This window comes from Perna viridis, chromosome 2 (genome assembly GCF_037379345.1).
Source record: "Perna viridis isolate PV_CMFRI_1.1 ecotype Kerala chromosome 2, ASM3737934v1, whole genome shotgun sequence".
Lineage (NCBI taxonomy): Eukaryota > Metazoa > Mollusca > Bivalvia > Mytilida > Mytilidae > Perna > Perna viridis.
This window is the reverse complement of record NC_142446.1, coordinates 20577969-20722147: the sequence shown is the minus strand read 5'-3', so window position 1 is coordinate 20722147 and position 144179 is coordinate 20577969. Positions and strand designations below refer to the sequence as shown.

General features: G+C 32.1%; 4 protein-coding genes, 2 long non-coding RNA genes and 1 pseudogene across 13 annotated transcripts in view; 3 read left to right on the top strand and 4 right to left on the bottom strand.

The window, feature by feature from the left end:
* Nucleotides 1-39182, top strand: part of LOC148624007 (uncharacterized) — a 41031-nt gene extending 1849 nt beyond the window's left edge. Inside the window, exons 2-12 of one of the 8 annotated variants that reach the window (XM_088566410.1) lie at nt 4433-4572; nt 8585-8635; nt 9054-9110; nt 10921-11958; nt 29627-29729; nt 30902-31042; nt 31959-32086; nt 34015-34164; nt 35262-35363; nt 35992-36063; nt 36399-39182. In XM_088566410.1, coding sequence (XP_088422536.1) covers nt 10948-11958; nt 29627-29729; nt 30902-31042; nt 31959-32086; nt 34015-34164; nt 35262-35363; nt 35992-36063; nt 36399-36626 — 1935 coding nt within the window. In that variant the 5' untranslated portion in view covers nt 4433-4572; nt 8585-8635; nt 9054-9110; nt 10921-10947 and the 3' untranslated portion in view covers nt 36627-39182. Of the gene's footprint in view, nt 1-4432; nt 4573-8584; nt 8636-8855; nt 8885-9053; nt 9115-10052; nt 10067-10920; nt 11959-29626; nt 29730-30901; nt 31043-31958; nt 32087-34014; nt 34165-35261; nt 35364-35991; nt 36064-36398 lie in introns of those variants that run through there. The other 7 variants (XM_088566411.1, XM_088566412.1, XM_088566407.1 and 4 more) reach the window with 7 other exon arrangements.
* LOC148624009 (uncharacterized) lies at nt 11803-17074 on the bottom strand. The gene is made up of 3 exons (XR_015919597.1): nt 16829-17074; nt 13612-13769; nt 11803-11940 (listed from the first exon to the last, which is right to left on the bottom strand). It is a non-coding gene; the product is annotated as an uncharacterized LOC148624009 (long non-coding RNA).
* Nucleotides 18600-20328, bottom strand: LOC148624008 (uncharacterized; annotated as a pseudogene).
* Nucleotides 39183-46390: 7208 nt separating the features above from the next.
* LOC148624006 (A disintegrin and metalloproteinase with thrombospondin motifs 1-like) lies at nt 46391-74844 on the top strand. The gene is made up of 16 exons (XM_088566404.1): nt 46391-46437; nt 48923-49011; nt 50140-50277; nt 50802-50936; nt 51080-51221; nt 52582-52689; nt 53381-53520; nt 54788-54848; nt 55047-55110; nt 55570-55691; nt 56444-56576; nt 66525-66599; nt 67002-67093; nt 68119-68215; nt 68442-68531; nt 71261-74844. Exons 4-15 carry the CDS (start codon nt 50854-50856, stop codon nt 68528-68530), a joined length of 1206 nt encoding a protein of 401 aa, XP_088422530.1. The 5' UTR covers nt 46391-46437; nt 48923-49011; nt 50140-50277; nt 50802-50853; the 3' UTR covers nt 68531; nt 71261-74844.
* On the bottom strand, nt 73588-116907 carry LOC148624004 (Golgi-pH regulating cation channel-like). Its single transcript, XM_088566395.1, has 22 exons — nt 116763-116907; nt 111730-111787; nt 109545-109636; nt 109093-109212; nt 107798-107845; nt 105303-105329; nt 104346-104402; nt 101141-101161; nt 100554-100638; nt 97089-97150; nt 95144-95264; nt 94842-94904; nt 94044-94143; nt 93092-93185; nt 92640-92717; nt 91261-91369; nt 87815-87873; nt 84762-84865; nt 82076-82146; nt 79470-79534; nt 79065-79117; nt 73588-76268 (listed from the first exon to the last, which is right to left on the bottom strand). The coding sequence occupies exons 1-22, from the start codon at nt 116871-116873 to the stop codon at nt 76196-76198; spliced, it is 1671 nt and encodes a 556-aa protein (XP_088422521.1). The 5' UTR covers nt 116874-116907; the 3' UTR covers nt 73588-76195.
* Nucleotides 111731-116756, bottom strand: LOC148624005 (uncharacterized). The gene is made up of 2 exons (XR_015919594.1): nt 116280-116756; nt 111731-115247 (listed from the first exon to the last, which is right to left on the bottom strand). It is a non-coding gene; the product is annotated as an uncharacterized LOC148624005 (long non-coding RNA).
* Nucleotides 116908-117075: 168 nt separating the features above from the next.
* LOC148624003 (endoplasmic reticulum lectin 1-like) lies at nt 117076-142522 on the top strand. The gene is made up of 14 exons (XM_088566397.1): nt 117076-117321; nt 119525-119611; nt 121293-121370; nt 121785-121862; nt 123950-124010; nt 127762-127826; nt 128558-128778; nt 129019-129133; nt 129367-129546; nt 132704-132763; nt 133807-133916; nt 134746-134823; nt 138721-138799; nt 139373-142522. Exons 1-14 carry the CDS (start codon nt 117169-117171, stop codon nt 139445-139447), a joined length of 1440 nt encoding a protein of 479 aa, XP_088422523.1. The 5' UTR covers nt 117076-117168; the 3' UTR covers nt 139448-142522.
* The last annotated feature ends 1657 nt before the right edge of the window (nt 142523-144179 follow it).

Sequence of the window (144179 nt, the reverse complement as noted above, 5' to 3'; positions counted from 1 at the left end):
AAATTGGGATTCTAATCATGAAATTGTCAGTTGTTTATTTTGTTGTTAATTTGCAAACCAATTTGACACTTAATGATATGCAAATACATGAATGACATTACTAATGAAATTGGTGAGCTCTCCTATACATGGGGTAACTTAAACTGATTGGACCATATCAAGTGAGTCTCAGATGTTTATATATTTTCACACTCTCTGTATTGATAAAATTAACATTGTAAGAGTCTGGTCAGTTTTTGATATAATTTTACATAAACTTGCAGTGCCGGACTGCTGGATCAGTCCAGTAATATTTGCATTGGTCTGATAGTTCCGTTTTTACCATCAGACCGAATGTCCAGCAATTATTTCATATGACACCGGAATGATTTTTCTATTTGTATGACACGAGTTTGATTGGTCGCACGGTAATATCATCCAATGAAATTGCGTAATACTGAGTCAATATGTATGGAACCACCACATGAAAATGTAAACAAGCCAAAGAACAAGTGAAAACATGAACAAAATATAATAGAAATTCTACTCAAAAGGTATCACCCATTGCCTCATGTGTCGTTTGTTAATTTTTCCCCTAAATGTTTGGTCCGACAAAAGTTTTATAAGTGCCAGACCGAATGTCTTGCAAGAATTTTCAACTTTTGTGAAGACTGAACTTTTTCATATCTAGGGGATGCTATGCCTTAAACATTTTCTAGATACACAGGTTTATCTGATGTCAGTGGGGAAATTTGTTGAAAGGTAATGATGAACCTTAATCAACACCCTGTAGAGCGTACCACCACATCTAAACAAGGGTCCGGAAATTTTTACAGCCCATGTTGGATATTTTATAAAATTTCAGCAGACGTTTGTGTCAGTCTTTTACCTGTTTAGATCGAAAATAAAGTTTTAAACCCCTTTTTTGTAGTTATTTAAAGATAAATATTGGAATTTGTGTTATTTCATCACATACTCTGTCTTTTACAAAATATCTGAACGAGTGAACAAGTTCGGTTTCAGTTTCAAGACATGGACATTCTGACATGTAATGAAACATCGTGTCTCTGGGACTTTTTCATCACATAGGCAAACAGCCGAGAACTTTCAAGTGATGAAAAAATTGTTGATTATTTTATAAATAAAATTGTGAATACATCTTGTATATTGATTTGAATGGGTTGTAGGATTCTGTATTAAAAAGATTCAATCAATGAATTAATAATTACAGACTACAACTGATTTGTAGTTTCTGCACCATTTGCTTTCATTACCACCGAAAGGTCGGCGGGAAAATGATGGAATTGTCAATCTTTTCCTATTTTAATCAAGCAATAAATGTATGAAAATTCTCTGAGTCATTTCAATGAATTCTTTTACACAATGGTGCTGCACATGTAGCTTTAATTTAATTATGCAATCAATTAATCAGTTACAGGTAAAATCACAGTAACAGGTGGCTGAACATTGGCTAATTAATATTGACCTATACCTGTCAAGTAATTTCCAATAAGCAAGTAGGAGACAGGTAGACAGGATGTTTATACAGTAATAAAACCACGCTGACTAATTTATAAGGGTTGACAATTTTTTTTGTCCGATATTGGAAAATGGTCGTTGGTCATTTGCAAACTTTGTTGGTCAGTGACTGGCATTTTTTACTGTTTCCGGATCCTTGATCTAAAAATGGATGATTAATGTCAAAAGACAACAGACAGCATGTCATTAATATAAGCTATGCCAGAAAATAGGATAACAGTTGTAGATTGGTGACAATGAAACAATATTTAAGAGGTCAGTTAAATTATCTTAGGTAGCATTTTCACCTGTCTTTCAATTATAGTATAAAAAAGGAATAATACTTACAGTTTGTACATTGCAATGATTTGGTTCTAGTTTTCCAAAATTCCTCAATAAATTTTGATACAAATTAGATTTCAATACTGAGCAAAATTTTTAAATTTTAATTTTATCAATGTCAGGTAAGATAGACATGTCACAGTTATAGCGAAGTTCAAAGTTTCTAAGCACAGTTTTTACTGTTCTGAATACCATGGACACTTCAATTGAAAATGTGTTCCATCCTCAATAGCTCCAAGGCTATACACTTTGCATAGTTGGTCACCTCTCTAATAATGGCACACCATGATGTCATCCTTTCTCCACTTCTACAAACCATATCTCATCCTATTGATCTGAGATCTTTATTTTTCATGGAATGTTCTGTTTTAGGTAATATTGCGATCAAAATGTTTGGTTAATATGTTTATAAGTACCGGTATGGAGTTTCAGCATTTCATTAACACGAATCCTCAAGGTCAATTGCTGTTTTTGCATTAGCACATCTTTGACCAATCTTGACACAAATCTTCCACGTAGTCCTTCTGTGTTGCTAGAATTAAACATTGCCTCCTGATCACATTCACTCATTTTTTATTTTACTTCATTGTACCACTTGTCCTGATGATTCCTAGAATTTGCTTTGTCCCAGCGGAGGACACAGCATGGAATTCTGTCATGATGCATGCCTATTATATGACACTAAAGGTGCACCATTTGCGTACATGTTCATATATTTTGTGGACTCCAATCCATTTCACCCATGAAATCTGGTATCAGGGTTGTTTTCCAGTGCCCAGGAAAGTTTGAATGGCTTTGTTATGAATCAAAGTATTTTAATCCCCTAACACCTTCGGCATAATCTGAAATCAGTTTGATGGTACTTTTCTATAATTTAGTGTATTTATCATAGTCCAGACCACCTTTGTTGATAAATTTCAATACCATAGATCCAAGAGTAGGATTGCTTGCCTTAACAAGCTCTTCCACCAATACTTTATTGTCAAGTGTTTCCCCAAATGTAAATCCAAGATATTGGTATTTTGTAGTATATTCTTCAGTTTATTTGCATATTTTGAACTGAAATGCACTGCAGGGTTTCCAGGGCTTTCTTATGTGTTAAACTTTTGTTGTATCAATATTCACTTAAAGTTTCCATTTCATTGACTACTCACCCTGTTTATCTTATTGTGATTATAGGCCTTCTTCCCAGTTGGAAATCAAACAATGTCATCAACATAAAATAGTGTGTTGAGAGAAGATTCTTCTTCCAAAGTAATACCACATGCTTGAGAATTTATTTTGGTTATAAAGTTGATAATGAAGACTTAGTGTGAATATCATAAGTGCTAAACTGTCTCCCTGCCGTACTCCCTTTTCTACGGAAAACCAATAGTCAGTTGTTCTTTTATCAGTATACAACTCCTTAGATCGGAATACATGTTCTTAAAAAATTGAAATAATGGTCTTTTCACACCGTTTGTAACAAGTTTTACCCACAGAAATAAATGATCAACAGAGTCAAACATCTTTGAAAAATCCACATAGCAGAGAAATGCATCTTTTTTCAACATTTTCTGATTTCTCATGACTTCAATCAAGGAGTGAATGTGATCGATACAAGAACAAAACTTCAGGAATTCATTTTGTTCTTTGTGTAAAATTTGTTCTTGATTCAATAAGGACACTAGTCTTGTATTTTATATGGAGTTGAATTGCTTATCAATGGTGGACATTAAGCTGATACTTCAGTATCCATAAGAATCATGATGGGCTTTCCCTAGTTTCAGGAAAGGGAAATTCTACTCCATTGATACGGTACTGTCCCTGCTTTAGACATGCATTGAACAACTTACAGAGTACGATATGCAAGTTTTTGTTTTTCAATATTTCATTCGGGAAGTTACCAGTGCTGACAGTCTTGCCAAGCTTTAATGAAGAAATGACCTTCTCTGTCTCTTCTTCAGTCATGTTTGTGTACAAGTCATCATTTAATGAGTTGTTGATTGGCTCATGATGAGGGAGATTTGCAAGATCACTTTCCATTTAAAGTACCAGGTCTATAGGTTTGCAACTATTTTGTCATTGACCTCGATATTCCTTACAATTATTTGGTTTATTATACTCCCAAACAAAGTTTTGGGGGTATATAGGTTTTATCCTGTCTGTTTGTCTGTCCAAACTATTTTCTAAGCAGCATAGAAAATTGTTATGAAACTTTTTGGAATATAATATAACCACATGGATATGTACATACTGTCTGGAATCTGGAGTTTATGTTAAGATAAAAATTATGGTAGATGTTGGAACTTAGGGGATTTTCAGCAAAACTTGGTCTCATGCATTGTGGACTGTTTATTTATACATACAAAAAAAAGTTCATTACCACAATTATGAGGTACGATAACTTACACTCATCAACTTGAACTGGCCTTACACAACTGAGTGCTGTCAACAAATATGCATGTACATCTTCTTAATCAATAGGTGTCTGACTTAAATTGTAAAAGCCAAATCTATTGCCCAACAATGCAAACTTGGTTTCATTGACTCATAAGTTGTGAATACCCATAAATCCTTCAATAGCATTATATATGATTTTATAATCTCTTAGGACCTAAAACACAAACATCCAGCAGGTTGATTGTTTGTTTGTTGGGGTTTAATGTCCGAGCAGCAATATTTCAGCTATATTCAGACGATCCAGCAGGTTGAAAAACAACTCCTGCACTTTTAGAAAGGCTAATTATATCAGTGAGTAAAGCTTTTTTGGAAAGACTATACTTGTGCATGAATTCACATTTTGTCAGAAACCTGTGCTGTGTCAAGTACTTACATGTACATATAATCATTTTATGTATCAAGAATTGTGGTTTATTGCTCAAGAAAGAATTTTACTTTTAATTTGAGTCTTATTGGAATATGATATAGACAGAAACTGGGTTGACAGTTTGTATGATATGTACAGTGATTCTATATACTTTTGTTTTTGCATCATATTTGATTAGCACCTTTGACTAGTGACGTTATTACTTCATTTATGACTGTTATATGAACAACTGTAAGAAATTTTGGTAAGTCAACATTTCATGTATCGACACTATATAGAGGTACAGTTTTTACATAGTTCACTGTAAAGTTACTTTTGTGCTTATAGATTATTTTTTTATTTTTAGTTGAGACTACTTGTATCCCAGGTTGTATAAACAAACATTGGGTGTGAATAACACTTACTTGTTTTGAAATTCAATTTGCTTGTTTTGGACTGTCGTATCACTTGACCTTGAAAATGAAATTAAATGTCCTTTTTCAAAGCTGTAATTTTATAATGTAACTGAAAGATTGTAATTTTATATATTTTTAAGATTGTTCAAAATTCAAGAAGTTTGCATACAAATATGGATAAAGATTAATTTAAAAAAAACACATTAAGCTATTAATATTTTTTGTATCCCCCTCAAACAAAGTTGTGTAGGTATATAGCTTAATATTTTTTTTTTAAATTAATCTTTATCCATATTTGTATGCAAACTTTTTTTAATTGATGAGTGTAAACATATGAGACTAAGGTTCAGACTCTTTTGGGGCCTCTTTTTTCAAACTCAGAAACCAATTCTTGGTCTTGTACTTTAAATCATGGCCTAAAAATAGAATTGTCATATTTTTGTCAATAATCACTTGACATGCCAGTTCTTGGTTTGTAAGTTGTTTTGGGGGCTGTTTGTGTTACTCAGACATATCTAATTAAACCACAAGCCTTCTCCTGTTACATCTATGATTGCTTTTGAAATTGGCCTTATGGTTGGACATGTTATTTTAGTCCCATCTTGTTGAACCCAAAAGGGACTATAGTTTAAGGCACTATTTGTCCATTTGTCTGTCTGTCCATCACAGTGATTGTGTTGAAGTTTGATTTTTTCAGTGGAATGGATTTTATACTACCACAAATTTTGGAAGTCATATAATAGTATAGCATTGTTGGTATCATCAACTGTAGGCATTTGGTATTCTGACAATAACTTGATTTTAAGTATATCACTTTGATATTGTACCATGAAATTCCATATCAGGAACAGAAGGCTCGGATTGTTCTTGCTGGTTATTAAAGAGTAAATTATTTTCCTGGTTTTTTTCAAAATTTATTTTTTTGGCTGATTGCAGTCCTCAAGTTCTTTGACATCTTTCATTCAGGTCAGAATATTATCCTGTGTCGAACATTTTATCACAGTCCAAAATCAGGACTGTAGTTTGAATGTTGTGTTTATAGTTGTCTGGGTACAGCCTACAGAGTATGTGGCCATATCAAGCTTCACCCTGTGAAATTTTTCATTGGCAGAGTTTGCCAGTGGAACCTTTTATTTGCTTACAGAGGACGTAATGTATTGCTAATTGTGATACTATGATAATCTTTTTTCTTAACAATTCCATAAGTTTTTTTATAATATCAAAGGAAGATTGCATTATGAAATAGAGGACCAAAGTCATGGACCAAACCACTCAGGCAATATTTCTTACTGTATGCCATATTGTATCAACTGTGTAGATGTAGGTAATGCTCAGGGCTTTCCTATTACACACATGAAAAGTGTTTTTACTTAAAAGTAGAACTATTTTTGTAGGGGAAACCATGAAAGGACTTTTTGAATAGATTTTTTCTACATCTAGATGTATCCAGGTATCATAATTGAAATCGTTTTAATTGTGGTACATGTATTAATAAGGTGTCATAATTGTGTCCTACTCAACTAGTCAGTTGTACAATCTAATAACTTATGTAAAAAATAATTCACTTTTATAATATTGAAAGGGTGACAACTCTGTCTATATAGGTGAAAGTATAATTGTACAAACTACTACCATACATGAAATTCCCCAAAATATTTTGATGTATAATCAAGTAATTAGATATTGTATACATTTATGTACAGGTTATTAATGAGCTTTTAAGCAAATTTTTACTCATTTAAGAAATAATACTACCAAAACAATTTTGTGGATGTATAATGGTATACTGTTTTGGATGTTTTTATTTGAATATGAATAATTTACTAAAAATAATCTGGATTGCAGGTATGAAATAAGGGATTCACAAAGGAGAAAAATTATGATAAATTTCATTGTTTACATATGCATTCCTACCACAAGACTGGGCATAGTTATACATTGATTTGTCTCAGTTTTTCCATAATTTTTACTAGGACCTTGTATAATACATGTATTAAGATATGTAATTGGAAAAAGTCAATAACCAAAATATGATCAGGAGTGCTGAAGTGCACCTAGATTTAAAGAGTGCATAGAACTTTTTCCATGCACAAATTAAATCTTAATGTGTTCTTGGCTCGAGTGATCATATATTTGTTATTTACGATAAACGATTGATTTCCTACCTATTATATAGATTTTCTCCATTATTCATTGCTATTGTCAATATGAATTTTAAATTTTGGGAATGGCAGATTGATATTCGTGTTGTGACATTTCATGATGTGTTGGCATGAGAGTGTAATTAGCAAATTTATTTCACAGTGTGAATTATTGAAAATTTTTACACTGGGAAAATTTGGTAAATCACTGGTATCAATATAATAAATTGAGTTGAATTATGTTATATGATTGTATTTTGGGTTGTATAACATTTCTGCTGATTCTGGAGATCACCTATGTTACTTTTGCATCACATTACTATTACACTTAAATTTTTTTGGTGCAACTACACTGTATAGTTTACTAACTGTATTGGAAAAAGCAATTTCTTATAAATATGTCTTTGTAACAAATTGGTATATGTTATTTTAACTGAACTGTATTTTATTTTATCAAGTGATTTATTCTTAGTGCTACTTTTTATGGCTTAATGAATAAAGTAATTTTTTTGAGTTAACATCTTTCAGAACAAGAGTTCTAAACATTTGCATATATTTAATTGATTTTTTGTATACATTTAATTGATTTTTGGTGTAGCTATCTCTGTTGTAGATACTTATTTAAATACCAATGTCACCAGTTCTATTGTGACCATTGAATAATTAGATGATCAGTTTAACTGGCTTCATCGTACTGAAGTTTCATCAGATAATTAGTCTATGAAATTGTCCTCAAATCTGACGGCCCTGGCCAGTAAAACTTGTTTTGGGCTTGTGAAATTTCTCCAAAATTGTGGAGTTACAAATCAATTACGTTTTAAGAAAAAAACCCATTAATTTTAAGTTTCTGGCATGTGTTCCAAAAGTTAAATGTTAAGACTGCTTAATAGTTGGTATGCTTCAGCTGTGTAATTAATGCAGAAATACATTTTGAATATTAATAAATTAATCATATCAAGTGCTTCAATGGTGACTGATAGTTTTGAAATAAATTGACTAACTATAAACATGAGTTAGAATCACTTCAAGTGATTTTACTGATACATATTGGCTAGCTCTATTTGGTCAGGAAATGTTGACTCTTAAAAGTCAAGTGCTAATCCTTCAGAAACTCTGTCAGAACATAGATAAATTTACATTTTCATTCCAACAAATTTAAATGATATGTGGAAGTGAAGTTTCTGTTTTATTTTAGATGATTGAAAACTTGTCACTAAATTGATAGCAATTCAAGCATAAATTTAGGTACAAGAACTTACTACTGTTCAAAAACAGTTCAAACTTAGGATTTATTGTAGTTGTAATGTCTGTTTGAAGCTGATGAAAACTTGTCACAATTTTAGTGTGAACAATATTTTCCAAAGTCTTAATTCACAAACCAATCATGTTTCTATTTATAGAAAACATGATGTCTTCACATTGATGTGTTTAGGAGGACATATCACATCATGGTAAGAACTGTTAACATAATTCAATGATAAGGTTTTGATTTGTTGTTAAGGTTTTTGTCAAAATAAGTTAAGCAATGACTTTTTGTGTAATGTACTTTTTTAAACATTGAACTTCTCTGATAAAAAATGACAGATTAAGTCAAAATAAACACAGTATTCTTTGAGATGCTTGATGTTGAAAATTTTTATGAACACTAATTTTTAACTGAATCCTTTTCAGATGTTGTTTGAAAGAATTTTTGATATCCTGTGAGTAGTAAGGATGCAGTTAATCATCCTTGTTTTTCAAACTTCTATGCTTTGCTCCTTAAGTTATTTCTCTTACTTTTTTACCTTCCTTCTCTTTTGTTCTTTGCTGCAAAATGCCTTCAGTTTTGTGCTTTGCCTGATGAAAATTCTTTCTTTTTATCTATGCTAGGTTAAGACATAGTTTAATGCTCAAGATGAAATAAGGTGTAACAAGGAGGATTAGTAGGTAGGTAAGTCAACTCTACCACCACTGTTCTACACTGACAAGGAGGATTAGTAGGTAGGTAAGTCAACTCTACCACCACTGTTCTACACTGACAAAGATTAGTAGGTAGGTAAATGAACTCTGCCACCACTGATCTGCACTGACAAGGAGATTTGGTAGGTAAGTCAACTCTACCATCACTGTTGTACACTGTTGGATTAGTAGATAGGTAAGTGAAGTCTGCCACCACTGTTCTACACTGACAAGGAGGATTAGTTGGTAGGTAAGTCAACTCTACCACCACTGTTCTACACTGACAAGGAGATTGGGGTGTAGGTAAGTGAACTCTGCCACCACTGTTCTACACTGACATGATGGATTAATAGGTAAGTAAGTCAACTCTTCCACCAGTGTTCTACACTGACATGGTGGATTAATAGGTAAGTAAGTCAACTCTTCCACTACTGTTCTACACTGACAAGGAGGATTAGTAGGTAGGTAAGTCAACTCTGCCATCACTGTTCTACACCGACAAGGAGGATTAGTAGGCAGGTAAGTGAAGTCTGCCACCACTGTCCTACACTGACAAGGAGATTGGGGTGTAGATAAGTGAACTCTGACACCACTGTTCTACACTGACAAGGAGGATTAATGGGTAGGTAAGTAAACTCTGCCACCACTGTTCTACACTGACAAGGAGGATTAATAGGTTGGTAAATTAACTCTGCCACCATTGTTCTACACTGACATGATAGATTAATAGGTAAGTAAGTCAGCTCTTCCACCAGTGTTCTACACTACATGGTGTATTAATAGGTAAGTAAGTCAACTCTTCCACTACTGTTCTACACTGACAAGGAGGATTAGTAGGTAGGTAAGTCAACTCTGCCATCACTGTTCTACTCTGACAAAGAGATTGGGGTGTAGGTAAATTAACTCTGCCACCACTGTTCTACACTGACGAGGAGGATTAGTAGGTATAATAACTCTTCTGTGATGTTTTCACAAGGTGGAGGTGAATAGATAAAACTGGAAATCCACATTTTCCTTTTTTGCCAACTGGTGCTGCACCAAATAAGTTATGATTTGAGTAAAAATAGCCTTGTTCTTTATAGACAAATCTTAAAATCATATTATAATTGAATTACATGAATCATTCAACAACATTTAGGCAATTTTTTTAACATTGAATGCAAGTAAAAATTCAGTATCTTTATGGTGTGTAAATATACTCATTACTGAAATATACAGTGGTATGAATTGCATTCTTAGACTTTGTTACAGGTCTGCATGAATAAAGCTGAAGATTGAACCTCCTATGGTTTGTGGTCATTAACAAACTCTATAACAAGTTCTTTTTACCAAATGTCATCCTACGATATTATGTGGTTCCTCTAAATCAATCAATATCTCAGGCTTTATACATTTACATGTGGGGGCAAGGGATATAATTTGAAGATTCAGGGAAATTATATTCTAGAGTCAAAGGAAAGGAAATTTATACTTAATCTGTCTTAGCTAAGAAGGTATATGTTTGAACATAATATACTGAAACTGTGACATTTTTATGTTAATGTATATTTACAATTCATATTATTAGGTCTATTTTTGCAATTTGAAATTACTTTATTACTCTAGTTATCAATACTGCATATTCATAATATATGTGTGTGTTGTCTATGATCTATAAAGTGTAGTTCACCTTGCATACCACCAGGTGCCATCAGTTTTGAATGACACAATAAAAATAATATATATTTATACCTAGTAATATATTATATGAAGTTGTATTTACATATTGTCTGTTGACATTTCCTTTATGATTTTTCAGATAAGACATGGGGATTGCCTTGTCAGAATGGAGGAAAAGAGGAAAACTAGTCTTTCATTGGATTTAACAAGATGTTCAATATCTGATCATGGGGGTGATCAACAGAGTCAGTGTTTACTTGAAAAAGATTGTTTTCTAAACAAAGTTGACCAATTACATGATGAAGGACATCCCTATTTGGATATAAATAATCCACTTTTGTCAAAGATGCCAAAGCATCCCTTTGAACATGATGCTATAGATAATAAAATAGTTCCAAAGAAGCAAAGGAAATGGCAAACAAATGCAGAGGAGAATATTGAAGATTCATCAGGTTTAAAAGACAATATGGGAATGTTAGGTCAAGATGATAGTAGTGCAATATATCATAAAACACAGGAAACCATACACTCAAATTCTGGAAGTAGTAGTGAACAATCTAGTCAAATTAACAACTATTCCTCAGCAAAGGGGGAAATGTACTATTTACAAGGTGAGGACAGTGTAGACCCTGTTTGGCTCAACTATGACACAGAATTAAAACCAATTTCACATTTATTGTTAAGTCCTCGGAATAGTAATGGTAGTATATGTAGTAATAGGTCTAGTAATGCTGACTCTGCGGTAGAACTTCTTACCCCTGATGAAGAACCACAAACAGATTATCAGCAATTACATAATATAGACTGGTACAGAGATCATTACAGAAAAACACATCAGCAATTATCTACTGAAAGTGGCATAGACTTGCAGACATTATGTAAAACTGTACCTAGTGTGGTAGTTAGTGATCACAGTGGACCGAATGTTGATGATACGGGTAAAACTGAGTCTGTGCAACAGGATACTTCATCAAAATCTGCATGTTTGTCTGTAGACCGTCAGTTGATACTTGATCGTCAACAGTCTTTAGATAGACAAATTTCTGTAGACTCAGATGATTCTCCATATTCTAGTACTAGTATGTCATGCAGATCAAATTCCAGTAACTCTTTAACAGATCTGACAGACTTTGATGAACCTTTAGACGAAGTGCAGGAACTAAAACAAGTTAAACGGGTAAGATGACTTTTATAACTTTTAAAAATTCTCTGTGAAACTATTCACTTCTTGACATTATTCTATACACCTGTATTTAATTTCCTGACACTGTATAGGTAGTTACAGTTTTGGCTATGCCACTAATGAAAAATGTAGGTGTGAGAGGGTTGTGATAGTTGGACGTATTTTTTTCTCTGTGATATACTTGGAAACTGCACTATTAATATTACATAGGCACAGTACCTGTAAGCAAGTGCCTTTATAGTTTTCATTGTTTGCATCAAACTCTGATAAAGAACCCATATCATATTTTAGAGCTTTTTTACAGTATATTGGTAGGATTTTAAGCTCCTGTGGATGTATTTCTCTTTTTTTTTAACTGAAGCTCATTAATTACTTTGTTGTCATACACTACAAGTCACTTAATATTGCCCTACAGACAGCCTGTATGAGGCTCAATTGCTGTGGACTGACCATGTTTATGTTTTCTAGATGACAACTTTTTGAATTACCGGTACATGTACAAGTTAATTGACCAAATACATTTTTTTCTGTTTTGTTCTTAAACAAAAGCATAAAAATACACTGCCTGGCTAAAATAAGCTGTCCTATTGATGCAACAAAACAAATTTACATCATCTTTTGAATCATTTTTTATATACCCCTGCACAAAGTGGTTAGGTATTATGTCATGCCTTCCAAAAAGTTGCTTGTTACTCTATCCTCCTCTTGACAGTTTCCAAATGTTAACTTAAGAAAATATTGTGTGATTTTTTTCAAACTTTGTATAGTTATTTATTATCAGAAATATACAGTTCAGGTACAAATTTCAATTTGGTCGAATGGATTTATAACACAAAAGTTACGGGCATTTTAGGTCGTTTTTACCCCCCAAATTGTTTTGATGAATTGAAGTTATACTTCTAAGTTCTTTGAATATTCAAGAATTGTGAAAGTTACTATTTATTGAGTCTAGATTAAGTTAAAATTTTCATTTTCAGTTCTTTTTCTACCCAACATATTTTTTGATGAATAAGAATTATCTGTCTAGAACATGAATAGGTGAAATTATTTTTATTCATTATTAATTGGAGAAATCATTCTTGGAGCGCTGAAATAAGGTGAAAAACAGTTCTTTTAAGATTATGGAGTTGGGATAATCATTTAAATTTGAGTTGAATTGGGTATTCTTACCAGTATGTGATGATTTGTAATTTAGCATGTGTCCGTGGATATTAAATACAACATAACTTGGTGGGTATCATTTAATGTCCCATTAGATTCCCTAGATTGTGGTGAAAAATTCTCAGAGAAATACTTTTTTGGAGAGTGATCTAAAAATGAATGATTTAAATTAAAATGTTTTTTTTTTAATGAAATATCGCCAGTGCCTGTAGAATATCAAATGCTAGATTGAAATATGTTATTTTTCCAGAAACTCATGAGCTTATGGTATAACAATAAACCAATAAAGATTATTTTATTTGATCATGTTTACAAATATGCTTCAATATTTGATTACAAAATGTAATTGTAAGTACCTATACACGAAGACATCTATTATATGTGTGTTGTTAACTACATGTTTGCCAATAAGTCCTGTGACTATTTGTAATAATGAAGTTTTAGCTTTATAAAAGCATAAAGCATAAGCATAAAAGATTTATTTACCTTCCCAATTACCAACCAAACTTTAAAACTGACCCAAAGGCATTTCTTCTCTCATCTTATTTGGCAGTTCATTCCAGAGTTTGGCTCCTGCATATCTGAACGAGTGTAGTCCATGGGTAGTTGTCCTTACCCTGGGAACATCTGCTATGTTGTTATTTCTAAAAGAGTAATTACATTTTTTAATTTCAATAAGTTCATGTAGATATAATGGACACTGTTTATTAATAATTTTATACACTTCTATTGCTATCATTCTAATTCTTCTGATTTTTAAACTTGGTAATTTTGATTTAATTAACAGTTGTTGATAAGTACTACAATAGTCTTCATATATAAATCTTAGGGCACGCTCCTGTATTTGCTCTATTTTTCTGGTATTACAATCACCACAGAAGCGCCATATTACAAGACAATAATTAAAATTTGACATGATGAATGAATAATATATAGTAAGTCTACCTAATTTTGTTAAATGTTTACCAATACGTTTAAGTACATGTAAATGTCTTGATGCCCTTTTACAAATGTTAGAAATATGGGCATCAAACTTAAGTTGATAGTCAATTGTTACACCAAGTAATTTCACTTCTTTTTCACATTGTATGATGTTGCCATCTAGATTAAAAGAAATATTTTTATTTTCAGTTTTCTTTTCAGTGGCTATTGCCTGAAACTTTTCAGGGTTGCAATTTATATGATTTAAACTAAACCAATTAATTAGCTCTAAGCTTTCTTTTTCTAAAATATTTACAACAGTGTCTATATCAGAATGTGAATGTGCCAAAGTATTGTCATCTGCATAATTATACAATGAACTGCTTGTTACAAATTGAAAAAATATCATTCAAGAAAATATTAAAAAGTACAGGTCCTAATATAGAGCCTTGCGGCACACCTTTACCCATATATATATACATTTGTATCTTTCCAGGAACTTATATCTATACCAACTTTTACACATAGTTTTCCTTTACTTAAATAGTTGTCTATCAAGCTTAAAACTGATTCAGATAATCCACCTGTACATTATTTTTACTGGAAATTGATTGTGCAAGGTTTTCTTGAATACTCTAAAACTTAACTTGTTTAAAGGGTCCTACTTAGTACCATTGAACTACATGTATAACTGTTACCTACAATTAGAAATGTTTTTTCCTGTATAGAAAACTGTTCCACTTGTTCTGTCTTTTTAAAAAAAAAAGACCATGTGAGCTATTGCCATCACTTGGCATTCGTCATCGTTGTTAACAATTATACAAAACTCTTCTCCTCTGGAACTACTTGACCAATTAAAATTAAACTTGGTATGAATGTTTTGTAGGGTATTCTTCATAGAACTGATTTGGGGATTTTTGATTAGTTGAAAAATATGGCCGCCGTTACTAAAAATAGAACATAGGGGTCAGACAGTTGTTTTTTGCATATATCTCCAAAACCATAAGGTTTAGCTAAATTCTGACAGGATAAAAGTGTTCAGCATGAGATCTATCAGTGATCAAATTTTCGTTTAAATCTATGAAATCATGTTGGAGTTATTGCCCTTTTTCAACGGTTTTTGCTATTTTTTAATGTTATTTCTTTGAAAAACCTTCCCCTCTGACACTACTTTACCAATTGAAATCAAACGTTCCTTTGGGTATCCTGCATAGAACTGAATTGGGGATTTTTGATCCGTTGAAAAACATGGCCACCGTTACTAAAAATAGACCATAAGGGTCAGACAGTAGTTTTTCACATATATTTCCAAAACCATTAGGTTTTCTTTCAATGGCTGAAATGATCCTTAATTTTAGGACTACAAAAGTCTTCAGGCATAAAAGTTGTTAGATGACTCCTTGTAAGAATTATTGCCCTTGAAAGGGGAAAAATGACGTTTTATTTTAGTTTTCAGCAAATATCTTGAAAACTATGATAAATAGAAAGAAACTTTCAATTGCTGAAATGATCCTTATGATAAGTCCTATCAAAGTCATCTTGAGTCAAAATTGTTGGACAACTTCTTGTTAAGTCTATTGCCTTTTAAAGGCAAAATTCAACCAGGTGAGCAATTCAGGCTCCTGGGAGCCTCTTGTTTTCTTGAAAAAATGTACATTTTTATGATGATTTGACAATGGGTAAAATGTGTCTAAATGATTTTCATTTCCTTTAACACAATGCATCAGTGCTGTTGTTACTGTAGAAATGATTGTAATGTTTTTGATATAGTGAAAAAGTTATCCCAATACTCATGAATAAAAACTCACCCTATGAATCTTTTAACTTTTTCTTTTTTTTTTGTTGTTGTTTCTTTCTTTCTTTCTGTTGGGGTTTAACGTCCGAGCAGCAATATTTCAGCTATATTCAGACGATGAACATGAAACAGATGATAAAATGAACATGAAATGATGATGAAATGAAAAACGGGATGGGACATAAGGACAGTAGGGTTGACAAATTTTGATTGCCACTAGAAAAAGGGGGGATGGGTAAAGTCGGGCAATTTAGCCTCCTGTGGCGGAGCACAAAGGTTCCTACTCCTATCGAATACCACAGCAGGGTTCTTTTACGTGCGAGGAACGTGGCATCTTTCCCAACACGGTGCACCACTATGGTTTGCGGTCAGGTTTTCCGTATTATAGCCTGACAACCCCAGCATGTAACATGCCGGGGGTACCCCATTCCACCACCTGGGGCACACATCCCAGTTGCTCTGTGGGCAGAGCGCCTAGCCCCCGGCTAGGTTTCTGAGCACTATTTAGTCGCCTTTTACGACAAGCTTAGCGCTGCTGCAGGCCTATTCTTTTGACACCCAGACCTGCACGGGGCTTGTTGTTGTTGAAAAATTGAAGAAATGTAATACATGTACATAACATGTAATTATTATTTGAATTTACTGTACATGTAAGTATAGTTTTGGAGTTAAATAAGTAATCTCAGGAGATAAAAATTATATAGAATGCACTGAAGATTTCAAAATTAAGGGAGGTAACTTTGTAAATGACACTCAAGTATAGAATCTACTGTAATTTCATTGTTGATTATCTCCTAAGAGCAGGCAGATTTGAATGTATATTTCATAGTATAGACCCATAAAACAACTTAATTACAAAAATAAAAATATTTAGCCTTTTTTGGGGAGTATCACATTTTTCATATTTTGCATGATTCTTACAAAGACTGTTACTTAAATCATTTCAAATTTTTACACAGTTGTTGTATGCTTTAAACCTAAACTTACATGTCCTGTTCCATTTTGATGTGTTTACCAGAAGTCATTTCCTCTTATGGCTTAAAATTTGGTATTCATTTGTGATAATCAGATCAATTTACAATGTATACCATATTAACACTCCAATTTTGAAATAAAAAAAAATAGTACATGTACGCGTAAAAGTTCTAGATTGAATTTAAACACCTTCTTAAAATGGCTGTATTTGTTGTGGTCTCTTTAAACTTGATCAAGCTTGAATGAAAGACACTATAACAAAATATTAGTAAATGATTGGTATGCATTGGTTCAATTCAATTATAAAAATCAACAATAAAACTTTTGAGGCTTGACAATATTTCATTTCCTTCTGGTGTACTTTCATATGGAGGAAATTTAATCCAGTTTTAAATCATTTTAAAAGTTACAAGCCACTTAAATCTTAAGTAGACTGGGGTACCATTGTTCAAACCTTGCAACAATATGTAATTATTTTTAAATGATGAATGGAAGATTTGGTCTTTGTAAGTGCTGTCATGCACAACGTGGATCTCTTCATAATTTTAATCTTTGTGGTTTGACTGTCCGTGGTAGAGAAAAAACAGTTCAGGAACATCTTGTGCATAAAGTGTTTGAGGATATTGATGGTTTAAAAAGGTCAGTATGGTTATTGTCACCGAGGTCAAGAACTAATGAACTAATCACTGATCCAGAACCAAGACTAACAGATTTCATGCCGATTATGGAAATGAGAGGGGATAAACATGCTTTTAATGACAAGATGGATGTCAAGACGAAAGGTGACGAAATCATTCAACCTGATCCACATGAGATTGAGGCTGGTGTTTACAGTTCTATGGATAAAGGCTGTGAGGGACATTGTCCAATTGACCATTCACTTAATAACTGTTTAAAGTGTCCCATTAAGGTATTGCAGTGTGATAACCATGTGGCCAAACTAAGTAATAATTCTGTTCCTGGGTCATCCGACAATCATCAATCTACCTGGAGGCAGCCCGCAGTGGGAAGGCGTATCATAGCTAATTTCAATCAGGTAACTTCAGTCAGAAGTACAAATAACCTGAGGGATCAAGTCGATCAACAAGTGATTAGTGGATCAGGTAAAATTCACTCCCACACCAACAATAAATGTGGGTCAACAATGGAGGGGAGAGCAGTGTTATCTCACAGTAACAATTCAGCCTTTGTAAGTCCACAAATAGCTGAGGATTTGGATAGTAGTATGGATAAATTATCGGATGTTAATCACAATAATTCAGAGCAATGTTTGAATACAGATGAGGAAATTAGAAATAATAACACTCCTTCTATCAATGGAGAGTTCACTGACCCTGAGATTGAGTTTTGTTGTGATTGTGACAGCTGTATGCTTGAAGAAGAAATATCTCCAGCTCCAAAACATCCTATGCAAAAGGTAAAATTTTGTGTTTTTTTGGTTCTCAGTGATTAAGGAAAATTAATTCTTCAATTGTTTTTTTTTTACTGTAGTACTTTTAGTAATTTGTTATGTGCTAGAATATTCTGCCAGAGTATTTATACAAATAATTCTGATGTTTACAAATGTTAGTCAATAGGTTTCTTTCTTCGTAGAAGAGAATGCTAATGCATAGGTAAATGGGATACTATTATTATTTTTATCAAGTGTATAATGCATCCTTATATTTTTCATATAAATATCAAAATGGATGGATACATGTATGTAAATCCAGAATACAAAATATAACAATGCGTTTACCTGAGTATTTTTTTATGGTACATATAGTTTAACATGTGTTGAAATTACCAGTATTTCTGTGCAATTCACAAGAAAAACATTTGTAAAATCTTATGGACCCATGTTTAGCACAGGAAGAATCTAGCACATGGAAAACTCACCTGGAGTAATGATCCATGCAAGTTTATGCAATCACTTGGCTGTTGGATTACAAATATCTTTTACACTGCAAATATTGGTCTTATGAAAATTATTTTTTTATTTTTTTAGTCACAACTAGCATAATAAAAGCAAAAATTATTACAAAACAAAATTCCTATCAAAACTATAGTTAAAATATTGGTTTACACTCTGTATCATCTGTTTGAAACCATACTCCAAATTGAATTATCTTTTTTCAATCAAAATTGATGATTTTCACACTTTTAGAATGGGTAACAATCATTAATGGCCCAAATAAAGAATTGAACACATGTACCAGTATTACCATGAAGTTAAAATATACAGTATAATTAACAGCTTATATTGGAGTGTAATAAATTTTTGAATGGCTGCTTGGAAAGAATTGCACCTAGAATATATTTGGACAGTGCCACAGCTTCGTACTATTTTTCCATGGAGAATTGGAGCTGTTTTCAGATTATTGCACACTGTCAAGGATTCTGATAAATGTTTGAAATTGGTTTTGTCAGTTGCCTTGCATAATCTTCCAGAGTTTGATGCTTGGAGATGGAAACCTTGCTCTTGTTGTCATGATTTACTTTTGGCTTGACCTGTAGCCTTTTCGTCAATGGAAACTGTGTCACTCTGTTATTTTGGATATGCTGTTTTGTTCTATCTTTTGGATGACCTTCCAAATAGTTATGATCAGAGGCTACTGCATACAAATTAGCTGGAGGATTGAGCTGGGATATTGGAAATTTTGCTATTTCTTTCTGGTTCAAACAAGTATTCCGAAAATAATCTGCATAATTTGCATTTTTCCTGAATTTTGCTGGCCTAGGGTCGAAAATAACCTCATTTGCTTTCTTTTTGGCTAATGGTAAATTAGCAGCCTTGATAGGAGATAATTTGAAAGGTTTGCTATGGTAAAATCTCTGCAGTCTCTGTGTACATGTCTCCTTAGTTATTATGTCACCATTGCTTGAAAATCCATGTTAAGCAAGAAGCATACAGCAAACATGTTTACAGTGAGCATTCGGACCCATACCAGCAGCACATTCACACTGACAGTCAATAATGCATCCATCTAAATCAATAGCAATATCCACTTTATAAGTCACTGTTTTTTTCATTTGAGCTCTACATTCACCTTTTACAAAGAATATATTGTCTGAAATAGCCAGGTGTATGTGCCTCAAAAATTTCTCCTGGTGTAAGTTTTCAGCATTTGTGTCCATAGATTTGTTTAATGCATTCAGATATGCTTCAATCGCTCCCATTTTCAATTCTACATAGACAGTCTCATTATTAATATCCTTATATAATGTTGAGTTTGGAACTTCATGAAATAATCTTCTCCTGTGTTATCTTGTCCTCCAAAGTCCTGATTTCTGTCATATGCTTCTAATCTAAAATATCAATTGTTAAATGTTAAAATTAAAAAAAAAAACAAGAAGAAAAGCAAATAACAAGCAAAACAAAAACAAGACAGTAACTCATTCTAAAAATATTCTTAACCATAGATAAAACATTATTTAGATTACAATTATTTTTTTCTTCCCGATATTCTAGCTTTCCTTTTTCTCAGATCCTCTTTTAAATCAGGTAAATTCCATAGCCCATAGTTAGCCATTTTTATGACCAAAATTTGTGTGTACTAACAGCATTAAATTATAACTCATAATGATACTTTATTTACAAGAAGAGTGTGTGTTAATAGGGTGTAATTGAATAAAACTAATTAAAACATTCTGTGACTGCTATGGGGTATCTGTGTGTATACAGTGTAAAGACATAACAGCAGGAAGCTGATAAGGACTGCATTGAGTATTGCGACACCTGGAATTCTGAGGAGATAAATCTGACTTTGGTTTCTCATAGGAGGTACATTTTGAATTAAATCCTTGTTCTCATAGGTTTTGAATATTATTCCAGAAATTTTTGAGTAAACTGTGAATATTAATTAGCAATATCTTATATTAATGTCTTCTTCCACACCAGTACCTAGTCTATGTCTTGAAACTTTTTATTACATGTATTGAGAAATATATGGGTAAGCTGTGTAGATGTTTTATACCCTTACACACCATTGAATTTAACTGACACACAAACATAACAGGATATTTCCAATTTCACCTGCACAAAGTAATTACCTGTAAATAGCAGGTTAAATCCATTATTTAAACACAGCCTTCAACAAACCATAAATCACACTTTTAAAATTGTTTTCCTAAACTTTAAGTGTCCTTTGTCTCTTCGATATTATCACTCATTGCTTGGGTATTTTCCTTAAGTTTTTCTTTTGAATCTTTTTTATCTTAAACATGAGATTTTCCATGTTGAATTAAGTAAAAATTACAGGCTACATAACGATGTGCTATTTTGTATAGGGTATGTGATGAGTCATAGAAATGACTTCATTACACCACCTGCAAACGTTTTTTTTTTTTGTTTTTTTTTGGGGGGTGGGGGATAAATAGGAATCACCCTGTCTATTCATCTGTCCGTCTGTCTGTTTGTTATATTTCTTGTAAGTGCAACTCCTCCTAAACCGCTCAAGGGATTTTTATGAAATTTTACAGCAAGTTTGAGTATCATATGTATATGTGCATTAAGGAATCTGAATGAAGGGTTTTTCATGTTAAACCTCATAATCACAACTCCTCCTACGTCTGAAGGAATTTTGATGTAATTTTATAGGAAATTTTAGTATCATGATATTATTTAGATGTGCATGAAGGAATATATAATGACTTTCAGAGGACTCCTAAAGGAGTTAATCCTAATTAAAGGTTTTATATGTTAAAACCTCATAACTTTTCTCAGCACAACAAAATAATTTAGTTTCCATATTAAATTTTGCACAATTTATTATGGCATAGTCTCCTGTCATTCACACTAGGCGTTACACCTCAAGAATTCTTTCCCCAATTTTTATTACACTGTGGTGAATTGTCTTTTTTTTTTATGATATGAGCTTCTTTTTGGTTATGAATTTCTTATGTTTATGGACTTTGTTAATACAAAAATGAGGTGATCTTCTGTTTTCAGACTAAGACCCCAAAACTCCCAGCAATATTCATGAAATTATTATAATTTTTATGAATTTTCCATTTTACTTCATTTTTTCAAAAAATGGGAGAAGTTCCCGTAATAATAGTTTTTACATGAAACTTTGGTTAATTGTTTATTCCATTGATGTAGGTTCCATTTTATTTTTTGAATATCCAATTTAACATTTTTAAGGTATAGGATTTAATTCATGGGGTGATTTTCCAGTTACACGTAATTATTCCTTTCATATCATATATTTTGATTGATGCATATTGTAGTATTTTGTTTGTTTTTTTTTCAGTGTGTGTGTTTGTTTTATTGTTTTGGTTGTGGGGGGGGGGGGAGTAATTTAGTCATTTTCTCAGTAGTTGATCATAGATATTATTTTAAGTATTAAAACATTATAACTAGCTGACATTATTTTGTCCAGAGCTGATTTTATTTTTTCCCTTAAGTGGAAATTGATAGCAGAAAAGTACTAAATAGTGAGTGTGCTTCAAAAAGAGTATATATGTTTCAACAAAACTTGTTTTGACAGCTCTTTTATATAGATAGTGCCTTATTGCTGTCAAAATTGTTAATTTTTACCCATTTTGACACAAAAAAATTACATATTTACATCAGATAAAGAGGTACTGTAACCAAGGAAATCATGGAAAACGACCACAATTTTGATGTCTCAGCTAGAATACTAGGACAGACAGAAATGCACAATAAAAAATTAATACATTAGAGCCATAACTGCACACTAAGCATATTTGTGGTGGTATATTTGTTAGATATTCGTTTTGTATGTGTATTTGTATTGCTTCCAAAAGCATTCAAATGTAGCAAAAGCTATAAAAAGATATTTAAGGAAAAATCAGGGAGTTATGATGAAAGAAGTTATTTTCCATTCTCATTTTGAAGATAGTGGGAATATCAAAAACAAAGAGATGCTGTATTCCTCTTATTCTGGTTAGCTTGAACACACTTCATCGGGATTGCACAATGAGATTTGTCCTTTTTATGCATGCTTTATACATTTACATTTTAGGAAATTTGAAGTACTTTTAGTGCATAAATTTTAGTTCTATGAAAAAAAAGGTATGCAAATTTTATGCATTAACTTTTCAATAAAATTTTAGTAACATCATGGGAAGATTAGATTTTACATTGACATTAAGATTAAAAGCCTTTGGAAATTGAGATGTTTGAAATGTATTTTTACAGTACATTAATGCGGATAGTATCAGTATGTGAAGTCAAATTGATTTTAAATGTTCTAGCTTGTTGAACAACAACATCTTTTGAATCTTTGAGATGTTTAAGGACAAACTTTACATGAACTTTATAGAAAAGCGAATTGATTTCAGTTACTTTTTGTACAACAAAAAAACATCTGTATTGGTTGATAGCTGAGGTTTTTTGTGGTGGTATGATTTTGTGAGGTTGATTTTGTAGGTACTTGTATTTAGTGTCCACACAATGGTATGGATTGCTATAAAATTGTACCGAAGTCATGGAGGGATTGTTTTTATGAGATCCGCCAAAAAGAGTCTAAATTGGACTTTAGTTAGTTTCAATACAGACATGTCTAGCAATTTAATAATGTTTAGTGTCATGACATTAGCTGAACAATATGTTTTCAATAAATATTTAACAACTACCTGTGTGTTGAATGTGAGATGGTCTGCCGTAAATATTGCGGATGGCCAACTCCAAGATTACCATACTAGAAATAAATAATCTGAACAACAGATGTTGGAGTCTCTTAAAAACTATGAGGATCAAACACAACTGGTATACTGCAAATAGAATGGTTTTACAACAAATTTATAAGGTTGGACTTATAATTAGAGGTGAATGGTCCATTTACACATTGATAAGTTATACAAAAACAGTGTTTAATTCGATGACATGTGTCATGAATTCTCGTTTAAAAAAATTTACAATATTTGTTCAATATATTGTTATATAGATGACATTACCACCTTTGAAATTTTTATTATTGGTGGTAAAGTAAAATAGAAAAGCTTTGCTTTATCAAAAGGTAAATAAGACACTTGAGTTTATTCCAATACACATAGTGTAACAACTCTGTCCTCTTTAGATAAATGGTGGGTAATAAATGCTTTAATCAAAGCAGCCAGGCTTTAGTTTAAAAAAAAGACTTGGCTTGTTATGCTTATAAAAAAAGGAAAACCATTGTTAAAAAAATTAGAATATTGAAACCTGTAATGGAAAATTTTTAGATAAGATTATTGCTGATTATTTGGAAGCATCAGCTGCATGAAAATACTAATCCCACCAAATTTAAGTCAATATGTCTTGAATTTACTTCTCCTACTTAAAATTACTGAAGCATAATTCTGTATTTAAGCCATGTGAGATTACCTTATCTCTCCTACATGTAAGATAAAAGATTGGATGTTTGTCTCATCACAATTGAACATTTTATGATGTCTTGTAAATATACAGGAATTTCTGCCAAGTCATTCTGCATTGATTTACCTAATTACAAAACATTTTAAATATTTGGGAAAAAAAATCAACCATGGCCAGGAAATGCAGGACTTGGAAATCTCAGACATCCTTTGATAAAGTTTCAATGTTCTCCAACTGGGCAGAGCCTTGTTAGAGAACTTGTAATCTTATCCTTTGGTGTATGATATTTCTCAGATACACTTTCAGTGTTGTTAATTGCTAAAATTTGAAAGCAATCTTTAATAGAAAAGGGATGGAAAACTGCATATTTGCAGAATAATTAACCATTTACTAGCCTACCATAGCAGCTGTGATTTTGGCAAAAGTTAAAAGCATACATGTACATATTTGAAGGAAAAAAAAACTTGTTGTACATGGTAGAACATTTCATAAGACATTTCTAAGGTTCTGACTTGATAAATGTTTTTTTTTCTGTATAAATAAGGTAAAGGGTTTTACTTCTACAGTAAAGTTTACCTGAACCAAAAGTCCATATGACCTTATGCCATCACTTTACATCCATTGACATCTTTGTCATTGACACTTTCCACACATTGTCTTTAAAAACCACACATTACATAGTCACCAAATTTGATCATCAGTATTCTTAATAGAGTGTCTATCAAATAATGGTGCTATGCTTATCCAGCAACAAACATGATGGCCATGTTTATTTATAGTACATAGGGGTAAAGCCACTTATTTTAAGATATATCTCAAAAACTATCAGAGATAGAGAAAATGAAGTGACTTTCCTTCTTTGGCCTAATGAACTCCACAAAAGTTTCTATTGTGTTGAAGTTGCAGGAAGACTCATTTTTAAAGTTAAGGTGAAAAAACTTGATTTTTTGCAGTTTAAACCAATATTTTTTAAAGCATATTAAAAAGAAAATTTCAACTGATGAAATGATCCTTATGATAAGGCCTGCAAAGATCATAATTAGGTCAGAGTTGTGACAATGGTTAAGAGTTATTGTCCTTGAAGGACAGAAATGATGTATTTTTGTAGTTTTACAGCAATAATTTTTAAAACCAAGGGAGATAGTAATAAACATTCAATTTATGAAATGGCCTCCAAATGTTTCCATTGGGTAGAGTTATTGCCCCCCGCGACATGTCGTGAGGGGACATGGAAATGCCGGGCATACATCCACCCGTCCATCCGATTTTTTCTGCACTTTTTTTGTTATGCTTTTACCAATTGATTTTATATTTTGTATGTGGTCTTACTATGAGAAGTTACAGATTTAAGTTTGACTTTGGTTATGGTTGATTGATTTTTATGGAAGTTATGGCCATAGTCATTTCGGTGAATTTAAAGTTTTCCACACTTTTTTTTTTCACAGTGAACATTGGAACGCTGTTCTTTTTTCCTTGAAAGACAAAAATGACAGTTTTTACAGTTTCACATTAATATCTTGAAAACCATAATAAATAGAGCGAAACTTTTAATTGATGAATTGTTCTTCATGATAAGACTTATTAAAGTATCTGTTGGGTCTTAAAGTAGGCAAACTTGTTTATGAAAACCATATTATGTATATAGAAAGAAACTTTTAATTTATGAAATACTCCATATGATTAGCCCTACAAAAGATTTAACAAATATGTGGTAAGAGAAGACTTCTAGTAGGAGTTGTTACCCTTGAAAGTGAAAAAATAGCCATTTTTTGGCTTTTTTTTTTACATTTAAGAACTGTAGAAGTTAGGTAAAAGGTTTCAATTGTTGGAGTATTCTTTTATTCATGATACTTAATATTTATAAGGTGGAGAAATGTTCCATGCAAGTGATTTAGGCCCTTTTATTTAAGCCTGATTTGTTTTCAAATTCCTTCAACCTGAACCATTTGTTTGGAAAACTTAGGCAAAATACCAGTTGCTGATACTGTGCATCAATGGTAAAAATATGCATAAACATGAGAAAGTAGTATATATATTTGATGATTTTGTACATCCACGTTGTACCACTGTTAGCTCAGTTGCCATTCAGCAGATCAATATTCTATTACTATGCTTGTTGTCTTATATTGAATAGTTTGTTGATCACTTTTCAAATAAGTTTCACCAAAACTCTTTTAGGTGCATTCATAAATTTTTTGGCCAGTGATGTATTTGTTTCTGGTGTGGCTCTGAAATAAAATAAAAATAAATATATAACAAATGGAAACCCTTAAATTTGATTTAAACAATTTATTATTTTCTATATTTAGATGGTGACCAATATAGTTAACTAACATTTTAGTCAATAGGTAATAATCAAAAACAACCTGTTATTTACCAGTATGTAAAATTCCAAACAACTTTTTTTCGTCATAGTGGCGTTCAGAATCCACGTCATAAGAACATTCACGTTTCTGCCGACCATAAAACCCCATGATAGGTAACAGTTGTCAATGTACAAAACAATTGTTCATGTTTTTTATACAGTATATATTTGGTTCACTTGTCATTTTAATGTCCAAAATGTCATCTTGAGATGGATTGTGTGTGGAATTATAAAGTAAGTTTTCAGTGTCAAAGCTATATGTAGGAGGACAAGCAAGATTTTTTTGGTTTCTCTATCTCTCTCAACATGTCTGCTAAAAAGTGTCGGCAGAAAATTTGCCGAATAGGATATGAAGGGAATTTAATGATTGTGCCTGATGTGGATGATTTCGACTTAGTTGAGGTAAATGTTCATTCATTTTATTTCATATTTGAAAAACACTATAAATCATGCCTGATGAGAAGTTAATTTTTAAATTGTTAGCTGGACATTTCTACTTTGGACTATTGTTAGGAACTATTAAGTTCTATTTTGTGCATTGTATTGTATTATAAAACAGATAATTCTGAATGTTAATTGAAGTAGACTTGTTCATTTCCATGCTGGTTTTGTTAGTAAATCTACAAACACAATATCTTTTCAGATCTGTAATTCTTGTACAGTGAATTAACAAAAGACAAAGTTTATTGCAATATACTTATGTCAGTTATATTAAGATAATAGTGTGAATTTCTTGCAAGGTCATAATATTTCCTTGTACATGTCCTGGAGAAGTACCTCCTACACCAGAACAAGTAACACATTGTTTTGTTATCAGATATATTTGGTTGGTTATTTTCTTCCTTATTTAAATTACAAAACCTTTAGATGCATGTTTAAGTTCATAGTGAAGCAATGAAGTGTATTATTGTAGGTAAAAAACTTATAATTAGATGTTTCCATTTAATATTGGACTAGATAAGGGCCCGGTGAGCCATTTAGGCTCTCTGGAGCCATATTATACAAATAATTTAATATCCCTTGTTGGACGCCATTTCTTATTCGATAAATTGGTGGACCAATTTTAAACCATGCTGTTATCTTTCAAGGCAATGGATAATAGTTATCTTGAAAACATTCTAAACTTTACAAAGCCATCTTGTGTTTGGATGAATATATTGGAGTTGGTTTTCTACTGTGTAAATAATATATCTCAGTGTAATTTAACTCTTTCTAATTCATGTCACTGTCATGATGTGCATGATATGAATTTAAATTAATTCCCCGACATGGAATAAAATTACATATAGGTATAATGCTTTGGTTGCGAGTCTTTAATTTTAATTTTTGTGCCAGTTAACTCCATTTCTATTTTTTAACTGAGATTGAATGGTTTGTGGTGTAATTATTTAAATCTTCTCAACACATTAAAGTTTTGAAAACTTTCATTATGGTTAATATGTATGATTTTCTGTCAAAATGAGAATATACTTTACGTCATTAAATACACAATGACTCAATCAATTAATAAAAGCTGAATTTGGGGACTTTTGTAAAAAAACTAATGACACTTTAGCATGACTGAGAATACAGTAATTTTTTGTCAAATCACACCAGCAGACTAATTTAGTACATGTACTATTTTTTTCAGCCATTCAATGATTGTATTATTCTCATACAGAAATATTTACTCAAGTGTTTCAATCATTTTCACTAAACATTTCATCCACAAATTTCTAAGTTAGATTTTGTGATGTTTACATTTTCTTTAAAAATGTCAGCCAAATGTACAGATAGTGTAAGTAACATTTAGGATATAGTTAGGAGTCTAATATTTGTGTATTAAATTATGTTATATAACAGACATGTATTGAAAACAACAAATACTCAATAGGAATCTCGTTACTAATACAATTGGAACTCAACTAAATAAAACTATGATGAGTATATAAATATACTGCAAATGATAAATAGTTGAAGTATTAATTTCTTCTGAAATTGTTCAATTTGTTGTTGGAACTGTTCAATCTTGGAAACATATCTCCATCTTTTAAAATTAATAAAAAGTGTGCAAAAATCTGACTTAAGATAATCTGATTTAAGATATTGGAAGATATGTACTGTACATACGGTTCCAAGAAGTTGAAAGAAACACAAAGAAAACCTGTCAAACTAAAATTTTAACAATTCTAGTCTTGACATGTAAATGATATTCAACTTAACTAGGTTTTCACCACAATTTTTTTCTAAGCACTACACCACTGTGGATTTCAAACTACCCTTTTTCCCATGTAAATCTGGACAATGTAATGCAGTACTGTCAGTTCCATTGGTCATGTAGATTTTTTAATTTATTTTTTAAAGGCAAATGCTATTTTAAGTTAACAATATACATTAATCAAACAAAGCACAGCTGTCATAAAAGTTTCCTATCTGTGAATTTTTGTTAAAGAATCTTGTCACACAATCATATAAACAAAACATTCATTTCAGGAGTTAGAGTTTGTTTTCATTAGATTTTTTTTTTTGAATTAACAATTTTTTTGGGTATATTACAATACTCATGATCTATTTTGAGAATTTGCTAAGGCTTTTCTTAATCTGATTTTGTAGCTGTGTACTTTTTTACCATTGTAAATTTCTTGATCTGTTTGTATGTTTAGTTCTAAAAGCCACAATGATTGATTTAGTTGTTGATAGAAATTGTGGGCTGTACATGAAAATGTTATAAATTGCTCTTTATATACTTTTTATAGTGCTGTAAATTGTCAACACTGGTGACATTGTTTTTATTGTCCATGTACTAATATCACATTTGGTGTTATCAGTCAGAAAAAAATATGATCATAGTAACAAAACCAAAGCAGGCTTAGGCCATGTAAATATTTAAATTTGATTAGAATAGATTTGTTTAGTATGATACCTTTTGTTGCAATCCATACATTTATTTTTTGTTTGGATGGAATTGAGTTACAGTAAAATGTATAAAATCACATACCTGAAACTTGAAAAGAAGCGCTTAAATAAGTATTACATGTTGTGGGTTTTTGTCGTCTTCACATTATTTTCAGTTTTGTTCATTTATTAAGACATTAATCTTCTAGCCACTAAGAGCTTGCCATATAGTGCAGTACACAAACTTACATTTGTTTTATTTTCTTTGCAGTCAAGTTCATGGAAAAAGATCAGAAACATTGTCCATTGGTCTCCATTTATTCAACAATTTAAGAAGCACAGGTATCCATGGATACAATTAGCTGGACATCAAGGTGACCTTTTTTCAAATCAAATTTTTTTATCAATTTTTTTGCTGTGACTATTTTTTTGGATTGTTGAATTCACTATATCAGAAAACAAACCAAAATACACAGAATACTAAAACTTTTATAGGTTAATTTTCTAAAGATAAAAGACCTTTTAAAATGAGTTTGATCTGAGTTCATTTTATTTACCGACTTATTCACATTAGATTTGTAAATAGATCGTCAATCTTCATTTTTCAATTTTCATCCCAAATTTAAAGGATTGATCTTTGTAATGCCCCAAAGTTCAATCTGAATTAAACTTATGACAGTGGAAAAATTGATTTTTACTCCATTTTTATCTATACTTTAGAAATAAAGGGTAAATAAATTATTTTGATCTGTAATTATAGATACCAGGTTTATTATAGTACTTTGCTAAGGCCAAATAAATAAAAATATATGCTTTCTATCACCAGACGGATCCTAGTTTTTACTGCCACCCATGGACTTCTTTTTTGCTTAAATAAAAAAAAAAAAATAGAAATAAAAACTGACCGATAATAATTATCTATTCACTTCCATTTTTTTTTTTAAATTCTTATTTTGATTTTATATTGAGGTTAAAGGTGGTATTAATTAATGAAAATGAGAAGTACAACTTGTGGAGTGAACTAAAAGTTAAAATGAAAAGTAAAATAAATGCAAAAACAACAAAAAAACTGCCCCTACCAACAGACCCTGTTTTTTTTATATAAGGTGATCAGAACCACATATATTTTTTTTATTTGCCGTAACCAGATTACTGCGGATAATAATTGTTTGGCACATTTTGTTTGTCTATCCACTACTTCTTTTTTACAGTATTCTCTACAGCCACTGGACAGATGCCTCTAATAGATAAGCCATGTAATTGAATTGAATTTCAGAATGAAGCCACATCAATGTTTATAGATCTTGCCAGAAATTATGTGAGGAGAGTCCTCTTTAAATGTACTGTTTTTACCACTTGATCAAATGATACGACCATTAGATATTGGAATTTTCCAGGTCTTTAGTGCCTCTAGTTAAAGGATTTTTCACAATATTTCTAGTTCATACTGTTACAGGTAGAATGGCTTTCTTAAAGTCTTCTTTAGGTTTTCGTCCTTATATTTTATTTTTAAAATATCAAGGATGGATATCTTTCTCTGTTCCAGGAAACTTCCAAGCTGGAGATCCAGGTGCAGTATTAAAGAAATACGATCCAAGAGAACAAAAAGCCTTTGTCAGCATCACCAAAGATATTCTCAGATCATATGCACCTGAATATAGAGGAATTGTTGCAAAAAGTTCAGAACGTATCCTTTTTACATTGAAATATATTTGTGGCTATATTTACAAACTTTCAATGTTCTACATTCTGAAATACTTTTTCCTATACATCATTGGTTACTCACAAATTATATTTTCAATATAAAAAGCCTCTTAGTTAATCATGAACTACTTCACTGAAGATTGGCCTTATTGGACTTCAATTATGTTACAGTTTATAAATAGATTGGTAGTACATTCATGTCATGCCACTCTGAGACTGATCAGTACAGTTAGGGTAGTACAATGTAAGGCAGTTATTATCAAGATGTTCCAAAGCATTCACATACAGATTTATTCAAATAGTCATATTTTTTTTCTCATTTATCTCTTAACTTATATTTATTTAACATTTTTCTTGTGTTGATAAGTCATTGAAAAAAAAATGGGAAGAAAGCTGAATTGGTCTAACTGTTTCATACAATCCTCAGTATGATTAGTTGACATCATGCTGTTTGTTTTTCATTTTCTATTTTTAGTTGTTTTGTACTATGCAACAAGTGGAGCAAAACTGGGTAGGACTGGTGTAATGAAATTAGCACTTGATTAAGCTGACTTATGAGCAATCATCACATTTCAGTTCAAAACTTATTGTATTACTAATATATATTGACAAAATGATAGTGACAGTATCTGCCATAGGATGTTAAACCATAATCATGCAATCAATTGTTAACAGAAAATATGTTCAATAACCTCCCTAGTCAAATTTGCAAAACTTATCTGTATAGAATATTTAACAGTTACTGTTCCATTGTCTGCATCCACTTATTAGCATATCATAGTTAAATATTGATAGAACTGTCAAATTTGAATGAAGTGTTTATATTTGTGGTTGTATCCAGATGGTAGCAGGGTATTTTGTTTTAAATGCAACATAATTTTCTTTAACCATTGATGCAGAATATTTACAATTGCAAGATTTGCTGTGTGAATTTGAAACACCATGTGTAATGGACATTAAAATGGGCACAAGAACTTACTTAGAAGAGGAACTAGTTAAAGCTAGGGAAAAACCTAAACCAAGAAAGGTATATACAATGTATTGGCTTAATATGGTAACACAAATTTTAGATGTATTATCGAAAGTATAATGGATGTAAAAACAAAAATTCAAAAGAACTTCTGGAAGTATATAATATCTTGTACTTACCATGGCTGATGGGTAATGGTTGTGGACCAAAACTAGGGCATGTTTAACTTTTTAAAAGAAAATTAATCACAAATACTCCTTTGATCCAAATGTTTGAAGTAAAAAAGGGCCATAACCCATGAATAGTAAATAAAAAACTCATGGTTGTTAAACTTGACCTGTATTGAATGAATTTCAGAAATAAGTTAAAAAAAAGGTTTTTTTGAGTGGTTCTTTATGATCTTGAATTTGTAATTTGATGAATGAATGGACACTGGGATCATTATTATTGTTGACTCTAGTCTGATGTGGGTATTTACAAATCAAGTATTTCTTTGTGATAGTAGTCAATTAACAAATATGTACAAATTTTGGTCTCATGTACCTGTATTTTGACATAGAAATTTTTTACTGTCCAGCTCCAGAGATTATTGGGCATATATTAATTATTTTGTTTGTCCATCTGTTACACTTTTAATTTGCAAACGATGATTATAGGAAATCACCACCAAATATAAAATTTGTAATACAGGGGTACTGTAGTTGTTTTCACTAGATTAACAATTTGAAACATTTCTAAATCTTCAGGACTGAAAAATCCATTTGCATATCCTAATATGTTAACGTTGATTTTCTGGCTTTGTTCATGTATAGATTTCTACAGGGAAGAAAACATATAAATGGCAGTTGTGTCAAAGTGTTTCCTTATTGAGAGAATCCCTTTTCAAACATTTCTTCCTTATTGCTGTTAGTGATCTATTTCAATGGAAAAAAATCAAGTTACAAAAATTCTGAACTATTCTATCATCACGAAATAGTTACATGGTAAACTTTTGAAATAAATTTAACAATAATAAGTGTGTATTACTTTAATTGTCCAATTCAGTGGTTGATAAGCATAAGAAACTTATGGCTTAGTCATTTACAATTGTTATACATGTAAATAAAATGTGTTTAAAAAGTTTACAACAGATGCTCATTTTATGCACACTGTACAGTATTACAATTATGCAAACTTATGATTTAAAGATTGTCAGGAAAATGGTGAACTTTGATGAATAAACGAAGTATTCTTTTTAAATAAAAACTTCATGTAATTATCCAAGTACAGGTAGTCTCACTTTGCTGTATTCAGTTTGATCAGAATAACATTGCTTGTAAGTCTTTAATATAAATAGATGTGTTTGTAAATAATTTGGTAATAAAAAGGAATTTAGTGTGTAAGAGTATTCCAAACAAACATGTAAAGAAAACAAGTGTTAGAGAGATGGGTTAGGAAGACTACCAAAATCTGTACCAACCATATTAGTCACATTTGTCCCTATTTCATTTCCCCCTCAGTAAATATATGTATATAAAGTCTATGTAAAGATACAACTGATGTGTGTCTTGATGTTATCATAAAATATTACAGTTACTGTCAATTGCCATATGGCCCACAACCCTCCAGCTCTTTTACCATTTTTATGACATATAAAATATTGAATAATGGCAGTAATGAGAGCAGGTTTTGACAAACAAATTATTTTGTCAGAGTAGATGACTTACAAAAAAAATTTATAGGTTTTTTTCAAAAGTACAAATTAATCAAATTATTAATTTACCATATGCATCCAATCACGCAAATTTGTCAAGAAATCAAATAAAATATGTCATTCGAAATAGATACATAATTAGCTTCACACCTTCTATGATATGAACTTAGTAAAAAAAAATCTGCATAGAAAGATGTCGAGGTAGGACAATGCAAAGTACAAAATTAAAACATGTTTTTTTTTTTTTTTTTTTTTTTCAATTAAAGCATTTACATTACTGTTTCTTTGAAAGGATATGTATTTGAAAATGGTTGAAGTAGACCCTGATGCTCCCACCCCAGAGGAACATAAACATCAAGCTGTGATTAAACCAAGATATATGCAGTGGAGAGATGAAATGAGCTCTTCTGTGGACTTGGGATTTAGAATTGAAGGAATAAAGGTATGTTGAAGTTTTTTTTATGTTTGTGGTTCTTTAGTATGCTGAAAGCACTATTGTTTGTGGGGTACCAATTTTTGTGGTTTTCGTGGGTAGGCCAAACCATGAAATTTGGTTCTCACTGAAAAGCACTGAAAAGGAGACTTCCATTGATGTATATACTGAAAACCTCAAAACCACGAATTCAAGAATCCACAAACTTGTTTCTTCTCTAATTCACAAATATTGGTATCCATGAATAAAAGTACTTTCACAGTATTTAGCAAAATAAAGAACCACAAACAATAAGGAGTCCTCTGTCAGTAATTATATTCCTTTATGCACATCTACATATGATACTTTTCTAAATTCCTTGAGCAATTTAAGAGTTGTGCTTATAAAAAATATGGTTGGACTGAAGAACAGACAGACAGACGGGTGACAGGGTGGTTCCTATATACCCTTAAACTTTGTTTGCAGGGGGTATAAAAGAATTTAATCTAACGGAGTTTAATTTCCAAACCAGATTTGGGGAAACGAAATTGATAATCTAAGCAAAATGGTGCCGTCATCTTTGTCATTGTCTGAAGCCACTTGGTATTTGTGCAGTAACTTGAATATTAGTTAGTTGATCTGTAGGAATTTTAGAACAAGTTTCCAAATCACCAAAGGAAAGTTGGTATTGTTTTTGGGGTTATTACCTAAACCATTTTATTGATTTGGGTCTTGTATGTCAAGTATGGAGCCAACAAGTCAATTTATAAAACCAGATTTAGATAGCAGAGTTTTTTATGATTGCTTAAAAAATGAGGCATATTTACATTGTCTTTTGGAGGAAAGAAGTTTAATTAGTGATTGGGTTCTGCTGTTATAACAAGAAATGACCCTGTATTGCATCATATTTTGTCACATGTGGATTTGGGTCTAAGACAGATCCAGCTGTTCAAGGAATAGATATAATCTAAATAATGAAATTTAATTATAATTATACTTATAAAACAGTAACAACGCTGTGATTTTATTTCTATTACAATATAAATAATTGATTTCTAAGTCAAGTTTGGCCTAAGTTCAATTATATGCAGTTTTTGGATTTAAATGGTGTTTTTTTTTTTCCTTAGAAAATGGATGGTGCTTCAAGTAAAAATTTTAAGAAAACGAAAACAAGATGTGATGTCAAAGAAGCTTTATCCATATTTATAGCTAACAATCAGACTATTTTGGTGAGTGTTAGTTACTTCCACTTTATTAATGCAATCAAATGTATACATATAAGTAACCTAAATTCTTCAAATATTAAAAAAAAAAAACCAAAAAACAAACAAAGGAAATGAACAGTTAACTGTGCATCTAATTAACCTCAACTGGTACATTGGGAACGTAGAATAGGAATTCTAATACTAATAAAGTTTGTTGTGAACCAACAATGTATCATTTATAGCTTATACCGAAGCTTCCTTCATCACTTTGTGGCCAAAATTTGGATCTAAAGTTTGGCAGAACAATTATGACTCAGTAGAAAACCATCAATAATTAATTATTTTATTAGTATAATTTGAATTATTATATTGTATTTGGTTTTAAAATGTGTTAATGATAGGCAATTTTAACTATACTCTGTTAACAATATATATTTTCTTATTTCTTATATGTTACCAGTATATGCAATGTATATCAGTAGGTAAAGAGAAATAATTCTATTCAAATTATGTTGCTAGATTATACTACCAAGTTTATTCAAAGGATTCTCCGCTTAATTTTGTACACCTTAACTTATTTAAAACTTGGAATTGGATATAATACTTTTATAGTGATTATTTTTATGTTAGTTTTACACTATATATTTTATAGAGGAAGTATATCCAAAGATTAAAAGCAATTCTAGCTACCCAAGAGGAGTCTGACTTTTTCAGAACTCATGAGGTTGGTATCCTATATGCAGTTAATAAAATCTTACACTATGTTTAATTATGTAATTGTGTACTTGCTAAATGTAACCTTTAGTCACTTTTATTTAATATCTCCATCTGTTATGAAATGTGTTGTATCAGGTGTATTACATGTTATGTTTGGGATATTTAGAAAGTGTGGATAACCACAAATGTGTTTTATCAGGTTATTATATGATATTTGTGATACTTATAGAACCACAATGGACCACAGTGTCAACTAAGCAACTGTCCTGTTGGGTGGGGAAGCTAATTGATACATATCTGTTTTTTGATTGAATGCTGTAACAATAATTCTATATTTTTCAGTTGATTGGAAGTTCTTTGTTATTTGTTCATGATAAGTCCAACAGTGCTAATGTATGGATGATTGACTTTGGTAAAACAGAACCTTTGCCATCTAATTCAACCATTGATCACCGAACACCATGGCAGGAAGGCAATCATGAAGATGGGTATCTGTTTGGATTAGATAATTTACTATCGATCCTGAAGGAGTTAGAGACCTCATCATCAACAGTTACCAATTTTGAATAATGTTTACCACATGTTGCATTGTTATTTATACCCATTTATTCCATTACTTGTTAAACCAAATTATATGTAAAATAGTTCATGGTGTATTTAGTGTATGATATTTTACTTCCTCTTGAATTTACATATTCTTTTCCATATTGATTAAGTCTTTAAGGGACCAAATACTTACCTAGAAACTATTCAGTTTATTTTATTTATTTGATCTGCATACCATTTTGTCAATTATAAAAGTAATTTGAATTTCAAGTTACAATCCGGATGCTTTAGCCCATTTTATGATCCAATCATATGATTTTCTTAGGTATTAACATGACCTTTATAAACAAAGTTGGGGTGTATTGGTTTCAGTCTGTCTGATTGTCTGTCCTAAATAAAGTTTTCTCAACTCCTCCTGTATATTTTACTGGATTTTGCTTTTTAAGGAATGTTTCTAATTTTTGAACAGGTTATACAAAATAACCTGGTTTGCTCTAAGAGAACCAACCAATTAGAAAGCTTGTTACGAATTAAATTATATGGAATTGTCATGAATTTAGGTTTTATAAAAGTTTTGAGACAAGAATGGCTATGGTCTCAGATAATTTCAGTAAACTGTAGGACTTTATGTTGTTACTTGTCTGTAACTTCTCTTTTACTCACTGTATTGGCATGAATCTTTATTATTACTGAATCACTATGTGGAGATGTGTGTAGTGTCAGATATCTCTGTTTTGACTTTTTGCAAAAGGCATGATTATGGAATTGGACAATATACATGTTGCATTGGGGTGTAATGCCTTACAGGACAGTTACAGTTATTGCCTATGTAAATATTATATGATGATAATGCTCTCTGTGGGTGAAACATTGGCAGCAATAGATTTATAGGGACCAATGTGCTACTGAATAGTGTGTTTCATTCTTGTGCTGTTTAAATAGTACTTATATATTGTGATGTTGGTTAGTGCTCCATTCCATAATGTACAATTTCTTTATTGCTTTGTTTCCCTGCTATGAAATCACTGCCAACCTGAGAATTTATGAACTTAGAAAAGTGAAGATAAGTTAGATTCTCGTGTTAAGATTATTTTTTAAGTGCTATGAATTGTCAGTCAAAAAAGTGCTTTAATTGAATAGTCAATGTGGTATAGTTTTTTACTACCTCAAACACATTTAAAAATAATTTATTCAGGGCAAGTTTTATAGGTCTTAGATTTTAAGAAAAAAGAAAATAGAGCAAAAGATAATCTATACTCGATAAATTTAAGCCTACAATCTTGGTAAGTTATTTTTGTACTTAGTCCAAGCCTAATATATACACGCCCTATGTGAGACCCGACACTGTAGTCAAGGACATTAAAAATCTCTTTGGTCATAATTTCAAATTTACCGAAAATAAAGGATGATATCTCAGTTGCTATTTGAAATCTGTAATATAACTGGATTACTGATTATTTTGTAATACCCAACATAATTTTCTCTTTTACTTATATTTTAACAGATTTAAGCTGGTATAATTATCTGTACACTTAAGAAATCCATATCTTGTTGGTGTTTTGTGATCATTAGGTACTGTCTTTGAATATGTGCTTTTCTGTGCAATATACCATGTCTTTGCTATATCATTCAGTATCTGTTTTCATAACAATATCTCTCATTTCAAACTATTTTTAATTGAATGTCTGTCTTTGAAACAGACTTGTTAAAATTTACCCTTTGAAGTGTCAAAAATTACTGATTCATAATTGCATAATTTCCTTGTTGACTTACTCTACATTTACTTAATTCAGTTCTGATTTAAATTAAATTATATTCCATGAATTCTTAAACCAATAGTATTGTTATGAATTATGATCATTATTAAAAAATAGATTTTGTATTGAAGTGATTCTAATTTTCCTTATTGAGAGAGAATGGTACTATGATCTGAATTTTCCTTATTGATATTTAGAGAGGATGGTTATGATCTGAATTTTACTTCCTTTATTTACTGTTATATTTAGATCTGAAATTTTAAAGTTTTAGCGAATCTCCTTGGGGGATTACTATATTTGACATCCTCATTCTTCCACATGTTGAATGAAAACTCAAAATAACAATTGGACAGATATTTTTTTTTGGGGGGGGGGGGTTGTTATGAAAAGAAACTCCAGCTTATTGTGCCGCTAATTTTTGGTGTCCAAGTTATAGGGAAAAACACTGGTGCTGGCATATCATGTGTTTTTGTTCAGCACACTGGGGCTGGCATATCATGTGCTTTTTGTTCAGCTGTTTATTGTAAAATCTCATTATTTTATTTTCACTTTCCAAAAGATTTGAATTATGTGGCCTTTCATTAGAAATAGTTACTTATTTAAAGTCAACTATATTAACTTGTAAGAGATCAAACCTAATTTGTTTACAATTACAGCCATTATATAAATCCGTCATTTGTGTACAAAGAAATACTTTTATTCTCTCTACCTTTAGATTTATGTATATTTACTGTATTATCATGTATATTTTGTACATTTCTACAAATGTTGTATATTTTGTGATTTACATTATACTGTACAAATAAAGCCATTGAAGAAACTCTTCCAAAATTACTCTTATTGATATTTATAAAACTGGCATCTGAAATTAATTATCAGTTTTTAAAAGGGACAAAGTGAACTTATTTGTTTCATAAAAACAGGTCAAACTGATAAATAAGTCACACAATATGTTGCATTTTAAAAATAACATACAAAGTCAAAAGACCTTGAATAAAACAGGATATAGACATCACAGACTAAACAGGAACACAGGGATATAGACATCACAGGCTAAACAGCAACACAGGGGTATGGACATCACAAACTAAACAGTAACACAGGGGTATAGACATCACAGACTAAACAGTAACACAGGGATATAGACATCACAGGCTAAGCAGTAACTCAGGTATAGACATCACAGACTAAAGAGCAACACAGGTTTATAGACATCACAAACTAAACAGTAACACAGGGGTATAGAAATCACAGGCTAAATAGTAACGCAGGTTTATAGACATCACAGGCTAACCAGTAACACATGTATAGACATCATAGGCTAATCAGTAACACTGGGGTGTAGACATCACAGACTAAACAGTAACACAGGTTTATAGACATCACAGACTAAACAGTAACACAGGTTTATAGACATCACAGACTAAACAGCAACACAGGGGTATGGACATCACAGGCTAAACAGCAGCACAGAGATATGGACATCACAGACTAAACAGTAACACAGCGATATGGACATCACAGACTGAATAGTCGCACATGTTTATAGACATCACGTACTATACAGTAACACAGGGATAAAGACATCACAGATTGAGTAGTCACACAGGTTGATAGACATCATAAACTATACAGTAACAGAGGGATAGACATATCAGACTACCGTAAACAGTTACACGGGGTTATAGACATCACAGACTATTGTAAACAGTTACACAGAAATATAGACATCACAGACTGTCGTTAACAGTTACATAGGAATATGGACATAACAAATTTAACAGTAACAGTAATGGGTTCACAGACCAAGAGAAGTCCAAGAGAGGTCAACAGCAAGATATCTACTTATGATTTGAAAAAACAAAACTTCAGCTCAAAGATTTTAGAAATGTTTTGAGGCATTGCTTTAAAAATACCTATAATAAGGTTTCCTGAAAAAGCATATTATGTTCGTCAACCCCTGTAAAAAGGTGTTATGGGTATCAGAGTTTCTTCTTGCCCTAACGTAATGCCAACAAAACTGGTACCAAAACTAACGAGTTTACAAGATCATGATATCTTGAAATGTTTTCTAACATAAACCCATATATTGTTATAAACGTTTGCTAGTATGCTTATTTGGTTCAATCCACCAAACGCTGAACCTTTAAGAAATTATTCTTAAGTTGACGCCATTGGATGAAAATTCTACCAGTTCAGGGTGATATTGGAAGTACAAAAATGCATTGTTTGATATTTTAGACAAGCATGTACATTGAAAAAGTTCTAAAATCCCCTAGTTCACATATCTGACAATTGAGAGTCAATCAATCAGAAAAACTGTCCACAGCATAAAGTCACCGTATGATATTAATTGTGTGATAGATTAGGAATTAAATTATGGTACATTTCCCCTCTATACTTTGAAGGGAAGTTTTATAAATCATGACCCCAGGACTGATCCTATCTTCTCACAATCAAAAAGCATTTACATCCATTGCAATTTCACATAAATTGAGCCCTCTCCATCTTTAAGTTCAAATCAATTTTATCACCTTTGTTCAAAGATTTAGGAAACTTGGGTACATGGGGAACACTAAATTATGTCAAATATACGTTTTGGAGGTAACCTATTTTCTGTTTTCTTTAGTACTAAGTATTGATAAAAGTTGATTGATCTTAATTTCAAAGGGGTTTTATCTTCCATCTATTGTTTTGGCCAATATAAAAACGGTTTAGTCTGGTCTTAGACAAAGCTCGCCATGATAATGCTGAAGACCCTACTTTGCATTTATTTTGTTTTGTCGATAGTGGCAAGTACTATTACCTACACTCAGTATTTTTTTTTTTCGAGGCATAAACAAATTTAGCAGAAGTTTCAAATTAGGAAAAAGAGGAAAAAATATCATCAGGCTTAAACTCCTTTAAATTAATTCAAGCATGTTATATTTCAAAACGTCACGTGCGAAAAATGTTGTCTTTTATTCTAAAGGTCTTATAGGAATTTATTTATGGGTTTATTTTCATGTTACCAAAGACGAGCGCTCCACCATTGGACCACAAGACCTCGGTCAGTGGTAAGTAACAATATTATTACATGTTATCGGTTAGCAGTAAATAACAATACACGTTATCTTCAGTTGAATTCAGGTTCAAGTCTAGTTTAGTGTCCGTCATAGTGACGTTTAAAAAAAAAACTAATTCACTGCCAATTTGAGAAGTGTGTTATAAAGGACTCCGGCCATTTCATCCCAGAATTCTGACCCTGAACAATTGGAAAATAAAAAAAAAAAATAAATATTCGGAATTCATTTACTGAATCAGCATGAAAAAAAAACTTTATTGTTGCAAAAAAAATTACAAAGTGAATAAGTATCAAAATGAGGAAAAAACTACACAAATTGGCATCTGAAATCGTTGAATTTATATATATATATATATATATATATATATATATATATATATATATATATATATATATATATATATATATATATAGGCATCTTAATACTGGAAATTAAAGTTGTTGTGGACCTCACTACACAGGAGTACCATGGAGACGATACAAGACAATATGTCTTGGCTGTAATGAGAATTGTAAGTATTTTATCATGTCGAATTATGCGAATTTAGAATAGCTTAATACCATTAATGCCAACACGCATTTGAAGTTGTACACATGTACACAATGCATAACAGACGGATACAGTGACAATATATATATATATATATATATATATATTGCGTAGCAATATTAATACATGGAGACTTGTAGCAAGTCTAAAGTAAGAAAGGATTTTTTTTTTTAAATGTACGACCGTAAAATAATCATACATGGATAACATTAACTTATTTACGATTAGTTCTAAGTCAAAATAAATGTATTGACTGAGTAGTTCTCCTGTTTTCCTTTTGTGTTGCACTGCGCCAAATTTTGACTATTTGTTTCAGTTTATTTTGTCCTTACGCTTATAAAACGAATTTAACCTCATGACAATTATGCGCCTGGCCACAGTCAGGAGATGTTGGTAATCAATGTGTCTTTGTGTTTTAGTTTATTTGGAAGAAGTATCATCATTCTGTTATTGTGGAATACTCTTTCATGGTTTACATGAGGATGTGTTTACACTTGTTGAAGCTTTGAAATTATTATTTTGTATTAAAGTTATACGTCGGTGCATTTGTTGCGTTTTACCTTATCCATTTGTTTATTATAGGTAAAGGATATATTCCAAGATGCTGCCCTCAGTAGACCAGTGCATATCATGGTCAGTCAGCTTGTGATGTTACAAACACCAATGGTACGGTAATCACTTTTGCATTATAGTTCACAGCGATCCAAGTTCGAAGTGATCCACTGCCATCATTTTTTCATCTGTTGTTTTTTACTTTTGTCCTCAAACTTCAACGAAAGCAGGAGCTATTAATATTGGCTTTCTGTCAGTCTTATTTTGGTTACCGAAACACAACTTCATTAGCGATTTTTTTCTCGCAACTACGTTTTCAATTTTATCGCACCCTCGCTTACCCTACCGGTGCACCTGGTCCATGCTCCCAGTTTTTAGTGGAGTCCGAGTTGCTCATTTGCTTTTGTTACTTTGTATGTATGATTTTAGTTGCTTTATGTTCTTTGTTGTGTATGTCTGTTTTCCATGTCTGCTCTTTGTCCCTGGATTACATTCTTTTGATTACCGCTATAACCTTGGTCTATTGAATCTATGATAAATTGGTCTACAATTTTGATTGATCGTAAAGTAAACAAACGTATGGTGACATTTTGATCGATATTTTTCATTTTCACTCGTTTTTATTGTTACATTTTGTTGTTATCAATAACTCTTTAAGTACTTATACCATTATTTTCACCAAAGAAATGCCCGGTGATGCCTTTTATGTCATGTCTAACTCTTAACGCAGGTTGTAAGGTTTTAACGCTAGCCTCTGCGGTTTTCTAACACCGGTTTTTGTTAATTTACGGTCATTTCCAGAGGAAAAAAAAACGTGTTTTGCGTGAGTAAATTACTCTAAAATGAATGAAACCTCAACTCTAACAAGGAAATGTCTGATGATGTTGTTACAGATCTTGTCTCACCCCTTGCTGACGGGTTTAGGGACCATGCAAAATATATTGGAAGGGTGGAACTTTTAATTGTTGAAACAACATTTTTTCAACTTACTTTTTTTTTTACATTTCCGCTTTTTCTTATAAAACTTAGTACTTTATTACCATTTTATTTCACAGCTAAGCAAAATGGGAACACACCGACAAAACTTGATTCATTACCATTATCTGCTCGAATCAGGTCTCGACACTCCGATTACGGACCCTTGTCACCATTATACATAGTGGTCATTATCCTTCACACTGGTCACCACAAACTCTTTACATGTTTACACCACAAACTGGCAGGTTTTAAAGGTCAGGAAGGAAGAACAATGTCATTTCTGCATACCTCTTTGCCAAAGATATAGATGCTACCAGCTTGTCTAATATCCTTCACCTTAAAAGTCATCCTCCCTAGTCAGGGTTTTGACTCTTGAAGGAGCGAAGGCGGACTCAAAACCCTTACTTGGGAGGATGCTTAAAGGTGTGACGAACATGTTGCTCCGCAAAGACAAAACAATACCCATTTTCTCATTCTACTATATTCATATTTCCAATTGCAACCAAAACTTTTCATTACAAGAAAGAGTATTGCAGGACTTCAAGATTCATGACTTTAGGAATAACTTTTCACTGGTCCATACTGCCGTTTCATTACGGGTGATTCGAATATCGTAGACAACGAATCTCTTCGTAAAGTTTTTGCAATAAGAATACCAAATACCGTGAACCACGACCCATCAACTGGAATTACAACTTCAAAATTATCATGGATGCCGTGGAGGAATATGCTAGAAAACGATAAAGAAAATTAAACAAAAAACAAACAAAACAATACACATTGTTGTTCATAAAACGTATGCATGTTCTCAGTTGGTCAGTGAGCCAAAAGCAGCGGAAACACTGTCATTCAGTTGTCAGAAGTTGTATTTAATCTTCCGAGTTGCTCATTTGCTTTTGTTACTTTGTATGTATGATTTAAGTTACTTTATGTTTTTTGTTGTGTATGTCTGTTTTCCATGTCTGGTCTTTGTCCCAGGATAACATTCTTTTGATCACCGCTATAACCTTGGTTCCCTTGATTACTCTACCACGATACATGTTTTTCGCATGAATCCTAAGTAGATTCTAAAAAAAAGATTAGTTGGAAAACCTCCGAATATTTGCGATCGGAATCCTTCGTTTTTTTCATCACTTTACACTGCAATTTCACATGTTGCTGTTGAAATCTAGACTCAGAAACATCATACACCAATGCAATTCCAAGAAAGACGGAACACCCATATACAAATATATAGTTCTTGTCAGAAATTCTTCTTATGTCCAAAACATCTTGTAGATACGTAGACATAAGAAAATGTTGCAAAACGTTGCATTTTTTCATCGACAAAACGTTTGTATAGGGTGGTGGGCATATTTTTCAACACACAGTCAGTTTACAAATATGAACGAATTATGCTCGTCTGCTCGCATAGCTATTTCTTAATTCACTCCTATGAGGCAGACGTCATAGCAGATCTGGTCCATAAGAAAGAATGACACATGGACAGTTCCGTTAACATCAATTTCCGCTCCAGACTGAGCGACCAGTTTCCGATACCTTGATATACTATGAGAACGACAAAGGAGGTATATGTAATCCCTGTAAGGGGGTATCACCCCTCCCCCTTTTAGTCCAAAGTACACTCTATGTTTTGGGTGAAGTCCCAAGTACAATTTTACTTTTTGGTAAAGTCCAAATTTCATGAAATTTGAAGTACAAAGTACGGCTGTTTTGAAATGTTAAGTCCGTGGACTTGTGTGCCTTAGTCTAAAGTACACTTTAAAAATGACCAAAATCCCAAGTTCAAAAAGGGGGTGATACCCTCCTATAAGGCTTTACAAAGGGGGAAGACACACTTTTGTTTGAACGGCGGGACTATACGACAAGCGGTGAATTATCATTTAAAATGGTAAATTTCCGTTTGTCTGTGGCAATGTTCCTTTAGCCACTGTGTATAAACTTATTAAATCACAGCTTGCTCATACGATATGCCAGAGCGTGTAGAAACTACACGATTTTTTTAGCCCCGTGCTAAGCTTCTTACAAATGAGCTATTGGAATAATTACTTCAAAGTTCAGTTACATTCGACATGGCCATGTTCATCATAAGAACAGACGTCTTCACAATTTCCTAGTTAGTTAACCCAGATACATATTTAATAACAAAAATTCGTGGGGTTTTCTTGAAAAGCCGAGGATGCTTACCCTACCGATGCACTGTGCGCCAATGCGACTAGTATATAATCACAGTGTTTAGTGGGATTTGCAATGGTCGTTTATCCTTGAGTTTCTGCGTGCATTTTTAAGTTACTAGTTATTTGTATTGTTTCAGTTAGGTTTTTGTCTGCATTTTATAGGTGGGGGTTTCAGGACCATTCAGTCTTATCATGGTCTCTTTGCTTAATTTTCTATCTTATTCTTATTATGATTAGTCGATTTTTTATGCATTTCAGACTAATTTACTTACACCGCCGGAATCATCGTAAATTAACAGAAAACCCGAGACTCTGACATTAAAACGTACAACCTGCTTTGGGGTTAGACGTATTGTTTTGAATTTATCAAAATCTGCATTTTGTTCGCATTTATGTCATTTAGGTACATTGATGATAAATGAACTTTCTTACATATTCTTGATGAGTAGACTGATAGTACTTGAATATCAGGCAGCGCTTGAATGTGAACGTGGTCTAGTTTAAATTTCACTTCACATTTTGTTGTGCTCCCCTGTATTCCGACACCCCAATACTCACATGCCCAGAAAGGACAAATTCTAACAAGATTTTTTTGGCTTTCTTTCGTTTGAGTATGCACATTTTAGCTTGAAATAGTGTACTGTGCGTACTTTCAATGGCGTCTCGCTGTGGAATTTGGGCGGACAAGGGAATGTAATTTTAGAAGTTCCTTATTTATACTTATGAGTTATGTCATTTCTGTACATGGCGGATTCAGGTATTTATTTTAGAAAGAATAATCAAGGGAACCAAAGTTATAGGAAAAGAGGAATTCCAATCCGAAAATTTATTTAAATGAGGATTCCAGGTTATTACTTGCTCATTCTTGCTCTAACCTTGCACAACATTAACAAAATTTCCCAACATTAAAGTTGGTTCCAGCCCCTGGAAGTTTCTCCTGAAACCCAGCGTATATGTTATTTAATGTTACTATGTTTCTCACAGGGATATAATAATAATAACAATAATAATAATAATAATGATAATTATAATCTGTTAATAAACTTTATTTACCAATCATGGACCCTCACCTGTTCTAATCAAAATATTAATATCATTATTTTGAACACCTATTGATGTAGTGAACAATGTAAAATTGGAGGGCACAACATTACAGGACTATCCCTTCACCACCAAGGATCAAACTTGTAGACTTCACTTAGAATTCCAGGACTATCTTTTCACCACCAAGGATCAAACTCATAGACTTCACTTAACATTCCAGAACTATCTTTTCACCACCAAGGATAAAACTCATAGACCTTGCGTAACATTTTAGGACTATCTCTTCACCGCCAAGGATCTAACTTGTAGACTTCATTTAACATTCCAGGACTATCTCTCCTTCCTAACCTTACCAGTAGAGTGATGAAAGTCATAGGACACTTACCCTACCAGTACACCTGGTCCATGCTCCCAGTTTTTAGTTGAGTCCGAGTTGCTCATTTACTTTTGTTACTTTGTATGTATTATTTTGGTTATTTATGTTCTTTGTGGGTGTGTCTGTTTTCCATGTCTGGTCTTTGTGCTTGGATTACATTCTTTTGATTTCCACTAGAATATGGTTCTCATGATTACTCCATCACCTGCCAAGGATCAAACTCATAGACCTAACTTAACATTCCAGGACTACATGTATCTCTTCACCACCTAGAATCAAACTCATAGACCTCATATAACATTACAGGACTATCTCTTCACCACCAAGGATCGAGCTGGTATACCTCACTTAACATTCCAGGACTATCTCTTCACCACCAAGGATCAAATTCATAGACCTCATTTAACATCCAGAAATATCTCTTCACAACCAAGGATCGACCTCATAGACCTCACTTAACATTCCAGGACTATCTCTTTACCACCAAGGATCAAACTCAGACCCCATGTACATTCCAGTAACAAACTTTTAATCCTTACAAAGGACAATTTTGGCTATTGGCATCGCTTGGCCACTGTCATTGTCATCTTGCTAAAAAATTGCATTTGGATTTTTGATCTGCAAAAAAAACATGACCACTATGTCTATAGATAGAACATAGGAGTATTAAAAGGTATATCTCTTTGAGAATTTGAGAAACAGAGAAAAATAAAGAGACCTTCCTTCTTTGACTTGAAGAGCTCTACAAAAGTCTCTCTAGGGTCAGAGTGCTAGGATGACTTTTGTTTACAGTTACAGCCCTTAAAAGAACTTTTTTTTCAGTTTTAACCAGTATTTTAAAATCAGCCGATGAACTGATTTTTATGATAAGACCTACAAAAGTTATGGTTAGGTCAAAGTTGTAAGACAACTCCTTCTTACAGCAGTTGCCCTTGAAAGGTAAAAAATGATGTTTATTTGCAGTTTATAGCCAATATCTTGAAAAAAAATTAAAGGTAGAAAGAAACAAGTCTGATAAAATGGTCCTTATGATCAGCCCTACAAAAATTTTTTAAAGATTTAACTGATTTTAGCTAGGAGAATACTAATATTAGGAATTAGGATTGGAATTACTGCCTTTGAATAGTAAATAGTTGCCATTTTTGCAGTTTTAAGAACCATACTAGACAGGGTAAAGATTTCTATCGCTGGAACACCTTTTTATCGCTGACATTACATATTCATAAGGCAAACAAATGAGTTCCAGGTGAGTGGTTCATGTCCTCTAGGACCTCAAGTTAATAGCTTACTAAAGGAAAATCCTATTAGAAAATCTATAATCATGACAAGTAGTTTGTGTATGAATATAATTTTACAGCTATAAAAGTTGATTTTTGTCAAATACCCAATGATATAATTTGATAGTTTTAAAAGTAAGTGTAGTGGAAAGTTTTTCATAAAAGATACAGTTGAATATTATATATGTTTCATTATCCTGTTATTTAAGGTAGGTCATACCAGATATTTTTAGCAGATGAATTTTCCTACTTTTTCTAAAAAATGACCCTGAATGAACATACTTTAGAATCTTTATGTAATGAACATAGCTCGCAAAACCTGATTATGAGATAATTGAGCCAATATTTTACTACATTTACGTGGATTCTGTAGGGTATTTTCAATATTTCACAAACTTTTAAAAAACTGCTATAGAAAATAAATATGTCTGTATGATGACAGAAAAGAATGCCCTGTGTAATAATTATGATCTGCCATAAAGAATAAAATTTCATTGAGTTTATTTAACCAAACATAGGGTCTAATATTAAAGTTTAATTTTCAGCCTCAGTTTTCCTTGTGCACATCAGTATTTTGTAACTTCTGTAAATGGGCTCAGAATGATCCAAATGATGTGGTTGCATTAATAACAAGGTTAGTATCTCCTTATACTCAATTATTTTGTCTAAATAGATTGTTTATATCACAGCTTATATTTTATGCCAGATCTAGAGATTGCCAAAGCTACACAGATTTATTTTTCCGCTGTGCAAATCTTACAAAGAAACTACTGAAACGAGGTGAAGGTTATGGTGCTAAGAGACTGATCGATTGATTATTGGGGTTTAACGCCAGAGCAGCAATATTTCAGCTATATTCGGGCGATGACAATGAAATGGATGATCAAATGAACATGAAATGATGATGATGATGATGATGAAATGGAAATAGGGATGAGACAAAATGATAGTAGGGTTGACAAATTTTGATTGCTACTAGAAAAATGGAGGGATGGGTAGGGTCGGGCAATTTAGCCACTTGTGGCGGAGTGCAAAGATCCTACTATTGAATACCACAGCAGGGTTCTTTAGCGTTCGAGGAACATGGCATCTTTCCCAACATGGTGCACCACTATGGTTTGCGGTCCGGTTTTTCATATTATAGCCTGACAACCCCAGCATGTAACACGCCAGGGGTACCCAATTACACCACCTGGGACAAACAACCCTGATGCTCTGTGGGCAGAGCGCCCTAGCCCCAGGCCAGCCTTAAAAGACTGAAGTCATCACTTAAAAGGTTAAATGGTCAACATGATGAGCATAGATCCCCATGGTGTGGCTATCTCCACCATGACAACAGACTTTATAACAATGTCTGGGTTGCTTATCATATTTTAGATTTTGTGTGTATAATCTTTTTTTTTTGTGTGTTATTCATGGTGTTTTGTCTGTCTTCTTGGTCATGTATATCCTGTTCCTCATTCTTATCGTTGATCAATATCTGTTATCTCTTGCTTTATCATTACTACTGAGATTTATCAATTGTCTTCAATTTGTTGTATCAGTATAGTCTGACTTTCACATTTGGAGATTGTTAGGTGTTGTTTGATAAATACTAGATATCATAGATATTATATGTATATACTTCAGCCTATGAATTAGCATTGTAGAACACTTTCATTTTGGAGTCTTCAAATAATTGAAGTGTATTCCTATTTTCAGAATCAGGCAATCTTATTTACTTATACTATACTCAAATACTATGATACAATAATGTTTTTAGGGACAGACTTGCCAATGACACTACAGTAGGCCTGTCTAATCTTGGAAAGCTGTGCCATGACAGACATAGTTGTACAGTAGTAAATGATCAAGGTCTTGTTGGTACAGCTATAACCCTGGCTCATGACTTGGGACATCTGTAAGTATCTTCAGTGTATTGTTGGTACAGCTATAGCCCTGGCTTTAAAAGAATGGTTCCATATTAAAATTAAACAAATATGTGGGTGTCACATGGTGGTTTTCAAATTGCAGTTTAATTGGCTTGCTTTAATGCTCTCATAAAAGGATTTAAATAATAGCTAGTATTGATCAGACAAACCACTAGCTATTTTTTTTAATAATCCATTTAATATGTGGTGCGTTCTTTGTATATTACTGTCAATTATCTCCCTTTGTATATTACTGTGAATTATCTCCCTTTGAAATGTTTATTGTGCTTTCTTTGTAAAAAAAAATACATTAAAAGAGCAGAAAGATATAAGCCTTAAGAGGACAGTATCTAGTTTAACAAGTCAAACTAAAAATAAATCCAAGATTAATGCATAGAAAACACATTTCTTGATATATTTTGATAACCAATTGGAATCAAATGTAAATTCTTTACACTTCTCATAACTACTTTGATGTGACTTCAAAAATTATTTATATCAATTCTTTTACAAGGTTTGGAGTGTTACATGATGAAGAAACAGGATGTGGGAATAACTTAAATATCATGAGTAGTTATGGTAACATAGGAAGTCAAATGTTCCATTGGTCACCGTGTAGTGTTGGAGCTATTAATAGATTTCTTGATCAGTAAGTGGAATACTGTCTTTTAGTATTAGTCTTTTATCTTTAAACTTATGCTTTTTCAACAAATCAGTTCTAGAATCTTGTATGTCTTTCTTCAAGAAATCTTGCTGTGCATATTATAAATACCATGATTCTTTTACAACTAGGAAACAGAGAGTCTCGTGTTTAAGCAATTTGCCAAGAAGCTTGGAAGCACCAGGAAAGAAAATATATAATAAGGATGAACAATGCAAGTTGGAATTTGGCAACATTTATGAATACTGTGATTTGAAATTTCCAGATTCAAAGGTATTTACTTTAAGTACCCGTCCATATTAATTTCAGACACTGCCTATGGTAAAGTGATTCATGGTAAAGAAAAACCCACCAAACAAAGGATCCTTTTTTGGTCTGCTTATGCTATACTTTTATGTTGCAATAGTCCTTTCTATAATTATATCTGTACTTTTGAGAAAACCACGCTTTTTCTTCCCACTAAAACCAACCAAATCCAATTAAATCAGGAGCAATAACTCTTACAAAGTGATAATTTCATACACAATCTATATATAGTTTTTATCTCAGAATGACTCAAAATGGAACTTTCTGAATCAAAAGAGAATACTAGTATTAGGAATTAGGATAGGAATTACTGCCCTTGAATGGTAAAAAATTGCCATTTTTGCAGTTTTAAGAACCATACTAGACAGGGTAAAGGTTTCTATCGCTGGAACACCTTTTTATCCCTGACATTACATATTCATAAGGCAAACAAATGAGTTCCAGGTGAGTGGTTCATGTCCTCTAGGACCTCAAGTTAATAGCTTACAAAATGTAACTTTCTGAATTAAAAATTCAAGTAAAATCGGTATTTTTTTTTACATGCATAAATCACCTCCTGTCCGATTTTTATAAAGACTGTTACTTGATAAGTGGTACTTTTACCTCCTATAAAACATGACCCATAACCTATATTGTATATTAATACTTAAGTATTTTAAGAAATAATTTTACTTTTATATGATTATAAACAAAAAAATGGAGTCACTTAATTAGGCTGTGGTCATTGTCTTTGTCTTTGTCATCTGTAGACACTTGGTTTTCATGCTATAGCTTTAGTATTGATTGTTCTTTATTTAATTTAAGAAAGAAGTTTTTGTTTGTAAAAAGTGTCTCAATAAAAATTAATTATGGCCTTTGAAAAAAATAAACAAGCTTAGAAGAACAATTTGATAACATAATTACTTACAAATGATAAAAACTATATATTGAATGTGCAGTAATTTATCAGTTTTATTGGTTAATTGATTCTGGAAATTTGTCATTCTGTAATATGTTTTGATTGAAATATATCTAAGTACAATGTATGGAACTACAGTCTGTTTTCAAGGAACAAAGTAGATATTTATCAGTGGTTTGAAATTGTGTAAAAAAAAGAAGGTTGAGAATTTATTTATGTGAATATACAAGAAAGATGGATTTTTCTTTTTATGTCTAAACAACAAAAAAGTAGCATGTGATACTTATCTAATCTACATTGGTTTTCTAGGAATATTGATCAAAGTTTGACTAATTCAGTATGTATTTTACAGAATTATATTGAGGCAATGTTAATACTCAGTAGTAGTATTTTTGGTCAGATAAGACTTGTGTATTGAAATTTGTTTAGGATCCATGTAGCAGTCTATCTTGCCAATCACCTGACAAGGATTTCTACTGTGAATTTGGTGCCCCAATGGCTGACCATAGTGACTGTTCTGATATTAACCAACCAAAAGTAAGTACCAGTATACCAATGCTCTCCAAAATGTATGTCAAAACAACTTAAGTAAAGTACCAACTTACCACATTACCCTTTATTGGCTAAGTATAGTAACTATAAACACTATTGATATAGCTTGGGTAACCTATGTGACTTTCTATCCCTTTATTGGTTAAGTATAGTAACTATAAACACTGTTATAGCTTGGGTAACCTATTTAACCTTCTATCCCTTTATTGGTTAAGGATAGTAACTATAAACACTGTAATAGCTTGGGTAACCTATATACCCTTCTATCCCTTTATTGGTTAAGGATAGTAACTATAAACGCTATTATAGCTTGGGTAACCTATTTAACCTTCTATCCCTTTATTGGTTAAGGATAGTAACTATAAACGCTATTATAGCTTGGGTAACCTATGTGACCTTATATACCTTAAAAGATTGTTGTCTGGTTGACAGAAAGCTTGTGACTAATAACCCTTTGGCTCTTTAAAGGCTAGTGTCAGAAATGTCAAAAAGTGATGACAAATGACCCCCTGACCCTTTAAGGGCTAGTGTCAGAAAGACTAAAAGTTGATGAACAATGACCTTTTGACCGTTTCAGGGCTAGTGTCAGAAAAACCAAAAGTTTATACCTATCATGTAACCTCCATACCCTATAAAAACTTTATTTGAGAGAAACTTAAAATTAGTTTATTTTCAGTGGTGTATTAAGGGAAGATGTGTCCCTTACATAGGATCATGTGAGCAGAGCCAATGGGCAACTTGGGGAGAATGGACTGACTGTAGTAGAACATGTGGAGGAGGAACAACATATCGTAAGAGGAAATGTCAAAACAAACAGTACGTCATTGCATATATACTTTTTTGTATATACTTTTTTTTGTCAACAAAATGTATTTTTTTCTTGCAGATTTGTTGTGGTTGTGTTGTTTTACACTTTACAACAGATGTAGACATAAATGAATATTAAGTAGTTCATTGTTTTGGGAAAAATGAAGAAACAGTAGGGAAATTGATTGATCAAGATGATAGCCTCTAAATAAACTCTTGGTATCAGAAATAGTTAAGAAGTGCTGTTCCTAAATCATTATTATATAGATAGCACTGATTAATCAAATGTTCTCTGATTGATGAATTGCTATAAATGACATGTGAAATAAATTCCATAATTTCACTCTTAGACTTTGTCCCACCACTTTTAACACTTTTCTCTTGTGACGTTAACTTAATTAGACGTCACTGGTGGTTTGGAATATCAATCCATTGATCACAAAATTAAAAAGTTATTTGAAAATAACAATAAATTACTAGTTTTATTATTGTATTTCAGTTCCTCAGGGAATGTTTCTACATATTATTGTCTTACTCAACCTTTCGAAAAAAATGTTTCGGCCAAAAGCCTTCTTCAGTTTCCTTTTGCAGTTCCTTTTCTAAATCTTTGCCAGTTGTTGTTTCTTCAGTTTGTTTACAGAGTTGTACAGACATTATTGAGAAAATCTGTATAAAAAACTGGAAAATCAATTGTTTATTATGAATAACCAAAATGTAATCACTCATGCTGAGAATGTTGTAGACTTAACTCATGCCTGGTCCATTAGTTCTGCCCATTTGTTTAATCTTTGTTCTTCTTCAGCACTTATTTTGTTTATACACTCTTTCTATCTTATTAATCCTTGATCATATTTAAAACAAAAGTTGTAACATTTTTAACCTGTTTTTAACCTCTTTCATTTATGTCATCTGTTTTTATTACTCAAAAAATTTATAAATTAAATAAAGAACATAAACACCATGAAAACTGATTTATTCAACGGGTCAAAGTTTTCCTTTCCTCGTTTGTCTACCCCGGACTTGACTTTTTATGAGCAACTCGGCGGGTGTTTCTAGAAAAGCAGAGGACGCTTACCCTACCGGTGCACCTGGTCCATGCTCCCAGTTTTTAGTGGAGTCTGAGTTGCTCATTTACTTTTGTTACTTTGTATGTATGATTTTAGTTACTTTATGTTCTTTGTTGTGTATGTCTGTTTTCCATGTCTGGTCTTTGTCCCTGGATTACATTCTTTTGATTACCACTATAACCTTGGTTCCCTTGATTACTCTTTTACAGAGAAGTATGTGCCTACAACTGTGAAGGAAAGTCTGAAGATGTTAGACTTTGTAACATAGAGGTAATAAGATTCATTTTTTTCAGTATTTTTGACAAAGTCTTTACTTCTATGGACTAAGATTCTTTTTCTGATTAGCAGATACTGTTTTACTATTGTGAACTGATTCTTAACAGATAGGCCAAGTATCAAGTCAACTTTCTTTTTATCATATTGACAAAAAGATGATTACGTTACTTTACTTTGTTAGATTTATTTCAGAATTGCAAGACTGGAATTCAGACTCAGAAATATGACTGGTGCCATTCCATGAACTCCACAAAAGGTCATTTCCAACTTTTAATATTTTAAGGGAGTTAATGCATTATGTACTTTATTACCTGTAAGGTAGCCACAGTCTGGTAATTTGTGTTACTATTTCTATAGTGCCAATGTGCACTTAACATTTTAATTTTCTATCTGAATAAATTTGACATTTCTTCTTGTTTTACTTTCACTTTGTCATCGACACCAATATACAGAGGTAACTAAACTTTATAGATGAACAAACACTACTATAATGCTTTCATGCATCATATTTTAAACTTCTGATTTGATTAAGTTGTGTTTATATTGAAACTCTTAGGGTTTAACAAAAATTGTTGAAAATGTATGTGTGCATATATGTCATAGTGGTGCAAGGCTGTCTTTTTTTTGTAAGTTATGCTTACAGTAAATGTAGTATCCTAGTCAGCGTGCACAGCTTGTCAAGTTATGGTATGATAGATTTTTCTCTATTTTGCAGGAGATTATCTCTGTCATTGTGATGGTAATAAGAAGAATTATGTAGCATACCCAGATGGATTTGATGTTTATGACAGGACAAGTAGACAGAACATACAGAAATGTTTCAGAGGAAAAAGCAAGGTCTGATTAAAACACTCAATGTTATTTTCATATCTAGTTGAAAGTGTTTTGCTATTTATTTAATAATTTGAGTTTTAAATACATTAAATTCATTAAGTACATTTAATGCCTCTTTGAACTGATTTCATGAAATATGAAACTGAAGCAGATTGTAAGTGCAACTCCTCGGAAACTACCAAAAAGAATTTTATGAAACTTGGTAGGTACTGAGGATACAATATTTAGTTGTGCATAATACCAGAAAATTTTTGTCCTCATGTTATTTTGTTTTTTTGGGTAGTTATGTCAAATAAGGTATTTCTTTCTTACATAGGCACAGACCATTTTCTTCTCGAAAGGGGAGGTTGGAGGGGTGGGATCAGGATTTTATGTTGAGTTACAAATATTTTTTAGCGCAACTGCGAAAATAATAATTTTTTCTCAGCTGTAGCTGTTAAAATGTTTTTATTTGAAAATATGTATTGTTAAACAATGGAGGAATCATTGAATCATAATTTTTTCCCCTCTATGACTTAGTGAAGAAACATTTTTTGCTCAAATGTGGAATAATTATATTTTTTTCAAAATAATCCCAGCCCCCGCCCCCAGAATAAAAATGGTTGAATATGTTACAGAAGCTCAATTCTTTGTTATGCTGCAATAGATTTTGCATCATCTTTTCTAAATTTCGTGGAACAGGGGTAGACATACATTTTTGAAGGTAGAAACAAACTTTGTGATCAAGTTTTTCTATTGATTTTGTAACTACATAGACATTTGGTTGTGATGGTGTAATGGAATCTGGACTAAAGTTTGATAAATGTATGGTGTGTAATGGTGATGGCGGCTCATGTGATCTACATGTCAAGAGGTTCAGTGAAAAACCAAAGACTCTGAACAGATTTTGTAAGTATAATATAAATAGTACCGGAAGCATAATAATAGAAGTCGGCATACTTAAGATAGACAAAACAAAATTTAATCTTGCATGTACGTAAATATGTTTTGTTAGAAACTGCAGTATTTATTATGTTGTGACGTAAAATTACTAATCTGATCATAGATCTATTTCATACATGCTATTTTAAAAAACTATTTAGTGAAGGATGGAATTGTGAACAACATCTTTAAACTGGCAGAAAGACAATCAGCCAGATGACAAACCAAACAGCCAAACAGTTGAATAATTGATTGACTGAAGTCTTAGTGTATTCCCCCAAAAAACAACTTTTTAGCTCACCTGGCAGTAGGCCATGTGAGTTATTGCCATCACTTGGCATCCGTTGTCATTGACATCATCGTCATCGTCATTAACAATTTCTTTAAACATCTTCTTTTCTGAAACTACTAAATGGATTTGAAACTTAAGATGATTGTTCCTTAGAGTATCCTGCACAAAATAAATGTTTGGATTTTTGATCTGTTAAAAAACATGGCCGCTATTACTAAAAACAGAACATAGCAGTCAGACAGCAGATTTTTGCATATAACTCCTAAACCATCAGGTTTAACCAAATTCTTACATGGTTAAAAGTATTCAGCATGATTAGATCTATCTGTGGTCAGATTTTGGTGAGGGATTAAGGCTCCTAGGAGCCTCTTGTTTTATTTTTGGTTTGATTTCAAATTATTTTTTAATTATTGAAATCCCTGGCTGCATCTTTCAATCAGATTTCAGATATCTCTTACCGTTTTTGAGTTATAAGGGGTCAAAGGGGCCACACCTTAAAAAATAGACTTTCTTATTTTCTGTCAGATTTCGTTTTTTTTATTCTAGTTCAAATTTTATTACAATAAATATGTTACCATCATAAACTCTGAGTCAGTCCATCTGCGCTAGTCTGGCAGGTGGAATCCATTATCTAAAAATATTGTCCAATGGGATGACCTCATAGTAGCCATCTACCCTTTATTCATCGATTTAATTTCCGCCTGCGCAAGAAGGCACATGTGGTAAATTTTATTCTGAATAATATTGAAATTTAGTAGTATTAGAAATCCTTTTTATTGAGGAATTTTTCTTTTATATATCTATTATTATTGTATATTGAAATTTTATAATAGAGTTTAATGTTAATTTTCATTGCCCATTTCAAGGCATTACTGGCAAGGATGTTTTTTTGGATGGGTCGTTACCTTATGATAGTCAGGTGGTTACTCCAAATGTGTCTAGTCAACACCGATGTTTTAACTTCGGTGACTAACACTACTATTCTACAGACCCCTGTCGTAGGTTCTGTGAATGGTAATAGAGTAATCCCTACTTTAGGTACAGTAACGCTTACAGTATCTAGGCCAGTAGACACCACAGGTTGAGTTTGCTGCTCCCCTGGTGTTTCTATGGGTCTAAATTTACCTGGTTCTAGGCCTCCAGTTTCTTACTGTGGTGTTACTTTGCCCTCCTCGGCTAATAACCCCATGTCTTGGTCAAGACATCCCTGGCCTCAGGCTTATCCTTACCCAGGTTTTCCTGGTCAGGCTCTTCCAGGTTTCTGGCCTTATGGTAACAACTTTGGACCTGTTGGTCCTCAAACTTTCACTCTTAGTTTGTCAAACCCCCTTCTTCTTCTGTAGCAGTGCCTTCTAGTAGTGTTACTATACCTGCAACTGTACCTACCTCTTATGTTAGGTGTCATTCTAATCAGGTTAATGACTCTGCCCCTTCATTAGATGGGTTTAAGAGTGTTTTAGATGACTTTCGTTAATCCATATCTTCTGAGTTTGTTGCTTTCTCCAACCGCCTCGCAGCTTTGCAGAAAAATGCCAACCAATCTACACCTAGCTCCTCTATAACTCCACTTTCTCCACTATCGACGGTTCACAACTTTGAAAGTGAACACGAAGGATAGTGATGATGAGGAACGTTTTTCAGTGGTCCCAGGTAGTCAGGAAGGTAATTTTTCCTGTGGTGAAGAATGTTTCTGTTTGTAATCCTCTACTTTCTGTTATTGGTCGGTCTCCTACCAATTCCAACAAGGCCGCTGAAAGTGAGGATACTCCTTCTTTGAAGGATCTCAGAGTTTCTGTCTACTCCATTTTGAAAGACATCAATAAGGTGCCTTTTCAGTCACCTCCTAAACCTAAGAGACTCACTTCAACTTTCGAGGCTTCTTGTGGTATGTCTAACGACCTACCTAAGTCTCATACTAGTTTTCCAGAATCTATTTGTATGTCCACTTCTCTTCAGATTATTAATGAAGGTATTATAGCCATTGAGTCTCATTTTTCCAAGGTAAGTGGTTTTGGTATAACTTCCTTGCATGATAATTTCCGATTTAGGGATTACGACATTTTCAATTCCACTTTGGGTAAGTTGGTGCCTTCTTGTGATAAGGCTTTTTCTTTTTCAATTAACTCAAGGCCTGTGGACAGATGCGTCTTCCTCAGTCTGTCTGGTTTAAAACTGAGAACCTTCTGAGAAATGCATCTCATGCTAGGTAATTTGTCTGTTGTAGCCCCCTTACTGAAGGATGTTGCTCTTCCTCCTGAAGTAAAACCATTTTTACTTCAGATTGATAAAGCTCAAGGCTTTTCTCAGCTTTTACTTATGGGAACCTTAGCAAACTTTACTTTATCCAAAAAGTCTGAGATCTTGGATAAAGCTAGAGTGTCAAACAGCCTTAAGGATTCTTTAATCAAATCTCCTTTGGACGACAAACTTTTTGGTTTGCCTCTTGATGAGATCCAGAAGCAACTTAGTCATGCTCCAGCACCAGTAAAGGTTAATGTTACCCTCTCTAGGAAATAATTCTAAGTGAGGTAATTCATCTACTGGTGGTTCTTTCTTTCCCTCCACAGAAAAGAGAAGAAAGATTTTCATTGAAGGTAGTATTAAGGTGGTTCCAAGAAAACATTTACTAAGTGCCAACAAGGCAATTTTAAAGGTGGTAAGAGGTCCAATCCTTCTACCTAAGAAGTTGCCCTCTCGTACGTTACTGACAAAACCCAATCCAGAGGTTATTTATGAAACTCCTCTTTCTCAAATCCCAGTAGGGGAGAGGTTAACTCATTTTCTGACAAAATGGAAAGATATTACCTCAGATTGTTGGGTATTGTCAGTGATTTGGGGGGATCAACTTTAAAGTTCAAGGAACTACCACCTCTTTCACCAGTTCGTATTCCACTGTCCAACACGAATACATCTGCAAAAAATATCTCTTCTATCAGCTTAGATAGCTTGTCTTTTGACAAGAAGGCAGTAGAGGAAGTTCCGTATTATCAATAGATCCAGGTTTCTGTTCTTGGATTTTCCTTGTTCCGAAGAAAACAGGAGGAATGAGACAAGTCATTGACCTGTCCATTCTCAACTCTTATCTGGTTGTTCCCCATTTCAAGATGGAGACCAATTAGTCTATCAGAGCTTCAATACTACCAGGTACATGGACCACTTCCCTGGACTTGACACTTATTTCCTTATTCCAGTGTGTCCTTCTTACCAGAGATTTGTTTGTTTTGTTTGGAACTACAAGGTTTACCAATTCAGAGTGTTACCTTTCGGCCTCTCTACTGCACCTCTAGTTTTCATCAAGGTGATGCAGGCTGCTGTAGCCCATCTTCACTTGCAGGCCATTCAGATTCATTCTTATCTAGATGATTCCCTGTTGAAGGAACTTTCATGTGTAAACACAGATCTATTCATTAAACTGTTTCTTTCCCTGGGGTTCCTAATTTCTTGGAAAAAGTCAGATCTGATTCCTTCTCAGGACTTTACTTTTCTGGGAGAACATTACCTGACTCATGTAGGACTAGTTCTACCTCCTCAGAAAAAATTTCGGAACCTCAACTTGAAAATTCATCTGTTTCTTTCTCAGGAAACATTTTCTGTTTGCCAATATCCTCAGCTACTAGGTCTCTTGAACTCTTTAGCAGATGTTGTTCCTCTTGGTCGACTACACATTCCACCTCTCCAATTTCATCTACATCAACATTGGCGCCTGTCTTCTCAGCATTGGGAATATCAAGTTCCAATTATTCCTCAGGAATTGTCTCCACATCTTTTATGGTGGACTGTTTAGGAGAATGTTTTGTAAGGCCAACTTCTGTCCTTGCCAGTTCCCAGTCAGACTCTGTTCACAGATGCCTCCAACCTCGGTTTGGGAGCATATCAGGAAGGACGTTCAGTATCAGGGGTCTGGAACCCAGTCTTACTGAAAGAACACATCAATTTTCTAGAGATGAAAGCAGTTCTGGCAGTCTTTCATATTCAGCCTATTCTGCAAAACAAGTCTCTTGGTCTTGCATCTGAAAATATGACAGTTGTTTTTTACTTAAAAAATCATTGTTTTAAGCTATTTCTTCTTGCAAAAGAAATTCTCCTTTGCAATCAACTTCAGTTACAGCTAGTAGTTCGTCATGTTCCAGGGAAACTCAATGTCTTAGCAGACTTTCTATTGAGAACTCTAGCTCCAGTGAATACAGGAAGGGAACTTCTCCAGTCCATGTTTCAAGCAATAACCCTTCATTGGGGGTCTCCTCATGTAGACCTATTTGCAACAAGTCTCAGCTTCAAACTTCTGTCCTGGACACAGAAGCTAATGCAGTAGACGCCATGAGTTTTCCTTGGGAAGGCATGTTTGGATATGCATTCCCTCCATTCAGATTTCTGTCAGCAGTTCTTTGGAAGATTGCTTTGGAGCAATGTCTGATCATTCTTATTGCTCCAGCTTGGCCCAAGCTTGGTATCCAGATCTTCTTCAACTATCTTGTACTCGTCCACTCTTACTACCAGTAAGACACAATCTTCTTTTCCAGTTCAAGGGCAAGATTCTTCATCCCAAGCCAGAGAATCTACATCTTTTGCGTGGCTTCTCTCAGGGATAGTTTCAAGGAGAGAGGCCTCTCTGGACGAGCATCATGACATCTCTCCCGAGCAGTCCGAGACTCTACTAACATCATCTATGATGCTAAGTAGACAATCTTTAGTAGTTGGTGTAGTGAGAAGGAAATTGATCCTCTCAAAATTACTGTTCAGCAGTTAGCTGAATTTCTTATCTATCTATTTGAAGATAAAAAATTGTCTCCTTCCACAATTAAAGGTGATCATTCTGCTATTTCCAGAACTATCCACTTGTCTGGTGGTCCTGATTTTGGTAGTAATGAGTATATTTCTTTTAGTTAAGAATTTTACTCTTGAATGTCCTAGACAAAAGGTTTTAATTCCTTCCAGGAATTTAAATTAGCTTTTATCATCTTTAAAAACCATTCCTTTTGAACCAGCTGAAGAAGTAGATATCAAGTTTTTGTCATATAAATGTTGTTTTCTACTGGCATTAGCTTCAGGTAGGAGAAGAAGTGAAATACACGCTCTGTCTATTTCTGACTCATGTCTTTGGTTCAATAGAAGTAAATCTTCAGTTACTCTTTTAACTGACCAGGCTTTTTTTAGCCACAAATCAGATTCCTAGTAGAGGTTCAGAACCAATAGTTACACCTTCATTGCCTATTGATTCTACTTGTAAACTGCTTTGTCCCATCAGAATTTTACTTATTTATTTACAAAGAACCCACAGTATAAGACCTAAGGCTAATACTAGGCTATTTATTCCCATTAAGAAAGATATTAAAGATTTATCAGCAAAAACGATATCTACCTGGATTTGTAAGACCATTCAGTTAGCCTACAATTCTTCTAGGAATCTCTGCCTAGTCTGAACATTAAAGCCCATGATGTTAGAGCTATTTCTACATTTTTGGCACTATTTAATAAACTTTCTTTAGAGGAAGTTTTATCAGCAGGTTTCTGGAGAACTGAAAATTTCTTCATTTCTCATTACCTAAGATCATTATCTTCTCAAGCCAAGGGCTTATATTGATTTGGACCTTTGATAACAGCACAAAAACTTGTTTTACCTCCTTCAACTTCTGGTTCAGGTGATTCAGCTTTACGTTAGATTCTGTGTTTTTTTTATTAATTTTAAAATTTAATCAGAATTTATGATGGTAATGTATTTATTGTAATAAAATTTAATATTTTTAAAGTAAAATGGGATTTGATAAAGTATATACTTACCATCATAAATTAATGGTCCCTCCCAGCCTCCCCCTTCATCTCCTGTTATGTTCTTTTTTATAGCTTCTTGCTTACTTTTGAAAATTAAATGGATGAATTAAAGGTAGATGGCTACTATGAGGTCATCCCATTGGATGATATTTTAGATAGGGGATGGACTTACTCAGAATTTATGATGTTAAGTATTTATTTTATAAAATCCCATTACACTTTAAAAACGTTAAATTTTGTGCTATACTGTCCAAACCAATTGTTGTGTCCTTAATGAATTGTAAGTCCCTATGCATGTCAGAAACTAATATTGTGTCCATACTCACCCCAACTGTTCAGGGTCCAACCACTCAGTGAAGCTCTGTATTCAAAGTGCTAAAAACATGACAATATTTCAGAATTTGCAGTATCTTAAGGATTCATGAATTCTAAGCAATGTATTTAAATGCTATCTTCAAAAGTTATGACATTTACACCTATGATTAAATATATTAAAAATATATTATAAAATCTCTTTTGTTTTTCTCCTGAGACTAGTTAGTGTGAAGTCTTCACCATTTTTTTACATATCACAATATGGAATCTCACAATTGTCCAACTGTGTTTCTGTATACTTGTAACTTATATATTATACAGAAGTTTTGATTAATTTGATCATTTTGTGTCAACTATTTATCAACATTTGAAATTTGTTTTCAATAAGAAACAATTATTGTCAACTCGAAGAAAGCTATGTTTCTGAATATTTTATGAAAGTGGTACCTATTTGATTAGAGTTACTGCTTGTCAGGCAGAAACCTACCCAAGTTAAATTATCTCCCATTTCATTGTAATTGTCGGGGAGGAAATGGCTGCGATAGACTGTTGTTGGTTCTGATATGGAAAATAATCAAATATGAACGACATTCACGTGTTGATAATATATGTCTGGTGAAAAGTGCTTCCTACATGTATGGTGAACAGGAAACGACAAGTGTAGTTGGTGCCGTTTGCTTGACAGATTTATAAAACGATTTCTGTGGATGGATAAGTTGTGAACAATTCTTATATTGGTGGTAAACTGTGGTGCCCTGATGATATTTCATGGTTTAAAATTGGATCACACGTTTTAATATTATGGTAAGTGTTTCTAGTTTCCTAGAAAGTAAAAATTATTTTCCTCCGAAGTTGCATATAGAAGTGATCCCTTAAACTTAAAATTTTACTTGAAGACACAACACCTGTACAATATTAAGTAAACAAAAAAGGTCAAAGGTTGCAATGTAGAACTTACATGTACTGTCCTATAGCTCCATTCTTGATTTCAATTGTCTTACGGCAATTGTATCTTAAAATCATTCAAGATTAGAGTAGAATATGATGATAGCTAATGAAGGGTTCTTACATACTCATAAGATGACAAGTTACGATTTTGCCATTTTTGGAATAGGTTCTATGCAAATTTTATGCTAAGACGCTATATATGTTATATGACACATGACAATCAGAAAGCTAGGTAAAATTCATCACAAGGTTTTGTTATAGGCACCATGTTGATGATTGAAGAAGGGCCAGATTGTATGGTTTTTCTGTGATTTTTATCTCATCCATTCATTGAAAAAATAATATATAATCTGACATCAAATCCAAGTACACACATTCCCTTTCTCGCAGGATAAAAATGGTGGGTGTCTCTATTATTAAACTAAATATATTACTTCTATCAATGATTTGGCTGTATTTATACACATATACCCTGTGAAGATTTTATTCCCAGCGTACATGTACAAATGTATGTGTGGATAGTGATAGAAACAAGACTTAGTGCATGCGACCTGTACCTATAATTTTTTCATTATTTAACAAATATGATTGGCAATTGAAAATGATTTTTACCAGTTCCCTAGTACTTCTTAAATATTAAACATAGTGCATGTACTCTGCAACAACTGACAAGTATTCTTTTCAGGCTTTCTAGTAGTAAATTTCTGTATTTCCTTAATGTTACATTTATTTAATACTTTCCTTGTGTTCCATAATAGGGTTTTCATATCTATTATCTTGGTAGCATTTATATGTAGCTATACTTGTACATGTACATGTGTATGTCTTCATGACATATACACATATATATTTATAGTAACTGTTAACTATTGTAACTAAATATACATACATGTGTATATTCTTGTCATAAATACAGTCACTCAGACAATATTACTATATAATGCAGTTGCTATTTTACAGGGAAAGTACAGATAAGTGTGATAGAACAGCTTATGTTGGATTGGATCAACATGTGTTTATACCTAGATGAGCAGCAACAGAAGGAATACATTTTTCAGATATGTGAAGAAGTCAAGAACTGTAGAGAACAAAAAAATGTTTAAAAAACGAAATAAATTCAATATTTATTTATCATACTGTTACTAATATGATTCCCGCAATGATCCTGGTAACCAAACGAAAAATTCAGAGTTTATCAAACTTGAAAGTTGTGTTGATACTTGTCTCTAAATTGTTGAAGGTTCTACCTTTACGGTCGTATCAAACTGCAATCCGGGGAGCTTTACATTCCTTGTTGAATTAGAATTGGTTAATATTACTAGGTTGCATCATACTTGCAAAAAGGAAAACTTTAATTGTGGGTATTATAGTATTTATACATGTACATAGATAGATTCAATAATTTTGATGAGATAGAGGTGTGAGATGCATACTTTTAGCTTTACGAAAAGATTCATGTCTACACCAGATTAGGTTGATCTAAATAAAATTTTATAACAAGGTTAAAGAAAGGTTTGTATTGATTTTGGGGTTTTTGAGGAATGTTGCATAGTTCTCTGACCAACCAAAATTATGTCGCCATCGGGATGTTTCTCAATGTCACATCCTCTACACTTTGTGCACATGTGTAGTGTAATTGCCTTTTCTATTGAAAAAAAAAAAATTGGCATAGTTTTAAATTTTGTAAACCATAGAATTAGAAACAGTGTGATTGTTACACTAACATAAGAAATTCAGGACTGAAAGCGTGAGAAAGGAATTTATTGTAGAACGTTTGTAGTTTGTATATTTTGACAGAGAGAAAAAATCTGCGAATGGAAACATTTCAAATCAAAGCCATGTTCAACACTACCACAGGCACCTCAAAAGCAAGAATTAATCAAATTTTCAGATTTTCCCGAATAAAACTCCTAGTAAATAGAGTGAAAAGTATACTCAAATAATATTTGAGTACATAATACACTGATAGATGTATAATTGTCGTAAATCACTTATGCTATTAATCCATGCCACTTTTTTGATATGCATGTACATGTAACCTTGACCTTAATTGTTGACAAGCTTATTGACGGAATTATACAGGTAAACATAGGTAAATATGTGTCGTGTACATTGGCAAGCCTTCGATGTGCCGACTCACTTAAATTTTTTTTCTATAATTAATACAGCTAGAAATAAATCCAAAGTTGGCATGTTGGTAGATACACATTTGACGGACTTGTGTATTTTTTCCAGATATTTTGGTGATCAAATACAAAGTGTGATCCAATTTTGATTGAACGTACCTCCACTGAAAATCATTTCAATTAAAGAACAAGGCTTTATCTTAGTATTATTTGATACTGTATTTGTTGATAATTTAATGTTTACTAATAATGTTCCGAACTTAAATTGAAAATAATAACTTTTTTGTCTAAAAGTAAATATTAAGGTCAATAGCAACAGCAATAAACAACAGGATTCACTTTTCCGCCTAAATGAGAGCGCCAGTTCTATTGTTCTTGTCGCAGTAGGTTTCTGCCTGTTGTTAACAAACAAATGTAATGCTGAAGTTTGTCTTAGGATGACACAAATATTTCCATTTTTCTCAGATTCTTTTGAGTCTATTCCAGCAGGATCTACTGGTGTTGTAGTGAAAAATAGAAATGAAGATTTTACTGCGATAGGTAAGTAGATTAGGTATGAACATGATAGAGATGGAGTGCTTTCATTTTTATTTCAGTACAAGACAAGCAATGATGGAAGCACCTGCAAGAAATAGGAAGCATTCAAAAATCTATATTTATTTTTCAAGCTTAGATAACCAAACAATCTTTCAATGCAAAAGCTTTGAAAATGATTTAATTATCTTACACAGGCAAACATGTAAAGTTCATGTTAATCGAGCTTCATGTGAAATTCATGTAAACTTTACATGAAATGTGAAAATGTGAAAATCTCATGAAATAATTTTTCCTGTACACTTTAAAGAATGCAGAGCAAAGACAAAAAATGAATCAAGAAGTTGATAATTGTATTGAGTGTTTTCTGACAGTTGTCACTCTAAGTTTAAAAACTGTTTGTTTAAGGTGCGAAATATAAAGGAGACAGAAATTTTCTTGTTCAAGGATCACGATTACAAGACTTTCCTGAACCAATTGTCAAAGATATTGAATTACTGGTATGAATAAGCAGTTTATAGATATATTTATTGATATAAAATATAGTCTTTGTTTCATATGACATCTTAAGTTTTTTTTCCTTTAACTTTTGCTTTAAATCAAAAGTGTCAAATCATATTGCTGAAAAAATAAAACTTGAGAGAGAATCACTCAATTTTTTTGTTTGTAAATACCCAATATAAAGATGTGTGTAGTCAATTAATTGTCTGTCTTTTTGTGGTTTCCAGGCAATTTTAACATTAAAAACATATTTTAGTATTCATGATAAAAATGAACAAATGCATTGTTTTCATCTTAGTAAAAGTCTTTAAATGAGACAAAATATAATTTTAAAGTATTTTTTTTTACTTTTTAGGTATAATTCTAGACAATAAATTGAAATAAGATTTTTTTTATTATGGAGTTATTGCCCTTGGTTTTGTGAAAATATTGAAAATGTGTAGACAGTAGCTTAAGGTAGAACTAAAGAAATTTCTTCAAACTTACCTCTTAACTTTATAAACTACAGATACAGATTAAGTTTGAATTTGGATTTCAACACTCAAAACAAACTTACTTTACACAGTAACTTGAAAATTATGGCCACATGTGATCAAGATTTTCTTAAATACACAGGCAAACATTTTTCATGTGAAGTTCATGTTAATCGAGCTTCATGTGAAATTCATGTAAACTTCACATGAAATTAACGTGAATATCATGTGAAGTCTCGATTCACCTGAATTTAACGTGAATTTTATCATGAAGTTCATTTATTCAATTCAGGTGAAAATCATGTGAAATTCATGTGAAAATCATGTGAAATAAATTTTCCTGTGTAGTTATCTTCTAATAGGGGAAATGGAACTGATAGGAAATGTCTGGTTACTCATTAATATTCATTAATTTGCTTTTATTCAAACTCTTCAAAATGCTCAGATCATCATTACACCTTCCTGATATTAATTATCATACATTGATGAATGTTTATCATAGTCCAAGTTGGAGTATGAATATGATAGTGATATCAGCAGGCTCTTTACAGATTTTCTATTTCTATGATGTAACTGCTGATGTTTCTTATGAGTACTATAATATGACGGTACCCCAAAGATATGGTTGGATGGCTTATTGCTCAGGAGGTACACAATATTCATTTTATTACATAAACGGAAGTCTTTTCTAGATTACTGTAATTTCATGCAATAAATGTATTTTGTAACTATTTCAAAACATATTGATAGCTCAGTATCAACTTTTCACAAAAGCATTTGACAATGTTTTAAAGTGTGAAGCTTCTTTTTGCATTATTAAACAAAACCTTAGTATTAACAATTGATTTGAAACAATTTATTTCATTTTCTGCAGGTATAAGTTGTAGAGACTTGTTCCTGAATAAAGATGTTGGTGATGAAAAATGTTTTCTTTTCAACAAACCTAATCAGAAAGAATGTTGAGGTTTGTAACTTAATTCTGAACTGATGTCACTTCATTATTATATGATCCTATTTGTCTATTTCGATATATTAGATGAGGAAAGTTTTAATGAAGCACTATAAGGTAATTGCAATTTGGTGGAAATTACAGTTGAACCTCGATGTGTCGAATTCAGACTACCGTTAGTTGAAATCTCAGGTAACTTGAACTCCCATCAAAACTCCCCTTACTTCAATACAATTTTACCTCGGATGACTTGAACTTGGATGAATCGAAACCTCGGATAACTGGAGGTAATCAATCATTCCCCTCGTTAGGACTTTGAGATTAATTAACCCTGATGTCTCGAGGTCAACTAATTAGTCGGGGAAACTGGTTGCTTTATTACAAACCATAATCGAAGTGTGGGTTTAACAATGATTTGCATGGCTTTTAAAATTATTTTGTTGACACTCGTTATGGTTTGATTTGTGTATGTAAATAGTTTAAAATTGCACGTATAGTGAACAGAAACAAATTCTATTAATTACACGTCGCTGATATTGGATATTTTGATATTTTGATAATTTAAAATAAAATACAGATGAATTGTAATGGTATCTGCCTATAAAATGAAACGTCAAACAGAGGATAGTAAGTGTATTTCAGTGACTACATTCGTTTCTCTAGTTAATTTGAAAGTTTTGTCATAATAACGTAGAGCACACGGTTAGACGATACTCCTGATTGTGAGTCAAACAAAGTAGCTTGTAATGAACTATGACATTTTCAATGTAGAAAAATAAAAAGGAAATCTCACTAAAGCACTTTATGCCATTCAGTATTTCAAACATGATATACAACCTTCAAAAAAATACATCTTCTGATATGAAACCCAAGACATTATGAAGTATCATGTAAAGTAAAGTACCTGTATATGTACAAGCGCAAAAAATGATGTAAATCATTGACCAAACTTCTAGTATTTTCAGTTTATACTCGACCTCAGATTACTCAAACCTTGGATAACTCGAACATTTTTGCATGGTCCCTCTGACTTTGACTTGACAAGGTTCGACTGTATACAGATACACTAACTTATAAGACTCTGTCATACCCATATTGTTCAATGCATTGCTTACTACAGTAGGGCTGTGATGCTTGCTAACGCATGACAAATCGTCTACTAATTATTGGCCCCGTGCAGGTGCGGGTGTTAAAAGAATAGGCCTGCAGCAGTGCTAAGCTTGTCGTAAAAGGCAACTAATTAGTGCTCAGAACCCTAGCCAGGGGCTAGGGCCCTCTGCCCACAGAGCAACTGGGATGTGTGCCTCAGGTGGTTGAATGGGGTACCCCTGGCGTGTTACGTGCTGGGGTTGTCAGGCTATAATAAGGAAACCTGACCGCAAACCATAGTGGTGCACCGTGTTGGGAAAGATGCCATGTTTCTCGCACGTTAAAGAACCCTACTGTGGTATTCTCCTTGAGTAGGAACCATAGGGCTTTGCCACAGGAGGCTAAATTGCCCGACCCTACTCACCTTTCCCTATTTCCAGTGGCAATCAAAATTTGTCGACCCCATTGTCCTTGTGTCCCATCCCTTTGTCATTTCACCATCATTTTATGTTCATTTTATCATCAATTTCATGTGTTCATAGTTGTTTCTCTTGCTCGCTCGGTCTTTCTTTCTCTCTATATATATAGAAATTAATTACTTAGTATTTTAATTCTGTATCAATGAATCTCTTAAAGAGGCATTATAGATATGAGTGAATGAATGTTTAAACCAAACGATTATGAATTAACGCGTCATTATCAGTTGATATCTGATATATTTTTTATTATAAGTTTATTTGTATTTTTAAAACATTGTGGACACTGACACACTGCTTTCATGTGAATATTGACACAGAATTATTATCTGAGAAAAAAATGTAAAAATGGTAATATGATTATTGCAGCCTTTCAAAATGAAAGTAAAATATGACAAACCAAATTAAATAGTCAGTAAAGCACACCTAAAAAATGACCTTACATCTTCAAATCCTTAACCATTCTTTTAAATTGTGATAGGTTTTTTAAGTTCATTGATAGTATTAGTAAAATTTTACAAAATTTGATATATAGGAACTCACATTAATCTTGGTTCACTTGATTACTCTTTCATTATTTTTAAGTCCTGCTTTACCTTAGTGTTTGGATGCATTCTTCTTGCTGCATATGTACTTTTGGTCAAGTGTATTGTTGCCTCATTTCCATTTTCCCACATCTCTTTTTGATATACCAGTAATAGATTACCTGTATTACTCAGTGGATACTAATGACCCAGGCTTTTGGCAAATATAAGGGCTAATTTTAAGGGATAATTTAGGGCCAAAATTAGGAATTTTACATCATAAAAGTAACTAACACTGAGAAAATTTTCCAACTTTCCTTCAGTCTTTTGTGAATTCCCAACAGAAGAAAACATTTATAGACAATTAGGATGCATTCTCTTAAAAAAAACAAACTGCAAGGATAATATTTGAAACTCCAAAGACAGCAGTGAAGTTACATGAAAATTTAGGAATCCACATGAAAAATAAGGGCTTTTTTAGGAATTCTCTTTGCATTTCAAGTTTTTTAAGGAATTTTAGCCAAAATGAAAAAAATAGGGATTTTAAGGAATTTTTGGGCTGCTCTACAGCCGTTTGACCACATTCTTCTCTTATGTTTAACCTAGATATTTTGAATGCCTTAATATACTTTTCACCTTACATGTATTTTTTCAGGTTAAAGATGTTTGTCCTCAAGTATTTTGATGAATTAAGTCAATGTTAGGTTATGGACACCAACTAGTGGACTTAGAAAAGAAATTTAAGCAGAGGAATAATGTGTGACAATAGGAATGTATAACCTATACTTTGCTTGAATTAAACTATCTGCATTTAAAATCATCTGTACTGACGAATTATATTCATAAGTTGCCCTTAAAATCAAACATTTTAGTTTTATCATTTGAGATGAATCCTTGTATTTCAGGCATAACAAATATATTTTAAATATTAAGAAATAAGCAAAACCCTAGGTACAATGTACCTGAAGTTTGATGTCAATTAAAAGGGCAGTCACTGTAATTGTAACAATAGTAAATTGAAACAATCACTGACCAAATGAGAATTATTGGGATCTTTTGATGCTGAATCGGATAAAGTTCCTGTAGATAAGAAATATAACCAAAAATGTTGATTTAAGAACTACGGTTTCAGAAAATTTCACAAGTTGAAGGGATAGCATTGGTTGGTTACCATGATAAGACTAAATAGGTCCCATCCAAATAGAATTCTTTTGAGTCAATATCAAGGGCTAGTGTTGAGACAAATTGTTTGGTGTGTCTGTACAAAACTTGTAAGTAGCTAGTAGAAAAACAAGTTTTCTGTAAATCTAAGAATCTAGAACACTTATATATCATGAACAGTATTGAATAGGGCAACTTATTTTTTTACTCTTAGTAAAATTGTTCATAGATAACAAAAACAAACTAGACATTGACCCTAATGGGACTATTACCCACACAGCCTGTTGAACCTTGTACATTTTGGGACCAATGTGGTCACACAATTCATATTGAACACAATTTTGATGGTGGATAGACTATGCACTTTTTACACACAATTTTGCTGCCATTTCTAAAACACTGAACTCCAAACCAAAATTACTACTATACACAATGACAGAATATGACTGCAAATTTACTTTAAATATAAATTCTGACACTATGCACATCCCAATATGGTAATTTGACATTCCATTAAGTTTCATAACAACGCTGTAAGTTCTTGAGTTATGGACAACGCGAGATCAAGTTTTGCTGAAAAATGCCCACGTTAACAGCTGTCATTTCTACAATTTTTGCCCAACATAAATACCTGACAATATGCACATCCCTATATGATAATCTAACAGTCCATTGAGTTTCATTACAATCCTGCAAGTTGTTAAGGAGTTGCAGACAATGCATCAGATAGTTTTGCTGAAAAATGCTTTAGTTTAAACAGACATCACTTCTACAATTTTTGCTCAAACATAAACACCTTACAATATGCACATCCAATATAGTATTCTAACTATCCTGCAAGTCATTAAGGAGGAGTTGCAGACAACGTAGGAGACCAAGTTTTGCTGAAAAACATCCAACTTCAACAGCTGTCATTTCTACAACTTATGTCCAAACATAAATTCCTTACAGTATGCACATCTTTTTGTGGTTATATTACATCCGATTAAGATTCATAACAGTGCTAAAGTTGCTACGAAAATATTTTGGTCAGACAGAGAGACAGGTTTAAACCTATATACACTCCCAAACTTCATTAACTGTGGGTATAAAAACATGATACCATATGATATTGACTTATGTATCATGTGTATTTATGCGAAATGGTTTTTTTTGGCTACCAATTTTGTTATATTAAAAAGATCTTTTCTCAAAGAACAACCTATACTTAGTCACTAAATAGTATACTGTGTGTCCATATTTTCAAGGAGTAACAGAATTTCGATTTTGATATAAAATGATACAGTATATATTTTACTTCTTGTGATTGGAAGATTTTAATTTCTAACAAATTTAAAACTGTTGGTAAATAGTTCGCAGACATAAACAATACCAATTTTTTTTTACATATTTTTATGTTTTTGCAATTTGATAGAATTCCCTGAAAATAAAAAAGGAAGCATTTTCTGTTGAAAAAAAAAAATAAAAATAAAAGTCACTATTTTTACAGAGTTATCTACCCTTTTCAAGAAAAATTTCCATAGAAAGTTTGAAATGCTTATTTGAGTTTGCTGCCATGTAGATTTTTTTTCTGTGTATATATGGGGCATATTGCTAAAGATCTGAATATTCTACTGCAATTAGTTTAAGATTAAAATTATGTTTACAGAACTAATGGTGCACCACCTATTTTATATAATATTTGTTATTTTTCTTACCATATGGTTTTTAGGAAGTGGAGTTTGGGGTATCCTTCAGTGAGCTTTGCTCAAATTTTACTAGTTTTCTTTATAGTTTGAGTTAATTTTTACCAATACAGGTTAAACACTTAGTAAAAAAGTCTACTTTAATAAGGTTTTTATTGATAGCAAGATATGTACAGTTTTATAGATGATACCAACAATCTTGACATAGCACTATGTGCTGGGATTACACCCATATTAAAATACATATATACATCGATTTGACAGTAACTGATAATAGACTTGTACCCACATACATTTAAATACACATAGCATGTACAAGACCGATCATCACCCAAAACCATGTAAATAGAATAAAGTAATTATCATGACAATAGAAATAACACATGAAAAATTGCTTTGATATCTCACAACATACATGATAACTACAATTTATTATGAAGAAATTGATGTCTTATGGATCAAATTTCATTTAACTGAAATAGAGTGTTGATAAATATGTAGAATAATTTTTCTTAAAGTCCAACTTACCCTTATCCAAATCATCTAAAATTTGCAATGGGTTGTATAAACTATTTACATGTTTAGGTAGCAGCAATGATGAGAATATCTGGATTCATCAATTTTTACTCTATTCTCATACATTAAATAATATAAATGTATAGTCTGTTTGAGCTTTATAAATCTTCAGAAAAAATTCTTAAAAATTTATGCTTCAAAATTTAACTTTTCAATTGCAGATCCATTTCTACAGCACATACAAACCCTGGGAAATATTTTCAGAATTTTATCTCAATAAATAAAAACTTCCCTATTAGACTTAATGTAACTTCCACTTTATATAGATCCAATATTTTAAGCATGCCTTAGTTTTGTAAGAGCTATATGAATATTCAGGTAAATAATAAAGTTATGTGACATTAACTCATTTGACAATCTAAAGATATCAATTGAACATTACAAAACATCCTTTATAATCCTGTATCGACACCTAAAGCTATTCATATTTCTTAGCTTTATTATGTAGCCTGAGCACATGGCTTTTTGTTCATATTTACATCAAATATTCAAATAGCTATTCCAACATTGAAACAGACATACCAGTAGTTATACTTAAATATTTAAAATTAGAATTGCATTAAGCTTAATTGGGAATTTCTTAGGTCAGTTGTGATAAAATTCTGAAAATATTTCTCAGTTTGTATGCACTATAGAAAATAAAATCATGAATGCAGTTGAAAAATAATTTTATAAGACTTTTTTTTTTTCAAAGATTAATAAAACTGAAACGGACTATATAAAATAAGCAAAAACCACTATGGACTAACTTCTTATAATTCTATGATGCATAAAAATATGTCTAATAATAAATGTTATATCTCAGTAAAATAAAAAATATCCCAAGCTATGTATACTCACTCATAACACTGCATATATCACAGCCATACATCATTAAATACATTTATTAAGATACCTCTCATGCCACATATAAGAAACACAACAATCAATCAGTCTTATTTGTGCCATTCCAACTATAACTATTACATCCAGTGATCATAAAGTTTACAGAATTCCATATGCATTATTATGAATCAATGCATTTTATGAACATAGTATTTTTCTCTGGTGTAATCTGGTGTCTGTAATTTTAATATCGTAGTTTCATATAAAATGTAAAAACTACAGAAAAAGTCAGTTGTTAAATGCATCAAAATGTAAGTGCACAGAAATCAGCGAACATATACAACAAAAAAATAATGACCTAATGTTCTTGTATTACCAGAAATGATCGACTGAGGGGGTTTTTAAGGTCCTTGTTGGTATTACTTCATCAAAGCTATTTATAGACAATATTTATGGTAGCTATTGATTACATTCAATAAAAGATAACTTCAAATGAAAACAAATCTGCTTAAAGTCAATGTATTTCTTTTCAAAAGATTACTCACTCATTTGTTCTTATGCTTCATACAAAGTGTGATTTATAGTAATTTCTACTTAGTGTTTATGGAGGAATGTCTACATCAATGAAATTTGTCATCAAAACTTTAACAAACAAAATCAGCATTTCAGTTGTATAAACAACTTTGACCAAAATTTACCTCGGAAACCATGCAAGTCCAGAACACATTCAAATGAAGAAATGATTATTCTTTATGACAAAGAAGTCTCATATGAGTTGTAGACACAATTCTCTATCAATTTAATAAAATATTTTCTTTCTGTTAGGACAGCAGCCAAAATTGCAAAAAAAGTTTGATTTGTCTTCCAAGGGTAATAACGAAAAAAGACAAAAACAGATCATAATAGGCTTTTTAAAGACAATAATTACTACCAAGACTTTTTGTAAAACTTTGACTCTATTAATACATTTGTACTTTCAGCATTCAATATTCTATTTTCCTTCAGTTATGACGACATCAGTTAATATTGGTAACTTTACTCCAGAAATGGGCAATAATGTACGTTTGATCAGCATAATATTAACAAATATTTAAACTAGTAACCATGGAAGCTCTTACCATTTTGGATACAATCCACCCAGAATATTCAGAGAAGTAATTTTATATTAAAAAAGTTTCGGTCAGTTTATTTTGATAGTGAATAAAAAAAAATCTATATGATGAAATATTGTCTTGATAAGAACACCATCATCTGTGAGAGGTCTAGTAGACAACCAAGGTCAATGATAATATTCTACAACAATTAAATCTCCTTATGAATTATCCCCACCACTTGTTTTCAGGTTATTGCATTTTATTAGCTTCATATTTTGTGGTCATAATTTCTTCATCTGAGTCCAACAAACTCGGTAAAACCCTGTAAATAGATAACATCAGTTAAGGAAGAAGAGTATATAAGAGTGCACAAAAGTCACAAACTGTCAATTTACTATTTGTCCGTTGGACACATGTACTGTATTGTATCATATTTTGGATCTAGGGGTAGTGTTTTAGCTACTAATGCATACTCTTTGTTCAGAAATGTTGGTTTTGTCTCAAATTCTACCAACTACATGCAAATATATATATATACAGGAAAAAAACAGGCCAATCATTCACACTGCTTGACTTGACTCTGGTTTATGAACATGGTGTGGTCAGGTTATTATATACTTTGAATAGTTATAAACTCATCTTTCATGTGAATATCTCGTTTAGGATGCACAAATTTCATAATATATCCCAATGTGACAGTATAAATAAACAATATGACACCAGCTTAGTACTTAAACTAGAAAAAAAACTGTGAGCAAAACTCACTTAATGGCATCATGTGATCATTTCATCAAAATCCATTTAGCGGTTTCAGAGTTGCAAATTAGAATATGATTCCTCCTTGGTCAACCAATGACAAAATCCATATCTTGCCTAAGAAAACCCCAGAAGTCATTCAGAAGGAAGAACAAAATAAGAGGTGCACAATGGTATAATGTAATAAAAGAATCTGTAAAGCTTCTATCAAAATCCATTCTGTGGTTTCAGAAGAGTTGTGAATTAGAAATTGATCCCTCCCCCCTTGGCTGACCAATGACAAAAGTCCATGCTTTGCAACAGGCAACCCAAAAAGTCATTCTGATGAAAAATTAAATAGATGTACGACGGCATCATGTAATAAAGAACCTGTAAAAGTTTCATCAAATTCAATCCAGTGATTTCAGAGGAGGTGCAAGTTAGAACTGTAATAAATCTTTAAAAAATGCTTCATACACAGAAAGTAATCCAAATAACAGAATATATTGGATCAGAAAAACAAGAAACTCTCAAAGAGCATGAATCGCTGACCTCGCAAACCATGCCCTATTAACTAAGTAAGTGAAGGTATCATGTTTTATTTCCCATGTTTGAAAAAAAAATTGCTGAAAAAGAGCATATTTTGATGAAGTTCACTAGTACGCAAGGCATTATAAAATGTAGGAATTGCCTTCTAAGTGTTTTAGAACCTCTTGGAAAAAAATATGCCCTATGCCCTGTCATTCCACCAAGTCAGAGGGGGCATTTTTCCAGTAAACATTTGCTCAGAAAGAACATAAAATTAAGCTAAACCATGGCTATACAAAATTTTCATCATCACTATTCAACTCAGGAGATCATGTCTACTAAATAAACCAAGTATCATTGAAATCAAAGCAAGTATCAAAATTAATGGCCATCCAGGGCAAATTTTTTTAATCACCATTCAACTTAGAACGCAATGTATCTGACACCCCCCCTAAAAAAAAAAACAAAACAAAAAACAAAAACACTGGAAACCAAGGAACTTAAGAAACTTAACAACATGGCTGCCTAAAAAGAATTTGAAACTGCCAGTCAACTCAGAATATCATGTTTATCTTATGAGTGGCTTTAATCTTCATTATTCTTCTATGGTTGAGGAAAAAATACCAATAAAGTGTTTTGACCCCTTATGTTCTATTTTTAGTAACAACAGCCATGCTTTTTGTACTATGAAAAACTTTCAATGATCAGTTTGTACAGTTTGTATAGGGTACTCTAAAAAAACAATTATAACAACTTTCATTAAATATTGTCTCCTAGCATCATAGAAGATTTTCAAAGATGTAAAAGGTAAAAAATGATAAAAAAAATCTGTTTCAGGGGCCATAACTCCTACACCGGGAGACAAATCATTTTGAAAAAGTCTGTCTTGATGGTTACCAATTATACCTTCTTTCAGAACTTGGCTTAATTCAACAGTTTTGAGTTATTTGTGAAATGTATTTTGACACCCTATGTTCTATTTTCAGTAACAGCGGCAATGTTTTTTTAACAGATCAAAAATTCAAACTGTCATTTAATGCAGGATACTCTTAGAAACAACCATACCAACTTTCCTTTAATTCTGCACAGTAGTTTCTGAGGAGATTTTTGAAAGTAATAACATAAAAAAATAGCAAAAGTCTAATAAGGGCAATAACTCCAACATGGGTAAACAGATTTTCACCAAAATTTTGACCACAAATAGATCTACTCATACTATGTCAGAATTTGGTTAAATCTAACAGTTTTGGAGGTATATGCAAAAAAACTGCTATCTGACCCCTATGTTCAATTTTTAATAACAGTGGCCATGTTTTTGGACGAATAAAAAAATCCAACCATCATTTTATGCAGGATACCCTAAGAAACAATCATACAAACTTTCATTGAGTTCAGTACAGTAGTTTTGAGCATAAGATTTTTGAAAGCAATAACATCTAAAACAGCTAAAAATATCCCATAAAGGGCAATAACTCCAACATGGGTCAATAGATTTTCACCAAAAATGTGTCTATAGATAGATTTTATCATGCTGAACACTTTTACCCTGTCAGAATTTGGTTAAACCTAATGATTTTGGAGATACATGAGAAAAACTCCTGTGTGACCCCTATTCTAAATTTAGTAAAAGTGGCCACGTTTTTCAACGGATCAAAAATCCAAAAGGTCATTTTTGTGCATGATACCTTTAGAAACAACCATGCAAAGTTTCATGCAAATCCATTCCCTAGTTTCAGAGGAGATGACATTTGAAAATTTATTAAAGATGATGACAACGATCATGGATGCCAAGGGATGGCAATAGCTAACATGGCCTATGGCCAGGTAAGCTAAAAAAAAACAAACAGAAACATACTTATCTGTTATTGAGGATGGAATATTCTCTTCAACCCACTTGAGGTCATCATCCTGTCCAAATAATGAAATATTCAAACCTTCACTAAATATCATTTATAGAATAATAGAGTACATTTGTACATAGTTTAATTGACTTCAAAATACTTCATTAATAAAAAATAAAATTTCATTATGGTTGTCTATACTTAAAAAAAAAATACTTATAATTTAATGGAAAATTACTTTTTCTGTAAAGAATAAAATTCATTTGATCAAACAAGCAGTATATGAACACTGGCAATGAAAGTTAATAGAAGGAAATTGGGCAAACAGGAATTACTTGAATCAATTTAAGGAATTAAAGACAACTATTAAAGTTCAATGTAATAAATCCTCATTTCAATGCAATGATAAAAGAACATACAGCACTATTTCTAAGCTTTGGAGATCCATTGGCTTGTCCCTTGACACCTCGCATCTTCATACCATCTACAAGGTATACATACAAAACATATTTATCATTACAGTATATTTATAATAATAAAACCTCTTGGCAAGTCTTTTTATAATGATTAAAACTCTTGGACAGTCAACATGTAATGATAAAACCTCTTGTACTGAATACATATAATGATTAAACCTCTTGTACTGAATACATATAACGATTAAACTTCTTGTACTGAATACATATAACGATAAAACCTCTTGTACTGAATACATATAATGATTAAACCTCTTGTACTGAATACATATAACGATTAAACCTCTTGTACTGAATACATATAACGATTAAACCTCTTGTACTGAATACATATAACGATTAAACCTCTTGTACTGAATACATATAACGATTAAACCTCTTGTACTGAATACATATAACGATTAAACCTCTTGTACTGAATACATATAATGATTAAACCTCTTGTACTGAATACATATAATGATTAAACCTCTTGGACTGTCTATTTATTGTATAACAATAAAAACCTCTTAACACAATTGCGTTTTAGTACTTTATGAAAATTCAATACATTGTTGTTACTTAAAACTTCTCATGAAAATAGTTGAAGTATGTACCGATATTTATTCAAAGCTCAAATTCTTTGTATTTAGATAAAAGAACTGCGTTCCAATGTCCCCAGCATCAAAAGGAATTTTCTATGTTCAAAGGCCATAACTTCTGTAAAAATCATTCAACCATAACCAAAGTCGAACTTAAGGTATAATACCACTATTAAGGGGAACCTGTCGCCTGCACATACTAGAAAGTAGTCCGTAAAAAACAAAGTAGTTCCTGGGATGCATTGTATATTTTTTGTCATTTAGACAGTATATGCAAACTGGGTACCATCTGAAAGCTTATCATGTCAGGTACACACTGAATACAATAGTTTTGAACTCTGATGTAGAGAATAATTTGTTAGAGTCTAGATCTTAAGCCCATTGGTTTGTCAAACTTCCAAAAGGAAATTAGTATTTTCAGTACCTGTCTACTTTCACTTCACTGTCCTTTCTTAAAAGCCATTAAAGGTATGCTTCAAATTTTATGAGAGAGTCTTTAAAGGGTCCCTCTATGATGAAACCTGTTAAAGTTCATTTTAACAAACTTTAAAAAAGATTGGGACCTTGAAAATTGCTTAATTCACCATAGAAAGTAATGGGACTTTTAATAGTGGTCTTACACCTTAATCTGTAACTTCTCACAGTAAGACTACATACAATGGATAAAATCAATTGGTAAAAGCATTCCAAAAAAAAAGTGCTGAAACTTTGGATTCACTGAGATTTTCTAAGTCCAAGGGCCATAACTTCTGTAAAAATCATTCAATCATAACCAAACTTGAACTTAATCTGTAACTCTTCATTATAAGGCTACATACCAAAGATAAAATGAATTGGTAAAAGCACTACAAAAAAGTGTGGAAACCCAGGTGGACTCCAGGCATGACAAAAATACAAAATCAAAGTGCTGACAACACTGGTAGTTTTTGATTCTTGTGAAAATTGTAGCATGAACAAAGTTTCAAAGATTATATGATGTTAAATAAAATTGTGACTATAAATTGAATTTTAAATACTATTAAGAACTGTCCTTTTTATATGTATAAACTGAAAGTCAATCTATACTACTGATCCAACTTCACACACATTTTCATATTTTGTTTCATTTCACCTTTTCCCCAATTTCAAATCTATCAAAAAGTTAATATGCATTTACATTCAAAACTATATTAACAGAGTATTTATCCTACATAACAATTATACTTAAATAAAACCAATATCAGCCTAAGAAAATAATTTCCTTAACACAAGATTTTCAAAAACTAGACACTTTTATCAATTTGAATTTTCCTGGAAATTTTACTTGGTTAAAATCACAGCTCTTCACTTCCTGTCTATAAATGGTAAAAAATAAATGATAGGATGGATAATTTGACTTATAAGTGTGTTAAAATGAAAATATTTAACACATTTTATCCTTCCAGACACATTACTACAAGAAATAAATTCCCTAAATCATGTAAATTTATTACTAAATATCTTTCAAAGCCAAAAAGGCATCCTTCAAATCTTGAGTTGATATGAAGACTAGATTTTTATTTTATTTGCCTAAATAATAGAATATTATTGAGCTGATAAATTGCAAGAAACACATATACTTGTTATAAAAGAGGTACTGAAAAGGAATTACATTTGGACTATATTTTTGTGTAGTGTTCAGAAATAGTAGGGAAGTTCAAGTAATAGACCAGTGACATAAGGTATTTTAATACTAAATGATCAAAAACCCAAAAATTATCTTTGAATGCAAAATGTTCACATTGAACAACAGAGGGAAATGTACTTCATTGCCTCTTAAATACAGAACAATATAAACATGTATCTGACAAAATATGAGCAGTGTTCAAACAATCCTATAGATATCACAATATATAGAGAAAAAAAACTTGAAAGTAAAACATATTTCAGTTTGATACAAAATCTATTTAAAATGTCTCCAATAAAAATGTCCATACATGGAAAACTTACCAAAGGCATCATTCATTGATGTCTCATCTTCTTCATCCTCATCAGCATCCAAAAGAGGTGAAAAGGCATACCTAAAACACCAAAAGAAAACCTTAATAGGAAGTAAAAATATTTACAAAGCAAAACAAACAAACAAACAGAACAGGTGACTTACTTTCCATTTAGATTTGTACCTGAAATCATAACATTTACCAATCATCTTTACTTGTCAACTTCACTTAGTAGATATTACTGCCCTTTAATTTTGCTGAATATAGTGTATAAAGATCGATTAACAAGAGGATCCCAGGTGCCTGAATCAAGAGCAATTACTCTAACAAGGAGTCGTCTGACAACGATCTCCATACACATTATCATAATAATCATTTCAGCAACTAAAAGTTTCTATCTAAAATAGTCTTAAAGATATTGGCTGAAAACTGTAAAAAGCAACATTTTTCAGCTTTCAAGGGCAATAACTCTAACAAGGAGTCATCCAGCAACTTTGACTCAATGCAGACTTTTGTAAGTCATATAATGAAGATCATTTAGGCAATAGATACAATTTGGCTAAACCTAACGCTTTTTGAGATATATGTGAAAAACTTTTGGCTGACCCCTATGTTCTATTTGTAGACAGTGGCCATGGTTTTTTGACAGATAAAAAATCCCCACATCAGTTCTATACAGAACACCCTAAGGAACATTCATACCATTAGTTTGGTTCTGATTGGTCTAGTAGTTTTAGAGGAGAAGATTTTTGAAAGAAATAACATTAAAAATAGGGAAAAATTGTCAAAAAAAGGACAATAACTCCAATATGGCTTAGTAGACTAAAACAAAATTTGACCAGAAATAGGCCTCATCATGTTGAATACTTTTACCATGTCAGAATTTGGCTAAACATAACAGTTTTGGAGATATATGCAAAAGACTTCTGTCTGACCCCTATGTTCTATTTTTAGTAATGGCAGCAATGTTTTTCGACAGATCAAAAATCCCCACAACAGTTCTATGCAGAATACCCTAAAGAACATTCATACCAAGTTTGGTTCCAATTGGTCAAGTAGTTTCAGAGGAGAAGAGTTTTGAAAAAATTGTTACATGTAATAACAATGACGACAGACATCAAGTGATTGCAATAGCTCACATGGCCTTTGGCCAGGTGAGCTAAAAATGGAACTGCATAAATTTAAATGTATACTAACTACAGTTGTGTCTATCTTTTAGCCAATAAATATTACATAAAATAAAAATGAAATGCTAAAGCTTTTCCATGTAGGTTTGTCCAAGTTCTTCCGATGTGAAAATGTACACAACCCTAAAAAAACAAACAAAATAATTCCAGCAACTATTGACTAATCTGAACAAAGATTAGCTGAATGACTGAGTGGAAAAGCTTATACACTCTACAACACCAAGCTGAACAAGGATAAGATGCATGACTGAGTAGAAAAGCTTATACACTCTACAACACCAAGCTGAACAAAGATAAGATAAAGAGTGACTGAGCAGAAAAACTAATATAATCTACAACCAATCAAGAAAAAGCTTCATCCTGAATTTAAAATCATTCCCATGAATGGTTGCTGCGATTTTTACAAAGAAAATTTGTAGGGCCAAACCCTAAATTCAAGCAAACAATAATTCAATAATGCAGAAAACCTACACACATTACAACCAAATAATCTACATAAAAAAATTCATATAATTTGCATGAAGGATTGCTGAGATTTTTTTAATGAAAATTTATTGGATGTACACTATGTACAGACAACAGTAAAAATCTAATGCCTGATGCCTAACGGTAGGATCATAAAATGTCTGTATTTGCTTATAATAAAATTAACACTTTCAAGATGATGCACATCTAAAATTATTCAATAATTAAGAAAAAGTTGAGCTAAAAACCCAAGATTGAATCATTTCTACATGCAGGCATAGATCAATAATTTCTTCCTTTCATCCGACATTACACATCTACATATGATGCCTATCCTTCCAACAAAATTTCATCAAAATATATATGGCAGTTATGGAGAAGTTGCATTTATAAGATATGTGAATGGAGAAATAGACAGTCAGACTGACAAGGTGGTTCCTATGTACTCCAATTTACTTTTTCTTGCCAATCCAGCCATTGGCATAAGATTATATCAATCTTTTAAATGGGAACATTTTAACTTGAGATACTGTGAGAAAGATCACAAAGAGAATACATACCCCTCTGCTTCATAAAACTTTTAAATAGAATTATCTTCCTTTGGACAACTGAACAATAATAAAATGTCCTCATGCACATCTACATGTGATGTGCAATCTTTAGAATTTTATCAAAATCCCTTGTGTAGTTTATGAAGCACTGACTTACCAGACTTTAACATGTAAAACACTAAGTTGGATTATCTTTTCTTCATACCCAATGCTAAACCCTCCTAAAAATTTTCATAAAAAGTCCCGTCAGCAGTTTCGTTGGAGGTGCACATACCAAATTTTAACATGTAAAGCCCTGAAGTTTGATAATCTTCATTATGAGACATCAGACAATAATTATTTACCTTTAAGCACAACAAATACCTAACCTTCCTGTAAATTTTCAACAAAATACATTGGACAGTTTAGGAGGAGTTATGCTTACAAGTGGACAGGTTGATTCCTATATACCCACAAACCTTTTTACAGGGGTATATTCAAGCGTGTCACCCACCTCTGGCTGTTTGCTGAAGGTCTCCATAAGAACATCATTACCAACAATATCACAGAAAACAACAAATGCCAGAAAGCATCATCTATCCAAACTTCTTGCCAGTCCTGAAAAAAAAAAAAAAAAAAAATCAAAACTGGTGTTGCTTTGAATTAAAGCAAACATTGCATCTTTTATTAAAATTGCAACTCAGCAATGGTTCAAAATATCATTATACCTGGATCATCCTTCAGTAAATAAAATTAATTTCCTCCATCAATATGATCGCAGAGGTCCAACCCTGAATAGTTGGGGCAAGTTATGGACATACCATTGAAACTCATTACAGCTTTGAATTTTGAATATGATTTGATATTTGACAATGGATAAAAATTTGACCAGAATTGAAGCAGTCACTTTTTGGTCGCTTATTCCTAAATGGTTGAAGTCGAAACCTCCAAAATCAATCCAAACCTTTCTTTGGGGTATGGCTCTAGTGTTACAATTTCAAAGCAATTCATTTACTTTTACTCAAATAATTGTCTAGAACTAATAATAAAAAAAACAAAAAAACAAAACTTATTTCTGGCCTTTTGTGGCCCCTAATTCTATGGCACCTTGTTAAACAATTTCAAAGCAATCCATTCACTAATAGTCAAATTATTGTCTGGACATCAGGATAATGCATGTTTTGTAGCCCCTCTTTTAGGCCCCTAATTCTAAGAAGGAAGGGGCCATAACCCCCAAAATCAATACCAACATTCCTTTTGTGGTTTGAATGAAACCTTGTACTAAAATTTTACAAAGGTCAACCAACAAAAAGTTATTGCATGACGACACAGACAATGACAGTGCCATACCAATACACAACCACAAATTGTTCATGAAATGAAATCAGACTAATGCACATAATATTACACTATAAGTTTTTTCATCTTCCACTGATGTTTTACAGATATTATAGTGAAAATGAGCAAGTGATTTATAATCTCGATATGACATGTCACAAAATAGCATATAAGAAATGTAGTGCTTTCAGTTAAAGGTGAATTTCTAGTAAATTGCAGTGGTTTCCATCATCATTTCATGACTACATTAGTTCTTCACTCTTGAAAAACAAGAGGCTCCCAGGAGCCTGAATTGCTCACCTGTTAAAATTTGTCTTTCAAGGGTAATAAATTTAACAAGGAGATGTCCAACAATTTTGACTCCAGAAGACTTCGGTAGGACTTATCATAAGGATCATTTCAGCAATTGAAAGTTTCTTTCTATCTATTATAGGTTTCAAGATATTGGCTGAAACTGTAAAAAAAAAAATTTTTATCTTTTAAGAGCAATAACTCTTACAAGGAGTCGCCCGACAACTTTGATCCCCGAAGACTTTTGAAGGCCTTATAATAAGGATCATTTCAGCAACTGAAAGAGTTTTGGCTAAACCTAACGATTTTGAGATATATGGGAAAACTACTGTCTGACCCCTATGTTCTATTTTTAGTAATGGTGGCCATGTTTTTCGACAAATCAAAAATCCCCATATCAGTTCTATGTAGGATATCCCAAGGAACATTCATACCAAATTTGGTTTCAATTGGTCAAGTAGTGTCATAAAAGAAGATTTTTGAAAGAAAAAACATTAAAAATAGCAAAAATCATTGAAAAAGGGCAATAACTCCAACATGGCTTAGGTCTCACCAACCACCTCCGGGTCAAATGGCCACCCCCCTATGTAGTACCAAAAACACACTGAACCTAGACATATGCATTGTAAGTGCATTATTTGTGTGTATTATGATTAAGAGTAGTCAAAATAAAGCTGAGAATGTGTACTTTAAAATCATATATGTAATTAACTACAAAAGTGTATGAATATTGTTTACATGTGTGAGTAATTTGCCTCCATGCTGTCAGTTAGCAGAACAGGTAAAAAGGTGGATTTTCAGTATTATTTATTCAAGTAAATTTTGTGAAGAATTTCTACAATCATCGTACCATTAGCATAATGACTTTGGAAGCCTTATTTTCCAAGCTTCGCAACGGTATGCAACTTTAAGATGTCATTTGTCCTAGGAATTCACAGTGAGACTTTGAAAATTACTTTTTTAACATGTAAAGTAATGGAAACGTTAGAAGTGGTTAGTGAGACCTTAACAGATTAAAACCAAAACTTGACCAGAGATAGATCTCATCATGCTGAACACTTTCATCCTGTCAGAATTTAGCTAAACCTAATGGTTTTGGAGATATATTCAAAAATCTACTGTCTGACCCCTACATTCTATTTTTAGTAACGGCAGCCATGTTTTCAACGAATCAAAATTTCCCACAACAGTTCTATGCAGGATATCCCAAGGAACATCCATACCAAATTTGGTTTCAATTGGTTCAGTAGTGTCAGAGAAGAAGATTTTTGAAAGAAATAACATTAAAAATGGCAAAAATCGTTGAAAAAGAGCAAAAAGTCCAACATGGCTTAACAGATTAAAACCACAACTTGACCAGAGATAGGTCATATCATGCTGAACACTTTCATCCTGTCAGAATTTAGCTAAACCTAATGGTTTTGGAGATATATTCAAAAATCTTCCGACTGACCCCTATGTTCTATTTTTAGTAACGGCGGCCATGTTTTCAACGAATCAAAAATCCCCACATCAGTTCTATGCAGGATATCCCAAGGATCATTTATACCAAGTTTGGTTCTAATCAGTCAAGTAGTTTAAGAGGAGAAGAGTTTTGTATAATTGTATAATCGACAACGATGGACGCCAAGTAATGGCAATAGCTCACATGGCCTTTGGCCAGGTGAGCTAAAAAACACTAATCTCAAATAAATGAAATATTAACAGCTGATGTGAAGCACATGATATTTCCACCAGCATTATTTGTGATTTGAACCATATAAGAAAATATTGCAAATCAATGAAAATGAAAATGGAGCCTGCTTTCATGAAGACATTGTACTAAATAGGCATTAAAAGTAGTATATCAGTATACAAGTTAATTTTAAATTATTCCGGTTGATTCTTGAAAACTTACCATAACTGTAAAAACAATCTTTAACAGATAATCTTACTTACTGTTATGCATTTCTTTAATTTATGTGTCACCAGAGACCACAACATGAAAATTATGGAAGCTACAAATAAACTTTCTCTCATTAAAAAGACAATTAATGTGGGAAACAACATATTCTTTTTTTAACAGGTAATAAAAACCTACTAAATACACTCTTTGTAGACTTAAAGACTTTTTGGCCTGATTTGGAATACATAACATTCATATTAAATATCTAATCAAGCCTTTTGTATTCCATGTGCAAATAAAAGTACATTGTTTCCATGCCTAATGTTCAAAATTTCTAAGGATATGAAAGCTTGAGAGCACTTACAATGTTGTACAAATGAAAATAATTAAGTTAGATTACTCATAGAACATATAAAATCTACATATACATACTGGTAAACATGTATTTTACACATCTCTTAAGACTTAAATTTACTTGGTCATTAGTAAGAGACCAATATTTTGTTTTTGCTGAACTTATAGCCTCTGACAATCGAAGTCCAAACCTTCCTGTTGGTTGGAACTGTTTAAACAAACAAGAAAAGGGGCGAAGCCGGGGTTCGGATGCCTTCAAACCAGTGCTTGGGGTAGATGGAGCTCATAAGCCCTGAAAGGCAGTCCATCTAGGAGAAGGAAAACTCTGATCTCAAACCTGGAAATGAAAACCATTAGTTGTGCTCAACATTCATGTGGGTCGATGGGACTCATGAGCCATGGTAGGCAACCAGTCTAGGAGAAGGAAGTAAAACCAAACTCTGCAGAGTCTAACCCTATATCTACGATGAGGATGAGTTGGAATACAGAAACACAAAGAATACATCTATTAGAGGTAAACAACGTCAAAGAGCCAAGTGTATTGGAGCTATGACGCCCTAACATCCGAATATCCTTCCAACACTAGAACCTATCAGAGTAGGTAAGTGGAATGTGCGCACCATGTACGAAGGAAGTGGAAGTGCAAATAATGCAAAGGAGATGAATGATAAACTAAAAATCCGAGAGCTTCGTGTAACAAGTTGGAATGAAGCAGGACAAATTAGACTAGCCACAAAGGCGACCATCATTTATTCAGGGCATAAAGATAAAAATGAAAACCATACAAGTGGAGTAGCAATCATTATTCACAAAAAACGGGAAGATCGCTCATAGGATTGGAACCAATAAACGAAAGACTCATACTTGCAAAGTTAAGTACCGCAAACAAAAGAATAACACTTATAGTAATCCTGTGTTATGCATCAACGAATGATGCAGAGGAAGATGAGAAAGAACAATTTTATGATCAGCTTCAAAACATCATTAACAAGACAACAGAAAGAGATAATTCTGATGATGGGAGACTTTAATGCCAAGGTTGGAAATGATAACACCGGATAGGAAGACATCAAGGGAAAACATGGAGTAGGAAAGATAGATTAGAATGGAATACATCTGGCAGACTTTTGTGCAGAAAACAAACAAATCATTGGCGGTACAATTTTCCCACACAAGGAACTCCACAAAAACAACATGGATATCACCTGATCATAATACCAGAAACCAAAAAGATCATATTTGCATAAACAAGAAATTCAGAATAACACGTGTGAGTAAAAAGTGGGGCAGATGTAGCATCAGACCATCAACTAGTAGTAGGAAAAATCCAACTGCAACTCAAGAGATATGGAGATAATAACATCAGAACCAAATACAATATGGATAGGCTAAAAAACAGCAAAGATCAATTCAGGTATCAGCAGACACTCTCAGAAAAGCTGCAACACCTACGTCTTGACAATGAGATTTCACTGAATGGAAAATGGGACAAGATTAAAGAATTTTACATAACATCATTAGAGACATGTATTGGAAAAAAGAAGACCAGCAACAAACCACGGATACAGGAAGCAACCATAGACACTATGGAAGGAAGAAAAAACATCAAGCTCCTCAATGCAAGAACAAGACCTAAAACAAATAGGCTTCAAAGCAAATACAAATATAACCATAATGAAGTCAAAAAGAAAGTTAAAGATGACAAGAAAAAGTTTATTGATGACCTAGCCACACAGCAGCAGAAAATAGAAATATGTGAGATCTGTATAGTATCACAAGAACACTGTCAGGAAAACAATCTGCACCTGAAAAACCAATAAAAGATACTAATGAACATGTCCTAATATCAGCTCACAAACAAAAGTCTAGATGGAAAGAAGCTTTGAACAACTTTTGAATAGACCAATACCAGAAACAATGGCTGATATACCACCAGCAGAACATGACATTCCAATAACACTGGTCACACCAAGTAAAAATGAAATAAATAAGGCCATAATATCTTTTAACAACAGCAAATCAGCAGGACCAGATAGAATACCAGCAGAGGCAAATGCCATAGAAACAACTGTTAAAACATTCCATCAACTCTTTGAAAAAATATGGCAGGAAGAAACCATACCAGAAGAATGGAAAGTGGGTTTCATCATCAAACCTCCAAAAAAGGGTGACCTAAGTCAATGCAAAAGCTATCATGGTAATTTGTTATTGTCAACAAAATCATTTTAGAAAGAATGAAGACATCAGCAGACAAACTTTTGAGAGACCATCAACCAGGCTTTATAAAGGGTAGATCTTGTACATTCATCAACAGATGCCTTTGCAGGATTTTAAATACCTAATGGCCAACTCACATTACCAACAAGGATCTCTGGGAAACAACACACCAACTACCTTCTCCAATGCAGATCAAGAAAAGAAAGTGGACCTGGATAGGACACCAATTGGGAAAGGATCCAAGAAACATAACAAGACAGGCACTTCAGTGGAATCCACAAGGGGAAAAGAAAACAAGGTCAACCAAGAAATAGTTGAAGATCTGTTGAAGATGAGATGACATCAACAGGCCACATTTGGCCGTCCATGGTGCAGCATGCCCAGAACAGAGTCAGATGGAGGCAGATTGTCAGTGGCCAATACTCTGTGCAAGAGTAAACAGGCATAAGTCAAGTAAATCAAAGACAGTTGTGCATTTTTTTCCATCCAATGTAATCCATACATGAAGGCCACCAGACCAAACATTTGGGCCTCACATTCTTTAGTGGCAAGCTTTATCTTATTTTAATATTTTATATGTATTAAGTTTTGATTTTACCTTATAAATGTGGCTACTTTTTTTCTAATCTATTATTCTTCTTTCAGTTTAATTTTGTTTTGGTTTACGAAGGTAAGAGTTGTACTGATAATGAAATATAGATTCTTCAAAAGACGTTTAGACAGGTTTTACCATTTTGAAAAATGATAAATTATTGTGAAAATGTGACAGGGTCTTAATTGCAATAATTCAATTTATTATTATTTTTTCTTTTACACTACTGAAGCAAATTTATTTTAATATAGCAATCATGAAATCATGCAATGGTTTCTGTACTTGCAAACCTACTTTTACAGCACATCACTATTTGTTAAAATAACATGTACTTACAAAGAACAGCAAATATGAGAAGATTGGTAAAATGTCTGTAAAGAGATAACTTGACAACATTTCTTCTTAATCTCAATGTCCTGGTGGTTTGAACGAGACTAGAGAAAATGTAATAATGGTTAAGGAAAATAATATGGGCAGGTGTAACCTGTAAAAGGACCAAGTTGAATGCTTAAATATTTTAAAAAATAATCATGCCTTTATAGTTTTACATCAACTAAGATTTATATTCTCTCCAAAATTTAAAAAAGCTTGAAGACGTGAGCTATGAACAGATTTTGGTTTTGTTAAAGATATTAAACTTGTAAAAGATCCTTACTTGGTATTACAGGTTAACTTCCTGTCATACTAAAATCAGGCTCTCAGTGATTTAAGGTCAAAGGTTAAATTGTATTAATGCCTTCAACTGCATACACTGCACCACAGCATAATGACCTGTCACATCCTCATTTTATATTCTCGTCCTTGCCAGAAGGACAAATAATGACATCACATGCAGGAATTTAAGACTAAACCACTACCTTGTACATAAATACAGAAAATGGCAGTTTTGATGTCAAGACAGAAAATATCATAGCGAGCCTGACTAGGAGAGATGAGATATTCTGTTGAGATGTTTAAAACTAACACTTCTCTCTTTATTGATACATAATGTCATTGGAAATTGCCAATATTTTTTATCAACATGGCAGTAGCCTGAGATAAGAATCATCAGGCAGTAGGATAAATGAAAAATTGATAAAGCTGCTGATAACAACAAATATTATCCTGTTCAATTCAATAGGAGAACCCATGAAAACACATGTTTCATAAACACCCCCTGCCTGGTTTTTAGGCAGAACCATACTTAATATGTTGATGGATGCGATTTTATTTATTAATTCATTTAAATGTATGTTTAAACTGTCAATTCTCAGCAAACAATTTAAAAACTATAAAAGTGACAGTCAGAAAGGCAACCCAAATATAATAAAGGTAGTTTTATGACACACATTGAGCTCCCTCCATCATAGGCATAGGCTAAAATCATATCATGAAAAGAAGGGGTATAACAAACTTTGGATCTATCTCCATGAAAATTTGTTAAGAAATTTACTCTAAAACTTCCAATCTTTTTGGTTTCTTATTACTTTCTCTAGAATAAGTTTTCTACATTACCGTTAAAAAGTATTCTGATTTGAAAAAATAAAATATTCTCAATAAGTCTTGTGTGACACCAGAAAACTTACCATAACACCTGATAGAACCACCTTAAAAATAAAAGACACACTGAGACAAGAATCTTCAAATATTTTTGGCCTAAGATAAAGTCGGAATAAAATGGTCATGAGATGGGTTATAAAACATGGTTGTACAATAACCAAGTAAGTAAAGGATATCCACCAGACAATGACTGCATCTATCACAGCTAATGGTATATTTAATATCAGTTGTGTAGAATTATTTACTTGAATAGGCTGAAAACAGAAAAACATAAATGTAAGGTAACAATTTACTATTTTTTCAACTCATTATTGGGAGAAACATCTAACACAGCTGTTTAATAATACAGTACATGTTTTAAACAATATGATGAACTGAAAACCAAAAAATATTTTGGTTGACATAAAATCCTACTTTGATGTATAATATTACATATACTGAAAGAAGTATTTAAAGTATCAAATAGTTGCAATGAAGTGTAGATTTCATCAAAATGTAGCGATTATAAACACCATACTTGTTTTATATTAGTGATAAATAATCATCATTCTAAGCTAATTTAAATGTAAAGAAATGTTCCAGTGTTTGTTCTCTTTGTTTCATTACAATATCCTATTTTAATGCTTACATTTAAAGCTCTGTAACATCCTTCTATAGTGCTGCTAATGAAATACACTCCACCAACAAAAAGAACTTTATGGAATGCTGCACCAAGTCTTGGTCTGTAGAAAAACCCAATTTTACAAATTATTTTCAATGCCCAAAATATTAATATTTGTGTCATTTGAAAACATGAAAAGATAACAGATGAATCCAGCTTGTTTTTGTATGCTTCTAAGATCTTCACTATATCTATACTAGGCATCTATATACTTCTGTTAAGACGATAAAGACATAATAGTAACTAGCACTGGAAAAGTGCTTTAAGATTTTCGTTTTAAATTTGAGAAAGAAAATAGATCAAAATTCAGCTTTTCAACGAATTATTCCTCAGTGTTCCAACTTATCATTCCAAATTTTTGAAAATACAACTAAAACAAAAAGAATACCTTAGAAATCTGATAAAATATCAATCCAAAGGAAATTTCTCAATAAATTCTCAAGGAAGGATAGAATGATGGAAGAAAAAGAAGTAGGATGGAAGGAATGTTGCAATAACAGGGTGGTTCAAATATACCACTGATGGTTGAAAAAGAAAACAAAAAAAAAACTGATGGTCATTTTCTAATTTCAGACCAAACAAGATTGCAACACATAGCCATATGTCCCCTGTCGCCACAAAAATGTCGAAGGGAAAATTTTTTCTGCTGCACTGTTATTGTCACAACATTAAATTTGCTATAACATGCATAACCATTAATATTTCAAGCACTAGTAATTGGGTAGATTTATGACAATTCTCATAATCTTCATTGTAACAAGGTGCAAAAAGTAACTCAATAATTAATGGAAGTAAATATAATTCCCTAAATCAATTTTAGCTTAAAAAGACTGATATATTTTCTATTATGAGTACTGTAACAAAACAAAGCAACTTGTTTACTGTCCTTCCTTTTCAAGAAGTGGATTAATCAGCTTACTTGACAATACCAAATCCAAGACTGACAATAATGACAAGCATCCTTGCTAATGCTCTTTTTATACAGGAAACTATTTCAGCAAATACAATTGCACCATGTACTGAAAAGAAAAACAGAAATATAAAAACTGTAACTAACCATTAAAAAGAAAATAGGGCTGTCATTAAGTGGACTGATACATCTGTGAACTGAAAAAAGAACCAAAACTAAGCTGTTTAACAGGAAATTGACAAATTAGAAATCAGTAAGTGTAGTATGGGATCCCTAACTGAATTTACTTACCAAATATCAAGGGGTTGCGAATTATAGTTACTAAGAAAAGTATCACAAAATTGTTGGCACTTAATATAAATATATAAGAAATACTCTTGTTTATCTCAGACATCATGAAAAATGTTGGTCTGTTGTTAAAAACCTTAAATTCAGCAGAACTGATATTTTGGAGTAAAATGGCCAAAGTTTCATGGGTGATATCCCTTAAAATAGTAATTATACACATATACATGTAATACAGATAGATTCAATTAAGACTAGGACATAAGAATCAGTTCATTGAATGAAAGTTTCTGTCTGTTTTAGTTTCATGACAAGCTTAAATTGTAAAATTTGCCTTGTGTAGGGCAATTAATCTGACTTACTATATACTATGACTTATATAACTTCAAACCAATAGACTTTTATAATGCTCAATGGATGGTCAAACTCTCAATCACATAATTAAATTATAGACAATTCTCTAAAAAAAACTTAAGAAGTTGATTGTGCACTGTAGTTTGTTAAAGTAATGGCATGATGTACCTGATAGACCAGTACTGGCTACACTCTGGTACTCTCCATAAAATACTGCTTTTTCCAACATTCCTACAGGAGAAACAAATGATTAGCAAGTATATCTTTATACATGGTAAGGATTTACTAAATAAAACAATTATTTCATGTAGAACATTATTCAAATAGAAAGTTCATTTAACAGCATTACTTTTTGGTAGACAAATCTTCTTGTAGATATAATTCAGTGAAAGAAAAAGTAAATTGTATACATTAAAAAGTTTGATTATACTTACTTTACTGAATGGATACAATGAGTTTAAATAGCTCACCCAGTAATATAACTCCACCAATCCAGAACTGTATTCTGAGCAAGTCTCTCCAGCTACAGGCCAGTAATACCAGCCATACCATACCATATATAATGTAGAATATACCCATCACACCGTAGAACTATAAACAATGTAAAATATAATCAGTTTTGAGGTGGAGACAGAAGTAGTAGATTCACTTCCTGACTAACAGAGCAAATGTGATTTCATTGATAGACTTCAAAGCTGGTATATTTTATTTTGTCACTGCTGTTTACAAATGACAATAAAATTATCTGTAGATAGAGAAAGAACAAGTATGAATACAAATAAGTCCCTGCACTAAGCTAATGAAATAATATAATGCTCCACTGGGTGCAGCCTGATAAAACTATTTTACAGTCAAGTATGGTAAAAATTAAATTCTAATATGATGTCCTTAAAAGGGTTTGAATTTCAGTTGCAATACGCGACTTATTGGGTGTAGCTTGTGTTTGTGTAAATTACTACCCACCTTAATCATGTAAACAAACACATGTAACATTATGATGTGTATCAGCCGTTTTCATTCATTTCAGTAGTGTGAATGAACATCAAATTCATATTTAATAAAAAGTATTAAATGTTATGTTTTAGAAAAGTTATATCATTTTCCATAAAAATCACATACAAATGTACACAGTAGCACTAACCACGTGCCACGTGCGCCATCATGTATGAAAACAAACAATAAGAATCGTCAATAAATGAAACACTGTACCTGTCAATGTTTGAACACTATGACCTTTTAATGCAAACAACTATTGCCATATCTAATATTGTTCTACTAAATTCGCATTTCTTTCATTACAAAACATACAAAGCGCAGTTTCACTACCGACCATTTTAAATGACAAAGAGTAAAGTGTAAAGCCAAATATGGACAAATATGTCATGAAAATGTAAAAAAGGACCATAATTGTCTTATTAGAATCGAAATAAATCATGGAAACTCAATTTTCACGATTTAACACAATGATAAAATGGAGTTTCTGCGATTTATTTCTTGAATGTCATGATAATCAGTGAAGTAAAAGGCAGTTGGCCCTTTTAATACAGACCTTTAAACAAAATAAATCTTGGAAATACAAGAACAAAAACTAGCAACATTCAAACTTTATGACACAAATAGTGGGCCACCAAGCCAATTATAATCAGTATATATATATATACACTGCTCCATCGGATCAAATTGATACACGGAAGATATGTAAACGTATAGAAAGGTCTGAAAAATTCCCAACGATGTTAGAAAGGTCAAATTTGCGATGCAAATTTTTGGTCATTCCCTCCGCAGGACTCGAACTTGTACTGCTGTGACATCTATGGCAACACCGCCAGCACTAAGTCCAGCGCCCTAGACCACTCGGCCAGCTAGGCTATATAAAAATGTAGCTTTCACTGGCCAGGTCATTCCTCCTCGTAGGATTAATCTAGGGCTGTAACTTAGTACACGATGTATTGTAGTATGGGACAGTTCATCTAGGTGTTATGTAGGATAGAGGATCAAATTAATGTTGCATGTCACATGGAGCAGTGTAGTGAATAGTCGTCACATTCTGAGATGTTATATAATATTGATTTGTTGTGACATGCATCATTAATTTGATCCTCTATCCTACATAATAACACCTAGATGAACTGCCCCGTACCACCATACATCGTGTACTAAGTTACAGCCCTAGATTAATCCTACGAGGAGGAATGACCCGGCCAGCGAACGCTATATTTTTATATAGCCTAGGTGGCCAAGTGGTCTAAGGTGCTGGACTTCGTGCAGGCGGTGTTGCCATAGATGTCACAGCTGTGCGAGTTCGAGTCCTGCGGAGGGAACGACCAAAAATTTGCATCGCAAATTTGACCGTTCTAACATCGTTGGAAACACTTACATTAAGTAATGGCCAGTCTACTGCTGATATAAACTTACAATAAGTAATGGCCAGTCTACTGCTGATATATATTGATGTTTTCCTTCCATCTTAACTGTAACTGAAAAAAAAAAACATTCCATAATGAATGCCTGTTTGATCATATTGCTATTTGTAATCACTGCATATAAGCATATAAGAACAAGTTTAGTTACCAGTATATATAAATTAGCAAAAGTAAGAAAATTTCAATTTTTTCTTCTTTTTTTTTTTAAATATTAGCCCAAATTAAAAAATCTGTTCAATACACTGAAACCCATTGAAACTGATATAAAAGTGAGTTCTATCTGGTACACTCCATATTCACTCAAATCAGGCCAAAACTAACTAATTCAGGAGAACACTCACTTATGGCCCTTAAACAATAATAATAATACTTTATTTCAAGAGAGCAACACAGTTAGTTTACAACTAAAGTTATCATTTAATATTATTGTACATGTAAATAAATTTATTCATTTAGCCTGTTGTTCAATTAGGAAGATTTTTAATTTCTGCTTTAAAAGACTTATTCATTTTGCACTTCTTACTTCATTTGGAGGAGGGGAATTCCAATGAGATGGACCGGAGTAAGCAAAAGTATGTCTGAATTGTTCTGTCTTTGGTTAAGGAAATAAAAAGAGTACTGTTTATGGCATTTCAAGAATAGAATGGATTTAATTCATAAACAAATTTTATTTTATCTACTAAATCATTTGAAGATCAATAGGCACTTGTGAAGTATAGTTCTATTCTCAAAGGGTAACCAACCTAAAGAAACAAAGAGGAGATCAGATGGAGCATAGAATTCTGCTATAAGCCTAGCTGCCCTCTTTTGTAGTGCAATTCCACGTAAATTTTCTATTGTACAATTACTCCAAACAGAACTACAATGGTCAATTAATGGGAGAATATATCCCGAGTAAAACAAGTTCCTTGTTTCTAAGTTTAGATACTTATTAATCCTAGACAAAAGATAAAGTCTACTTGAAAATTTTTTTAGAATACAATGTTTACTTGTTTTGACCAGCTCAGTGATAGATCAATATGGACTCCTGATAATTTTTCACGTTCTGTGTTCTATATTACTTCCAATTTTATCAGTAACTCAAGAGGCACTATTTTTTTTTTTAAATATTTTGTTTGGTCTGACTAACCATACATTTTGTTTTACTACAATGATAAACATTTTATTTCTACTATAACAATTTTGAAATTAATTCCTGAACTTTTGGTTGTACATCATTAATACTTTTACCAGAACAATGAATACTGTAGTTAAGTCATCAGTTTAAAAACCACAGTTACAGATTTTAAGATAGTGGAAGGTCCTTTAGATAAACAATGAATAACAATGGCCAAGAATGGATCACTGACGAACACCATAATTGATTGGTAATTCGTCAGATAAAGTACACCCAGTTTGAACAATCTGAGACTTGTTCAATAAATATGATTGAAAAAAATTTTGTAGGTATTTCATTGCAACCATAAATTTCCAATTTTTTGCACAAAATTTCATGATCTACTACATCAAATGCTTTTTTGAAGTGTAAAAAGACTACTATATTTCATTTCCCCTTATTCATTTCTTCTAAAAACTTTTCTGTAATGTTCATATGAGCTGTTTGACCTGAATGACCTGGTCTAAAACCTGACTGAGCTGGGTGTAATAAGTTATATTGTACAAAGTATTTATGTAATTGCATTTTCACATGTCTTTCAATTAGTTTAATGATGAAATTTTGAATGAACTACAAGTATCCTGATTTGATAGCAGCAAATCTTGTAATATGTTCAATGGGACGTATATTTAACTAGAAAAAAAAATATGCCAATATCCCACCCAACATAGTATGCAGAAATGAAGCTTCAGTCATAATATATATATATATATATATAGAATATTTTTTTGGCAAATAGGGACAGACACAGTTATGGCAATAGCTGTCAGAAATTAATTAAATCCTAAAATACGCCTTAGTGTAATGACAAATTTGTATTTCATACCAGCATATGTTTTTTTGTAAATGAATTCAGTAAAAAAAGCATATAAGTGTATAAGAAAAGTATTTGCTGCACACAATGCAATAGTGGCCAAGAGGTAGAATTAATTGGCTTCAGTCACAAAGGAAAGAGGGTGTATGAAAAATCAATTGGTAAAGAGACTTCCTGCCAATTCATAATTGTTTGATTTGACACAAATAATAGAAATGAGACTGTACCTAAGGGAATACCCCGACACAAATAATAGAAATGAGATTGTACCTAATGTAAAGGAATACCCTGACACAAATAATAGAAATGGGATTGTACCAAGGGTCCGGAAATTTTGACAGCCCATGCCGGACATTGTATCAAACTTTAGCTGACCTTTTTGTCAGTCTTTAACATGCTCAGATCGAAAAGAAACTTAATAACCGTTTGTATGTTGTTATTTTAAGATAAATATTGGAAAGTGTGTTATTTCATCACATACTCTGTCTTTTACAAAATATCAGAACCAGTGAACGAGTTCGGTTCCGACCACAAATTACAAACTACATGTATGACTGATTCATAGTTTCAGTTCCATGTGCTTTCGTTACCTCTGAAAGATTGGCAGGGAAATGGTGGACTTGTCAATCTTTTTTCTTAATTAATAAATGTATGAAGATTCTCCAAGTTACTTCAATTAATTCGTATAGACTATGGGGCTGCATGTGTACCGTAAATTCAATTATGCAATCAACTAATCAGTTACAGGTAAATCACAGTCACAGGTGGCTGCACATCGACTATAATTGGCACACACCTGTCAATTAATTTCCAATTAACAATTAGGAGACTGGCAGACAGGATGTTTATACATTAATAAAACCATGCAGACTGTGATTTATAAGGGTTGACAATTATTTTATGTCTGATATTGGAAAATTGTCATCGGTCATTTGCACAATTTATCGGTCAATGACCGGCATTTTTGACCATTTCCTGATCCATGGATTGTACCTAATGTAAAGGCATACCCTGACACAAATAATAGAAATGAGATTGTACCTAATGTAAAGGAATACCCTGACACAAATAACAGAAATGAGATTGTACCTAGTGTAAAGGAATACCCTGACACAAATAATAGAAATGGGACTGTACCTAATGTAAAGAAATACCCTGACACAAATAGCAGAAATGAGACTGTACTTAGTGTAAAGGAATACCTTGACACAAATAATAAAAGTGAGATTGTACCTAATGTAAAGAAATACCCTGACACAAATAGTAGATATGAGACTGACCTAATGTAAAGGAATACCCTCACACAAATAATAGAAATGAGACTGTACTTAACGTAAAGGAATACCCTGACACAAATAATAGAAATGGGACTGTACCTAACAGAAAGGAATACCATTACACAAATAATAGAGACTGTAATACTTCATTCAGTGCCTCAATAATCATCCTTTCATTTATTTTAATTGGCCTAAAGATTTTATATATACCATCTACTTCAAATGGCTTTGGACTCTCTATAGCAAGAATGAAGATATATGGCCCATCTTTCCATGTCTCTAACAATGGTAAGTCCTGAAATTAAACATACACATCCATGTTATGAGGATTATTTAAATAACAGTCTCTCGTCTTGATAAATGTCCAGTGTTTATAATGTTTGAAAAAAAAACAAAAAACGGATATTCAACAAACTGTAAGGCAAGATAAACATCTTGATTTCCAAAAGTCAATTACATTTTAATTTATTTTTAAAAAGCATTAAAAAAACATGAGATAAAAAAATACAAGCCATTTTTAAATAAATTCCTGTCAAAGCGCAGCTTATTATTATGACAATTATACTATCTTACACAATTGCTCAAGTCCCAGTTAACAGTCTATATGGAAGTCAAATAAACATAAAAATAGAAAGTAGAAATCAACAAGGAACAACATTAAATACTCCACTAGTCAACAGTAGCCAAATAATTTGCCACTGAAACCTATAATAAATAACATATAAATCTTCAAAGTACATTTAAATTTTGAATCTTTAAAAAAGTATATATATATAGACTTGTATGCATATACATACCCTCCTATGTTCTGGTTTTACCTAAAATGTTAATAACACACAGTTAAATATTACAGCAAAGTACTGTAATCTCATTCATTTTCACATATATAAACCTTCACGACCTTTCACGATATGTATGATAATAAAACAAAAGAACTGTTGCATCAAAAACAAGACATTCATGTTTTTTTGTTTTCACTTGCGGGGATATGAATTTTTTAGAACTTTTTTTTCCTCTGCTTACAGATTGATGAAAAATTTGTACCTGGGAACTTGTTTATCAGTCATAAACGGCAAAGTTTGCTGGTGCAAAAATATATTGGTTTAGAGTAGGCAATAGAAAAAACTGCGTCAAAAGATAAGTAAATGTTACCCCATGCTTCCCTCCCCTGAAATCATATGATCATAAATAAAAAAAATTGTCAAACAGCAGTGTGGGATTTTCATTTTTTTTCCAAACTTGCAATTCTGGCAAGTAAAATATTGATCTTGCTAGCCAAATAAAATTCAACTAGCCAAATTAAGAGTACCACATTCCTCCACCCTGCTCATATTATTTAAGCCACTTTTCTTCCTATTTTCCATTCATTCAAAAAAAATTCTATGCTTTTCACATTTTTTGTTTTCTTCCTGTACTATCATCTGTTTTCTCTTGGATTTAACTATCTTCTGCCTTTCTTTTTTTCTTCAACTATCTTTTCATTTGTTTTTAAATTTATCCAAAACTTTTTCATTTTTCACAACTTGCCATTTTGGCAAGTGAAATATTGATCTTGCTAGCCAAAAAAAATTCAACTAGCCAAATTAAGAGTACTACATTCCTCTACCCTGCTCATATTATTTAAGCCACTTTTCTTCCTATTTTCCATTCATTCAAAAAAAATTCTATGCTTTTCACATTTTTTGTTTTCTTCCTGCACTATCATCTGTTTTCTCTTGGATTTGACTATCTTCTGCCTTTCTTTTTTTTTCTTGAACTATCTTTTCATTTGTTTTTAAACTTATCAAAAACTTTTTCATTTTTTCGAATATTCCCTCCCATAGAAGTTTTCATGTACTTTACAGTAACAAAATAAGTACTCCATTTCTGAACTCATATTTTAAAAATAAAATTATATTTCAACAGATTCATCATTATGAAACAAGAAAATGTCTATCATTTTCTTCTTGTTCATTTTTATTTTGACAATACACAACTTATTTGCACGGTAACATATCTTAAATTACCAAGATAATTTTGCTTGAATACTAATATGAAATCGGGACCATCACGTAAGGTTTTGGCACATCCCGTTTACCGGAAATTAAAATGATAGACCATAAACAATGCTAAAATTGTGCATATCATGCCAAAATTCACTTGACATACTCAAGCTAAACTTTTTAAAATGTAGGGTACATATTTTTATATGATGTTAAGAGATGTTTCACTAAATAAGCTATTGGCTGGTTAACTTTCCAAAATCTCGCAAATCAAATGATGGTTGCCCAATTGATGAGTGTAAGCTAATGAGAACTTGTCAAATTACACATCTACTCGTATTTAGGGAGCTGGTGAGCGGTGGTTTCCCACACTGAACAGAAAGTTTGATGAATTGAATTCCAACATATGACATCCATATATATTATCATATAGCAAAGTAGGAAGTGCAAAGTTTTATAATGTGATAAACTTAATGTGAAAATTTCAATGAATTCCATTCAATGGTTTCAGAGGAGGGGAAGATGGGAAGATGATTCTTTCTTAGTCGATAAATAAGAGTCATGTTTTGCATTTAAGGAACCCCAAAAGTCTTTCAGATGGAAATGCAACATAACAGGGGCATAATTGCATCATATCATTAATGAAAGTCTCCCAGGAGCCTGAATCACTCACCTGGTTCAAGTTTGTCTTTCAAGGGCAATAAATTTAACAAGTAGTTGTCCAACAATTTTAACTCAAGAAGACTTTGGTAGGACTATCATAAGGATCATTTCAGTGATTAAAAGTTTCTATCTAAGATAGTTTTTTTAGATATTGGTTAAAAAAAAAAAAAACAAAAAAAAAACATCATTTTTCATCTTTCAAGGGCAATAACTCTTACAAAGAGTCACCTGACAACTTTGATCTCTGAAGACTTTTGAAGGCCTTATTATAAAGGTCATTTCAGCAACTGAAATAATTTTGCTTAACCTAACAGTTTTGGAGATATATGTGAAAAAAACTACTGTCTGACCCCTTTGTACTATTTTTTAGTAACAGTGGCCATGTTTTTCAATGGATCAAAAATCCCCACATCAGTTCTATGCAAGATACCCCAACGAACATTCATACCAAGTTTGGTTCTAATTATTCAAGTAGTGTCAGAGGAGAAGATTGTTAACAGAAATAACATTAAAAATAGCAAAATAATGTTGATAAAGAGCAATAACTCCAACATGGCTTAACAGATTAAAATGAAAATTTGACCACAGATAGATTTTATCATGCTTAACACTTTGATTCCATCAGAATTTGGTTTAACCTAACAGTTTTGGAGATATATGCGAAAAACTACTGTCTGACCCCTATGTTAAAAATAGCGGTCAAGTTTTTCGACGGATCAAAAATCCCCACATCAGTTCTTTGCAGAATACCTCAAGGAACATTCAAGTCAATTGGTCAAGTAATTTCAGAGGAGAAGAATTTTGAAAAATTGTTGACAAAGGACGACGACGGACTCCAAGTGATGGCAATAGCTCACATGGCCTATCCAGGTGAGCCAAAAACTCTTAAAACAAAATTTCACAAGGAATTATGTTGACATCAGAATAAGATTCACAATAAACAATTTCTATCAATTCTAATGACAATACCTATTTGCCATCTTTTAGCTCCTTATAAAAGGGGGTGAGGTGAAAACCTCCAAAACCATAGGGCCCTGTGCCATGTTTCTAGGATAAATGTATTAAAAAGATAAGTTTTCCTTATGTTATCTTAAATAAATAAAAGTCAACAGGTTCAAGGATAATACCATTATATGTCATATAAAAATTTCATTCAATTTAGCACCATTCAAAATGAAAATTGGGGATGGATGGACAGACAAACAAACCAATAGACAGACAGCATCATCACTATGTATACCTCCCACTTTTCATAGGTAGTGTATACTGGTTCCTGTCATTACACACCAAATTTTGAACAGTTAAGACATTCATTTCATGAATGAATGGTACAATTGACACCTACATACAAACTTACAGTTTCAGTTGTCAAGGTCTCAAGACTTCTAGCACTAGGCACTGGTGTAGTAGTTTTCTTAAACAGATAAAAAGAATACCTTAAAAGCTGATAAACAATACTAACATACTACTGAAATTATTACAACTTCCACAGAGGCTAATATAATCAAATCATGCCAAATAAATATAATATGTGTGTTGTAAATTGCACTAAATATTGACGTCACCATTTCGGAGGGGAACAACTTTACTTGTGACATGATATATATCTATAACATTTACTGAAAAATTAGAATCTTGCAATGGAAACCGCTTCTTTTTATGCCTTGCTGTAAAGTCCCACAAATCTTGACTACGACACATCGTTCCAAAACACAAAAAAACATTTAACAAAATTCACTATAAGATGACATAAGTAACTTACATTTACTTTAGAAACATATTGCAAGCATAGTTATACAATGAATTTATACAAAGGCAGGAAGCAAATTGGCTTTCTGTAAAACAATCAAGCTACATTCAAAGGTTTTCTAGGCCTTTCCTGTTAGTTTCCAAGTGTTAAACTGCACAGTTTTATCTAGATTTTTCACTTTTACTCTCAAAATCAATACAAGTCTGACAATTGTGGTAAAAAATATTGTGGAACAATATAACAGACATTCCTAAGCTGTAACTGGAGCTAAACAGTTAAATTATTTGCTTTGCTTTTTATCAGTCTCTTTTTGGCCCCTTATTCTAAAAGGTTTGGGGTTTTATGCTCTGAAACCTTTGAAAACTGGTTAATTTAGAAGCTTTGATAGTCTCTAACAACCATCTTGTATGATCATGTAGAACATGAAATTCTTTGAAAAGGCCCCCATACAACATTTCTGCCAAATTTGGTTTAAATCAGATAATGGTTTTTACTTAGCAGAATTTATGGGTGACTAATAAGATGCTGGATGTAGGAATACCAAGATCTGATAAAGTAACTTACTTTTTCGGCACTTCGTCGCCTTCTTGACTAAGGAAAGAGGAAACAAATACATTACATTGAATTAATTCAATCATTCTTAAAAAACACTGAACATTTGTAATTAATTGTCTCCTTATCACTGTCAGATTTGTTGCGTAATATTTTTGAAATTTTTCTAAGATATATTTTAGTTATTACTGACTCTTCATACTATTACAAAAATGAAGTGTTTCATAGTGCATATTCAGATATTCCTGCAGAAGTCAAACCCTGAACAGATGGGGCAAATATGAACATAAAATTGAAGTTTGATGCAGCTCTGAATTTTATTCTGATTAAATCTATGACACAAGACAATGTTTTCATCAGAATGGAAGTGGTCAAATAACTCAAATACTTGCAGTAAGACTTTCAAAAGATAACATGACCAAACAAACAGATGGACAAAGTACATTCCATAGATCCAAATAAAAAATAAGGAATTCACAATGTCATGGCATTTGGTGGAAGTGTTTTTTCAATTGAAGTTAAAAAAAAGGAAAATTGCCCCATATTTGTATGAATTAAGTCCCGTAACTCAAAAATGTAGAATCAAAAATATATTAAACCAACATATCAATACCCAATAAAAAAGAGGAGGGTTGCAGAGTCAGAAGAAATTCGGACTACAAAGTTTCAAGAAAATTGCTTGAAGCATCACTTTTTGATGAATAAAGTCCAATAACTCAAAAATGAAATTTCAGAAACGAACTAAAATTGAAAGGGAGCTCTCACTGATAAAAAAAAAAAAAGCTATTCAACAAATTTTCATGAAAATAAGTGAAACCATTATTGAGTTGTAGTCTGAAAACTGTGAAATTCCATCCTTTTTATGAATAAAGTCTCTTAACTTATAATTGTAAAGAAGTTGATAGGGCGCTTTCATAAGTATAAATAAACAATTCACCAAAGTTTCATTGAAATTTCTGCACAGGTTTCTGTATGAAAAAAGTCCAATAACTCAAAATTGAAAAACTGGAAATCTATAAAATTCAAAAGGGAGCTCACATCAATCAAAAGAAACAATTCTCCAAAATTTCACAATAATAGGTGGCAGCATTTCTGAATTATGGTGTGAAGTGTTAACAACAGGCGTACAGACTCAGGTATACAATGTGCCATAATACAACAAGTACAAACATGAACAACAATAATCACTAGAGGTTTATTTTAATTAACCATATAATTATCAGAAAAAAAAGAATAAAGAGCTTCATGGAGTGCAGCATGATACCACCACATTGGTGGAACCACAAACAGTTGGGACAAATGTGGACACAATATTTGTTTTTGACACACTTAAGCATGGGGACTTATAGTTCATTATGGACACAACTAGTTTGGACACAATATAGTGCAAAACTTTAAATTAAACATTTTCAAAATTGGACCAAAAATACAAAAGGCAATATTTTTGGGGTGTTGCCCCTTTGATCCATTATTACTCAAAAACAGTAACAGATATCCGAAATTTGATTGGAAGATGAAGGAAGGGATTTTCACAAGAAATCCAATAGGCAATACAAATTTTCAAAATTGGCTCAAAAATAAACAAGAAATATCTTTAAAAAAAAAGATAGCTGATGCTGTAAAATTTTGTTCTTTCTACTTATAATTTTCTGCAGTTCATTCAGGAAATAACACATGGCACGCAATTTCGATGCAGTATTTTTTTTAATGCCAGTATGTTATCAGTATTTGGCCAATCGGGAAACAGAATTGTGATCAGGTGACTTGCATTTCCATGGAAGAGCGCCTTTAAGGTCAAAAGGTAAAAAGTAAAAATATACTGACTGCATAAGAAAAAAGTTATTTTTGGGGAGCATGGCCCACTTTGTTCCCCTTTAAGTTCAAGATAAGCCTACCATGTATAAAATGTTCAATACAGAATTTAAAAAGGAACAGATTGACATCTGAAAAAAAAAAAAAAAATGGAACAACAATAAGATTTTTCTCTCAATTCTAATGATAACACCTATTTTCCCCCTTTTGAGCCCTTTATTTACTGTTGCTAACACTATGTACATTACACTTTTCTGTTAAAATTAGTTAACACCAAATATTGGCTAGAGTCACTGGACAAAATTTAATAACATGTATAACTATGTAACTTTTATTTTTAACTAAGTAGTGTCCAGAATAAATAAAGTTTATTCAATGAACCCTCCCAGTAATACATTTACATAGTACAGTAAACTTAGTTGAAGTATGCTGCATGTAAACATGACCAGTGAACATCCTTAATATGTATAATCATCAATACCTTTATCTCATTGGTAGCAGATGGAGAGACTATGCTTACATGATGTGCATGTACGTTCAATGGTATCAATTGTTAAGTTTTTTTACTATGTACAAATGGTTTCAGGTCGACAAAGAGTTACGAACAGGGTAGATTTATCACATTTAAGTTGAATTAGTTAATACAATAGTTATGTAGAAGTAATGGTAAATTAGTAATAATTTTAGATAAGTACCTGAGGATTCTTCATAGACATAGCCACAACTTTATCTTTCCTGTGATCCTAAAAATATTCACAAAACATATCTAAGGTTCCATCAAACTGGTCAATATTTAGGATGTTACCAACAGATTACTTTTGTTTTTTTGTTTCCAACATATCAGACACAACTAAGAAACTTTGCATAATGATTCATCAGATAACACGGTAAAATTAGTTAGTTTGGGGAAAATTTCTATAGAAGCAAATTTTTACAGACAAATAAATCTAAAATTTCAATTTTTATAAATGTCAAATATTGATGAATAAACTGATCAAGTATAGGACACCCAGGCCATTGGTTGTTATAAAAGATTTAAATTATAAATTGACAATTATTTCATTTTGTGATTTGTATTTAGACAGAACAAAGAATGAAATATCTGATTTTTTTTCTAAAATAGAGAAAAAAATTCCTATGAAAAACTACCAAGTATAGCTGACCAGTAGATGATATTATTGAACAATAAAATGTTTTATTATTACCTGTAAATCAGCCTATAAAATTGTACATTAACATAAACAAGTATACATATTCTATGTTCATTAAATATTGTTTTCTTGCATGTGGGAAACAAGTAATTTTAATGTACTTTCTGCAAAGTTTCATGGTTTTCTCTACAATAAATAGCTTGAATGAAATCAAAAATTCATACTGACCAGCTTGGAAGAACCTTACTAATTTACAGTGAAGTTAAAAACAATGTGCTTTATTTATATTTTTATACACATACATCTTCATGAATAAAGCAATTATTCCAATACAACATTAGTTGTAACTTTGCTCTTCATTGGATTTTGTCTACTTCAGTATTAACTGTCTAAAATTTGTATGCTTGAGTACATATCAATACATTATTTACTAAGATTTTGAATTGCAGTTTTCATCCGAAAATGTAAGTTGTGAATAGTTGCATCATAATTGATGTAAAATGTATTGTTTTTGAAGATTTGTATTCATTCCTTATTTGACATTCACAAATAAGTGTTTACTGATTGTGCTTAACATCACCAGATAGTGCACTCAATTTGTTACCAGTTGACACATCCAATTCTTATGCATAAAAATTTAACTCCATACTGCCAAACTTTGATTGTGTATAAAACTAATTTCCTTTACATGTACATAGAAGTAAATAATTTCAACTTCACATTTCATTTTTAATATTAAAAAACAAATAAAATTTCATATTTTTTTCCCAAACATATGTGTGTGGATACTCTGATGAAGTAAAATCAGTATTATTACTCTGTGCTTGGTGATTACAAACCCCGAGATCCCAATGATCTTTAGTAAGGGAAGCAGAATTCTTCATATATTCAGTCTTATTATATGGAAAATCTTTTAACACTTGGTATTCAGGCAATTTCAAGTAATTCCATAATAGATTCTAAAACCAAAAGAAAAACAATTGAAGGTATAAAACAATAATATACTATGTCAGAATTAATGTCTAGTTGTCTACACATATATAAATCCAATACGTCTGATTAAAAACCAGTCTATATTTAATACAAATGTACATGTATCATGTTCTACATGCACAGCAAACATCATTAATATTCTATTTGAAAATTTAATTTAATGAAGCAACTGATGGCTAACCTTGATTAAAACTAAATAATCAGTTATGTATAAATTATAAATGATTTTTGGCTGATTTCATACAAATATTACAACTTGTTTACAACATGTACATCACAATGACATCAATATACATACAGGTGTTGTTATTAGATACTCTTCCATACATTTGGAGTAGCGTAACATCCATGTAATATTTATAGCTTCTGTTTTCTCATCTGTTGGTGTTACTAAAATAAAATACAATGTCAAAAATATTAAAACTATAGTAACTGTGAGAAATGGTCAAACAGCTGGACACATATAGATACCTTTTTCCTTATCTACATCAATACTTGTTATAATCCTTAAGATAACATCTAAAACCCAACTTTGCCCCATATTTTAATTGTCAGTCTAAATATGGTATACAATAACATGATATATGTATGATCAAAGTTTCCTTAAGTTTAAAGAGGAGTTGTGCATATAAATGGGGTACATGTCGCAAGAATTAACCACAAAATCTCGGTAATGGTCATATAAACCATAGACAGTGTTATTCGATCGGGGATAGCTATATTTGGCTAAGATAACGCTGAGGCCTAATACAACTGATCTGAGAATTTCCTATGGGAACAATAACAAAAAATACATTCTATTCTTTATTAACTTGCTGTGTAAAATATCAAATCAACTACTAATAAACACATGATTAAATTAGGAATTCTACAAGAAACCAATAACCAGGTATGGTGTATATACAGTAAATGCCAAGTACTATGCCATTATATTGCACTTTTGTATTGTCGAAGTCATCACATCTGTGACATAGTCGTGGGCAGAAGTAGACTCTGAAGAACCAGCAAATGTAAAACATTAAGCATTCATTTTTGGCCATTCCACATTCTCGTCTAAATATATGTCAAAGGGACAACCTTTTCAGGATGAAAATGTCAGACCAAGGCCAACCAAGTGTCTCTTTTAAAATATTTAAGAATTTTATTTAATGATCAATTTATACAGCATTGGTTTGCATCCATCAAGAAAGTAGCAAGCTACATGTATGTGTATACTGTAATTTGAAATCCTCATTTTGTCTTGAAAGAGTAATCAAGGGAACCAAGGTTATAGCGGAAATCAAAAGAATGTAATCCAGGGACAAAGACCAGACATGGAAAACAGACATACACAACAAAGAACACAGAGTAACTAAAATCATACATACAAAGTAACAAAAGCAAATGAGCAACTCAAGACTCCACTAAAAACTAGGAGCATAGACCAGGTGCACCGGTAGGATAACCGTCCTCTGCTTTTCTAGAAACACCTGCCGAGTTGCTCATAAAAATTCAAGTCCAGGATAGATGAAACCGGAAAGAAAACTATGACACGTTGAACAAATCAGTTTTCATGGCGCAGATGGATACACCGTAACGATCCACAAGTTCATGATGACGGCCATGAAACTTTTGTAGTGATGACTTCAATCTTGTAGCAATATAACCCTGCCCCAGAAGCCTATTTGTTAGAATTCTAGCGCAATAAAAAAAAATCTGCGTAGTCTCCGCAAGCCATGGCATAACGTATGAGTTGTGATATGAACACTCCATACGCAGGTGTGAAGGGATGTTGCCACAGATGAAAGGAAAAATGACAATTTTGAATGAAAAGTCATCACGTTTGTCGTAAAGTTTGGTCAATAGTTTTCCTTAAACATTGATTTCTAAGTGTAAGTCAAGATATGAGGCTGACCTCACAGTGTCTGTAGTATCCTTCATCTCAAGTTCTTTGGGGTAGATGCAATGTATCAAATCCCCAAAATTAGGATTGTTTAAAGATGATACGTCATCTATATAGCGGAAACTGAGATTAAAGGATCTAGCTAAACTACTTTATTTTCATCATAATGTTTATTTGCTAACTAAATTACGAAGTGGCATATTAAAGTTAAATGTAGGTCATTTTTTAAATATTAATGTTTGTTGTAATATGAGAACTATTGCAAATTTTTTAATGTGCATGGCCTAATACACATATTTTAACTGACATCATCTTGTTCAAGCTTCAAACAAATCTCTTACAGTTAATCTTTGTAACTACTTTAAAGCTGCTTGGACTACTAGAACTCATTTATCGTCATGATTGTGTAAATACCTCGATTTGATAATATTGTTCTCTGTGTGTTTTCTGTCATTATATTCATGTCTATTTGTTGCAATAGTATGTATATGTGCAAAGAAAGATCATTCATTCAGATCATTCAATGTTTGGTCTGTGAAGTGTTGGCTACCGGTACTATACAACAGCTTTTGATGATTACATACATTAAGATCAATACTACCTTTCACATATATCTTCGTATTGTTGTACATGATTTTAGAAATGGCTGTAATATTTATCTGAGGAAGAAATAAAAAAAAAAATACATTACAGTGATTAATTAACCTGAAGAATAAGAACCACAAAAATAACGTACCAAATGTAAGATTTATTGAATCACTTTTATAACAAACTTTCAATACCGAATCAAGTTTTTTGTTCATTTTCATAACTAAAAGGCCAGGATTCATCAGTCAGTTATAAGTAATAAGACATTCAATTATCAAATAATCCTCAATAACAGTTTTTGCAGACTTTCAACAGAGGATCCAGTTTTCATTTTTGTTAGTTTCTAAACTGGAATGGCTGAGACTCATCAATCATTAACAAGTAATAAGACATTCAATTATTTAATTAATAATTAATCTTCAATAACAGTTTCCACAGTAAACTTTCTTATCCACAGGCCCAAACCATATTCTGAAGAATGTTTTATACAGATACAACTGACCTGTAAGAGGAATTTTTTAAAGTCCCACCAGCTTTTTTACCAGTTTTAGGCTTTGGACTACTGTTTAATTGTGAAGACTACAATAATTCTTCTTTGAAGATTTATGCTTTTGTTAAAAAAAAAACCAACATATTTCTTCAATGACAATTAACAATAAAGCCCATTCAGACATCTTATACATGTAAATACAATTTAACCATTGACACCAGTTTCTATAATCTAATATGGAGCTTACTGGACTTATTGCATCATATGTCCTCTTTCTAATTATAACAACAAATAATCTCATTGATTTGAATAATTAAAGAATCTTAGTGAGTGCGCTCACAAACCCTATGCGTCCCAATGTTGAATACTCAAGTAAATTTGTTCATCAGAGAAATATATGTAGAGGGACTCTGATAAAAAAAAGGAATAAGAGCGTTATTTCAGGCTTTAGACCTTTATCTTCTAACTAACTTCTGTTACTCAGAATGGTAGTTTTAAACTCCGGACTGATTTCTTGGAGTTTTAATTAATCCAAAGTAAATATCATTGTAGTGGAACAAAACGTTGATTAGACCTGTAACTTATCATGGTGAACTTATATACCACAAATCATGTCATAATCTGCAAACTTTTAGAAAAAAAGTCCAAAAAACGGTTATTTCTGTGAATTTAGCAAAGTTCTAGCCCCATAACTTTGGTAAAAATCATCAGAGCAAACCAACTACAAACTTGTCCTGTAACTTATCATGGTGAATTTTATATCTGCGAGCGTTTAGAAAAAAAGTATGGAAAACTGTTATTTCTGTGAATTTTGCTAAGTTCAAGGCCCGCAATTTCAGTTTTAATCATTGGAGCGGAACGAAACGTATACTTAACCTGTAACTTATCATGGTGAACTTACAAACTAAAAATTATGTCAATACCTGAAATCTTTTAGTAAAAAAGTTCAGAAAAAACTGTTATTTCTGTGAATTTTGCTAATTTCAAGGCCCATAATTTCAGTAAAAATCATCGTAGCAGAATGAAAATTAAACTTGTCCTGTAACTTATCATGGTAAACTAATATACCCAAAATCATGTCAATATCTGCAAGCATTTCAAAAACAAGAGGCTCCCATGAGCCTGAATCACTCACCTTGTTGAATTTTGCCTTTCAAAGGCAATAAATTTAACAAAAAATTGTCCAACAATTTTGACTCAAGAAGTGTTAGTATAAGTTCTTTTCAACAATTGAAAGTTTCTTTTAATCTATCATAGTTTTCAAGATATTGACTGAAAACTGTTAAAAAAAGTCATTTTTCTCCTTTCCAGGGCAATAACTCTTAAAAGGAGTCATGCGACAACTTTTATCCCTGAAGACTTTTGTAGTCCTAATAATATGGATCATTTCAGTTTTGAAAGAATTCGGCTAAACCTAATGATTTTGGAGATATATGTGAAAAACTATGGTCTGACCCCTATGTTCTTTTTTAAGTAATGGCTGCCATGTTTTTTGACGAATAAAAAATCCCCATATCAGTCCTATGCAGGATACACCAAGGAACATTTGTACCAAGTTTGGTTTCAATTGATCAAATAATGTCAGAGGAGAAGATTTTTGAAACAAATAACATTAAAAATGGCAAAAATTGTTGAAAAAGGGCAATAACTCCAACATGGCTTACTGGATTAAACCAAAATTTGACCAGAGATAGATCTCATCATGCTAAACACTTTTACCTTATGTCAGAATTTAGCTAAACCTAACGGTTTAGGAAATATATGTGAAAAACTACTGTCTGACCCCTATGTTCTATTTTTAGTAACAGCGGCATTGTTTTTCGACGAATCAAAAATCCCCACATCAGTTCTATGCAGGATACCCCAAGGAACATTCATACCAAGTTTGGTTCTAATTAGTCGAGTAGTTTCAGAGGAGAAGAGTTTTGTATAATTGTTAGCGACAACGACGGACGGCAAGCGATGGCAATAGCTCACCTGGCATTTTGGCAGGTAAGCTAAAAAGTCTGGAAAACATTTTTTTTCTGTGAATTTTTCGAAGTTCAAGGTCAGTAATTCCGGTAAAAATCATCAAAGCTGAACAAAACGTAATCTTGACATGTAACTTATCATGGTGAATTTATATACCAAAAATCATGTCAATATCTGCAAGCATTTGGAAAAAAGTCGTAAAACGTATTTTTTCTGTGAATTTTGCTAAGTTCAAGGCCTAAAATTTTGATAAAAATCATGAGAGCATAACAAAACATAAACATGACCTGTAACTTATCATGGTGAACTTACATACCAAAAATCATGTCAATATCTGCAAGCATTAAGAAAAAAGTCTGGAAAAGTGAAGATGGACTGACAGACAGACGGATCAAAAAGAGCAGTCTTTATCGCCTAAATTTCAGACAACAACCCCCTACCTTTAATCTGATAAGAATTTTATACAGGATACATGGCTTCATATATACACACACTGTTACAGTACATGAAAATGATGCTAGTCCTAATTTTCTCTGACCCTGATGTGAGAATATATTGAAAACTTCTCTTCACTCCACTCCCTGTTTTAAATTGTCTCTTAAAAAGGGAAGCCTATTTCTCTGCAACTTCCTTGTTAAACTGGCATTAGTTGTATTTCACAGGTTGATTTTCTAGGCTTATTTCAAACTCTACCAATGTTTTTGCATTTACAATGCTCTCTGTGAGGTTGTTCCATGGGTCTTACCACTCTGTTCGTGAATGCATACTTCCTAATGTTGAGCTTACTGTGTCTCTTCCTCAGTTTCTTGTTGTGACCCCTTGTCCTGGTAGTATCATCCAGCAGTAGCATTTCTGATGCTACATCTTCATCATACTTTTCTTACATACAGTATCTTGTAGGTTTCTGTCATATCCCCTCTCAACCTTCTGTATTTCAATGATGGCATATTTAGTTTTCTGAGTCTTTCTGAGTACTCTAGGCCTTTTAACAAGGGAATATTTTTTGTGGCTCTTTTGGACTTCAAACTGCTGATGCATATTCTCCATGTGGACTTACCAATGCTACAGACCTGTTTACCCAAATTAGAGTATCACAGTAAGATTTACAGTATTTTTAGTTTATCTATCTTACAAACACCGTTAAGCGCTGCTATATGGCATGAACCTGCTACGGGGTTTGGTGACATGTATGCTCCAAGAAAATTTTGAAAAAATTGATGTAATTTCCTACAATCTGAGAGCACGTCTAAATAAAATTTAGAGATTTATCATCATTGAAATACACCAGATTTTCCCCAACAATTAAAAAAAAATTAAATATGGAATAAACCAATGACAACTCTATTCCCTTCTAGTAAAACAGGGTTACCCTCTTTCACATAACTCATTATGAAGTTTTTGATGTATAAATGAAATAATGAATAGATCTTTTTTAAGGTACTTGAAAAAAGATGAAAAAGTTTAAGTTTGTACAATTCAATGTTTTCAGAATTTTTCTATAAAAACCTCTAAAAACGAAACATAACTCTGCTTTATGAGAAGACTTCATTAAACATTTAATACAGCAAACTGAAAAATAGAAGTAAACAAAAAAAAATAATAAACTAAATATCTGATGAATAACATGACTTATGCTTCAGTGACTAGACATCTTCACAATGTCATGCCAAAATTTTTATCTCAAGTCTTATACATGCATGCAAAAGTTTGCATTAAAGGAAATGTGACACCAAAATTATTTTCTTAAATTTTTGGTTTATTATATTTATTACACCTTATATACATGTTATAAAAAAACGTCCCTTGAAGTCTTTAACGTTTAATTGAAGATAAATTGATTCAAATCTGATGACCCAGGCCATACAAATTATAATTAGCCATGTGGTCATGTTTTGTACTTTAGAACCAGTTTTGTTCCTTGCTGGGTTCTCCTTATTTGGCCCATTACACTGTTGGCTTTGTTTAAAATTTGTTGTTGTATACATGTACTGTATGTTGGGAGAACTGATTGTCTGCCATCACTCCAATGCCCTTTTCACCATTTGATTGTCAAAGAGGGACATGAATTCCTCACTTGTTGTACAGGTGGTACATGTACATACCCATGATGTTATTATGGCATTTTTTTCCTGAAATGGATACTGCTTTGCCTTTGTTGGGGTGGAATTTCAACAACCATTTGTCCATCAATTCTTGTGGGTTTTCTAGGTCTGATTGTATACTTTCTCTAACACTTAGATCTTTGAATACTGTGGTATCATCTGCAAACAAGTATGCAGCAGCGTCTACACATTCTTGCATATCGTTTATAAATAAGAGTAAGACAAACAGGATACATGTAGCCTTGTAGGTCCCAATACACTCCGTTCACATTGAGGGTTACCACTGGTGATATCATGGCTTGCAGATTTTTTCCATTGACTGATACTCTTTGTTTCCTACTGTTAGGAAATCTTTGACGCACATACCAATACAAATACCAACATTATGAAGTACCTTGGCACTACGCAGTAATACATCACTAAAATTTGTTGAATCCTTTTAAAAGGTTCTTAAAATAAACAATACTAAAAAATATATCTTACATTCTTATTCATGTGTAATTTAAACATTCCCTGCTCTGCAAAGCATGATACCCGCAATAAATTACAGAGAAACACAAATGTCAAAAAGTAAACTGTCTTGATTTCCTCCATGTTTACAATGTTGTAGGAGTGAAGTGAATGCCTTGAAACGTGGAAAATAAATCAATATAATTTTTCAATTTGTTAAGAATTATACTGAATATTAATTTGATATTATCTATTTATTTTTATCATGCTTATATAATATCAAAAAGTGTTGTATAAACAAAAAAGTATATTTGGCAAAATGGACTAATCAAATACAGAAAAATTCGCAATAACATTTCGGTATGACAAGATGGCAGCCCACAGTTATTCCTGAGTGATGGATACACGTCAGCCTAAATTTTAATTGTGATATCTAAAGATGAGAAAAGATTGTAGGATAAAATGCTGGTTTTTTGCCTTCAGTGTTCTAGTTTTACTGCATGCAACGGATGGATTCGATCCTTTTATGGATAATGAACTTCACAAGATAGAATGGGTTGATCAAAAGTCTACAGATAACCCTGAAAAATCGGTACATTTAATCTAGTAGTTTTAAACTACGTTGTAAAAAAGTCTAAAATGAGATATGCATAACCTGTAATGTGCCCGAATAAACATTGGTTCCTAAAACCCAAATATTAGTCTTGCCTTGGATGTATCTATATACACAAGTATTAGAGGGAGAAGTTGCTTGTAATAATCACATTAGAACTTTGCTGTTGCTATTTGGTCCATTTCTCTGTTCAAAATTAAGGGTAAATTTGCTAAGAATGTTAGGAAAAACCACTGGATTGATTTTGATGAGTGATGTACCAAATGAAAGATAAAAAAAAATCAGGAGAATAGCAACATAAACTTTTGATTTTTTAGAAATAAGAGGATTGTAAACATTTTCCAGTTTGAAAATTAGACAAATACCATAGACTTGTAATTAAAGAGATTATCAAATGACTGAAATCTCACTTTATCATGCATTGTGGAAAGAGGTCTTGTGCTTACAATGTACTAAACCGACAATGACAATTTGACTTTAAATGATCATAAGGCCAAAAAACAAAAATATGCCTGTTTTGGGTTTCCCAACCGACCCTAATTTTTTCTCCTGATCCTAATACATTTTTTCTCAAAAATTAACAAAATCGGTAATTTCTGCAAATTTCCGGTATAATACAGATCATTTCTGGTAAAATGTATCTCTTGTGTCAGCGCTTCGAAATAGACTGATTGAATAATTAGATTTTTCTTGCACGGGTTCAATTACAACTTAAAAGGATTATTAAAACTTCAAGGTAGTCCTCTGTCAATATAGGTAGGCACAGGACTATTAGACTACTGTAAGTGTTAAACCCTGCTATACAACTAGAAAAACTCTGAGCAATGCACACTAACATGATACCCCCTACTCCTCCTTTTGATAACATGCCCCTTTTTACCTCCATTTTGATTTGAATTTGAAGAGGTGCACAATGGGAACATGTAATAAAGATTCTGTCAATTCCATTCAGTAGTATAGGAAGAGTAACAGATATAGAGATGGGTCCCCCTTGTCCCCATATTAAGAATTGATAAAGTCCATGTTATGCTATATGAAACCCCAAAATTGATTTGAACAAAATCTTAAATAGGAGGTGAGACAGTGGGAACATGTCATAAAGATTCTGTGAAAGTTTCATTCGATTCCATTCAGTGGTATAATAGGAGTAACGGATGAGAGGTGGGTCCTACCATGTCCCCATATTCACAAATGATGAAGTTCATGTTTTGCTGCGTGAAACCCCCAAATTGATTCAGATCAAAATCTAAATTAGGAGGTACACAATGGGAACATGTAAAAAGATTCTGTGAAAGTTTCATTCAATTCCATTTAGTTGTATAAGAAAAGTAATGGATAAGAGATTGGTCCCCCTATTTGTCCATATTAAAAATTTGCCCATATTCATAAATAACAAAGTCCATGTTTTGCTATGTGAAAAGCCCAAAATGATTCAGATCAAATTATAAGTGGGGTTACAAAAAGTAGGAATTAAAGGGTACTCTGTGATACCAGGCATGTAACCAATTTTTCTGTTGAAATCATCCATACCAAAGTTATGAAGTTTGATTCCAGATTCTTACACTACAAATCTTTATATATCTAGGTTTTAGGAGGTCAATATTGATACCAATGACATTGTTATAGTGAAACAAACACAACAAATACACTAAATACCATGTGATTAACAAATAATCATAATATGTGTATAACTATATCAGTTCAAAGTAATAAAATTCAAATTATTCTCAGATTTACTTGTCATAATGTCAGTGGCCTTAAAATGAAAAAATGCAAAGAAAATGTTCAGTCACTGTAGAACCCAGCATAAAAAATACAAATAAAAAACCCAAAATCCCTACTATGTATGCCAAAAACAGTAATCTGAATTATTATGGTTTTTATACCCTGCCACAAAAAGTGGAGACATATTATGTGACACCCTCCAAAAAGTTTCTTGTCTCACTGTCAGCCTGCCTGTCTGACCCAGGACAGTTTCCAGATGATTACTTGAGAACAGATCAAACAATTTTTTGGAAACAAGTATCATATAATACAGGTATTAATCTTCAGCAAAATCCATAATGTGGTTTTCCAGCTATGCCATTTTGAACTATTTTCACCATTCTGTTGTAATGGTAAATACATTTATCACTTAAATTAAATTATTGTTCCATTAATGCCCTCTTTTATTTATTTTAAGAGTAAAGATGGTATTGTTGAAATGATGACTATCAACAATGAGAAGTATATGTGCATTATACCAGAGTTATCAGGAAAGGATGATGAGGTTTGTATTGCAAACATTTTATTTCATTTAATTCTTACCTCTCTAACTAATGTTGTCTTCTACTAGAAAATCCACAAAATTTTAGACTACTTTCTATATCATTTCCTATCATGTGACCAAAACTTTGGGTACAAGTCAATGTTACTAGTTTTACCCCAAAATTTTAATAACTACACATACATAATTGAACAGTTCAAGTAGGAGATTTACCCCCATTGACATTGTCTCATGTGGGACATTATTATGTAAAAGCAAATTTAAAAATTCAATTATTTAGTATTTTTTACATAAAATGTAGTAATTTATATTAAAAATCTTCCACAAATCTTACATTTTTAAGTGGGAGATTCTAAATTTTTCATTGATTTGTGGGAGTCTCTCCCTAATGTGGGAGGGTTAATATGGATGACTGCAGAGTAGTCAAAATTAAATATTTTGATTGCATGATATTGGAAATATCAACAAGAACTCAGTTGTACCTGCAGAAAAGATTATAGACCAAAACAATGTGTTGATGTTATTTTATGGTTTGTAATAAAATGACACTTTTGTTTTCATATTTGGAAAAAAAAAAACATATTTGGAGATAGAATGATTGGCTCAATGCAATTATACCATAAGGTGTAAGAAAGTAACTTTTTATTGTAATTTGAATTGAACTTGTAAACATTTCAATACAAACCAAGATGGGCTTCTGACTGAATTTTATAGCTTTATAGTAGAAGCCTACCCTACAATGCTCCCTACTTTTTTACCACTGAATAATCGTGTGGTCTTTTGGACATGTTTGATTCCTTGTTAGAAGAGGTTAGGGTTGTCATAACTGGAAGCTACTTAAACTTACAAGACTGTGTTCAAAAGATTACGTTAGTATTCATTAGTAATAAAGTAGAACAAAGTTCTATATAGAGAGCTGTTTTAAACCTACCTAAATTTTTATTGAAAGTGGATTGGTTCATTTCAAATTAAGTATATTCAAGAACTTGTAAAACTCATCTGGCCATCGCTTGGCCTATGCCTTTGCTGGTGTCATCGTTGTCGTTAACATCAACAGTTTTCAAACGTCTTCTTCTCTGGACAGAATTCAGTGAAACTTTGTATGATTCATCCATAGGGTATCTTGCACAAAAATTGTCGTCATCAATGTTAACATTTTTTTAAACATCTTCTCCTGTGAAACTACATGACAGAATTCAATTAAAATGATTCTTTCTTAGGGTATACTGCACAAAATATTTGCTATGATTTTTGGTCCGTGAAAAAAAACATGGCTGCCATTAATAAAATTAGAGCATAGGGGTCAGACAGCAGTTTTCACATACCTGTGTATCTTCAAAACTGTTAGGTTAAGCCAAGTTCTGCCACGAATCAATATGTTCAGAAGGATGAGATATATATGTCATCATATTTTTATGAAAATGTGTTAACTGATATTGGATTTTTTTCCCTATTTTTGATGCTATTATTTTTTTTTAATCTTCTCGACGCTACTAAACCAAATTCAATGAAAGTTGATATGATTGTTCCTTAGGGTATCTTGCACAAAATGACCAGATTTTTTTCCATGAAAAAAAAAACATGGCTGCTTTTACAAAAAAAATAAAATGTAGCTTATGAAGCCAGGTGAGCAATTTAGGACCTTTAGAGCTTCTTGTTTAATTGAATGTAAACATTTTTACAGGCTGGAAGTGTATATGGAGGACTCTCAGGGTTTGAATTAATACAGACCATGTTTCAGCAGAGTAGCTGTTCATATAGGGTAACTTATTATATCCCTAACATACAAAGTTTTGGAAGTAAAGAAGAAGAAAACGATGATGATGATTTTCAACTTTGATGGTTAGACTGTCATATATATGTACTGTAGAATATGTTTATTAAAAAAAAAACACACACACAGATTGTCACATTTCTGTGAGTACTTTCACCTTGCAGTTCTTTGGACGGAGAAAATTGCTTCTTTGTAACATAAACTGTTGGTTCATATAAATTATTAAAAATTTATTGCAATACAATTATTATTAAAGGATTATTTATGGATTGTACATGTGGATGAAAAATTGTTTTATTTTATTCTTCTTTCTGTCTGAAGATCAGCAAAGTGAAATCATTCACAGAAAATATGAACAAGCCGCATGGATAAAAAGATGTTTGTTTTATTTCTTGTATACAGATAGAGAGTTATTGGACATACGAGCTGTGTCATGGGAAACATCTCAGACAGTACCATGAAAATAAAGAATTAAGTGTGGTTTGTATTTTAAGAAATAAAGATGTTTTAACCAAAAATGAATAAAAACTTTACAAATATTGCTTGCCCCTTTAAGAGTCAAACAAAGTCGGAGATGTAAATATTAGTGTGAATCTTTACTTTAGTATTTTCTGAAGCACTGTAAAATACAATTCTGAGATACTATTATTAAGCAAATTAAAATTGTTCACAATGAACTGTTGGTGTAAACCAAAATATGTATTTTATGTTTTAATATCATAGTCAGAATTGCAACATGAAATCTTAGTTATCTTAGTCTAATATTTTTAATGAGTGATTTCTTCATACTGGTCAACAGGCCACGAAGACTGAGTGTTGTTAGCTGCCTTACATGGATGACCAACCAATCTATTTGGCTATTTCGGCTCCCCGTGCAGGTCCGGGTGTTAAAAGAATAGGCCTGCAGCAGCGCTAAGCTTGTCGTAAAAGGCGACTAAATAGTGCTCAGAATCCTAGCCAGGGGCTAGGGCGCTCTGCCCACAGAGCAACTGGGATGTGTGCCCCAGGTGGTGGAATAGGGTACCCCTGGCGTGTTACATGCTGGGGTTGTCAGGCTATAATACGGAAGACCTGACCGCAAACCATAGTGGTGCACCGTGTTGGGAAAGATGCCACGTTCCTCGCACGTTAAAGAACCCTACTGTGGTATTTTCCTGGAGTAGGAACCATAGGGCTCCGCCACAGGAGGCTAAATTGCCCGACCCTACCCACCTCTCCCTATTTCCAGTGGCAATCAAAATTTGTCGACCCCATTGTCCTTGTGTCCCATCCCTTTTTCATTTCATCATTTCATGTTCATTTTATCATCAATTTCATGTTCATCGTCTGAATATAGCTGAAATATTGCTGCTTGGACGTTAAACCCCAACAAACAAACAAACAGCTATTTCGGCACAACTAAGTCAATGTTTACCAGATGTTACACAAATTTACATACCATTAAAGTAACTTCAAAATAAAAATTTATCCTTGATATATATGGTAAGCCAATGTGGACAAAAAACAATATTTTTTATATTAAAAAATGATATTTTCTAATATTAAAATATAATTTTTCTAATATTAAAAAATAATTTTTGATATCAAAAACTCATTTTTTTTAATATTAGAAATTCATTTTTAATATAAGAAAATGAATTTTAAATATCAAAAAATCAATTTCTAATATTAAAAAATCTAAAATCTTTTTTAATATTAAAAAAATGATTTTTTAAAAATTCATTCATTTATTGATTGTTGCTGTTAAATGCATGAGCAGCAATATTTCAGCTATATCCAGGCAATGAACATGAAATGGATGATAAAATGAACATGCAATGATAATGAAATGAAAAATGGGATGGGACACAAGGATTATGGGGTTGATAAATTTTGATTGCCACTGGAAATAGGGACAGATGGGTAGGGTTTGGCAGTTTAGCCTCCTGTGGCGGAGCCAAAAGGTTCCTACTTCGGCACGTAACCCAGTTACTCTGTGGGCCAGGGTTCTGAGCACTATTTAGTTGCTTTTTACGATAAGCTTAGTGTTGCTGCGGGCCTATTCTTTTGACATCCAGACCTACACAGGACTTTTTTAAATATTAAAGATTAAAAAATCATTTTCAATATTAAAATAAAAAAATTGATATTAAAAATAAAATTTTCATTATCAGTCTGTTGCTTGTATTAAGCATTTTTAATATTAAAAAATCAAGAAATATTAGAAATTGAATTTTCAATATTAGAAAATGAATATTTAATATTAGAAATTGAATTTTCAATATTAGAAAATGAATTTTCAATATTAGAAAATGAATATTTAATATTAGAAAATGAATTTCTTATATTCAGAAATGGATTTTTAATATAAAAAATTCATTTTCTAATAAGAAAAATTTAACGAGATTCTAATATTAAAAAGGATTTTTTTTTTTAATATTTAAAAAATAATTTCTTAATATAAGAAATTCATTTTCTGATATTAACAATCCAATTTCTAATATTAAAAAATTATTTTTAGGTATTAAAATATGGCTTTTTGTCAACTTTGGCTGCCGGCTTGTATAATACTTTTAATCTTTTTTCAGAAAAAACCTCAGGTTTTGGAGTTCTTCCTTGGTCATTATAAACAAACAGAGAATAAAAAAGGTAATACAAACACTTGAGTATCATACCCAGGGTTTTCCATGACCTCTTTTTGCATGGGGCTGCGCCATGGATTAAAAACGAGCGCCATGTGTTAATTGATGTGCGCCATGTATTCAAATTTGCGTCACACATTGCAAATCAGCAATGTATTTCCCAATTACGTGTGCTAATTAATCACCTATATCTGTCATAAATCAATATGATTGGCATGTTTGTTTATTATAATGGTAATACAATGTTTTGATTGGCAATTTCCAGGAGTTTAATGTGTCAGGGAGTAAAACACGTGTGTAAGCAAATCTCTGATTGGTCAAATTCACGATAATCATCGTAGGCAAAATCAATATGATTCAAATAAACTGACTGATTTCCTCTGTTTGTTTAATGAATACAATTTGAAAGCTTTTCATTTAATAAAATAAAGAAAGTATCAAGAGTTGAATTCAATTTGAGAAAGATCGGGGAGGGTGGAGACGATCTTGAATTTATACAACAATGTCTTAACGATCTTGGCATTTATCTGACACGGAAAAGCATTTCCAGTGTGCTTTCCTTTTTTAAAAGGGTGATGGATTGACTCCCAAAAGCTCTAAAATATTGTTTAATGATACAGATTGGGACAAAAAAGGACATTTGAATGTCTAAGTTCTTGTTAAATTATAAAAAAAGACTTTAAATGGCACCAACCAAACGACCACACCTACTAGTCATTTTAAGTTCTCTAGAGTTGTGGACCCATGGTCAAGCCGATATGGAAGGGAAAACTTTACCTTAGTATAACTGAGTTAGACAGTACAGATAGGAAGATTTACCATAATTGTTGATTTTAAATTTCTATGTTGAAGCTTGTGCTATTAGATATGTCTCATTCAACCTTGTCGTACTTTCTTTGGCAATTTATTTTCTTTGTGAAAGGACACGAGGAAAATTTGTCCAACTGAAAAGTGTGTTCATTTTGATCCATGGAGGTCCCTGCTTAAATTACTCTGACTTAAGATAAAAACATTGAAAATCAAATTAATAAATATGTCTGCAAGAAATAAACTAAATTAATAAAATAAATAAAAATTGCAAGATTTAATGTTCAGTAGAATTGTAATTTCTATGGTCATAGAAGTGTTGTTATTTTTAGAAAGGTGCTGATTTGTTGTTAAATTACATACTTGGATTAATTTTGAAAATAATTTTTTTGTCTATTCATACAAATACAGAAAGTATTTGTAAACAAGAAAGTCACATGATATTTAACAAAAATGCATGTGCATTTTCCTCTTTACTGAAAAAATAACTCAAATGTAAACAATTTCGCTTCTCTGTTCCATTCATATCTTTAGCAATCTTCATTCAAAGACAACCAACCAATCAGAGATACCGTTTCATGAGTGGGCGGGACCAATCAGGAAAATATAAATATTACAAATGGTGGGTGTACCAACAAAGGGAAAGCCTTTGAATGAAAGAGTAATCAAGGGAACCAAGGTTATAGCAGTAATCAAAAGAATGTAATCCAGCGACAAAGACCAGACATGGAAAACAGACATACACAAAGAACATAAAGTAACTAAAATCATACATACAAAGTAACAAAAGCAAATGAGCAACTTGGACTCCACTAAAAACTGGGAGCATGGACCAGGTGCACCGGTAGGGTAAGCGTCCTCTGCTTTTCTAGAACCACCTGCCGAGTTGCTCATAAAAAGTCAAGTCCGGAGTAGACAAATGAGGAAAGGAAAACTATGACCTGTTGAATAAATCAGTTTTCATGGTGCAGATGGATACACCATAACGATCTACGAGTTCATGATGACGACCATAAAACTTCTGTAGTGATGACTTCAATCTTGTAGCAACATAACCCTGTTCCAGAAGCCTATTTGTTGGAATTCTAGCACAATACAAAAAGTCTGCGTAGTTTCGAGAAGCTCTGGCATAATGTATGAGTTGTGATATGAACACTCCATACGCAGGTGCCGAAGGGATGTTGCCACAGATGAAAGGAAAGTTGACAATTCTGAATGAAAAGTCATCACGTTTGTGGTCAATAGTTTTCCTTTACCATCGATTTCTAAGTGTAGGTCAAGATATGAGGCTGACTTCACAGTGTCTGTAGTATCCTTTATCTCAAGTTCTTTTGAGTAGATGCGATGTATCAAAACCCCGAAATTAGGATTGTTTAAAGATAATACATCATCTATATAGCGGAAACTGAGATTGAAGGATCTAGCCAAACGATATTCTTTCTTTCTGATCAGATCAGCTACAAAGTCAGCCTCATAAGAGTGAAGGAATAGGTCAGAAAAATTAGTTTGAAATTAATTTCTTTATACCAAAAGGGATACTCATATGACAAAGTTGTCAACAATAGCCATTCACACCTGAGTTATTTTTGCAGTAAATGTTCAAAATTTTTAATGATTTATATAAAAATTGTGAAAACTGTCAACTATACAGTCAAATAGGATATAAAAAGAACATGGGCATAATGTTATCTGGCTTTTGTGGACAAGTGATGCATAAGACACATATTTTTGCTTTTCCTGTCGTTCTGAGGTACATGTATTGCCCCAACTAAAGCTTTTTTCACATTTAGTCCTTCTAAACAGTGTATTGGCATCCCATAGTGAGCTGAACATACAATTTGCAGTAAAACAAAAATGTATTGAAGCTACATGCAATTGCTTCTATCTAAATTAGATTCAGTGTATAAAAGTAACATTTTCTCTCATAGGGGGCTATCTTTGTCATTAGAAAGAACCTGTACCATATAGGAGAGTTCACCACTCTCATTAGTGATGTCATATACACTAATTTGCATATCATTAAGTGTCAAATTGGTTGGCAAATAAACAACTAAATAAACAGTTGTCAATTTCATGATTAGAATCCCAATTTTCAAAACTTTATAACTTAGTTATTTTAAATCCAATTTTGGTTCTGTAAAGTGTTTCAATAAAAAAATAATTCATATTTTGTGTATGAAATTATAACTCTTTTACTTGAAAAAAAAAATTGTAATGATATTAATTTGTAAACCTCTGTTTTCATATAAAATTATAATTAAGATCTTATGTAATAACTGAATATTTATTTTAAAATATCATGGATAAGATTTTATTTGCAATTTTTGGAACCAAAAGAATTTTTCAATTATCTTAAAAAAATGAAAAAGTTATGATGATTTAGAGAGCTGATTCCCCATGCCACTCAATGGATTTTTTTGCCAACCAAAACCAAATCACAGGTAAGTGATGACATCCTGAAGCACTCTCCTATTAGGGCTGAACAGCTTAAATTATGTAAAAATGGAGGAAATGACTGACTTATAAATCTATACGGTATTTCACTTTTATGAATTTTTTGTTGTTGTTTTCGTAGGAATCAAATCAGCATTCTTATAAGTCCATTACCTGAACCATTCAGCTAACCTTTAAATAATAATGGCTGAAAAGTGACTTAATACCTTCAGCTGACAGTAGATTGCTTAAAGGGAACAACTCAAAATACATTTTCATTTTAACAAAAGACTTTGATTTTCTCTGAAATAAAATAGATTTTCAGCTATTTTTTAAACCCTGTATCGTTTCTGTAAGTGTTTCTATTTTTTTAATCAACTTCACATCAAAACACTTTACAGTACCAAAAATATGCTTGCATTCCTCACTATGGACATAGAACAATGAAGAGATGATGGCTTATTTTGAGGCAGTCGGGTAAAGTTCAATTCTATAATTAATTATTTGAATATTTTCAGCTGTTGACATGACAGAAGCAGAAACAATAGAATCTGAATCAAGAGAAGAAGACAAGAAACATCAAGTATTTTTAGTTGTCAAAAGTTACTGTTCTGAAAAAAAATCAACTTAAATGGACAATTTTGGCACTCTTTGCTTTGTAACAAAAATTAGTAGCTGAACTAAGAGCAATATAATATTGAATTAGAAAGGTTACAGTAATTTCATTCATGCTCAAGTTGTTCAACTCTTTATTGCCTTTTTTTGTTAAAATTTAGTGTTCTCTCTTTTTTTGCTTTTAATGTAGAATCCTTGTAAATATTCCAACAAATGTAGAATCCTTGTGAATATTCCAACAAATGTAGAATCCTTGTGAATATTCCATTAAATGAGTAAAACACATACTGTGAAAGTACTATTATTCATATGGTACCAGTTTTCATGGTTTTGTGGGTAGACCAAACCACAAAACTTGGTCTTAACGAAAAGAATATTCCCATTGGTGTATATCCTGAAAACCTCAAAACCACAAATGCAAGAATCTGCAAAGCATGTGTTTTGTCCATTATTCATGATTTAAAGTACTTTCACAGTACTTGGGGACTTAAAAAAAACTTCTTAAATAATTACAATAGAATTTACTTTTTAGATATAATAGTAAATCAATTCTTTCAATTACTGACAGTACTGTAATTTACAGACTTGCTGTTTTAGAATAAAGTACATGTACCTGTAATTTTTCAACAACAGTAATTTGACACAGATATTTTCTAAATGTAGATAAATGTATATTAAAAAGAATTGACATCACTGCAGATTAAAACCAGGAGAATAGAGAGCATAGATCTACCATATTTTGAAATAAACATGACAGATGGTACTGTTTGTGAATTGACCAATCACCCAAGGAAAACTAGAGTCTTGTATGTATGTCAACCTGAGGGTAGAGGGGAAATCTATCAACTCAAAGAAACTTCCACATGTGAATATGAAGTGATTGTACTGACCAGTGTTCTTTGCACACATCCAGATTTCAAGTATGTCATCTGTATTATTTCGTAATATTAAGGTTTATTTTGGGTCATGAAAATAAAAATATAATCTTCATAAAGCAGTTGAATGTATTCACACAAAAATTTAGATTGTATGTTTTTCCATGAAAGAACTTAAGTTAAATAATTTTGTACACAAAGCTTATGACAAATACTAAAGAACAAATACTTTTTTTTTATTATAATCTAGTTTTTCTAGTCAACAAATTCAAATATGCATTATAGACCAAAGACCCCACCAGTGTCTACAATATCCTGTCAGGCTATGGAAGGATCTCCAACAAAACCAGAAATTTTACAACAATGGGAAAGACAGCCTAAACCACAATATGATCACTTTGTAAGGATTTATTTACTTTATTATGTATTGTTGTTTAATACAGCTTTGCTTTTATTGATTGTTTGTATTGATAGAAACCAGCAATAATCAAGTGAGAGAGGGATACGTAGACAAATGTCAAGTTAGATTTACTTGGAATGAATTTCAGTTATATTGGTAAAATACAAGAAAAAATGGACTTAGATTTGTTCAGTTCAAATTTTTCATTGGTAATACATTAAAGTTTTTTACAGGTACAAGGGAACTACATTGTGCAGAGAGAAATGAAGACAGAGCAGCCCACCACACCCCCTTCTGGTCCAGCAACAACCCCAACAGCCAAGCAACCACAGAAACCTGACACAACACTCACCGATACAACAGATAAACAAATACTCAGGGAATTTCTAACAGGGGACTATTGTTTTCAAGGAGTAAGATTCAGAATATTATTTAGGCCACACCATTTTTATTTCTTGTGTGACGGACCCACCCGCACATATTTTTTACGAAAATTGTTCACACAATAAAGCTTTGTCTGTCCGCTGATAATAAAGAGTTACGCTTAAAACTATAAAAGTCTGACCACTGCTTCCACTCTTTGTCAAGTTCTTCCTGTAAGCCTATACCTCATAAAGTAGACATTGTATCAATGTGTATATCAATGATGCAAAATATGTTGATGCATCTATGAGTGTTCCACTGTCAAATAAATTTTTGGTAGATTTGACTTGTATTTAAATCACTCTGGTAAAGATATTAATTTAGGTCCTTACTTTTGACAGCAGACCTGCTATCACCATGGTATAATAATGATACATGTATGTTTTCAATTAATGCTTCTTGAGAGGTGATTTACAATTAAATAACTTCCAAGTCACTTTGACCTACTTTCAATGACTTAAAATTTTGTTACGTTCTTTGTTTGGGTATAATATCAGAAAGAGTAGACATCAAGGGACAAAGCAAAAAAACTGAGAATACCAAAACAAGAGGCAAGAACATCCTTACATAAAAACTTTATGTTTTCACATTTTATTGTGAGCTGAAATAAAATGCCTCTGCAAAAGATATTTAAGTTAAAAATAATCAAATTTACATGGTTAAATGAAGATTCATACAATCTTTTTTCATAGATACTGTTAGAACCTACAATTTTGTGTTTTGCCAAAAAACATCTCTCGCTTTTACTTCATAATCATTTTTGATAAAATTTTTCAATTTGCTCACTCACCCTAATTTTTAAAGTGCTAAAATCTGTAGAACAAGAAACTAAATTGGTGTGGCCATATAGCTGGGAAGCTAGTGACCAATTATGTACCTCTGCCCATTACTCTAAAAGTTTTTTGTCCAAGGGGAGACAATGAAAATTCCACAAGAGGGTGTGATGATCATTGAGCATTACATACTCTTATTTACATTGGGTACTTCAAGAAAATCGTGCTAATTTGAATAAATTAAGTTGATCCATGAATATAAAGAAGAAAAAGTGAAAGGAAATTGATTTTTTGATGTGAAAACAAATTTGATCCTTTAGATTTTGGTCATTTATAAAATACTTAGGTTGAATTCAGAGAGATGCATTGCTTTCACTTTCGGTACCAAAATATGGGAATTCCCAGGGCTTATAAATACTTGACACAATCGCATTCCATTGGTTATATGTGAATGAATTGACCAATTATGTAATACTTGGACATTTTCCTTTCGAATGATGCCTAAATAAAACCGTCACTCGATCCCCAAGTTATAAAAATAGACATGTTTTGACCCTAGTCCTGTACATCATTACCTTCTGATGATTAGGCAGAGGAGATACTGGTCTAGTTTAGTTGAATGTATTTTCCGTCTATAAAGTAAAATATTATGCATTCTTTTAATTTGTTTGTATCTGTGTTGGATACACAGGTAAGCACGTGTCTTGTTTACATTTCATTTTGTCTATTTCTTGATTAGTTTTCAAATAAATAAACAGTTACTGACCATATTTGTGCCACATTATATCACAATACATAAATTTCAAAAGAATCCTTGCATTATATTTGAACTTTTTTCTTTTACGGCTTGAGTGTGATGGTCTTCATTGCCATTGATTAACCACTTTCACTTTACAATCAGATTTGTTTTTAAAAAAGCGACCCTTACAGCACATGCGTGAATTAAGGTCATTAGAAGTCACATGCATACAAATTTATCTAGGTAGATTTTTTGTCTTGCAAGACAATAAATATGTAGACACCTATTTCATGTCTTTAACACATTTATTTGTGGATATCGAATGAAATTATACAGGAAAAGTACAATTTAGTAGAAATAATTCAAAATTCAAAATTCAAAGGCATATTTCAAAAGAAACAGAAAATTACGAAAATGACAGCTAATGCAGCTTAAATAGTAAATGGTCATTGTCTGTTAGCATATATCTGTATAGGTCTGGGGGATCCAAGGAAAGGCGTACCAAGTGTATGCTCCCCTTCATAAATAATAAATTGGAGGACTTGTTTTTTTTTTTGGTTTTTGTGTTTTGTTTTGTTTGGTTTTTTTTTGTTCGCATGAAATATTGCTTTTTTTTTCACAAATGCTACCTGCGAAAAATTCCTTCCCTCACTATGCTGGGGATTAAGTTTCCTTACAAACCTGAAATTCTGGATTGAAAGCTCTGTACAAGGTCTAAGAAGTCAGGATTAGAAGTTTGAGTCCACCACCATTGTATATTGAACTAGCACCACACAAAACATGAAAATAAATTAGGGAGTGTACTAATGTATAAAAACTATCCCCTGGATAAATTCAAAATAATAAATAAAAACAGCAAAGCAGATGGAAGTGCAAGTTTGATTCTCACACACACACAAATATCAACCAGTTTCATTTCTCTGCTAAAATATCACAACATCTAAAAGGAGAAACATAGATTCAGATGATGAGATCAGAATTTTTTACCAATCTAGTATACCATATAAATGATTGAATACTACTAAGACCTATAACAGTTTGAATTGTCGGCTATAATTTAATGGAAATTTCCCTAATTATTAAAAATATCAAGGAACTTATAGTACAACCATATCCACTTTTTTGGTATTTTTGAAATAGTACCTAGCCTGTTAATTTAGATTTACCTGTATATAATTTTCTTATCCTCGGAAACACGAATGAAATATAAATAAATGTTTGAGATAGAAAGATGATTAATTGATTATTTTTTTGAAACACGATAAGTAAGTGAAATTATGGTTTTTAATTGTGCCATTGAAACGATGAAAATGACGTCGATTTATGACTTGAAATCATGTGACTTTGGACTTCAGAAAGAACTCCTCTGTGTAACTGGCTTCCCGGCTGATATAAATTGTCTTGGAATATTAGGAAACATAGTGATGGCAGTGATAAGATATCAATTCCAATTCATTGTCTCATTTGTTTTTTTTTTTCAATACTTAACTATTTTTCCTTGAATGTTTTCCATTGACATTTTCCGTAACCTCTCAATTGTACATTTTTTATTCTGTCTTTCAATCTGTCATTTTATATTGATTAATCTGGTGTTTAAAAACAGTAGCTTAATGTATAGAATGATTTTATTTTTAGGGAACTGGATGGTGGAAACATGAGTTCTGTTTTAACAAATATGCTAGACAGTTTCATGATGTAAGTCAAATATGATTCAAATGTAATAGAAAAGAATATTCAGTTTTGATATTGCCTGAAAATGTCATTGAAAGCCTTTCTTGGTTAGTATAATGCAGAACAAGTTAAATTATCCTTATTTCATTTTTTTCCCTTCAAATGGAGAAAGGTATGAGGCAAACAAGCAAAAATAGAATTTAATTTTCCTTGTCTGTAGTTTTAATACATCAAACAGAATATGGCATTATTTGGATTTACATTCATGATGTAGTTTTATTAACAGTTTCTTGGTAATGTTTCACTCAAAGGAAAAAATTATGTTAATGCAATACTAAGGCAAAAAATGAAATGATTTTTTACAATACAGTGCAGTTATTTATCACCTACTGTATAGCAGGTAATTTTCACGGGCGCAAAATTTAGCGATTTAGTCTGTGAATAGTTATATTAAATCTTCATGGTCTATATTTTTTGCATCTTCAGATTTAATGGAATGAATTTCTGGACTTAAATTTGGTGACCTCTTGTTTTCGTGATTCCCCAAAGCTCGCTAATATTAGAACCTCACGAAAAAATCCAGCTATACAGTATCACAATACATTGTAGCTATTATGAATTATTTCTTACATATTACTATACACTATAGTTATTGATGACTTATTACAATACACTATAGTTATTGATGACTTATTACATTACATTGTACACATGTAGTTATTTATTACTTATTACATTACATTGTAGTTATTCCTAAAGAAATATAAAACAAGTTGGGTGACAATAAATTTCCGTTTTTGAACTTAAATGTACTCAAAAACTGAACTTTCCATGTCCATTTCAAGAAATAGAAATGATTATCTCCATCTCAGGCAGGCATTTGTTATTGTTTATGATAAAATGTGGGCTTATCAACTTATAGTAATGCCTCTCTTATAATTACCAAATGTAACCTTAAAATCAATAATGACAGGTGTCTCAAATCAACAATTCTTTAAGTTTCTTCTTAAGTCAAAGTCTGCAATTACTTGTATTGATAAAAGATTTTTAAAATCTATTTTTTTCAGGGAAATGATGGTAGAATAGTTATTAATTTGGGATACTGGAATGAAGCAAAACACTTAGAATGGGTGAAGAAAAATCCTTCGAAAATGCCAAAACCCAAAGGAGCAAGGAAGTAAGATTGCATTTTAAAAAACTATGGCATAGAGATGAAGTTAATTTTGTTTCCCAATGTGCTCCTTATCTACTCAAACCTGGTAATGGAGGAAATATATATCTTTTGCTGTGCAATATAACATTGTTTTTCAAACATTAATTTCACCAGATTTTCACATCGAACAAATGGCAATTTTCATGTTTTCTTTGTATCTATATTCATCATATTTTAAAAGAAAAGATTTTTTTTTAATTATGGTGCATTCATTTTCTCTTTTCTTTTTTTTTTTTTTTTTAAAGTAAACTTGAATGTAGCAAAAAGCATCTTGCAATAATTTATTTTCATTCACTACTTCTGGACTTTCGGCAGAAGGGTTATGATATGCTTAGCAATCAAACCTACTTTGTCTAGTGATCTAGTGATTGGTGAGCAGTAAATAGTAATATATTCAATTATATTTTTTTAGTTGAAACAAGGCACCCCCAAATATGTGATCACCCTTTTTTTCATGTTAATAACTAGTTTGGCTGCATATTTTATAGTAGGAGCAAGCCCCTGTGATTGAATAACAAAAAGATGTCAAGATGTAAAAAATAGACAAAACACTCTGTTACAATAAAAGAAATTATTAAGAAAAATAGAGAAAAGTAAAGTCCTGTTTTGGGATGTCTACTGGATCTCATATGGAGAGAGTGCAGGTAGTGAAACTGTAAACAAGTCTGCATCCTTGAAGTATTAAATTAAATTACAAATGTTCCTTTTTATTATGTCATGCAAATATTTTCAGTTTTTTTTTCACAAAACCATTCCATGGTGTCCTTCAATTAATCTGTCTTTTTTTTTCTAGGCAATTATCATTATTACATACAGATGGTGATATATGTGATGTTACTGGCAAAAACAGAGTTGTGGAAGTCAAATTGAAGTAAGATTAATTATTCAATCACAAAAAGGTGGCTGTTATTCATGTATAATTGTATTTCTGGCTCATCTATAGACACTTGTTTCCTTTTTTTCTCCAACTTGTCCAATTTCAGGGGACAGATAAAACAAGTTCTCAATGAAAGTAATTTATTATATTGAAGTTCGTTATATAATAAAACAAATTCGTTGTAAGAGGTGTGTAGAGAATCTACACCATGTCTGAATATTTCAGTTATGTACACAACACGTTCAAGGAATTATCTAAGGTTGATTGAAGAAACTTGAAATATTTGTTTGTTTTTCTTTTCTGGCTGGTTAATATTTTTTTTCTTAAAAAATGAACTTGTCAACATTAGCATGTTGTTCTAATACAAAAAAAAAAAACTGTCTCTAAATCTTGTAAATCATCCATTTGTGTGAATGTATTATCTTCGATGGGTTTGTCATGGATATCAAAATCATCTGTGTCAGATTCCGTATCTATTAACACTGATAATGTCATCATCTGACTTTGATTCTGTAGCGTTTATTAACAAAATCCTCCATTGTGACCTGATTATTGAGGAGGTTTGGTAAGGGTATATTATCATCATTATCATATTCATCTGCAGTCAATAAATCACAGTAATGACACCTTAAATCCATACTTTTTATTTTGATTAGATTTGATTGTTATGAAAACACCCTTTAATTAATTATGCCTTTCGACTTTTAAATGTGTTTGGGACAGATTTCCCCCATTGGACATTTATAACTTGTTGCAACCGATTACCTATCAATACATGTAACTATTAATCAATGGAATCAAAAATACTTTTAAATGATTTGGCCAGTGATTTTTAGAAAATTTGCTATAAGCGTAAATTTGTTGTATGCATGTTCTTTAAAATCAAGTTTTACTGTCGTTTAATAGTATTTAGAGATTATAAACAAGCAAAACTTTGTATTTATTGGTTTTTAAAGTTTTTTTAAATTTTTTATTTCTTTTTGAATATAGTCAGGGTTTTACAACATTCCCCTACATCACTACCTGACTAGAGTGTTATGGGGTCTTGTAAACATGTAGATAATCCTCACTATATTATATTAATTTGAAAGACTGCACTTATCATACTTATTCACTCTCACTCTCACACTCTGTCATGCTCAAAAGACAATCATTCTATGATACATACATTTCAATTTACAATTTGAAATAAGAAAAGACAAAATATACTGTCTTGTATTTTAAAGTCTAATAAGCACATTTTTAGTTATCAAATATCTGAAATATTTCTAATAGGGGCCCATATCTTCTCAAATTTATGCAAAACATTATTTTTCTTGGCAATAAAATGTTCAATGCGATAGTAATGTCGAATTCTTTGCTTTAAACCAACAATGTTAGGCAGGTTTTCTTCCAATTTGCATTTGAATATGTACTGTTTTCCAATAAATAACAAAAGATTTAATTTGATATCTGCCTCAGAAACACCAAAAAAGAAAGTGCTTTTTTTCATAACAAAATCAGAATAATATTTTCTAAGAAAAATCTAAAAATAATAAAAGACATTTGAAGTGACTAAGCGGTCAAAAAAACAGATGTTCTATAGTCTCTATACTCTGGTTACAAAAAGAACACAAATTTGAATCTTTTATATGAATCTTGTACAAAAACATAGGGTACAACTAAAATAGTGACACTCTGTATTATTCTTTCTTTTCCTGTGGATTATATTAATGAACAAGCCTGTTAGACTTAATTATGACCAAGAAATAGTGTGGGTGGATTCTCTTATCTTAACATGGTTCGGTGACCCATGATACTGGTGTATGACTTTGATAATAATTGAAATATAATTGAATTTCTTTTGTCTTGCGAATTATGAAATAAAAGAATTTACATGGAGAATTTGACACAATACACAGTATATAATAGGTGACCTCGGGTGAGTTTAAGGGAGCTTTTTTGGTGCAGACAATGTTTGTTTGTAGGTCAGTTAAAATATTAAAATTTAGCAAAAAAGATTTAGAACACGAGGAAGCTTTAGCATGACACCCTTATGGGTTATCAAATAAAATTATCAAAATCCAATAAAAAATAAACATGTTTGTATTATCCCCTGTACTTGCAGGGACTTAATATTACACTCCCTGGTACTGGTACACTTGTCAGGAGTTATGTTCCGTAAAAACGGAGTGATATCAATATTTTCTTTGAAGATCGAGATTGGAACAGTTTAAATCTTAGAATATGAATTTGATTTACTTTATGTAAAAAGGTCAATCTTACTTGACAGAACATAATGAAATATTTCTATGTGGTGTCGTCTCACTGTAGGTAGTCTAGTCTTCATACGTGTAATGCTTATTATTTCTGACATTGTTTATCATTTTCTTCTCAAAGTGGTTTTAATTGATACAACTTAAGTATATATTTACTGGCAAACCAAAACTTTCAATATTTTCATGTAAAAATGCAGAAGCCCCACGCATTTCAACCACTCAATCTATAATTTAAGCAGGCGCATAGCTGCCGTTAGGCAAAAAAGCTTTTGCCTACACTAAATTTTGCCAATTTTTTTTTTTTTTTTTTTGAGATAAAATACATCCAGGAGAGGCATAAGTGATGCTCTAAAACGCTATCTCCGCGGAGCTTAGGGGGGACCAGCTGGGAGCCTTAAGCGGCCCTAGACCCCCTGCCATAATTTTGCCTACACTTCAATTTGGCCTCAGCTACGCGCCTGTTAAGAACCAATGATGTAACCCGGTCACATAACCACATGGCCAATTAAAATTTGTCTGGCTTGGGTCATCGTCAATTTTGAATCAATTAAACGATGTAAGTGACTAAAATATTTTACAGAGTCATATTGTTCAAAATGGCAAATTATTTCTGTATACAGATTTCACATCTCATTTACAGTAATATGAAACATCTTGATATAATTTTCTGTCTACCAATATATCTTTTGTTGTTTTTAATGCATCTTATTGTTTAAAACCTGTGCAAGAAATAACACTGTTCTGAGGTGTATTTTTCACACACCAAAAAAGTTATTGTTATTTGGTTAAATATATTTTTTTATTAAATTCCAATAGAAATCATTTGCCCATGTACATATGAAACAATTGAAAAAAATGTGAATGAACAATCCTTAGGGGATTCTGCTGGTTGAACTGGAGTCACTGATATGACATGTGTTACATTATTGATTATTCAGGTAAAATTTGGCTATCATCAGTATGCCATTACTGAAAGAGCCATTATTTTCAGTATAAACATGAAGCCTTGTTAGTGCTGCATTGAAATATTTCTGCTTCTTTACACGTACATGAACGGTTTGTTTTTAATGTATATGCAGAGAATCAAGTTTAAAAAAAAAAGAAAGATCTTTTTTATATCTCAAACTTGTTTCATATTACTTTATCAGTTTTTGTTTTTTTTATTTCTGTCCAAACCCTGAATAAACCATAGACCTGTTTTAGCCACACTTTATCTGAACTTCCTTCAGATCAGTTACAATGCCTTCTGGACATGTTAAAATCTGTATCACATGCTGTATCAACCCGAGACTCCTACATCACCCCAAGGGCCACAGGCCCATGGGGTGATATAGGTTGATATAGGGTGTGATATAAGATATACGATGTAGGTCTAGGTGTGGTACAGGGTATGCAGTATAGGGTAGACAATATAGGGTTTAAACTAACACTTATAATGCATATACAAAAATGTTATATTTTAATCTAAATATATGATATATCTAAATATAATAGGTATGATAATAATGAAAATAATAAAATGTTCACTTGATATTGATTATATAATTTGACAACTTTATTAATATATATTTGCAATGTTGTACATTGTAGCAGAGCCAAAAGAAACATGATAACTATATTTCATTTATTGTAGATGTGTAGAAAAGAAAAATCAGCCACATTCAGTGTCTATATATTTAATGGAACCCAAAACATGTGAATATGTATTAGGGGTAAGTTCAGTCAAATAAAGTTGTAAAATATATAAATCTGGTCAGGTATACGATATCAGTGGTTTTACCGGTAAATGAAGCCAAGGGTGTCTAACTAAAATCCACACATAATTTAAAGATTAGTTTTTCACAGAAATTCAATTAAATTCATAGTTTTTAGACAGGGAAGAGACATATTTACTTGTAGCATGGTTTTGATGGAGTTGCAGGACATTTTTGCTGTATTCAAATATCATATATCAATGCTTCATAGACATAGAAATCTCAGAGAAAGCAAAGTGTATTTTAACAAGAACAAGAAGAAGACCAAAAACAAAACCCACAATAACTGGAAGAACAGTATAAATAATAAACTTAGGCTATGTCAAAAACTTTAAGCACAGACATTGTTACCTCCCCTTATTCCAGAAATTAGAAATTTGCTTCTTTAATAGCTGGTTTGGAAAAAAGGAAGAAAACTTTGATCGGTGAAAAAAACGTGGAATGTTAGTATGACTTAACAATACATTTACTTCAATGTAGAAAGTCAAAACTAAAACCCACTTCATAAACTTACCTTACTTTTTGTTTCAGATTGAATCTCCTATATTGTGCAATGTATTAGACAGAGCTGATGATAGTGGTATAATTAGAGACTTTAATGTATAATGTAAACCTCTCCTGTTAGGAGGTCAAACTGTGATATCTTAAACCAGACTCCTTTGCAGACCTCATAAATGCTTTTATAGAACTAGGTATCCATTGATCTATTCCATAGAACTAAATTAGCCTTAAATGAAATTAAATCCGTATGGATATATAACATAATATAATAACACCAAAATGGATAGCAACTTTATGAAAAAACTTTTTTTTTTCCTCCAAATTAAAAGATAATAAAAGACAACAATGTCTTTTAGGTCTTTGGTGTTACTTTAGATGAAATAACTTTTATAATTAATAAATTCTGTAGAAGAAAGAGCCACAAATATTTGTTAAGCTATACAGTGAGTGAAAATTTTCAAAAGTAGAGCTTCTAACAGTAGTATAGCAGAGATTTGTGGAAAGCTTCAGTGATAACAAGATCTAGAAAGGTGATTGGAATGATCCTGTTGTAAATGGAATTTTAACAATCATTTAGTTTTTCATTTTGTTTTGGATTTTTCTTTGTAATATTAGACAAGTACAATGCAAATGAATTTATCATTATATAAATAAGATTTTTATAATTTAAGATAATCTGCACCAATTATAAGCATTTATAGAGCAAAATCCGATATGATAATGTCTTTTCTTTAAGTTTATTTTTATGTTATATGTTATTTATTGTGGAAGTTGTTATGTTCAAATTAATATGATTTAATCGCATTGTTAGATCCTTGATAAAAGATGATTAAATCCATTGTAATTCTGATTGAAGCTCACACGGACACAAAGTTTGTAAGCTTGTGTCATAAATAAGCATCCCTCCTTATTCCCTTAATATTTTTTTTACAAAAAATCTCTGATCTTATAAAACTCAATTCTTGGTACTAAATGTTTGTAGTTTAAAATTTGTATCCTTAATGTTCATGAAATAAACATTGAGTGAAATCTTTGTTTTCAATTATCCCTATAACCAGTACAGCTGAAACATACTGTAGATGCGTAATCAAAAGTTCTACAATTTTATTATGTTAAAGTTTTACAGCAGCCTATTGTAAGACTTATTGCCCTTTTTCTGTCAAAATTGATAATTTTTGCACTGTTTGGCTTAAAACTTGGACACAATTCTCTATGGAGAGAAATTGTTAAGAGGGAAATTGTGATTTTTTAGTGTTATATTGTATTCAACAGGACCAAATTTATTACTCCATGAAGAAGTTTTTGTCCTTTTTTTGTGTAAAAATTGATGATTTTCTCATTTTTGTGACTATATTGTAGAAATGATTTAGGTGAGAAGAGAAGCTGTAAATAGGGCTATTGTGGTGAATCATTATGCCTACATTTTATATAACAGTGTCAATGCCACTCGGAAGTTAACTGTAGCAGTTATAAATATGTTAATAACATTTTTACAATCTTAACATTCTAATAGAGAGAACTGGTGAGAAGGTAATTTTGTGAAATCATACCTTTTATAGTTTTATTTTGACCAAATGTCCAACCATTATGACAATTATGATTTTTTTAGTAGGCTTATATAATAAGATATGAACCAGATGAGTGATTCAGGCTTATTGGAATCTTTTATATTATACAAGTATTATTTCCAATTCTGCAGAAAATAGTGAAAAGTTGTTTTCTGTTTATAAAACTATGATGGTGCATAATTTTTTACAGTATTGCAGAAGCTATGCAAATGTACAATAATGTTTGAGAGTGTTTAAAAGTTGTTCAGTAAAGTTGTAATCATGTGTCGTTGTTTATGGGAATGTTTTATATTATTTATTAATATTTTTCATTGAGAGTTCTTAAGCTGTATTAAAAAAACACAAAACTTGTGTTGGTTTTTAAAAACAAATCCCAGTGGATGTAAAATCAGTTCCTATTTAGGTATGTGTTACATACCTGGTACTATACTATTAAATTGATTATTAAAGTATGCTTTAGCAAAAACAAACAAAAAAGCAAGGCCTTGCTTGAGTTATAAGATATTTTACTTACATGATTACTGCTTTCAACTCCTTTGTATTATGGAGGGTTGATATAGAATAGGAATAAACATGCTAAGTGTATATGTGAGCATTGATGTTGCATAATGGGAAAATTGTTTCGGTATCGTCTGCAAGGTCATTGTGTATTACATAAATGTTTTAAGATTTACTGTTCACAATGTTTATGTTTCATGCCCAATGTCCAAAATTAATGAAAAAAAAAAGAATAAGCTAGCTTTTATTAAATAATTAAAAAAATAAACAGCTTGAGTTTATTAAAAAAAAAATAAAGCCTACAAGTTCTTCACTATGATGAATGATTATTTTTAGATTTTCCAATTTGGGCATCATTTTTAAATTTGTCCTTTATATCAAGCATTGGAGGATTTTTGTTTAATGGTACTCTTGGAGAATTTCTGGCTGTTCATTGAAGGACAGTGGACTGACTAAGGCCGTTTTTTTTTTCACAGTTTGGTAGGGTGTTGTATCTAATGACATTTTCCCCGTTTCCCACTTGCTTCTCTATTTTGAACCATTAGAAGTGAATTTCCAATTTCAAAGTTAAGAGCAGGTTCTATGACCAAATTGATTATTAACAAGAAAGCTATGATGAATCTAACATTTAATCTCTATGAGAGAAGTTTGAATGTAATGTTTGTACTTGCCTCAACTGCTCAGGTTCAACTCCTGCATTTGTGTCAAGCTATCCATATGGAAGCCTTAACATTTAATAGCAAACCTGTAAGTAACTGTTGTTTGACAGCCATTTTTTTATGAGAAAAAAATACTTGTATTGCTCCTAACATGCTGTATAAAATTAGGGTCAGTAGTTAGGCAAAACTTCTTATTTTTCTAAAGTTTTGACTGGTTTGTTTTGGATACACATTCATACTTTAAAAGTGCTTGTCAAAAAATGGCCAAATAAATTTTAAGTCAGCAGAGATACAAATATTTTTTTTGCCTAGTTTTGGCAGTAGTTTTTGAAGACTACATTTTCTATTAAAAAGTTTGCAGGTTTTCATTCTGTTATTTATATAAAAAAAGAACATGCATTGTACATAGAACATTTTTCATTTATATAAGAGGAAATAAAATATATATACATGAATCTTTTCTTATTTTTATATGACCACAAAAAAACTGCAGTCATGTAATAGTATGGTGCTGTTGGCACTTGGTTTTGTGTGATAGCTTGAATTGGCTGATCTTCATATTTTACCACAAGGTTCCAAACAACAAAAGGAAGGTTGGTATTGATTTTGAAGGCCGTTTTGAAATTCATGATCGAAACATGTTTTTCAAAGAATTGATTTATTTTACTCCAGTAGAAGCATATGGATGTTAAGGATGTTGTTCCACAATATTCTATACTACTATGGTTGTATTGGGATTGATTTTGTGGGTTAAGATTTTAACTTTTTAGAAACGAGGGACCAAAAGGGGGCCAGAAACAAGAGTTTTCCTGATGTCTGGACAATAACTTTACTGACAAAATAGATCTCTATTAAATTGCACTACATGGTATCATACCACAAGAGGAAGTCTGGGATTAATATTGGGGGTTGAAACTTTAACTGATTAAGACTAATCAAGGGTACCAAGGTTCTAGCGGAAATCAAAAGAATGTAATCCAGGGACAAAAACCAGACAAGGAAAACAGACATACACAACAAAGAACATAAAGTAACTAAAATAATACATACAAAGTAACAAAAGTAAATGAGCAACTCGGACTCCACTAAAAACTGGGAGCATGGACCAGGTGCACCAGTAGGGTAAGTGTCCTGCTTTCTAGGAATAAGGGGCCACAAAGGGACCAGAAACAAGCATTTTTCTGATTTCTGGATATTAAGTTGAAGGAAATTGATCTTTTTCAAATTGTACAATAAAGGGCCATACCCAAAAAAGGAATGGTTTGGAATGACTTAGGAGGTTGTGAACTGTTTTTTTTTTAAGTGTGAAGTTATTTCAAATAGATATAAAAAAATATAACAGCCACTCCTTATAATTTAATCTATGTATCAAAATTCATCGAGTAAATCATTAAAAAAGTTTGATGACATCTGTCATTACGAAATTTGGTCAATGAGTTGATAAACAAAATTTTTGATCCAATCAGAAAACATGTTACTTCTGAGATTAAGTTATTTAGTGATAAGCCAAAAGTTTACACACTAAGTGAAAGTTGAATATTGCAAAGCATCAACTCAAGTTATAAGAAACGGCTCATTTATAAAATTAATAGTTTTTAACAATCCTGTAAAGTGTCAAAACTAGCATTTGTAGCTTTTAAACTCAGAAAATTTGGCCAAACAGAATCTAAGATAGCCTCTTGTTGCAACCTTGTTGAACCAAAAGTTGAACATATGCAACAAGAAATTCTTTCCAATCTTATCTTTGATAAGTTCAAAACCAGACATCGTGTCCTTTCTATATACAAATTTCAGTAGTTTCCGAGTACTTCCAAATTGTGTGACTAACAGTACAAAAACAAGTCCCCACACCAATGTGTTTGACAGATGGTGTAGAATGAGTTTAAACTTTCAAAGTGGCCAAAATTTGCCATTGAAACTCTCAAATTTCAGTTGGTTAGTTGTATATTTTTAAAAGAAGTAATTACCAGTTTAAAGATCAGATTATTAAGTATGTACACGTATGAGTTTCTGACCTATAGGACATCTGAATATTAATGGGAGTTGAGTAAACTTTACTTGTCTAGAATTAGTGTTTGAAAATATTTTGAGTTAAGTGTGCAATCATAATTA

What these genes read in the sequence shown, in the direction of transcription:
- LOC148624004 (XM_088566395.1), bottom strand. Translation starts at nt 116,873, where the DNA reads ATGGAGGAAATCAAGACAGTTTACTTTTTGACATTTGTGTTTCTCTGT. An exon ending in TACGAAGATATATGTGAAAG is followed by an intron (nt 109,637 to 111,729) that starts GTAGTATTGATC and finishes ATTTTATTTTAG; the next exon opens with TAACACCAACAGATGAGAAA. An exon ending in AGACCTTGACAACTGAAACT is followed by an intron (nt 101,162 to 104,345) that starts GTAAGTTTGTAT and finishes TTAACATTTTAG; the next exon opens with GTAAAACCAGAACATAGGAG.
- LOC148624003 (XM_088566397.1), top strand. Translation starts at nt 117,169, where the DNA reads ATGAGAAAAGATTGTAGGATAAAATGCTGGTTTTTTGCCTTCAGTGTT. An exon ending in AACCACAATATGATCACTTT is followed by an intron (nt 129,134 to 129,366) that starts GTAAGGATTTAT and finishes AGTTTTTTACAG; the next exon opens with GTACAAGGGAACTACATTGT. An exon ending in GGGACTATTGTTTTCAAGGA is followed by an intron (nt 129,547 to 132,703) that starts GTAAGATTCAGA and finishes TTTTATTTTTAG; the next exon opens with GGAACTGGATGGTGGAAACA.
- LOC148624006 (XM_088566404.1), top strand. Translation starts at nt 50,854, where the DNA reads ATGAGTAGTTATGGTAACATAGGAAGTCAAATGTTCCATTGGTCACCG. An exon ending in ATTAATAGATTTCTTGATCA is followed by an intron (nt 50,937 to 51,079) that starts GTAAGTGGAATA and finishes TTTTACAACTAG; the next exon opens with GAAACAGAGAGTCTCGTGTT. An exon ending in TGAAGATTTTACTGCGATAG is followed by an intron (nt 66,600 to 67,001) that starts GTAAGTAGATTA and finishes TGTTTGTTTAAG; the next exon opens with GTGCGAAATATAAAGGAGAC.